The sequence below is a fragment of the Carassius carassius genome, unplaced genomic scaffold (genome assembly GCF_963082965.1).
Source record: "Carassius carassius unplaced genomic scaffold, fCarCar2.1 SCAFFOLD_66, whole genome shotgun sequence".
NCBI classification, from domain to species: Eukaryota; Metazoa; Chordata; class Actinopteri; order Cypriniformes; family Cyprinidae; genus Carassius; species Carassius carassius.
Genome location: NW_026775001.1, coordinates 298,987 through 442,575, shown reverse-complemented (window position 1 = coordinate 442,575; position 143,589 = coordinate 298,987). Strand labels below are relative to the sequence as shown.

The 143,589-nt window shown below is 44.2% G+C and overlaps 18 non-coding genes and 9 pseudogenes across 18 annotated transcripts; all 27 read right to left on the bottom strand.

Moving 5' to 3' along the window:
• Positions 1-2,081: 2,081 nt before the first annotated feature.
• Positions 2,082-2,245, bottom strand: LOC132134104 (U1 spliceosomal RNA). Its single transcript, XR_009429368.1, has one exon. It is a non-coding gene; the product is annotated as a U1 spliceosomal RNA (small nuclear RNA).
• Positions 2,246-12,143: 9,898 nt separating this feature from the next.
• On the bottom strand, positions 12,144-12,307 carry LOC132134145 (U1 spliceosomal RNA). Its single transcript, XR_009429409.1, has one exon. It is a non-coding gene; the product is annotated as a U1 spliceosomal RNA (small nuclear RNA).
• Positions 12,308-12,658: 351 nt separating this feature from the next.
• Positions 12,659-12,835, bottom strand: LOC132134089 (U2 spliceosomal RNA; annotated as a pseudogene).
• Positions 12,836-20,960: 8,125 nt separating this feature from the next.
• On the bottom strand, positions 20,961-21,124 carry LOC132134111 (U1 spliceosomal RNA). The gene has a single exon (XR_009429375.1). It is a non-coding gene; the product is annotated as a U1 spliceosomal RNA (small nuclear RNA).
• Positions 21,125-21,475: 351 nt separating this feature from the next.
• Positions 21,476-21,655, bottom strand: LOC132134095 (U2 spliceosomal RNA; annotated as a pseudogene).
• A 4,708-nt stretch (positions 21,656-26,363) lies between these two features.
• Positions 26,364-26,527, bottom strand: LOC132134049 (U1 spliceosomal RNA). Its single transcript, XR_009429345.1, has one exon. It is a non-coding gene; the product is annotated as a U1 spliceosomal RNA (small nuclear RNA).
• Positions 26,528-26,878: 351 nt separating this feature from the next.
• Positions 26,879-27,069, bottom strand: LOC132134097 (U2 spliceosomal RNA). The gene has a single exon (XR_009429362.1). It is a non-coding gene; the product is annotated as a U2 spliceosomal RNA (small nuclear RNA).
• A 10,863-nt stretch (positions 27,070-37,932) lies between these two features.
• On the bottom strand, positions 37,933-38,096 carry LOC132134103 (U1 spliceosomal RNA). The gene has a single exon (XR_009429367.1). It is a non-coding gene; the product is annotated as a U1 spliceosomal RNA (small nuclear RNA).
• Positions 38,097-42,478: 4,382 nt separating this feature from the next.
• On the bottom strand, positions 42,479-42,642 carry LOC132134144 (U1 spliceosomal RNA). Its single transcript, XR_009429408.1, has one exon. It is a non-coding gene; the product is annotated as a U1 spliceosomal RNA (small nuclear RNA).
• A 358-nt stretch (positions 42,643-43,000) lies between these two features.
• LOC132134101 (U2 spliceosomal RNA) lies at positions 43,001-43,094 on the bottom strand (annotated as a pseudogene).
• Positions 43,095-53,076: 9,982 nt separating this feature from the next.
• LOC132134110 (U1 spliceosomal RNA) lies at positions 53,077-53,240 on the bottom strand. Its single transcript, XR_009429374.1, has one exon. It is a non-coding gene; the product is annotated as a U1 spliceosomal RNA (small nuclear RNA).
• Positions 53,241-66,436: 13,196 nt separating this feature from the next.
• On the bottom strand, positions 66,437-66,601 carry LOC132134058 (U1 spliceosomal RNA). Its single transcript, XR_009429353.1, has one exon. It is a non-coding gene; the product is annotated as a U1 spliceosomal RNA (small nuclear RNA).
• A 358-nt stretch (positions 66,602-66,959) lies between these two features.
• On the bottom strand, positions 66,960-67,192 carry LOC132134096 (U2 spliceosomal RNA; annotated as a pseudogene).
• A 5,892-nt stretch (positions 67,193-73,084) lies between these two features.
• On the bottom strand, positions 73,085-73,248 carry LOC132134051 (U1 spliceosomal RNA). The gene has a single exon (XR_009429347.1). It is a non-coding gene; the product is annotated as a U1 spliceosomal RNA (small nuclear RNA).
• Positions 73,249-73,599: 351 nt separating this feature from the next.
• On the bottom strand, positions 73,600-73,776 carry LOC132134071 (U2 spliceosomal RNA; annotated as a pseudogene).
• Positions 73,777-80,130: 6,354 nt separating this feature from the next.
• Positions 80,131-80,294, bottom strand: LOC132134102 (U1 spliceosomal RNA). The gene has a single exon (XR_009429366.1). It is a non-coding gene; the product is annotated as a U1 spliceosomal RNA (small nuclear RNA).
• A 10,896-nt stretch (positions 80,295-91,190) lies between these two features.
• On the bottom strand, positions 91,191-91,354 carry LOC132134122 (U1 spliceosomal RNA). The gene has a single exon (XR_009429386.1). It is a non-coding gene; the product is annotated as a U1 spliceosomal RNA (small nuclear RNA).
• A 351-nt stretch (positions 91,355-91,705) lies between these two features.
• LOC132134082 (U2 spliceosomal RNA) lies at positions 91,706-91,884 on the bottom strand (annotated as a pseudogene).
• A 4,721-nt stretch (positions 91,885-96,605) lies between these two features.
• On the bottom strand, positions 96,606-96,769 carry LOC132134137 (U1 spliceosomal RNA). Its single transcript, XR_009429401.1, has one exon. It is a non-coding gene; the product is annotated as a U1 spliceosomal RNA (small nuclear RNA).
• Positions 96,770-97,120: 351 nt separating this feature from the next.
• LOC132134076 (U2 spliceosomal RNA) lies at positions 97,121-97,297 on the bottom strand (annotated as a pseudogene).
• Positions 97,298-103,323: 6,026 nt separating this feature from the next.
• On the bottom strand, positions 103,324-103,488 carry LOC132134060 (U1 spliceosomal RNA). Its single transcript, XR_009429355.1, has one exon. It is a non-coding gene; the product is annotated as a U1 spliceosomal RNA (small nuclear RNA).
• A 9,950-nt stretch (positions 103,489-113,438) lies between these two features.
• Positions 113,439-113,602, bottom strand: LOC132134136 (U1 spliceosomal RNA). The gene has a single exon (XR_009429400.1). It is a non-coding gene; the product is annotated as a U1 spliceosomal RNA (small nuclear RNA).
• Positions 113,603-113,953: 351 nt separating this feature from the next.
• On the bottom strand, positions 113,954-114,130 carry LOC132134083 (U2 spliceosomal RNA; annotated as a pseudogene).
• Positions 114,131-120,494: 6,364 nt separating this feature from the next.
• Positions 120,495-120,659, bottom strand: LOC132134061 (U1 spliceosomal RNA). Its single transcript, XR_009429356.1, has one exon. It is a non-coding gene; the product is annotated as a U1 spliceosomal RNA (small nuclear RNA).
• Positions 120,660-129,501: 8,842 nt separating this feature from the next.
• LOC132134134 (U1 spliceosomal RNA) lies at positions 129,502-129,665 on the bottom strand. The gene has a single exon (XR_009429399.1). It is a non-coding gene; the product is annotated as a U1 spliceosomal RNA (small nuclear RNA).
• A 351-nt stretch (positions 129,666-130,016) lies between these two features.
• LOC132134070 (U2 spliceosomal RNA) lies at positions 130,017-130,193 on the bottom strand (annotated as a pseudogene).
• A 6,354-nt stretch (positions 130,194-136,547) lies between these two features.
• LOC132134099 (U1 spliceosomal RNA) lies at positions 136,548-136,711 on the bottom strand. Its single transcript, XR_009429364.1, has one exon. It is a non-coding gene; the product is annotated as a U1 spliceosomal RNA (small nuclear RNA).
• Between the last annotated feature and the right edge of the window lie 6,878 nt (positions 136,712-143,589).

Genomic DNA, 143,589 nt, shown 5'->3' with positions numbered 1-143,589 from the left:
TGACCCGAGTTTGGTGCAGTTTGGCCCCGTTTTGGCGGAGTTACAGCTTGGCAAAATCTGTGACATTTTGGTTAACATTCACCACAATTTTGGATATGTCCGCAAATGTTCCGAATGTGATCCGTGGTCATTCCGTGAATATAATGGTCAAATGGACAAATAGTGGGTTCGTGGGACCCAGGGTGGGGGTCCGCAAGTGGTCCGCTGATGATCCGCAGTCATTGTGTGAACATAATGGTCAAATGGACAAATAGTGGGTTCGTGGGACCCAGGGTGGGGGTCCGCAAGTGGTCCGCAGATGATCCGCAGTCATTGTGTGAATATAATGGTCAAATGGACAAATACGGGGTTCGTGGGACCCAGGGTGGGGGTCCGCAAGGGGTCTGCAGATGATCCGCAGTCATTGTGTGAATATAATGGTCAAATGGACAAATAATGGGTTCGTGGGACCCGGGATGGGGGTCCGATGGGGGTCCGCATCGGTTCCGTGGTCATTCTGTAACTTTAAAGGTCAAATGGACAAATATAGGCTTCGTGGGCAAAAAAATCGTACACCCCCCATTCGGGTAAATGCCACTGTTTTAAACCTGAGGTGTACTGCTCCGTGCGCCACCCTGTGGAGAAGTGCTGAATGGCATGTAGGGGCCTCAAATTTGGGTGGGCTTCCGCGGGGCCCCTCGGGGGTCCTGATCCTCCTGCGCCGGTCAGGGGTCTCCCGTGGGCCGGCAGACATCGACGCCGCGTCCGTCAAAAATTTTTTGGGGTCAGCGCGCAGGTCCCCTTAACCCACGTACACGAGCCCTCAAACTTATACCTGAATGGACGCTCCAAAAAAAAAAGGACTTTCTGGAGAAGTCAAGACGTGACATCCCTAGGAGCTTGCCATTCACCTCTTTAAAACAAAAGCGCACGCTGTGGTGCCTCCGCACGCCGGCACGGGCAGCCGACATGATGGAGGCACCAACAGCCTAGAAACTTAAAACAACAATAAATACAATAATAAATAACCAAATAAATAATTAAAAGACCTTACCTTAAAACGTGTTGGAGCCCGAAGCAGCAGAGTTCAATGTACCTCTCGAAGTTGTGTGACTCAAGATATAAAAAGATCTCGAGTCAGGAAACCTCCAAGAGGCGATCGCAGTCTAAACCGTCTGACAAGGTACGTGATCTTAGCCAAAAGGCCGAGAAGCGATGCCGCTAAGACGCAGCGGGCAGGAAGCCGGACACGGCGATGCCCATCTCGGCTTTGGTAAGTCTGGGGGACCTAAAAACGCTGGGGGATGGTAGTACCCTCCCCTGTCTGCAACGTCACCGGGACTCGTCACGCTTGGCCTGACGCTGGCACTGCAGTGACGGAAAGTACGGCATCGCTCGTAACTCCCAAACGGTTCGTCGCAGAGCCACGTGCCTTATGTAATGGGAATCCTTGGCTCGAGCCGAACCAGACGCAGGTCTCAGATTGGCTCGTCGCTCTGACAAAATTTTCGGGTATTTGGGATTTTGTCGAAAACCTTCTTTTGTAACCTAGCGCCAGGTATTTGGCCCAGTCCCACCCAAAGCAGCACAGAAAGCTTCTCTGGAGTCTGCCTGCCAATAATCATCCCAAAAAAGTGGAAATTTCCATTCACCTTGGCGAGGGGACCTCAAAACGTGCTAACGTGGCGTGTCCGAGATGGCTCGAATGGCTATAACTCCAGGAAGGAATGAGATCCCTTCACCCAAATCGGCACACCTGTGCAGGGGCTCATTCAGAAGCAAGGTGAAAAAGGGCGCTGCGACAGGCCACTCGGTGGCGCTGTAAGCGACAACAAAATTAATACCAATTGAAAAAGGACAACCAAACAACATGGAGACAGCTACAGCTAGGCTGCAGTCAGTCCAATCGACTTTCAAAGTAAGGTCTGTGCTATATTCGAACTGAACCACCCACCAGGGTCCGATTTTTCAAGAGTGTAACTGACTTTGTTTCACAGGCGCACAACACATACCTCGCATGTGACAGAACTCCCCATTCTGAAACGCAAAAAAAAAAAAAAAACCTGGAAAAAACCTCTTCTGCTTTGTTTCACCAAGAATTTCAGGGGAGAGCGCGAACGCAGTCCCCCACTACCATAAATTATGCAGTCGAGATTCCCGCATTTGGGGAATTCGCAGGGGTCAGCATGGCCGGAGTGCAATGGGCAAGCCTCGCCCTGGGTGAACCGCCTTCTTGATCATGGTGTCTCCCCTGCCAGGTAAGTATGAAGGCCCAGGCGGTCAGCCAGAGGTATGATTTGCGTCTCTACCGTCCACACCAACGGTTAGCCCCCCTCCAGGAAAGGAAGGATGGGTGCCTTCCGTTACTGGCCTGGAAACTGCCAAGCTCATGGGCCGGGGCTTCCCAACGCCGGTTTTAGATGACTCTCTTTAACCAAACACACCTGATTCGGTGCATCACCTCGTCTGTGAAAGACCTCAGGTGGGTGCATCGTTCGTGGAAGAGTCCAAGACCCCAGGAGGGCGCATCAGGAAAAAAGTTCGCAATACACCACTGCATGACAGATCTCATTCCTTGTTGCAAATACAGTTGCTATTTAATGAAAAGTGAGATACGCACCACATGTGGTGCACATGTGTGCCAAAATTCAACGCTCATTTTTATGCAAATTCTACAGTATTATGGGATAAAACTTACAAAAATGGATTCCTCTGAGTGCCCTGAGTACAGTACAACTGTTTTCTCTAGGCCTCATAAAAAAATTTCTTCCGATTTCCACCCCCCTCGAGCTGCCTTTTCTAGCCAGGGAGCGTGCACCCTGGCCGGCATGGATGAGTAGGTACGAGGGGGGTGGATGGTACTATTTTTTTGCTAAATTCGGGGGATCCCTAGGGGTCGAGGGGCCTACCGTATGCGACCATCCTCGAGTTCCTGGGTGGTCCAGTTCCTGAGTTATAACGGTTCAAATTCCACATTTTGGGGGGCCGTAACTCGGACCCCCAGTGTCATAGGGGCATGGGGCTAGTGTCGTCGGATAGAGCTCCCAAAGGTCTAATTTTGACCAGAGTTTGGTGTTTTTTCCCCTCTCTTTGGGTGAGTTATGGCCGGTCAAATTTTGGGACTTTTTGCATTTGCGGGCCCGTATCTCTGGCCCCCGGGGTCTATCGACTTGTGGGAGGTGGGTTCAGAGAGGGCCCTTTGAGGGCTATCAAGTCACCGAGTTTCAAGTCGCTAGGTCTCTTCCTTCCATTTGACTATCAAAAATGTGGGGGGCCATAAATTCGCCCCCCGGGGTGTTATGGATGGGGGGACAGCGGTGTTCGGTAGGCCTTCTGGAGGTCTTACTCCGTCCTGAGTTTGGTGCAGTTTGGCCCCGTTTTGGCCGTTTTGACCCCCGGGGTCATAGGGACATGGGGCTAGTGTCGTCGGATAGACGGCCCCCTGGTCTGACATTTTTCTATGCATATTTCTACAGTATAATGGGATAAAACTTACTAAAATGGATTCCCTGAGTGCCCTGAGTACAGTACAAGTGTTTTCTCTAGGCCTCATAAAAAAATTTTTCTTCCGACTTCCACCCCCCTCAAGCTGCCTTCTCTAGCCGGGGAGGGTGCACCCTGGCCGGCATGGATGAGTAGGTGCGAGGGGGGTGGATGTCATTAGTCATTAGACTAGAAAATGAATGGGAAATAGACTGGTAAGGGACCAAGGTAATTTACAATTTATTAGACTAAAAGTGGAATGACAAATAGACTGGTAAGTGACCAAGAAAATAGTTCCATTTGTAGTTTCTTAGACTAGAGGTGGTATGAAAAATAGACTGGTAACTGAATCAAGGAAATAGTCATATTTGTAGTTTATCAGACTAGAAAATGAATGAGAAATAGACTGGTAGGTGACCAAGGAAATAGTACTATTTGTAGTTTATTAGACTAGAAGTTGAATGAGAAATAGACTGGTAAGTGATCCAAGGGAATAGTCCCATTTGTAGTTTATTAGACTAGAAAAAGAATGGAAAATAGACTGGTGAGTGAATCAAAGGAATAGTCAAATTTGTAGTTTATTAAACTAGAAGTGTAATGAGAAATAGACTGCAAATTGTGCTCTCTAATGTATTAGACTCAAAGTTGTATTTACAGACTACAAATGGGACCTAAAAAGTTATATAAGTAACCAATGCTTGGGCAGTGTCCCTTGCATTCATCCTTTTGCTATTCATCCTTTAGTGTTTTAACAAAAGTAGATATGGCTTTGGACGACTGTCCCTTGTGCTTTCGTGGCTATAATCAGCTAAGCCAACACCTTCGTGTCTTTCACAAGGTGCGGAATGTGAAGGAGCGCAAGCTTCTCCTATCCATTGCTTCTGGGAGAGCTTCTCACGGCGGTACCGGCAGCTGAGGAAGCGGTCAAATCCCACCCCCTCTAGGCAGGTTGCACGGGCAACACATAGTCTGCTATCGGCCCTCAACAGCCCTGGGGAGGAGGAGTGCTCAGAGTCGCAGGTTGACAGACTAGATGAAGAGCCAGCCACCAGGCCTGAGGCAGAGCCAGCCACAGGACCCGAGGAGGAGGTCGCCGGGCCTTCAAAGAAGGCCCACTCCTCCGATGCACCATACCCCTTTCCGGACCACGTGCCAGCCCTAAGTGAGTATGACACTTGTCACTTTGATAACACCATACAATAACTTTCATTAATAAATCTCCTATTTGTAGATTATTAGACTAGAAGTTACCTGAGAAATAGACTGGTAAGTGAACCAAGGAAATAATCTCATTTGTTGTTCATTAGACTAGAAGTTGAATTAGAAATAGACTGGTAAGTGAACCAAGGAAATAGCCCCATTTATAGTTTGTTAGACTACAAGAGAAATGAGAAATAGACTGATAAGTGACGAAGGAAATAGTACCATTTGTAGTTTATTAGACTAGAAAATTATAGTAATATAATTATACATATACACACACATATTATGTATGTATATATATATATATATATATATATATATATATATATATGTATAATATAGTTTATTATATATTTAATTTAATTTAATTTAATATAATAATAATAATGTTTGTTAGTGTTTACCTCTATGTTATCGACCTGACTCACCTGGTCCTTCTCTTGTGCTTTCTTTTTGCAGATCAGCTCATTGAGGAGTCCAGGGCCCACTGGGAGGGCATCAACCCCACTCCGAAATTAATAAATAATGTGTCCTCAAAGATTTTTAGAATAAAATTTTTTATTTCATATATGTCAGCTGGCCAGACCAATCTGGCCAGCTTGATGTTTTTGGACAACAGGGCAAAGGTCCGGTCCTGGCTGTCTTTTTTAAGGAAATGCAACATTACAGAGCCAACTGTGCACCATTACCTAAAAAATGTGGCACAGTTCCTCAAATATCTTAATGAGACCCAGCCGCCCACATGCCGGCTCTCCCGTGTGGCTTTCATTGGGATTAGGAGGGAAATCCAGAACTTGACCCGCCCAGTAAAGCGCAGCGTGGCAGTCCACGAGCTGGCTGTAAAACAAGCCAAGGAGGCCCGCCTGATCCCTAAAGCCACACTGCGAGCTTGCCGGGACTCTGCCAAAAAAATTATTCCTGAGATTCTGGGTAAGTTTTTGAATCCTTTCTCCTCTCATTGTTTGGCGATCAATGTGATCCTTTATGCTTCTCTTTTTTTCTGTGAAGATCGTCTGAAGACTAGTCCTGAGAAAAAGGACCAATGGTCTTTTTATGGACACCTCACCACTTACTGGGCCAGCATTTATGGTCACCGTGGAGGGGTGTTCCAAAATTTAACAATTAAAGAGGTGGAGGATGCCCGTGCGACATCTACAGATGGCCACTTTGTCATTAATGTGAGTGGTTCTCTCTCTCTCTCTGTCTCTCGTTGTCCACATGGTTTTCTTTAAAATAAAACTCAGCTTATGCCACTTCTCACTGTTTCTAAAGATATCAGCCCACAAGACCAACCAGGCCTTTGGTGCAGCCCAGCTGGCCCTGGACCAGGAGGAGTATGGGTGGCTTGAGGAATTCCTTTCACCCCGGTCCAACTTGGTAGGGGGACGAGTTGCAAACTACTTCTTCTTTACCTCAAAGGCCAGCTCCTGCAAAAACTTGAACAAGTATTTTCAGGATGCGTGGGCGAGCATGGGGTTACCAGGCACACCCACATTTACTGATGTGAGGACTGCCATCGCCACCCATGTAAGCATTCCTGTACTTGTCCCGGCTTTATGAGTTTCTGGTGTGTTTTTTTCTAACTCTTTGCCTATGCTGTTCTCTCTCCAAAAAGGCAAAGAACACTCACTGCCCGGAAGATAGGCACAAAGTGGCACAGTTCATGTGCCACGACACCACCATAGCTGACAGGTTTTATGCCCTCAACCTTAATGCAAAGCAGGCAGCAGAACACCGTCGCCTCTTTGATACAGCTGTGGTGGGTGAGGAAGCTGATAGTCCAAGGCAGCAAGGTGCCAAGAGAAGAAAGACGACAAAACCCCACAAGATGCCAGCTGAGGAAAAGTCCTCATCCACCAGCCCAACGCTCTCCGACAGCCCTCCCGATGCTGAAGAAGGCCAGAAGTCTGGGAAATCTGCTTCAGTAAGTACAATTTCCCATGGATTGGTTTAACTGTTTGTGACAAGTAGACATGTTCACTAACACTTTGCCTTTCTTATTATTTCTATAAGGAAAGAAGCACATTAATGAAGATGGTCCTCAGACGCAGACTGATGGTGAAGAACTCACCACTTAAATCACCACAGGAAATAGCGTCTAAAAAGCTGGTGCAGCAAGTAAAAAAAGAGACTGGAGAAATTTAAAAAAAAATCCCGTAAATAATTTATGTAGCTATTTAAATTGTTTGTTTTGATGTTTTTTATGATAATTGTTCTACTCCTTTTATTTCTACGATAAAAAAGTAAGGTTATCTTTTTATTTGTTTTGATAGCCTGTTCCATTTTTCTTTTTTCTTTTTTTTGTAAATAGTTATAGTTAAGGTTAATATCAGTTTGCTCTGAATCTTTCTGAACATGTTTATTTATTTATTTTATTTTTCTTATATAATGCATGTTTCCTATTATACTTTTTATATATTGTGTTTTTTTTGTACAGAACTTTGAGGCATTTTTGATTTTGACTTTACAATGTCTGCAAAACAAAAAGTTCAATAAATATTTGAAATTGAATTAAGGTGTCATTACTTTACACACACTCACACACACTCACACACACACACACACACAAATATATATTACATGTAATAAAAATAATTTAAACATATTTATATATTGTGTGTGTAAATAAAAAGGTATATGTAATGAATACATAATAAATATATAGTATTTCTATACATAAAATGTTTAATAAAAACATATTTTACTATATTTTGAATAACTTGAAATTAGGATGTTTTCACATAAATACACTTCTATTTCAAATGTATTCAGGCCGATCATCATAACCAGTTAAACTGATTATTAGACTAGAAGTTGAATGAGAAATAGACTGAAATAGTGAAATGTATTGTTTATTAGACTAGAAAAGGAATGAGAAATAGACTGGTAAGTGACCAAGGAAATAGTACTTTTTGTAGTTTATTAGACTAAAAGTTTTGAATAAGAAATAGACTGGCAAGGGATCAAGGAAATAGTGCCATATGTAGTTTATTAGACTATAAAATTAATGAGAAATAGACTGGCAAGTGATCCATGAAATAGTGCCATATGTTTTCACATTAATACACTTCTATTTCAAATTTATTCAGGCCGATCATCATCACCAGTTAAACTGATTATTAAACTAGAAGTTGAATGAGAAATAGACTGAAATAGTGAAATGTATTGTTTATTAGACTAGAAAAGGAATGAGAAATAGACTGGTAAGTGACCAAGGAAACAGTACTTTTTGTAGTTTATTAGACTAAAAGTTTTGAATAAGAAATAGACTGGCAAGTGATCAAGGAAATAGTGCCATATGTAGTTTATTAGACTATGAAATGAATGAGAAATAGACTGGCAAGTGGTCCATGAAATAGTGCCATATGTTTTCACATTAATACACTTCTATTTCAAATGTATTCAGGCCGATCATCATAACCAGGTAAACTGATTATTAGACTAGAAGTTGAATGAGAAATAGACTGAAATAGTGAAATGTATTGTTTATTAGACTAGAAAAGGAATGAGAAATAGACTGGTAAGTGACCAAGGAAATAGTACTTTTTGTAGTTTATTAGACTAAAAGTTTGAATAAGAAATACACTGGCAAGTGATCAAGGAAATAGTGCCATATGTAGTTTATTAGACTATGAAATGAATGAGAAATAGACTGGCAAGTGATCCATGAAATAGTGCCATATGTTTTCACATTAATACACTTCTATTTCAAATGTATTCAGGCCGATCATCATAACCAGTTAAACTGATTATTAGACTAGAAGTTGAATGAGAAATAGACTGATATAGTGAAATGTATTGTTTATTAGACTAGAAAAGGAATGAGAAATAGACTGGTAAGTGACCAAGGAAATAGTACTTTTTGTAGTTTATTAGACTAAAAGTTTTGAATAAGAAATAGACTGGCAAGTGATCCATGAAATAGTGCCATATGTTTTCACATTAATACACTTCTATTTCAAACTTATTCAGGCCGATCATCATCACCAGTTAAACTGATTATTAGACTAGAAGTTGAATGAGAAATAGACTGAAATAGTGAAATGTATTGTTTATTAGACTAGAAAAGGAATGAGAAATAGACTGGTAAGTGACCAAGGAAATAGTACTTTTTGTAGTTTATTAGACTAAAAGTTTTGAATGAGAAATAGACTGGCAAGTGATCAAGGAAATAGTGCCATATGTAGTTTATTAGACTAGAAAATTAATGAGAAATAGACTGGCAAGTGATCCATGAAATAGTGCCATAGGTAGTTCATTAGACTATGAGTGGAATGAGAAATTGACTGGTCAGTGACCAAGGAAATAGTCCCATTTGAAGTTGTTTGGACTAAAAGTGGAATGAGAAATAGACTGCAAAGTGTGCACTCTTGTTTTATAAAACGTATTTTACAATACATTATGGATAAATTGGAATTAGGAAGATTTCAAATAAAGTAACTGTTAAGTGACAAATGAAATAGCCCCATGTGTAGTTCATTAGACTAGAAGTGATTTGAGAAATAGACTGACAATAAAAAATATTGCTATTTAATATACTGCAAGACTTGCAACATTTGTGGTGCAAATTAACCAAAATCCAACAGTTTTTTCTATGCATATTTCTACAGTATTATGGGATAAAACTTACAAAAATGGATTCCTCTGAGTGCCCTGAGTACAGTACAACTGTTTTCTCTAGGCCTCATAAAAAAAATTTTCTTCCGACTTCCACCCCCCTCGAGCTGCCTTCTCTAGCCGGGGAGGGTGCACCCTGGCCGGCATGGATGAGTAGGTGCGAGGGGGGTGGATGGTACTATTTTCTTGCTAATATCTCCGCGAAGCGGTGGACCCCGGGGCTGAAATTACCTACCGTATGCGACCACCCTCGAGTTCCTGGGTGGTCCGGTTCCTGAGTTATAACGGTTCAAATCCCACATTTTGGGGGGCCGTAACTCGGACGCCCGGGGTCATAGGAACATGGGGCTGGTGTCGTCGGATAGAGCTCCCAAAGGTCTAATTTTGACCAGAGTTTGGTGTTGTTTCCCTTCTTTCCGAGTGAGTTATGGCCGGTCAAATTTTGGGACTTTTTGCATTTGCGGGTCCATATCTCTGGCCCCCGGGGGTCTATCGACTTGGGGGAGGTGGCTTCAGAGAGGGCCCTTCGAGGGCTATCAAGTCACCAAGTTTCAAGTCGCTAGAACTCTTCCTTCCATTTGACTATCAAAAATGTGGGGAGCCATAACTCCGCCCCCGGGGTGTTATGGATGGGGGGGCAGCGGTGTTCGGTAGGCCTTCTGGAGTTCTTACTCTGACCCGAGTTTGGTGCAGTTTGGCCCCGTTTTGGCGGAGTTACAGCTTGGCAAAATCTGTGACATTTTGGTTAACATTCACCACAATTTTGGATATGTCCGCAAATGTTCCGGATGTGATCCGTGGTCATTCCGTGAATATAATGGTCAAATGGACAAATAGTGGGTTCGTGGGACCCAGGGTGGGGGTCCGCAAGTGGTCCGCAGATGATCCGCAGTCATTGTGTGAACATAATGGTCAAATGGACAAATAGTGGGTTCGTGGGACCCAGGGTGGGGGTCCGCAAGTGGTCCGCAGATGATCCGCAGTCATTGTGTGAATATAATGGTCAAATGGACATATACGGGGTTCGTGGGACCCAGGGTGGGGGTCCGCAAGGGGTCTGCAGATGATCCGCAGTCATTGTGTGAATATAATGGTCAAATGGACATATACGGGGTTCGTGGGACCCAGGGTGGGGGTCCGCAAGGGGTCTGCAGATGATCCGCAGTCATTGTGTGAATATAATGGTCAAATGGACAAATAATGGGTTCGTGGGACCCGGGTTGGGGGTCCGACGGGGGTCCGCATCGGTTCCGTGGTCATTCTGTAACTTTAAAGGTCAAATGGACAAATATAGGTTTCGTGGGCAAAAAAATCGTACACCCCCCATTCGGGTAAATGCCATTGTTTTAAACCTGAGGTGTACTGCTCCGTGCGCCACCCTGTGGAGAAGTGCTGAATGGCATGTAGGGGCCTCAAATCTGGGTGGGCTTCCGCGGGGCCCCTCGGGGGTCCAGATCCTCCTGCGCCGGTCAGGGGTCTCCCGTGGGCCGGCGCGGTCCGGCAGACATCGACGCCGCGTCCGTCAAAAATTTTTTGGGGTCAGCGCGCAGGTCCCCTTAACCCACGTACACGAGCCCTCAAACTTATACCTGAATGGACGCTCCAAAAAAAAGGACTTTCTGGAGAAGTCAAGACGTGACATCCCTAGGAGCTTGCCATTCACCTCTTTAAAACAAAAGCGCACGCTGTGGTGCCTCCGCACGCCGGCACGGGCAGCCGACATGATGGAGGCACCAACAGCCTAGAAACTTAAAACAACAATAAATACAATAATAAATAACCAAATAAATAATTAAAAGACCTTACCTTAAAACGTGTTGGAGCCCGAAGCAGCAGAGTTCAATGTACCTCTCGAAGTTGTGTGACTCAAGATATAAAAAGATCTCGAGTCAGGAAACCTCCAAGAGGCGATCGCAGTCTAAACCGTCTGACAAGGTACGTGATCTTAGCCAAAAGGCCGAGAAGCGATGCCGCTAAGACGCAGCGGGCAGGAAGCCGGACACGGCGATGCCCATCTCGGCTTTGGTAAGTCTGGGGGACCTAAAAATGCTGGGGGAAGGTAGTACCCTCCCCTGTCTGCAACGTCACCGGGACTCGTCACGCTCGGCCTGACGCTGGCACTGCAGCGACGGAAAGTACGGCATCGCTCGTAACTCCCAAACGGTTCGTCGCAGAGCCACGTGCCTTATGTAATGGGAATCCTTGGCTCGAGCCGAACCAGACGCAGGTCTCAGATTGGCTCGTCGCTCTGACAAAATTTTCGGGTATTTGGGATTTTGTCGAAAACCTTCTTTTGCAACCTAGCGCCAGGTATTTGGCCCAGTCCCACCCAAAGCAGCACAGAAAGCTTCTCTGGAGTCTGCCTGTCAATAATCATCCCAAAAAAGTGGAAATTTCCATTCACCTTGGCGAGGGGACCTCAAAACGTGCTAACGTGGCGTGTCCGAGATGGCTCGAATGGCTATAACTCCAGGAAGGAATGAGATCCCTTCACCCAAATCGGCACACCTGTGCAGGGGCTCAGTCAGAAGCAAGGTGAAAAAGGGCGCTGCGACAGGCCACTCGGTGGCGCTGTAAGCGACAACAAAATTAATACCAATTGAAAAAGGACAACCAAACAACATGGAGACAGCTACAGCTAGGCTGCAGTCAGTCCAATGGACTTTCAAAGTAAGGTCTGTGCTATATTCGAACTGAACCACCCACCAGGGTCCGATTTTTCAAGAGCGTAAAAATCGGTGAAAGCGTTGTTTCACAGGCGCACAACACATACCTCGCATGTGACAGAACTCCCCATTCTGAAACGCAAAAAAAAAAAAAACCTGGAAAAAACCTCTTCTGCTTTGTTTCACCAACAATTTCAGGGGAGAGCACGAACGCAGTCCCCCACTACCATAAATTATGCAGTCGAGATTCCCGCATTTGGGGAATTCGCAGGGGTCAGCATGGCCGGAGTGCAATGGGCAAGCCTCGCCCTGGGTGAACCGCCTTCTTGATCATGGTGTCTCCCCTGCCAGGTTAGTATGAAGGCCCAGGCGGTCAGCCAGAGGTATGATTTGCGTCTCTACCGTCCACACCAACGGTTAGCCCCCCTCCAGGAAAGGAAGGACGGGTACCTTCCATTACTGGCCTGGAAACTGCCAAGCTCATGGGCCGGTGCTTCCCAACGCCGGTTTTAGATGACTCTCTTTAACCAAACACACCTGATTCGATGCATCACCTCGTCTGTGAAAGACCTCAGGTGGGTGCATCGTTCGTGGAAGAGTCCAAGACCCCAGGAGGGCGCATCAGGAAAAAAGTTCGCAATACACCACAGCATGGCAGATCTCATTCCTTGTTCTGCTATTCGACACAATAAACGGCAATCCCCAAAAAGGGAAAGCACACCGTTCCTGGAGAAACTGCAATACCAGGCCGATCCTTGGAGTGGACGGAGCAAGCCCCGGCTCCAGCTCCGTGATCTAAAAATCCATTTAATATGTAGTCCCCGGATGGGGGACGTATCAGATATTAAACTGATAAGAACAGATTTTTTTTCTTTCAAAAAAGTTTTATTGTCACGAGTTACATTTTTTCCATTTGCATTTTTACTTTCACACACATTTTTCTTTTCAAGCACACATTAAAACAAGCCATATAATATATAATAAATACACATGGTAAAATGAAAGAAACAATCATTGTTAAAAAACATTTGATTAAAACCACAGTGTTTTGCTTGTTTTTAAAAGGCCATATTTGGGGTGTGTTTAAAAGGTGCGATTGGTTTCAAAAGTAAAATACATATTTAAAAAAGCAAACAAGCCTCATATGCATGTTAATAAAACCAATTTTATTGATAAAACACAATAAAAACCAATTTATTGGATAAAAACCAATAAAAAAAAAACATCTGTTGTGCAAGACCGGGGGTGAGTCCTTATCAAGTCGGTCTTCACCCCACTCTCCAGAACAGGGACATGAGATGCTACTTTACGGGCTCAGCGGAGATCCCCTCTCCTCCGGCCCGCTGGCCCGCTGTTCCCGTAGCCAGAATGGTGAGGGTGCATCTACGGGCAGCCAGGGTCGGTGCCTGCCGGGACCCTCTCTGTGCGACCCCGGCCCCCCCGTCCGAATATCGTCGTCCGGTACCCCTGCAGCATTGATGTTACCTTTAGCTCGCATGCATGGAGGGTTACCGTAACGCGCTTCCCCACCAGCAGGTTTCTGGTGGCCCAGATGGCATCCTTGATGACGTTGAGGGTGAGCTAGAGCGAGGTAAATTTCTGTGCCGTCAAGTCCTTCAAGCCCCGGCCCACCCCAAGGATGGCGAGCTGGTACCCGAACTGGGCCCCACCTGCTGGTAGGCACGGGAAATACAGGGGGCCGGTCTTGACCCACAGGACCCGCGCAGTGCTGCAGTCCCAGAGCAGGTGGTGGACGGTCTCCGGGGAATTGCAGCCGGACCGAGGGCAGATGGGGTTTTTGGCCATGCCTCTGGAGTGCATAACCGCCCTGACCGGGAGGATCTCATGAGCCACCATCCACGATAAGTCCTTGTGCCTTTTCTGGAGAGCAGGGTGAGCCGCATTCCGCCAAACTTGTTTGGCCTCACTTAGTGTGAGGCCCGGAACTGGACTCACCGGTTCCCGGTCCTGCACAACAGAAATGAGAGACTTGTGTTTAGTTAAAATGGTGACATCTTCCATCTCTAAAAGGTATTTCTTTAAAAACTTTTTTATAAAACTGTACTCTTTAGGCAAGTTAAAAGACACTGGGGTTTTCAAATCTACTGGTAAAATTTTCAAAGTTCTTAGGTAAGACCCCATCCAAAATCGCGCCATTGCAGCCGTCTTGTTTTCTTTGGATGGGGTCATGGCATAACTGATGTGCAGGGCGGTGAAGCAGCTGCCTAAAAACAGGTGGGGGTCTGGGAGGCCTTTTCCACCGTTCTCTGGCCTTTTCTTGACTGTCTCCCTCTTCAGGCGCTCCCACTTGGACCCCCACAGGAAGTAAAACACCGCCCTCTCCAGTTTCACCAGGAACTGCCGAGGGGGGCTAAAAACAGAACAAACAAGTAAAATCAGAGGTAAAATCACAGATTTAAAAATTAAAATTTTACCTTCAATCGTCAACTGTCTTAGTCCCCAAAACTCTAGTCTTTTCCTAACTTTCCCTAGCAAGTCAGTCCAGCTTTCCCGTCCTCCACCCTCTTTATCAAATTTAACACCTAAAATTTTAAAATCGTTGTCTTTAAAAACCAAATCAAGTCCTCCTGTGTCCACGTCCCCCCACGGCCCGAAGAGCTGGGCCTCAGACTTGTTTCTATTGAGTTTGGCGCCCGAGGCCCGACCGTACCAGTCAGTCAAGTCCAGTGCTCTTCGTATAGATAAAATGTCTGTGGTTAAAAGAGTAACATCGTCCATGTATAAGGCACAAGTCGCTGTCAGTCCACCCGTCCCAGGAACGTCCAGTCCTTTGATCCATTTATCCTTTCTCAAGATCTGTGCCAGTGGCTCGATACAAGCCACAAACAGGAGAGGAGATAAAGGACATCCCTGACGGACACCACTGTGTATGTTCACAGTTTTGGAAAGATGCCCGTTTACAAGGAATTTGCTGACTAGTCCCTTGTACAGCAGTCCCACCCAGGCTACAAACCTCTTTGGAAAACCCATTTTTTGCAGTACCTGAAAAAGGGACTGGTGCGAGACTCGGTCAAATGCTTTTTCAAAGTCTAAATTTAGGACTACTAGCCGAATATTTCTGTCTCTCGCATAACAGATGGCGTCTCTGATCAGCACTAGGCTGTCTGTTATCTTTCTTCCGGGCACAGAACAAGCTTGATCCGGGTGAATCACGTCCTCTAAAGCCATTGACATGCGTGTTGCTAAAATTTTGCTAAAAAGTTTATAATCAAAATTTAAAAGTGTTATGGGTCTCCAGTTTTTTAAGTCAGTCCGGTCACCTTTTTTGTGAAGTAAAGAAACTATCCCTATTCTAAAACTGTCTGGAAGTCTGTCGAGGGTCTCAAACTCTTTAAAAACTGTCAAAAGCTCTTGTCCTAAAATGTCCCAAAATGTTAGATAAAACTCTAGGGGAAGTCCATCCACTCCTGGGGACTTCCCCTTCTTAAAACCTCCAAGAGCTTTTTGGATTTCTAAGATGTTAAAATCTTGGGTTAAAATCTCATTTTGACAGTCAACCCTTTCCTCAATAAAATTTAAAACTTCTTTTGCAGTGTCAAAGTGTACCTTTTTAAAACTATATAATGCCCCATAAAATTTTTCCACATCCTCTAAAATCTCTTTTGTTGTGTTAACCTCCCTATCCCCTGTTTTAACCCTGGTTAACCCCCCACCCCTTGTTATTATTTTCTTAAAAAAATATCTGGTACACTTTTCGCCGCCTTCTATTTCTCTCTCTTTACTTCTTAAAAGGACCCCTTTACTTTCTATATTGGCTAAAACTGACATTTCTTTTTTTACTTCCTGAATTTCCTCGTTAAAATCAAAACCATTATTTAAAAGATTAAAATACCTTTGTAGTCTTTTCTGGAACCCCAACATGCGTTTCTTTTCCCTACTCTTCTTTTCTTTCCCTATCTTTCTAAAAAACTGTCTTGTCCGGTCCTTTACCATCTCCCACCACTGTGCACGTGTATCGTAAAAGTCTTGGAGGTTCTGCCATTGGCTGAACTGTTCCCTATATTCTAAAACTATATCCTTGTCTTCCAACAGGGAACAGTTCAGCTTCCACAGCCCTCCCCCTACCGTCACACCCATGGGCAGTGAAAGGGTGCAAGACAGCATCATGTGATCAGAGAAAAAGAGGGGGGTTAATGTAGCATCGGTCGGCGGGCAGTCCCTTGTAAAAACGTAGTCGATTCGAGAGGCTTTGGTACCATCACCACTGAACCAGGTGAAGCCCTCCTCTCTTTGATGCAAAATTTTAAAACAGTCGACTAAATTAAAATCTCTGACTAAACCCTGCAATAAAACCGACGTTTTGTCCACTCTAAAATCCTCCCCAACCCTTTTCCTGTCTGTTTTGGATAAAACACAATTAAAATCCCCTGCTACCATTAGGGGGGCCCTACCTAGCATGTGGGGTTGCAAGTCTTCTAAAAGCTCATATCTTTCATTCTTTTCCGTAAAACCATATACATTAAGAACATTAAAATCCCTGTCTAAAAAGGTCAGATTTACTAAAAGTGCCCGGCCTTGCCTCACCACAGTGCTGCCCTTCACCAAGATGTTAGGATTATTAATTAAAACCGCAACTCCGTCATTTTTGTTAAAATTTGATCCGCTCCATATGGAGGCTCCTGCGGACCATAGCTCCTCCATTTTCTTGTACCTAGTTAAAAAGGGCAGAGAACACTCTTGTAATAAAAACAAATCTGACTTAAAAGATTTTAAAAGGGACAAAATACTCTGTGCTCTAATGGTGGACCTCACACTTCTTACATTGATAGTAGAGATGGTGAGGGCCATGAGCAGTAGGGTTAAAAAGGTATAAGACATTTAAAACAGAAGACAGTAAAAAGACTACAAAGATACGATTAAAATCATGTTATATCTTGTTGCATTTGCCTTTCCTTTTCCTCAGACGAGCTGGGATCAGGAGGGCAAATGCCTGTCGCTTCAGAGGCCACAGAGGAAACCTCTTGTGGCTCTTTTGGCGATGATGCTGTTAGCTTAATGTGCAAAAAGGATACCTCATTGGGGGACTCTAGGGGCCACTTGCGCTCCAGATCTACCGAATCGATACTATCAAGCTTATATGCTGCCCTAGATTTTTTCTCCTCCGTTACAATCAGAGGAGACCCCGCAGGTCTTTTTTGCACCTGAGCGTTAGGGAGTGAACACTCTGTCTCACTCCCGGTAGATTCCTGCACCCCATCCGAAACTGTTACTAGTGAGGAATTGTTTTTTTCCTCACTTTCCTCTCCTTCCATGACCATTTCCTGTTCCGTTGCCTCCGCCCCTGTGGCCGTCCCACTTCCTCCTTCCTGCCCAATCCCTGAGGCCGGCTGGGAATTTGAAATTCCCGCCAAAACCTCAGGGACCGCCTCCTCTTTCCTTTGTTCATTCGTTTGTTGCCCATGTGGGGCGGCCATTTTGAGCTTGTTGGCAAAACTTTTAGGGCAGTCTCTGTAGAGGTGGTTTGTTTCTCCACAAAGATTGCACCGTCTGCCATTGGTACAATCATCAAACTGTGACCAATTTCTCTACACTTCCCACATACTAACTCTTGGCATGCTTCAGCGAGATGACCAAACCTGCAACCCTTCCTGCAGAGTTTGGTATGTAGCCTCTGTTCTCTCCGAGCACAATCATGGAAGGCAGATGTTTCAGGCCCTGGTAGCCCCCAGCGTCTTCCCATTGTTTAATGGGAATTCGCCAGAAGCATGTCCAAATGCCATCTTCATCTAACACTTTGACAGGCTGGCCTCGAACAGTGCAAAATCTACCCAACCAAACATAAATATCATCTCCAGTCACTGTTTCATTGAACATCCTTACAATCACAGTTTTAAGTGTGTTATCAGAAAGTTTCTCGACAGTGAACATGGAGAACTGGGCTTTAACCCTCTGGAGTCTAAGGGTATTTTTGGGGCCTGGAGAAGTTTTGTCATGCCTTGACATTTGTGCTTTTTTCAGTTTCTTATAAATATCTAAATGGGTAAAGACTAATCTCACTGTAATCAGCACAAACTGGGCTGTAATAATATGTGAAATGCATGTATGTACATGATTGTGTTTTTGAGAAAAAAAATATTATGCGTGGTTAGTGAAAAACTAAAAATGTTAAAACGCTTGAATAAGGCAAAAAAACACATAAAGAACAATGGTTCCCGGGATTTTTGAGAACTGGAGCTTGTAGCCTAGAATTTTTCTTTCTAAATGATGTGAAAATCATCTTGTTTACTCACTCACAGAAAACAATATATTGCTTAAAATTTTCTAAGACACTTTTTTTGGTAAAAGTCAAATGCGAGTAGGCGTCAACTACCATGAATATCATTGTGATTTACACCTGAGAAGACAAAGGCCTGCATAATGAGCTGCATAATGAGCCTCTCAGTCATCTGTGCCACTGTGAGTGAGGAGTTACAAGAGAGAATGTGAGAACAAAATAAATCTATATAATTTTATGTTTGTAGTTTATTAAGAATATATTTAATTATCCCACAACATAATTTAATATCCACTTGGGGGAGCAGTTAAACAGTTTATTAGAAACAATCAAAGCTGACTTTCAAACAAATTGTTTGGCATGCTTACTCCAGTCACACAATCCTTCAGAAATCCTTTTAACAATCTTATTTTCTACAAAAAAAAAAAAAAAAACGTTTGTTGTTATTATTATCATCATTATTATTAATGTTGAAAAGAGCTGAGAATATTTTTCTGGGTTTTTAGGGGGAATAAATGGAAAGAAAAGCATTGTTTTTACATTTGTTACAGTTATCTATTTGTTACATTTATATTATTTACATCAAGCTTTCGAAGGGTATAGTGTTGTATATTGTTATTGAAACTTCATAATGTTTCACTTGATTATATATTTAGTCAGGAATTATAGTTCGGAAAAAGTCTAACTAGTAAAACGTTTACACGTTATGTGAAAACTAGTACAAGTATATAAATAAATAAAAAGAGACTTACTCGTGTTTATGATCTCTGCTGAATAAAGTGCTTCATTCTTTTTTTCTGAGGAAATCCATTTCTCAAATCCTCAACCACATCACATCTTTTTGGGGTGAATTATGTGTTATTCCTATCATCGCGAAGAAAACAGTAAAATAAAAAAAACTTGAACAGTCTGGCTGCTTTTTCTTCTGTGTGGGCGTATTCAAGCTGCGCGCTTCAGTTTGAATCTGAATAGCGCGTTCAGCGCGGGGGCGTGGTCACATTAGATATAATGAAGGGAGACATGAAAAACAGACATTGCGTTGTTTTCATATGGATTACTTTATCACAGAATATCTGTTTTCGGCGGCACTTGTTTAGTTTAAAAATAGACATGTCAAGCTTTCTATAGATATCTCTCTCATGTATTTTCGTTGAGTATTCACGGAGTTACAGTTCATTTAAATGACGTGTTTGTAAAAGAAGATCAGCGCAGACAAAGGCTGCAGACAGCGCACCTTGTTTGTTATCTTTATTTTATAAGTGCACAAAGTTTTGTTGTTATTATGTATGTATCCAAAAAAAAGTAGACCCTTTACAGATTCGATTGATGTATTGCTCTTATCTGTACGATTAAAACTGAAAGTGTAATTTAAGTTCTTTTCGGGGTTATCAGGAGAAAATGACTCAAAACGCGTATCCGCGTTAATCGACTTGATAGGGTTAACTGAATCAAACCTTTGCCAAAAGTCATTAAGCACGGAAGCGGTTTGTTTAATTTGATTAAACATCAAATCCTTTGTTCAAGGGCAGAGTCATCAAACAATTCAGGTCGTCAGATCTAAAAGCTAAGGTCTTTTGGATCAGCTTGCTGGAAAAGTCCATACGGGACATTCCAAGGAGCTTCCCCTCAACCTGCCTGAATAAAAAACGCACGCTGTGGTGCTAAAAACTTAAAACAACAATAAATACAATAATAAATAACCAAATAAATAATTAAAAGACCTTACCTTAAAACTTGTTTTAGCCCGAAGCAGCAGAGTTCAATGTACCTCTCGAAGTTGTGTGACTCAAGATATAAAAAGATCTCTAGTCAGGAAACCTCCAAGAGGCGATCGCAGTCTCAACCGTCCGACAAGATACGTGATCTTAGCCAAAAGGCCGAGAAGAGATGCCGCTAAGACGCAGCGGGGAGGAAGCCGGACACGGCGATGCCCATCTCGGCTTTGGTAAGTCTGGGGGACCTAAAAACGCTGGGGGATGGTAGTACCCTCCCCTGTCTGCAACGTCACCGGGCCTCGTCACGCTCGGCCTGACGCTGGCACTGCAGCGACGGAAAGTACGGCATCGCTCGTAATTCCCAAACGGTTCGTCGCAGAGCCACGTGCCTTATGTCATGGGAATCCTTGGCTCGAGCCGAACCAGACGCAGGTCTCAGATTGGCTCGTCGCTCTGACAAAATTTTCGGGTATTTGGGATTTTGTCGAAAACCTTCTTTTGCAACCTAGCGCCAGGTATTTGGCCCAGTCCCACCCAAAGCAGCACAGAAAGCTTCTTTGGAGTCTGCCTGTCAATAATCATCCCAAAAAAGTGGAAATTTCCATTCACCTTGGCGAGGGGACCTCAAAACGTGCTAAGGTGGCGTGTCTGAGATGGCTCGAATGGCTATAACTCCAGGAAGGAATGAGATCCCTTCACCCAAATCGGCACAACTGTGCAGGGGCTCAGTCAGAGGCCAGGTAAAAAAAGGGCGCTGCGACAGGCCACTCGGTGGCGCTGTAAGCGACAACAAAACTAATACCAATTGAAAAAGGACAACCAAACAACATGGAGACAGCTACAGCTAGGCTGCAGTCAGTCCAATCGACTTTCAAAGTAAGGTCTGTGCTATATTCGAACTGAACCACCCACCAGGGTCCGATTTTTCAAGAGCGTAACTGACTTTGTTTCACAGGCGCACAACACATACCTCGCATGTGACAGAACTCCCCATTCTGAAACGCAAAAAAAAACGCAAAACGCAAAAAAAAAACCTCTTCTGCTTTGTTTCACCAACAATTTCAGGGGAGAGCGCGAACGCAGTCCCCCACTACCATAAATTATGCAGTCGAGATTCCCGCATTTGGGGAATTCGCAGGGGTCAGCATGGCCGGAGTGCAAAGGGCAAGCCTCGCCCTGGGTGAACCGCCTTCTTGATCATGGTGTCTCCCCTGCCAGGTAAGTATGAAGGCCCAGGCGGTCAGCCAGAGGTATGATTTGCGTCTCTACCGTCCACACCAACGGTTAGCCCCCCTCCAGGAAAGGAAGGATGGGTGCCTTCCGTTACTGGCCTGAAAACTGCCAAGCTCATGGGCCGGGGCTTCCCAACGCCGGTTTTAGATGACTCTCTTTAACCAAACACACCTGATTCGGTGCATCACCTCGTCTGTGAAAGACCTCAGGTGGGTGCATCGTTCATGGAAGAGTCCAAGACCCCAGGAGGGCGCATCAGGAAAAAAGTTCGCAATACACCACAGCATGGCAGATCTCATTCCTTGTTCTGCTATTCGACACAATAAACGGCAATCCCCAAAAAGGGAAAGCACACCGTTCCTGGAGACACTGCAATACCAGGCCGATGCTTGGAGTGGACGGAGCAAGCCCCGGCTCCAGCTCCGTGATCTTAAAATCCATTTAATATGTAGTCCCCGGATGGGGGACGTATCAGATATTAAACTGATAAGAACAGATTTTTTTTTTTTTTTTATTAAATCCATACACTCATACAAATTAATCACTTGCAACAAAGGCATACATATTTTCTGAACATACATGTCCCAAGCCTACAGAACTAAAAAATCATTCCGAACTCAAAAATCATTTCATAAAGTGAAGATACAACACATTACAATCAGAACCTCATAACCAGTACTAAATTTTTAACACCCAAGACTTTATCCCACCCCTACCCGAGGGAGCCCACCCCCATACAGCCCTCATCCCCTCCTCCCCATGAACGACCTTATACCCATTTACCTCTTTCACCAAACTAGCCAAAAGTGTTGAAAATAACTTTTGAGGTTCTAAACCAGGCAACTGCTTCCTCAGGCACCTTAGTCGCCAGTCCCATAAGATACGCTTCCCTTCTGAGATAGTAACCCATACTACTCTTCTCTGATTGTTCTCTATATTTCCCAACCCTACTCCATACAACACTAAGTCCCGGGTAATCAATGGTCCTCCCCACTCTCTCCACCAGCCAGTGACTGCTTTCCATAAAGCCACTGCTCCTGGACATGACCACAAGGCGTGCTCAATTGTCTCTTCTTCCCCGCAACCCACTGGGCACAAAGGAGATCTGCCCTGACCATGCCTATATAAACGCTCCCGTACTGGAAGCCTCCCTAATGCTGCCAACCAGTTCACATCCTTACACCTCCCTACCAAATAATCTGGTTGCAAGGACAACCAGTTCACTTCAATTGGAGGCCCTGCCTCTCTAGCTTCCTTAACAGAGCTCTCCTTCAACCTATCATACAGCTTCCTATGATTTAACAACAGTGACTCTTCCAAGCACCAAGGATTCCCTTTAATGATGTCTGCCGCCACTTTATAATGTTCAGGCCTATCCAGTGACCAAGGTACCCTATTACTCCACCCTGTTAAATGCCTCAAAGGCCAGCCCAACCAAAAGTGAGCCAACACATGTGCTTTATGCTCTAGAGCCTGTACCACTAGGCGAGCTGCAAAAGCAATAAACAAAGCCGTAACCTTCCAAGGGAGGCATGGCACCCCTCTGCCTCCCTCACCCAGAGGACGAAACATCTGTGCTCTTGATACTAACTCAGTCCTCCCTCTCCAAATAAAAGAAAAAATCAACTTCTCCATTCTCCTCCCCTGCCAAAAAGGTAGGGGAAAAACATAAGCCAGATAGTTAATACTGGGCAACACATCTGCCTTCACTACCTGTACTCTAACCCATAGTGACAGATCCCTAACACTCCACCGGCTTACTTTAGACTGTAAAGATTCCAACAGCCCCTCCCAATTTTGTTGTGCACTATTCACCTTGAAAAAGCGAACACCCAAAATTTTAATGCCATCCTGACACAAGGTATACCCTCCTGGAACCACAGTCCTCTTACTCCACCGTCCTACAAACATCACTGAAGATTTACTGACGTTTATCTTGGCACCTGTGGCTTCTGAAAAACTATGCAAAATATCTCCTGTCACTACAAAATCTTTTTCAGTGGTCAAAAAGACTGTCATATCATCTGCGTAAGCTAACACTTTTGGCCTTAACCCTCCTCCACCTGGCATTACTACACCAGTCAAAGCTGCTTTTAATCGTAGTCGACTAATCAGAGGCTCTAAAGACAGTATATAACACAAGGGTGACAAAGGACACCCTTGCCTCACACCACCCAACTGTTTCACTGGTTCAGAATAGAACCCGTTTATCCTAATCTGACTGAAAGCCTCACTATACAAAAGCTGGACCCAGGCTATGAACCCTGGGCCAAACCCAAGCTTCTCCAACACTGACCACAAAAAAGAATGGCTAACCCTATCAAAGGCCTTTTCCTGGTCAAGGCTCAGGATTGCCAAAGGAAGCTGACGTTGCTCAGCCCAACTGATTAAGTCCCGGACCAAAACTAAATTGAGGCTGCCTGATCTTCCTGGGACCCCAAAAGTTTGATCTGGATGAACCACCAAATCTAACACCCCCTTAAGCCGTATGGTTAAGACTTTTGCCAGAATCTTATAATCAGTAGTAAGTAAAGTTATTGGCCGCCAATTTGCCAAATCCTCCTTACTATTTTTCTTATGCAGGAGGGTCACCAACCCCCTCCTCATAGACAAAGGCAATTTCCCCACTTCCAGACTTTCCTGATAAACTTTAATCAGTTCAGTGCCTACTAAAGGCAAAAAGGCTTGATAAAATTCAGCCAGTAGACCATCACCACCTGGAGACGTGCCTCTCTTCAAGGACTTAATTGCTACCTCTACTTCCTTCAAGGTGACCTCCTTCTCTAACCTGCCTGCCTCCACTTTATCCAAGGTCCTGTCCAGATCCCCTAAAAACCCCTCCGCTGTTGACTCTCTTACTTCTCTATTCGCAAACAGCTCCTTATAAAAGGCAACTGAAGCCTTCAGCATTCCTTCAACTGAGTAGACCTTACCCTTCTCTGTATTTAAACATTCCATACTGCTACGCTTCTGCCTGCTCTTCACAGTAGAAAAGAAAAACTTTGTAGGCCTTTCATCTAGCACACGCTGACATACACCTGACTGCACAACAAACTTCTGTGCTTCTCCTCTATAATGTTCATTCAAAGAATCCTGCAAGAGTTTGGCTTTCTTCCACCCTTGACCAGTGCTCAATAGACCTTGAGAGCATAAAACTTGCAATTCTTTAGTCCATTGACGCACTTGATTCCTCTTAGCCTGCCCCAAAGCTAAACCCCATGCCCTGCAAAAAAAACCTAATCCTCTCCTTCACCCCTTCCCACCAGTCAGAATGTGACTGGTAGAATCCTTTTAAATTACACCACCCAGCAAATAATACCCGGAAAACCTTACAAAAGGTTTGGTCCTGGAGGTATGTTACATTCATCCTCCACTTCAGATCCCCCACGGCTCCATCCACTTGTTCCTTCATACCAGTACACTCCTGACTTGATGCCCTCATACTTCTCTGATCACTCGCACCTGTCGCTTGTTGAAGATGCCTCTCCCTTTCTGCTGGTAGACTGCTAAGAATGGCATCCAGGTCCGCCTGCAGATCATCACCTTCCTTCAATATGCTCGCATATGATTTGTTTCTTGATGGACAGGTACGTAAAGATGATCGGCCTTGCCGCAAAGGCTACAAAGCTTTGGTGCGGGGCAGGCCGAAGCAACGTGGTCTGCCTTCCCACAAAACCGACAGCGCTGTCCTTCACAGTCTGTTTTAACGTGTCCTTCTCCACCACATTTCCTGCAATACACGGGCTGCCCAGGGTAGTAGAGAAAGCCCCTGTTAGGCCCAATGGAAATGGACCCTGGTAGGTGAACCAGGCTTCCAGGGACCGCTGAATCCACCCGGAGCTTCACAAAAAAACGCCTCTTTCCAGTCCAAATCCCAAACCGATCCCTCACACGCTCACCTCCTTTCACAACCTCACAGTGCCTCTCAAGGAAAGTCATTACCTCCACATCCTCAACAAAAGGATTATACAGATGGACTGTGAGAGGTAAGTAATCCTGTGCAAACAAAGGGTGCAAACTCAATCCTTCCAACAACTTGTGCTTTTTCTTCCCCCAAGACTCAAAAAAACTCACACAGTCCGTTAGATTGAAGAAGGTCAGATCCATAAATCCTAGTGCTGTGAAATCCTGAAGACAGAACACTGAAGAAGCTGCTACATTGAAGACTCCTTTCAAGACGTCCACGACCACAAATTCCCTCCTGAAGTTTTCCTTTACAAACCGGACAGCATTCTGAAGCACTTGAATCCGTACAGTATTCTTCAACCATGCCATCATGGTCGGCAAAGTACCATCTCCGCTCGACATAGCAATCGTCGCTACACTTGATCTTAGCCAAAAGGCCGAGAAGCGATGCCGCTAAGACGCAGCGGGGAGGAAGCCGGACACGGCGATGCCCATCTCGGCTTTGGTAAGTCTGGGGGACCTAAAAACGCTGGGGGATGGTAGTACCCTCCCCTGTGTGCAACGTCACCGGGCCTCGTCACTCTCGGCCTGACGCTGGCACTGCAGCGACGGAAAGTACGGCATCGCTCGTAACTCCCAAACGGTTCGTCACAGAGCCTTATGTCATGGGAATCCTTGGCTCGAGCCGAACCAGACGCAGGTCTCAGATTGGCTCGTCGCTCTGACAAAATTTTCGTGTATTTGGGATTTTGTCAAAAACCTTCTTTTGCAACCTAGCGCCAGGTATTTGGCCCAGTCCCACCCAAAGCAGCACAGAAAGCTTCTCTGGAGTCTGTCTGTCAATAATCATCCCAAAAAAGTGGAAATTTCCATTCACCTTGGCGAGGGGACCTCAAAACGTGCTAAGGTGGCTTGTCCGAGATGGCTCGAATGGCTATAACTCCAGGAAGGAATGAGATCCCTTCACCCAAATCGGCACACCTGTGCAGGGGCTCAGTCAGAGGCCAGGTGAAAAAGGGCGCTGGGACAGGCCACTCGGTGGCGCTGTAAGTGACAACAAAATTAATACCAATTGAAAAAGGACAATCAAACAACATGGAGACAGCTACAGCTAGGCTGCAGTCAGTCCAATCGACTTTCAAAGTAAGGTCTGTGCTATATTCGAACTAAACCACCCACCAAGGTCCGATTTTTCAAGAGCGTAACTGACTTTGTTTCACAGGCGCACAACACATACCTCGCATGTGATAGAACTCCCCATTCTGAAATGCAAAAAAAAAAAAAAACCTGGAAAAAACCTCTTCTGCTTTGTTTCACCAACAATTTCAGGGGAGAGCGCGAACGCAGCCCCCCACTACCATAAATTATGCAGTCGAGATTCCCGCATTTGGGGAATTCGCAGGGGTCAGCATGGCCGGAGTGCAATGGCCAAGCCTCGCCCTGGGTGAACCGCCTTCTTGATCATGGTGTATCCCTTGCCAGGTAAGTATGAAGGCCCAGGCGATCAGCCAGAGGTATGATTTGCGTCTCTACCGTCCACACCAATGGTTAGCCCCCCTCCAGGAAAGGAAGGACGGGTGCCTTCCGTTACTGGCCTGGAAACTGCCAAGCTCATGGGCCGGTGCTTCCCAACGCCGGTTTTAGATGACTCTCTTTAACCAAACACACCTGATTTGATGCATCACCTCGTCTGTGAAAGACCTCAGGTGGGTGCATCGTGCGTGGAAGAGTCCAAGACCCCAGGAGGGCGCATCAGGAAAAAAGTTCGCAATACACCACAGCATGGCAGATCTCATTCCTTGTTCTGCTATTCGACACAATAAACGGCAATCCCCAAAAAGGGAAAGCACACCGTTCCTGGAGACACTGCAATACCAGGCCGATGCTTGGAGTGGACGGAGCAAGCCCCGGCTCCAGCTCCATGATCTAAAAATCCATTTAATATGTAGTCCCCGGATGGGGGACGTATCAGATATTAAACCTCTCGCTCCAGTTTTTCACAAGTTCATCAAACAACTGCAGTAAGAATTTTCATCAAGCACGGTGAGTAATGGCTTCTCCTATCATTGTTTCTTGCACCTCTTGCCACATGTACAGTTTATCTATCTCTGTCGCTGATGAGGGATTCACATGTGATAAATGCAGGGAAATAGTTAGGCTGACAGAGAAGATTTCAGAATTAGAGACACGCATCCAAACTTTAATTGAGGACAGTAAAAATGTTAGGGCTCTAGATACGGCTTTGGATGCGTCTAGCTCAGGGATTCCTGTACATTGTTCGGTTCCGGAAACAGAGCCCCAGCAGCAGGGCAACTGGGTGACGGTGAGGCAGCGTAGTCGTGGGTCAAAACACCGCTCTTCTGTTCCGATCAAAACATTAAACAGGTTCTCCCCACTCAGTGATGCACCCACTGAGAAACCTGATGAAAGTGCTCTAGTTATTGGTGATTCTATTGTACGGAACGTGAATATAGAGACACCAGCCACCATAGTCAAATGTTTACCGGGAGCCAGAGCGCCTGACATCTTGGCAAATTTAAAAGTGCTGGCTAATGTTAAACGTAAATACAGTAAGATTGTTATTCATGCCGGCGCTAATGATGTTCGACTTCGCCAGTCGGAGATCACTAAAAATAACATTAAAGAGGTGTGTGAACTTGCAAGCACGATGTCAGACACTGTAATATGCTCTGGTCCCCTCCCTGCTTACCGTGGTGATGAGATGCATAGCAGATTGTCATCACTCAATGGCTGGATGTCTAAGTGGTGCCCACAGAATAACATAGGTTTCATAGACAATTGGACGAGCTTTTGGGGCAGACCTGACCTGTTTAAAAGAGATGGTCTTCATCCCTCCTGGGGTGGCGCCACTCTTCTCTCTAGAAATATGGCAAATAGTCTTAGTGTTTATACTTGACTAACTGGGGCCCAGGTCAGGAAGCAGACAGACTGGCTAAACCGACCGTCTGCTAGCTGCCTCCCGTCACAGAGGTCAGTTAATTCTCAGCACATAGAGACTTCTTCACCTAGATATCACACTATAGAGACTGTGTCTGTTCCCCGAACTAGAAAATAAAAAAAACGTCCAAACCAAGCTAAGATTAACAATTTAATTGAGGTTCAACAAATAAAAAACAGAAGCAATATGGATAAACAAATGATAAAGCTTGGCTTATTGAATATCAGATCCCTTTCTACGAAAACACTTTTTGTAAATAATATGATCACTGATCATAATATAGATGTACTCTGTTTGACAGAAACCTGGCTAAAACCTGATGATTACATTATTTTAAATGAGTCCACCCCCCAAGATTACTGTTATAAACATGAGCCCCGTCTAAAAGGCAAAGGTGGAGGTGTTGCTTCAATTTATAACAACGTTTTCAGGATTTCTCAGAGGGCAGGCTACAAGTATAACTCGTTTGAAGTAATGGTTCTTCATATAACATTATCCAAAGAAACAAATGTTAATGATAAATCCCCTGTTATGTTTGTACTGGCTACTGTATACAGGCCACCAGGGCACCATACAGACTTTATTAAAGAGTTTGGTGATTTTACATCCGAGTTAGTTCTGGCTGCAGATAAAGTTTTAATAGTTGGTGATTTTAATATCCATGTTGATAATGAAGACGATGCATTGGGATCAGCATTTATAGACATTCTGAACTCTATTGGTGTTAGACAACACGTTTCAGGACCTACTCATTGTCGAAATCATACTCTAGATTTAATACTGTCACATGGAATTGATGTTGATGGTGTTGAAATTATTCAGCCAAGTGATGATATCTCAGATCATTATTTAGTTCTTTGCAAAATTCATATAGCCAAAATTGTAAATTCTACTTATTGTTACAAGTATGGAAGAACCATAACTTCTAACACAAAAGACTGCTTTTTAAGTTATCTTCCTGATGTAACCAAATTCTTTAGCATATCCAAAACCTCAGAACAACTTGATGATGTAACAGAAACTATGGACTCTCTCTTTTCTAGCACTTTAAATAAAGTTGCTCCTTTACGCTTAAGGAAGGTTATAGAAAACAGTTTTACACCATGGTATAATGAGCATACTCGCACCATAAAGAGAGCAGCCCGAAAAATGGAGCGCAGCTGGAGGAAAACAAAACTAGAGGTATTTCGTATTGCTTGGCGGGAAAGTAACATATCCTACAGAAAAGCATTAAAAACTGCTAGATCCGATTACTTTTCTTCTCTTTTAGAAGAAAACAAACATAACCCCAGGTATTTATTCAATACAGTGGCTAAATTAACGAAAAATAAAGCCTCAACAAGTGTTGACATTTCCCAACACCACAGCAGTAATGACTTTATGAACTACTTTACTTCTAAAATCGATACTATTAGAGATAAAATTGCAACCATTCAGCCGTCAGCTACAGTATCACATCAGACAGTGCACTATAGACCCCCTGAGGAACAGTTCCACTCATTCTCTACCATAGGAGAGGAAGAATTGTATAAACTTGTTAAATCATCTAAACCAACAACATGTATGTTAGACCCTATACCATCTAAGCTCCTGAAAGAGGTGCTTCCAGAAGTCATAGATCCTCTTCTGACTATTATTAATTCCTCATTGTCATTAGGACATGTCCCCAAAACCTTCAAACTGGCTGTTATTAAGCCTCTCATCAAAAAACCACAACTTGACCCCAAAGAACTAGTTAATTATAGACCAATCTCGAATCTCCCTTTTCTGTCCAAGATACTAGAAAAGGTGGTATCCACACAATTATATTCCTTCTTAGAGAAAAATGGTATATGTGAGGATTTCCAGTCAGGATTTAGACCGTATCATAGTACTGAGACTGCTCTTCTTAGAGTTACAAATGATCTGCTCTTATCATCTGATCGTGGGTGTATCTCTCTTTTAGTTTTATTGGATCTTAGTGCTGCGTTTGACACAATTGACCACAACATTCTTTTGCATAGACTTGAATACTTTGTTGGCATCAGTGGAAGTGCATTAGCATGGTTTAAATCGTACTTATATGACCGCCATCAGTTCGTAGCAGTGAATGAAGATGTATCCTATCGATCACAAGTGCAGTATGGAGTACCTCAAGGCTCAGTACTAGGGCCGCTACTCTTCACGCTTTATATGTTACCCTTGGGAGATATCATCAGGAAACATGGTGTTAGCTTTCACTGTTATGCTGATGATACTCAGCTCTATATTTCTTCGCAGCCCGGTGAAACACACCAATTTGAAAAACTAATGGATTGCATAGTCGATATAAAAAACTGGATGACGAGTAATTTCTTACTGCTAAATTCTGAAAAAACAGAGGTGTTAATTATAGGGCCTAAAAACTCTGCTTGTAATAACCTAGAACACTGTCTAAGACTTGATGGTTGCTCTGTCAATTCTTCATCATCAGTTAGGAACCTAGGTGTGCTACTTGATCGCAATCTTTCCTTAGAAAGCCACGTTTCTAGCATTTGTAAAACTGCATTTTTCCATCTCAAAAATATATCTAAATTACGGCCTATGCTCTCAATGTCAAATGCAGAAATGTTAATCCACGCATTTATGACCTCAAGGTTAGATTATTGTAATGCTTTATTGGGTGGTTGTTCTGCACGCTTAGTAAACAAACTACAGCTAGTCCAAAATGCAGCAGCAAGAGTTCTTACTAGAACCAGGAAGTATGACCATATTAGCCCGGTCCTGTCAACACTGCACTGGCTCCCTATCAAGCATCGCATAGATTTTAAAATATTGCTTATTACTTATAAAGCCCTGAATGGTTTAGCTCCTCAGTATTTGAATGAGCTCCTTTTAAATTATAACCCTCTACGTCCGCTACGTTCTCAAAACTCAGGCAATTTGATAATACCTAGAATATCAAAATCAACTGCAGGCGGCAGATCCTTTTCCTATTTGGCGCCCAAACTCTGGAATAACCTACCTAACATTGTTCGGGAGGCAGACACACTCTTGCAGTTTAAATCTAGATTAAAGACCCATCTCTTTAACCTGGCATACACATAACAAACGAATATGCTTTTATTATCCAAATCCGTTAAAGGATTTTTAGGCTGCATTAATTAGGTAAACCGGAACCGGATACACTTCCCATAACAATCTATGTACTTGCTACATCATTAGAAGAATGGCATCTACGCTAATATTTGTCTGTTTCTCTCTTGTTCCGAGGTCACCGTGGCCACCAGATCCAGTCTGTGTCCAGATCAGAGGGTCACTGCAGTCACCCGGATCCAGTACGTATCCAGACCAGATGGTGGATCAGCACCTAGAAAGGACCTCTACATCCATGAAAGACAGCGGAGACCAGGACAACTAGAGCCCCAGATACAGATCCCCTGTAAAGACCTTGTCTCAGAGGAGCACCAGGACAAGACCACAGGAAACAGATGATTCTTCTGCACAATTTGACTTTGCTGCAGCCTGGAATTGAACTACTGGTTTCGTCTGGTCAGAGTAGAACTTTTCTCCCAAGGTTTCTCCCAAGGTTTTTTTTTCTCCATTCTGTCACCGATGGAGTTTCGGTTCCTTGCCGCTGTCGCCTCTGGCTTGCTTAGTTGGGGACACTTCATCTACAGCGACATCGTTGACTTGATTGCAAATAAATGCACAGACACTATTTAACTGAACAGAGATGACATAACTGAATCCAATGATGAACTGCCTTTAACTATCATTTTTGCATTATTGACACTGTTTTCCTAATAAATGTTGTTCAGTTGCTTTGACGCAATGTATTTTGTTTAAAGCGCTATATAAATAAAGGTGACATTGACATTGATAAGAACAGATTTTTTTTCTTTCGAAAAGGTTTTATTGTCAACAGTTACATTTTTTCCATTTGCATTTTTACTTTCACACACATTTTTCTTTTCAAGCACACATTAAAACAAGCCATATAATATATAATAAATACACATGGTAAAATGAAAGAAACAATCATTGTTAAAAAACATTTGATTAAAACCACAGTGTTTTGCTTGTTTTTAAAAGTCCATATTTGAGGTGTGTTTAAAAGGTGCGATCGGTTTCAAAAGTAAAATACAAATTTAAAAAAGCAAACAAGCCTCATATGCATGTTAATAAAACCAATTTCATTGATAAAACACCATAAAAAACAATTTATTGGATAAAAACCAATAAAAAAAAACATCTGTTGTGCAAGACCGGGGGTGAGTCCTCATCAAGTCGGTCTTCACCCCACTCTCCAGAACAGGGACATGAGATGCTACTTTACGGGCTCAGCGGAGATCCCCTCTCCTCCGGCCCGCTGGCCCGCTGTTCCCGTAGCCAGAATGGTTAGGGTGCATCTACGGGCAGCCAGGGTCGGTGCCTGCCGGGACCCTCTCTGTGCGACCCCGGCCCCCCCGTCCGAATATCGTCGTCCGGTACCCCTGCAGCCTTGATGTTACCTTTAGCTCGCATGCATGGAGGGTTACCGTAACGCGCTTCCCCACCAGCAGGTTTCTGGTGGCCCAGATGGCATCCTTGATGACGTTGAGGGTGAGCCAGAGCGAGGTAAATTTCTGTGCCGTCAAGTCCTTCAAACTTGTTTGGCCTCACTTAGTGTGAGGCCCGGAACTGGACTCACCGGTTTCCGGTCCTGCACAACAGAAATGAGAGACTTGTGTTTAGTTAAATGGTGACATCTTCACTCTCTAAAAGGTATTTCTTTAAAAACTTTTTTATAAAACTGTAGTCTTTAGGCAAGTTAAAAGACACTGGGGTTTTCAAATCTACTGGTAAAATTTTCAAAGTTCTTAGGAAGACCCCATCCAAAATCGCGCCATTGCAGCCGTCTTGTTTTCTTTGGATGGGGTCATGGCATAACTGATGTGCAAGGCGGTGAAGCGGCTGCCTAAAAACAGGTGGGGGTCTGGGAGGCCTTTTCCAACGTTCTCTGGCCTTTTCTTGACTGTCTCCCTCTTCAGGCACTCCCACTTGGACCCCCACAGGAAGTAAAACACCGCCCTCTCCAGTTTCACCAGGAACCACCGAGGGGGGCTAAAAACAGAACAGACAAGTAAAATCAGAGGTAAAATCACATATTTAAAAATAAAAATTTTACCTTCAATCGTCAACTGTCTTAGTCCCCAAAACCCTAGTCTTTTCCTAACTTTCCCTAGCAAGTCAGTCCAGTTTTCCCGTCCCCCACCCTCTTTATCAAATTTAACACCTAAAATTTTAAAGTCCTCCTGTGTCCACGTCCCCCCACGGCCCGAAGAGCTGGGCCTCAGACTTGTTTCTATTGAGTTTGGCGCCCGAGGCCCGACCGTACCAGTCAGTCAAGTCCAGTGCTCTTCGTATAGATAAAATGTCCGTGGTTAAAAGAGTAACATCGTCCATGTATAAGGCACAAGTCGCTGTCAGTCCACCCGTCCCAGGAACGTCCAGTCCTTTGACCCATTTATCCTTTCTCAAGATCTGTGCCAGTGGCTCGATACAAGCCACATACAGGAGAGGAGATAAAGGACATCCCTGATGGACACCACTGTGTATGTTCACAGTTTTGGAAAGATGCCCGTTTACAAGGAATTTGCTGACTAGTCCCTTGTACAGCAGTCCCACCCAGGCTACAAACCTCTTTGTTGGAAAACCCATTTTTTGCAGTACCTGAAAAAGGTACTGGTGCGAGACTCGGTCAAATGCTTTTTCAAAGTCTAAATTTAGGACTACTAGCCGAATATTTCTGTCTCTCGCATAACAGATGGCGTCTCTGATCAGTACTAGGCTGTCTGTTATCTTTCTTCCGGGCACAGAACAAGCTTGATCCGGGTGAATCACGTCCTCTAAAGCCGTTGACATGCGTGTTGCTAAAATTTTGCTAAAAAGTTTATAATCAAAATTTAAAAGTGTTATGGGTCTCCAGTTTTTTAAGTCAGTCCGGTCACCTTTTTTGTGAAGTAAAGAAACTATCCCTATTCTAAAACTGTCTGGAAGTATGTCGAGGGTCTCAAACTCTTTAAAAACTGTCAAAAGCTCTTGTCCTAAAATGTCCCAAAATGTTAGATAAAACTCTAGGGGAAGTCCATCCACTCCTGGGGACTTCCCCTTCTTAAAACCTCCAAGTGCTTTTTGGATTTCTAAGATGTTAAAATCTTGGGTTAAAATCTCATTTTGACAGTCAACCCTTTCCTCAATAAAATTTAAAACTTCTTTTGCAGTGTCAAAGTGTACCTTTTTAAAACTATATAATGCCCCATAAAATTTTTCCACATCCTCTAAAATCTCTTTTGTTGTGTTAACCTCCCTATCCCCTGTTTTAACCCTGGTTAACCCCCCACCCCTTGTTATTATTTTCTTAAAAAAATATCTGGTACACTTTTCGCCTTTTTCTATTTCTCTCTCTTTACTTCTCAAAAGGACCCCTTTACTTTTTATATTGGCTAAAACTGACATTTCTTTTTTTACTTCCTGAATTTCGTCGATAAAATCAAAACCATTATTTAAAAGATTAAAATACCTTTGTAGTCTTTTCTGCAACCCCAACATGCGTTTCTTTTCCCTACTCTTCTTTTCTTTCCCTATCTTTCTAAAAAACTGTCTTGTCCGGTCCTTTACCATCTCCCACCACTGTGCACGTGTATCGTAAAAGTCTTGGAGGGTCTGCCATTGGCTGAACTGTTCCCTATATTCTAAAACTATATCCTTGTCTTCCAACAGGGAACAGTTCAGCTTCCACAGCCCTCCCCCTACCGTCACACCCATGGGCAGTGAAAGGGTGCAAGACAGCATTATGTGATCAGAGAAAAAGAGGGGGGTTAATGTAGCATCGGTCGGCGGGCAGTCCCTTGTAAAAACGTAGTCGATTCGAGAGGCTTTGGTACTATCACCACTGAACCAGGTGAAGCCCTCCTCTCTTTGATGCAAAATTTTAAAACAGTCGACTAAATTAAAATCTCTGACTAAACCCTGCAATAACACCGACGTTTTGTCCACTCTAAAATCCTCCCCTACCCTTTTCCTGTCTGTTTTGGATAAAACACAATTAAAATCCCCTGCTACCATTAGGGGGGCCCTACCTAGCATGTGGGGTTGCAAGTCTTCTAAAAGCTCATATCTTTCATTCTTTTCCGTAAAACCATATACATTAAGAACATTAAAATCCCTGTCTAAAAAGGTCAGATTTACTAAAAGTGCCCGGCCTTGCCTCACCACAGTGCTGCCCTTCACCAAGATGTTAGGATTATTAATTAAAACCGCAACTCCGTCATTTTTGTTAAAATTTGATCCGCTCCATATGGAGGCTCCTGCGGACCATAGCTCCTCCATTTTCTTGTACCTAGTTAAAAAGGGCAGAGAACACTCTTGTAATAAAAACAAATCTGACTTAAAAGATTTTAAAAGGGACAAAATACTCTGTGCTCTAATGGTGGACCTCACACTTCTTACATTGATAGTAGAGATGGTGAGGGCCATGAGCAGTAGGGTTAAAAAGGTATAAGACATTTAAAACAGAAGACAGTAAAAAGACTACAAAGATACGATTAAAATCATGTTATATCTTGTTGCATTTGCCTTTCCTTTTCCTCAGACGAGCTGGGATCAGGAGGGCAAATGCCTGTCGCTTCAGAGGCCACAGAGGAAACCTCTTGTGGCTCTTTTGGCGACGATGCTGTTAGCTTAATGTGCAAAAAGGATACCTCATTAGGGGACTCTAGGGGCCACATGCGCTCCAGATCTACCGAATCGATACTATCAAGCTTATATGCTGCCCTAGATTTTTTCTCCTCCGTTACAATCAGAGGAGACCCCGCAGGTCTTTTTTGCACCTGAGCGTTAGGGAGTGAACACTCTGTCTCACTCCCGGTAGATTCCTGCACCCCATCCGAAACTGTTACTAGTGAGGAATTGGTTTTTTCCTCACTTTCCTCTCCTTCCATGACCATTTCCTGTTCCGTTGCCTCCGCCCCTGTGGCCGTCCCACTTCCTCCTTCCTGCCCAATCCCTGAGGCCGGCTGGGAATTTGAAATTCCCGCCAAAACCTCAGGGACCGCCTCCTCTTTCCTTTGTTCATTCGTTTGTTGCCCATGTGGGGTGGCCATTTTGAGCTTGTTGGCAAAACTTTTAGGGCAGTCTCTGTAGAGGTGGTTTGTTTCTCCACAAAGATTGCACCGTCTGAAATTGGTACAATAATCAAACTGTGACCAATTTCTATACACTTCCCACATACTAACTCTTGGCATGCTTCAGCGAGATGACCAAACCTGCAACCCTTCCTGCAGAGTTTGGTATGTAGCCTCTGCTCTCTCCGAGCACAATCATGGAAGGCAGATGTTTCAGGCCCTGGTAGCCCCCAGCGTCTTCCCATTGTTTAATGGGAATTCGCCAGGAGCATGTCCAAATGCCATCTTCATCTAACACTTTGACAGGCTGGCCTCGAACAGTGCAAAATCTACCCAACCAAACATAAATATCATCTCCAGTCACTGTTTCATTGAACATCCTTACAATCACAGTTTTAAGTGTGTTATCAGAAAGTTTCTCGACAGTGAACATGGAGAACTGGGCTTTAACTGAATCAAACCTTTGCCAAAAGTCATTAAGCAGGGAAGCGGTTTTAAAACTGACATCAAATCCTTTGTTCAAGGGCAGAGTCATCAAACAATTCAGGTCATCAGATCTAAAAGCTAAGGTCTTTTGGATCAGCTATACGGGACATTCCAAGGAGCTTCCCCTCAACCTGCCTGAATAAAAAACGCACGCTGTGGTGCCTCCGCACGCCGGCAGGGGCAGCCGACATGGTGGAGGCACCAACATTCTAAAAACTTAAAACAACAATAAATACAATAATAAATAACCAAATAAATAATTAAAATACCTTACCTTAAAACTTGTTTTAGCCCGAAGCAGCAGAGTTCAATGTACCTCTCGAAGTTGTGTTACTCAAGATATAAAAAGATCTCTAGTCAGGAAACCTCCAAGAGGCGATCGCAGTCTCAACCGTCCGACAAGATATGTGATCTTAGCCAAAAGGCCGTGAAGCGATGCCGCTAAGACGCAGCGGGGAGGAAGCCGGACACGGCGATGCCCATCTCGGCTTTGGTAAGTCTGGGGGACCTAAAAACGCTGGGGGATGGTAGTACCCTCCCCTGTCTGCAACGTCACCGGGCCTCGTCACGCTCGGCCTGACGCTGGCACTGCAGCGACGGAAAGTACGGCATCGCTCGTAATTCCCAAACGGTTCGTCGCAGAGCCACGTGCCTTATGTCATGGGAATCCTTGGCTCGAGCCGAACCAGACGCAGGTCTCAGATTGGCTCGTCGCTCTGACGGAATTTCGGGGATTTGGGATTTTGTCGAAAACCTTCTTTTGCAACCTAGCGCCGCCAGGTATTTGGCCCAGTCCCACCCAAAGCAGCACAGAAAGCTTCTTTGGAGTCTGCCTGTCAATAATCATCCCAAAAAAGTGGAAATTTCCATTCACCTTGGCGAGGGGACCTCAAAACGTGCTAAGGTGGCGTGTCCGAGATGGCTCGAATGGCTATAACTCCAGGAAGGAATGAGATCCCTTCACCCAAATCGGCACACCTGTGCAGGGGCTCAGTCAGAGGCCAGGTGAAAAAGGGCGCTGCGACAGGCCACTCGGTGGCGCTGTAAGCGACAACAAAATTAATACCAATTGAAAAAGGACAACCAAACAACATGGAGACAGCTACAGCTAGGCTGCAGTCAGTCCAATCGACTTTCAAAGTAAGGTCTGTGCTATATTCGAACTGAACCACCCACCAGGTTCCGATTTTTCAAGAGCGTAACTGACTTTGTTTCACAGGCGCACAACACATACCTCGCATGTGACAGAACTCCCCATTCTGAAACGCAAAAAAAAACGCAAAACGCAAAAAAAACCTCTTCTGCTTTGTTTCACCAACAATTTCAGGGGAGAGCGCGAACGCAGTCCCCCACTACCATAAATTATGCAGTCGAGATTCCCGCATTTGGGGAATTCGCAGGGGTCAGCATGGCCGGAGTGCAATGGGCAAGCCTCGCCCTGGGTGAACCGCCTTCTTGATCATGGTGTCTCCCCTGCCAGGTAAGTATGAAGGCCCAGGCGGTCAGCCAGAGGTATGATTTGCGTCTCTACCGTCCACACCAACGGTTAGCCCCCCTCCAGGAAAGGAAGGATGGGTGCCTTCCGTTACTGGCCTGGAAACTGCCAAGCTCATGGGCCGGGGCTTCCCAACGCCGGTTTTAGATGACTCTCTTTAACCAAACACACCTGATTCGGTGCATCACCTCGTCTGTGAAAGACCTCAGGTGGGTGCATCGTTCATGGAAGAGTCCAAGACCCCAGGAGGGCGCATCAGGAAAAAAGTTCGCAATACACCACAGCATGGCAGATCTCATTCCTTGTTGCAAATACAGTTGCTATTTAATGAAAAGTGAGATACGCACCACATGTGGTGCACATGTGTGCCAAAATTCAACGCTCATTTTTGTAAGGGATAAAACTTACAAAAATGGATTCCTCTGAGTGCCCTGAGTACAGTACAACTGTTTTCTCTAGGCCTCATAAAAAAATTTCTTCCGACTTCCACCCCCCTCGAGCTGCCTTTTCTAGCCAGGGAGCGTGCACCCTGGCCGGCATGGATGAGTAGGTACGAGGGGGGTGGATTGTACTATTTTTTTGCTAATATCTCCGCGAAGCGGTGGAACCCGGGGCTGAAATTCATGGGATCCTTAGAGGGTCGAGGGGCCTACCGTATGCAACCACCCTCGAGTTCCTGGGTGGTCCAGTTCCTGAGTTATAATGGTTCAAATTCCACATTTTGGGGGGCCGTAACTCGGAACCCCAGGGTCATAGGGACATGGGGCTAGTGTCGTCGGATAGAGCTCCCAAAGGTCTAATTTTGACCAGAGTTTGGTGTTGTTTCTCCTCTTTTCGAGTGAGTTATGGCCAGTCAAATTTTGGGACTTTTTGTATTTGCGGGTCCATATCTCTGGCTCCCGGGGTTCTATCGACTTGGGGGAGGTGGCTTCAGAGAGGGCCCTTTGAGGGCTATCAAGTCACCGAGTTTTAAGTTGCTAGGTCTCTTCCTTCCATTTGACTATCAAAAATGTGGGGGACCATAACTCCGCCCCCGGGGTGTTATGGATGGGGGGGGCAGCGGTGTTCGGTAGGCCTTCTGGAGTTCTTACTCTGACCCGAGTTTGGTGCAGTTTGGCCCCGTTTTGGCGGAGTTACATCTTGGCAAAGTCTGTGACATTTTGGTTATGAATGAGAAGTAGACTGGCAAGTGATCCATGAAATAGTGCCATATGTAGTTCATTAGACTATGAGTGGAATGAGAAATAGACTGGTCAGTGACCAAGGAAATAGTCCCATTTGAAGTTGTTTGGACTAAAAGTGGAATGAGAAATAGACTGCAAAGTGTGCACTCTTGTTTTATAAAACGTATTTTACAATACATTATGGATAAATTGGAATTAGGAAGATTTCAAATAAAGAAACTGTTAAGTGACAAATGAAATAGCTCCGTGTGTAGTTCATTAGACTAGAAGTGATTTGAGAAATAGACTGACAATAAAAAATATTGCTATTTAATTTACTGCAAGACTTGCAACATTTGTGGTTCAAATTAACCAAAATCCAACATTTTTTCTATGCATATTTCTACAGTATAATGGGATAAAACTTACAAAAATGGATTCCTCTGAGTGCCCTGAGTACAGTACAAGTGTTTTCTCTAGGCTTCATAAAAAAAATTTTCTTCCGACTTCCACCCCCCTCGAGCTGCCTTTTCTAGCCAGGGAGGGTGCACCCTGGCCGTCATGGATGAGTAGGTATGAGGGGGGTGGATGGTACTATTTTTTTGCTAATATCTCCGCGAAGCGGTGGACCCCGAGGCTAAAATTCGGGGGATCCCTAGAAGATCGAGGAGCCTACCGTATGCAACCACCCTCGAGTTCCTGGGTATTCCGGTTCCTGAGTTATAACGGTTCAAATTCCACATTTTGTGGGGCCGTAACTCGGACCCCCGGGGTCATAGGAACATGGGGCTGGTGTAGTCGGATAGAGCTCCCAAAGGTCTAATTTTGACCTGAGTTTGGTGTTTTTTCCTCTCTTTTTGGGTGAGTTATTGCCGGTCAAATTTTGGGACTTTTTGCATTTGCGGGTCCATATCTCTGGCCCCCGGGGGTCTATCGACTTGGGGGAGGTGGCTTCAGAGAGGGCCCTTCGAGGGCTATCAAGTCACCAAGTTTCAAGTCGCTAGAACTCTTCCTTCCATTTGACTATCAAAAATGTGGGGAGCCATAACTCCGCCCCCGGGGTGTTATGGATGGGGGGGCAGCGGTGTTCGGTAGGCCTTCTGGAGTTCTTACTCTGACCCGAGTTTGGTGCAGTTTGGCCCCGTTTTGGCGGAGTTACAGCTTGGCAAAGTCTGTGACATTTTGGTTAACATTCACCACAATTTTGGATATGTCCGCAAATGTTCCGGATGTGATCCGTGGTCATTCCGTGAATATAATGGTCAAATGGACAAATAGTGGGTTCGTGGGACCCAGGGTGGGGGTCCGCAAGTGGTCCGCAGATGATCCGCAGTCATTGTGTGAACATAATGGTCAAATGGACAAATAGTGGGTTCGTGGGACCCAGGGTGGGGGTCCGCAAGTGGTCTGCAGATGATCCGCAGTCATTGTGTGAATATAATGGTCAAATGGACATATACGGGGTTCGTGGGACCCAGGGTGGGGGTCCGCAAGGGGTCTGCAGATGATCCGCAGTCATTGTGTGAATATAATGGTCAAATGGACAAATAATGGGTTCGTGGGACCCGGGTTGGGGGTCCGACGGGGGTCCGCATCGGTTCCGTGGTCATTCTGTAACTTTAAAGGTCAAATGGACAAATATAGGTTTCGTGGGCAAAAAAATCGTACACCCCCCATTCGGGTAAATGCCACTGTTTTAAACCTGAGGTGTACTGCTCCGTGCGCCACCCTGTGGAGAAGTGCTGAATGGCATGTAGGGGCCTCAAATCTGGGTGGGCTTCCGCGGGGCCCCTCGGGGGTCCAGATCCTCCTGCGCCGGTCAGGGGTCTCCCGTGGGCCGGCGCGGTCCGGCAGACATCGACGCCGCGTCCGTCAAAAATTTTTTGGGGTCAGCGCGCAGGTCCCCTTAACCCACGTACACGAGCCCTCAAACTTATACCTGAATGGACGCTCCAAAAAAAAAGGACTTTCTGGAGAAGTCAAGACGTGACATCCCTAGGAGCTTGCCATTCACCTCTTTAAAACAAAAGCGCACGCTGTGGTGCCTCCGCACGCCGGCACGGGCAGCCGACATGATGAAGGCACCAACAGCCTAGAAACTTAAAACAACAATAAATACAATAATAAATAACCAAATAAATAATTAAAAGACCTTACCTTAAAACGTGTTGGAGCCCGAAGCAGCAGAGTTCAATGTACCTCTCGAAGTTGTGTGACTCAAGATATAAAAAGATCTCGAGTCAGGAAACCTCCAAGAGGCGATCGCAGTCTAAACCGTCTGACAAGGTACGTGATCTTAGCCAAAAGGCCGAGAAGCGATGCCGCTAAGACGCAGCGGGCAGGAAGCCGGACACGGCGATGCCCATCTCGGCTTTGGTAAGTCTGGGGGACCTAAAAATGCTGGGGGATGGTAGTACCCTCCCCTGTCTGCAACGTCACCAGGACTCGTCACGCTCGGCCTGACGCTGGCACTGCAGCGACGGAAAGTACGGCATCGCTCGTAACTCCCAAACGGTTCGTCGCAGAGCCACGTGCCTTATGTAATGGGAATCCTTGGCTCGAGCCGAACCAGACGCAGGTCTCAGATTGGCTCGTCGCTCTGACAAAATTTTCGGGTATTTGGGATTTTGTCGAAAACCTTCTTTTGCAACCTAGCGCCAGGTATTTGGCCCAGTCCCACCCAAAGCAGCACAGAAAGCTTCTTTGGAGTCTGCCTGTCAATAATCATCCCAAAAAAGTGGAAATTTCCATTCACCTTGGCGAGGGGACCTCAAAACGTGCTAACGTGGCGTGTCCGAGATGGCTCGAATGGCTATAACTCCAGGAAGGAATGAGATCCCTTCACCCAAATCGGCACACCTGTGCAGGGGCTCAGTCAGAAGCAAGGTGAAAAAGGGCGCTGCGACAGGCCACTCGGTGGCGCTGTAAGCGACAACAAAATTAATACCAATTGAAAAAGGACAACCAAACAACATGGAGACAGCTACAGCTAGGCTGCAGTCAGTCCAATGGACTTTCAAAGTAAGGTCTGTGCTATATTCGAACTGAACCACCCACCAGGGTCCGATTTTTCAAGAGCGTAAAAATCGGTGAAAGCGTTGTTTCACAGGCGCACAACACATACCTCGCATGTGACAGAACTCCCCATTCTGAAACGCAAAAAAAAAAAAAACCTGGAAAAAACCTCTTCTGCTTTGTTTCACCAACAATTTCAGGGGAGAGCACGAACGCAGTCCCCCACTACCATAAATTATGCAGTCGAGATTCCCGCATTTGGGGAATTCGCAGGGGTCAGCATGGCCGGAGTGCAATGGGCAAGCCTCGCCCTGGGTGAACCGCCTTCTTGATCATGGTGTCTCCCCTGCCAGGTTAGTATGAAGGCCCAGGCGGTCAGCCAGAGGTACGATTTGCGTCTCTACCGTCCACACCAACGGTTAGCCCCCCTCCAGGAAAGGAAGGACGGGTGCCTTCCATTACTGGCCTGGAAACTGCCAAGCTCATGGGCCGGTGCTTCCCAACGCCGGTTTTAGATGACTCTCTTTAACCAAACACACCTGATTCGATGCATCACCTCGTCTGTGAAAGACCTCAGGTGGGTGCATCGTTCGTGGAAGAGTCCAAGACCCCAGGAGGGCGCATCAGGAAAAAAGTTCGCAATACACCACAGCATGGCAGATCTCATTCCTTGTTCTGCTATTCGACACAATAAACGGCAATCCCCAAAAAGGGAAAGCACACCGTTCCTGGAGAAACTGCAATACCAGGCCGATCCTTGGAGTGGACGGAGCAAGCCCCGGCTCCAGCTCCGTGATCTAAAAATCCATTTAACCCTTTCGAGTCGATTAACGTGGATACGCGTTTTGAGTCATTTTCTCCTGATAACCCCGAAAAGACCTTAAATTACACTTTCAGTTTTAATCGTACAGATAAGAGCAATACATCAATCGAATCTGTAAAGGGTCTACTTTTTTTTGGATACAGACATAATAACAACAAAACTTTGTGCACTTATAAAATAAAGATAACAAACAAGGTGTGCTGTCTGCAGCCTTTGTCTGCGCTTATCTTCATTTACAAACAAGTCATTAAAATGAACTGTAACTCCGTGAATACTCAACGAAAATACATGGGGGAGATATCTATAGAAAGCTTGACATGTCTATTTTTAAACTAAACAAGTGCCGCCGAAAACAGATATTCTGTGATAAAGTAATCCATATGAAAACAACGCGATGTCTGTTTTTCAAGTCTCCCTTCATTATATCTAATGTGACCACGCCCCCGCGCTGAACGCGCTATTCAGATTCAAACTGAAGCGCGAGGCTTGAATACGCCCATAACAGAAGAAAAAGCAGCGAGCCTGTTCTTCAAGTGTTTATTTTACTGTTTGCTTCGCGATGAGAGGAATAAGACGTAATTCACCCCAAAAAGATGTCATGTGGTTGAGGATTTGAGAAATGGATTTCCTCAGAAAAAAAGAATGCAGCACTTTATTCAGCAGAGATCATAAACATGAGTAAGTCTCTTTTTATTTATTTATATACTTGTACTAGTTTTCACATAACGTGTAAACATTTTACTAGTTAGACTTTTTCCAAATACTTTTTCCAAACTATAATTCCTGACTAAATGTATAGTAATCAAGTGAAACATTATGAAGTTTCAATAACAATATACAATACTATACCATTCAAAAGCTTGATGTAAATAATATAAATGTAACAAATAGTTAACTGTCACAAATGTAAAAACATGCTTTTCTTTCAATTTATTCCCCCTAAAAACCCAGAAAAATATTCTCAGCTCTTTTCAACATTAATAATAATGATAATAATAATAACAATAAATGTTTTTTTTTGTAGAAAATAAGATTGTTAAAAGGATTCTGAAGGATTGTGTGACTGGAGTAAGGATGCCAAACAATTTGTTTGAAAGTCAGCTTTGATTGTTTCTAATAAACTGTTTAACTGCACCCCAAGTGGATATTAAATTATGTTGTGGGATAATTAAATATATTCTAAATAAACTACAAACATAAAATTATATAGATTTATTTTGTTCTTGCATTCTCTCTTGTAACTCCTCACTCACAGTGGCACAGATGACTGAATGGCTCATTATGCAGCTCATTATGCAGGCCTTTGTCTTCTCAGGTGTAAATCACAATGATATTCATGGTAGTTGACGCCTACTCGCATATGACTTTTACCAACAAAAAGTGTCTTAGAAAATTTAAATCAATATATTGTTCTCTGTGAGTGAGTAAACAAGATGATTTTCACATCATTTAGAAAGAAAAATTCTAGACTACAAGCTCCAGTTCTCAAAAATCCCGGGAACCATTGTTCTTTATGTGTTTTTTTGCCTTATTCAAGTGTTTTAACATTTTTAGTTTTTCACTAACCACGCATAATATTTTTTTTCTCAAAAACACAATCATGTACATACATGCATTTCACATATTATTATAGCCCAGTTTGTGCTGATTACAGTGAGATTAGACTTTACCCATTTAGATATTTATAAGAAACTGAAAAAAGCACAAATGTCAGGGCATGACAAAACTTCTCCAGGCCCCAAAAATACCCTTAGACTCCAGAGGGTTAATATGTAGTCCCCGGATGGGGGACGTATCAGATATTAAACTGATAAGAACAGATTTTTTTTCTTTCAAAAAAGTTTTATTGTCACGAGTTACATTTTTTCCATTTGCATTTTTACTTTCACACACATTTTTCTTTTCAAGCACACATTAAAACAAGCCATATAATATATAATAAATACACATGGTAAAATGAAAGAAACAATCATTGTTAAAAAACATTTGATTAAAACCACAGTGTTTTGCTTGTTTTTAAAAGGCCATATTTGGGGTGTGTTTAAAAGGTGCGATTGGTTTCAAAAGTAAAATACATATTTAAAAAAGCAAACAAGCCTCATATGCATGTTAATAAAACCAATTTTATTGATAAAACACAATAAAAACCAATTTATTGGATAAAAACCAATAAAAAAAAACATCTGTTGTGCAAGACCGGGGGTGAGTCCTTATCAAGTCGGTCTTCACCCCACTCTCCAGAACAGGGACATGAGATGCTACTTTACGGGCTCAGCGGAGATCCCCTCTCCTCCGGCCAGCTGGCCCGCTGTTCCCGTAGCCAGAATGGTGAGGGTGCATCTACGGGCAGCCAGGGTCGGTGCCTGCCGGGACCCTCTCTGTGCGACCCCGGCCCCCCCGTCCGAATATCGTCGTCCGGTACCCCTGCAGCATTGATGTTACCTTTAGCTCGCATGCATGGAGGGTTACCGTAACGCGCTTCCCCACCAGCAGGTTTCTGGTGGCCCAGATGGCATCCTTGATGACGTTGAGGGTGAGCTAGAGCGAGGTAAATTTCTGTGCCGTCAAGTCCTTCAAGCCCCGGCCCACCCCAAGGAATGGCGAGCTGGTACCCGAACTGGGCCCCACCTGCTGGTAGGCACGGGAAATACAGGGGGCCGGTCTTGGCCCACAGGACCCGCGCAGTGCTGCAGTCCCAGAGCAGGTGGTGGACGGTCTCCGGGGAATTGCAGCCGGACCGAGGGCAGATGGGGTTTTTGGCCATGCCTCTGGAGTGCATAACCGCCCTGACCGGGAGGATCTCATGAGCCACCATCCACGATAAGTCCTTGTGCCTTTTCTGGAGAGCAGGGTGAGCCGCATTCCGCCAAACTTGTTTGGCCTCACTTAGTGTGAGGCCCGGAACTGGACTCACCGGTTCCCGGTCCTGCACAACAGAAATGAGAGACTTGTGTTTAGTTAAAATGGTGAAATCTTCCCTCTCTAAAAGGTATTTCTTTAAAAACTTTTTTATAAAACTGTACTCTTTAGGCAAGTTAAAAGACACTGGGGTTTTCAAATCTACTGGTAAAATTTTCAAAGTTCTTAGGTAAGACCCCATCCAAAATCGCGCCATTGCAGCCGTCTTGTTTTCTTTGGATGGGGTCATGGCATAACTGATGTGCAGGGCGGTGAAGCAGCTGCCTAAAAACAGGTGGGGGTCTGGGAGGCCTTTTCCACCGTTCTCTGGCCTTTTCTTGACTGTCTCCCTCTTCAGGCGCTCCCACTTGGACCCCCACAGGAAGTAAAACACCGCCCTCTCCAGTGTCACCAGGAACTGCCGAGGGGGGCTAAAAACAGAACAAACAAGTAAAATCAGAGGTAAAATCACAGATTTAAAAATTAAAATTTTACCTTCAATCGTCAACTGTCTTAGTCCCCAAAACTCTAGTCTTTTCCTAACTTTCCCTAGCAAGTCAGTCCAGCTTTCCCGTCCTCCACCCTCTTTATCAAATTTAACACCTAAAATTTTAAAATCGTTGTCTTTAAAAACCAAATCAAGTCCTCCTGTGTCCACGTCCCCCCACGGCCCGAAGAGCTGGGCCTCAGACTTGTTTCTATTGAGTTTGGCGCCCGAGGCCCGACCGTACCAGTCAGTCAAGTCCAGTGCTCTTCGTATAGATAAAATGTCTGTGGTTAAAAGAGTAACATCGTCCATGTATAAGGCACAAGTCGCTGTCAGTCCACCCGTCCCAGGAACGTCCAGTCCTTTGATCCATTTATCCTTTCTCAAGATCTGTGCCAGTGGCTCGATACAAGCCACAAACAGGAGAGGAGATAAAGGACATCCCTGACGGACACCACTGTGTATGTTCACAGTTTTGGAAAGATGCCCGTTTACAAGGAATTTGCTGACTAGTCCCTTGTACAGCAGTCCCACCCAGGCTACAAACCTCTTTGGAAAACCCATTTTTTGCAGTACCTGAAAAAGGTACTGGTGCGAGACTCGGTCAAATGCTTTTTCAAAGTCTAAATTTAGGACTACTAGCCGAATATTTCTGTCTCTCGCATAACAGATGGCGTCTCTGATCAGCACTAGGCTGTCTGTTATCTTTCTTCCGGGCACAGAACAAGCTTGATCCGGGTGAATCACGTCCTCTAAAGCCATTGACATGCGTGTTGCTAAAATTTTGCTAAAAAGTTTATAATCAAAATTTAACAGTGTTATGGGTCTCCAGTTTTTTAAGTCAGTCCGGTCACCTTTTTTGTGAAGTAAAGAAACTATCCCTATTCTAAAACTGTCTGGAAGTCTGTCGAGGGTCTCAAACTCTTTAAAAACTGTCAAAAGCTCTTGTCCTAAAATGTCCCAAAATGTTAGATAAAACTCTAGGGGAAGTCCATCCACTCCTGGGGACTTCCCCTTCTTAAAACCTCCAAGAGCTTTTTGGATTTCTAAGATGTTAAAATCTTGGGTTAAAATCTCATTTTGACAGTCAACCCTTTCCTCAATAAAATTTAAAACTTCTTTTGCAGTGTCAAAGTGTACCTTTTTAAAACTATATAATGCCCCATAAAATTTTTCCACATCCTCTAAAATCTCTTTTGTTGTGTTAACCTCCCTATCCCCTGTTTTAACCCTGGTTAACCCCCCACCCCTTGTTATTATTTTCTTAAAAAAATATCTGGTACACTTTTCGCCTTCTTCTATTTCTCTCTCTTTACTTCTTAAAAGGACCCCTTTACTTTCTATATTGGCTAAAACTGACATTTCTTTTTTTACTTCCTGAATTTCCTCGTTAAAATCAAAACCATTATTTAAAAGATTAAAATACCTTTGTAGTCTTTTCTGGAACCCCAACATGCGTTTCTTTTCCCTACTCTTCTTTTCTTTCCCTATCTTTCTAAAAAACTGTCTTGTCCGGTCCTTTACCATCTCCCACCACTGTGCACGTGTATCGTAAAAGTCTTGGAGGTTCTGCCATTGGCTGAACTGTTCCCTATATTCTAAAACTATATCCTTGTCTTCCAACAGGGAACAGTTCAGCTTCCACAGCCCTCCCCCTACCGTCACACCCATGGGCAGTGAAAGGGTGCAAGACAGCATCATGTGATCAGAGAAAAAGAGGGGGGTTAATGTAGCATCGGTCGGCGGGCAGTCCCTTGTAAAAACGTAGTCGATTCGAGAGGCTTTGGTACCATCACCACTGAACCAGGTGAAGCCCTCCTCTCTTTGATGCAAAATTTTAAAACAGTCGACTAAATTAAAATCTCTGACTAAACCCTGCAATAAAACCGACGTTTTGTCCACTCTAAAATCCTCCCCTACCCTTTTCCTGTCTGTTTTGGATAAAACACAATTAAAATCCCCTGCTACCATTAGGGGGGCCCTACCTAGCATGTGGGGTTGCAAGTCTTCTAAAAGCTCATATCTTTCATTCTTTTCCGTAAAACCATATACATTAAGAACATTAAAATCCCTGTCTAAAAAGGTCAGATTTACTAAAAGTGCCCGGCCTTGCCTCACCACAGTGCTGCCCTTCACCAAGATGTTAGGATTATTAATTAAAACCGCAACTCCGTCATTTTTGTTAAAATTTGATCCGCTCCATATGGAGGCTCCTGCGGACCATAGCTCCTCCATTTTCTTGTACCTAGTTAAAAAGGGCAGAGAACACTCTTGTAATAAAAACAAATCTGACTTAAAAGATTTTAAAAGGGACAAAATACTCTGTGCTCTAATGGTGGACCTCACACTTCTTACATTGATAGTAGAGATGGTGAGGGCCATGAGCAGTAGGGTTAAAAAGGTATAAGACATTTAAAACAGAAGACAGTAAAAAGACTACAAAGATACGATTAAAATCATGTTATATCTTGTTGCATTTGCCTTTCCTTTTCCTCAGACGAGCTGGGATCAGGAGGGCAAATGCCTGTCGCTTCAGAGGCCACAGAGGAAACCTCTTGTGGCTCTTTTGGCGATGATGCTGTTAGCTTAATGTACAAAAAGGATACCTCATTGGGGGACTCTAGGGGCCACTTGCGCTCCAGATCTACCGAATCGATACTATCAAGCTTATATGCTGCCCTAGATTTTTTCTCCTCCGTTACAATCAGAGGAGACCCCGCAGGTCTTTTTTGCACCTGAGCGTTAGGGAGTGAACACTCTGTCTCACTCCCGGTAGATTCCTGCACCCCATCCGAAACTGTTACTAGTGAGGAATTGTTTTTTTCCTCACTTTCCTCTCCTTCCATGACCATTTCCTGTTCGGTTGCCTCCGCCCCTGTGGCCGACCCACTTCCTCCTTCCTGCCCAATCCCTGAGGCCGGCTGGGAATTTGAAATTCCCGCCAAAACCTCAGGGACCGCCTCCTCTTTCCTTTGTTCATTCGTTTGTTGCCCATGTGGGGCGGCCATTTTGAGCTTGTTGGCAAAACTTTTAGGGCAGTCTCTGTAGAGGTGGTTTGTTTCTCCACAAAGATTACACCGTCTGCCATTGGTACAATCATCAAACTGTGACCAATTTCTCTACACTTCCCACATACTAACTCTTGGCATGCTTCAGCGAGATGACCAAACCTGCAACCCTTCCTGCAGAGTTTGGTATGTAGCCTCTGTTCTCTCCGAGCACAATCATGGAAGGCAGATGTTTCAGGCCCTGGTAGCCCCCAGCGTCTTCCCATTGTTTAATGGGAATTCGCCAGAAGCATGTCCAAATGCCATCTTCATCTAACACTTTGACAGGCTGGCCTCGAACAGTGCAAAATCTACCCAACCAAACATAAATATCATCTCCAGTCACTGTTTCATTGAACATCCTTACAATCACAGTTTTAAGTGTGTTATCAGAAAGTTTCTCGACAGTGAACATGGAGAACTGGGCTTTAACCCTCTGGAGTCTAAGGGTATTTTTGGGGCCTGGAGAAGTTTTGTCATGCCTTGACATTTGTGCTTTTTTCAGTTTCTTATAAATATCTAAATGGGTAAAGACTAATCTCACTGTAATCAGCACAAACTGGGCTGTAATAATATGTGAAATGCATGTATGTACATGATTGTGTTTTTGAGAAAAAAAATATTATGCGTGGTTAGTGAAAAACTAAAAATGTTAAAACGCTTGAATAAGGCAAAAAAACACATAAAGAACAATGGTTCCCGGGATTTTTGAGAACTGGAGCTTGTAGCCTAGAATTTTTCTTTCTAAATGATGTGAAAATCATCTTGTTTACTCACTCACAGAAAACAATATATTGCTTAAAATTTTCTAAGACACTTTTTGTTGGTAAAAGTCAAATGCGAGTAGGCGTCAACTACCATGAATATCATTGTGATTTACACCTGAGAAGACAAAGGCCTGCATAATGAGCTGCATAATGAGCCTCTCAGTCATCTGTGCCACTGTGAGTGAGGAGTTACAAGAGAGAATGTGAGAACAAAATAAATCTATATAATTTTATGTTTGTAGTTTATTAAGAATATATTTAATTATCCCACAACATAATTTAATATCCACTTGGGGGAGCAGTTAAACAGTTTATTAGAAACAATCAAAGCTGACTTTCAAACAAATTGTTTGGCATGCTTACTCCAGTCACACAATCCTTCAGAAATCCTTTTAACAATCTTATTTTCTACAAAAAAAAAAAAAAAAAAACGTTTGTTGTTATTATTATCATCATTATTATTAATGTTGAAGAGAGCTGAGAATATTTTTCTGGGTTTTTAGGGGGAATAAATGGAAAGAAAAGCATTGTTTTTACATTTGTTACAGTTATCTATTTGTTAAATTTATATTATTTACATCAAGCTTTCGAAGGGTATAGTGTTGTATATTGTTATTGAAACTTCATAATGTTTCACTTGATTATATATTTAGTCAGGAATTATAGTTCGGAAAAAGTCTAACTAGTAAAACGTTTACACGTTATGTGAAAACTAGTACAAGTATATAAATAAATAAAAAGAGACTTACTCGTGTTTATGATCTCTGCTGAATAAAGTGCTTCATTCTTTTTTTCTGAGGAAATCCATTTCTCAAATCCTCAACCACATCACATCTTTTTGGGGTGAATTATGTGTTATTCCTATCATCGCGAAGAAAACAGTAAAATAAAAAAAACTTGAACAGTCTGGCTGCTTTTTCTTCTGTGTGGGCGTATTCAAGCTGCGCGCTTCAGTTTGAATCTGAATAGCGCGTTCAGCGCGGGGGCGTGGTCACATTAGATATAATGAAGGGAGACATGAAAAACAGACATCGCGTTGTTTTCATATGGATTACTTTATCACAGAATATCTGTTTTCGGCGGCACTTGTTTAGTTTAAAAATAGACATGTCAAGCTTTCTATAGATATCTCTCTCATGTATTTTCGTTGAGTATTCACGGAGTTACAGTTCATTTAAATGACGTGTTTGTAAAAGAAGATCAGCGCAGACAAAGGCTGCAGACAGCGCACCTTGTTTGTTATCTTTATTTTATAAGTGCACAAAGTTTTGTTGTTATTATGTATGTATCCAAAAAAAAGTAGACCCTTTACAGATTCGATTGATGTATTGCTCTTATCTGTACGATTAAAACTGAAAGTGTAATTTAAGTTCTTTTCGGGGTTATCAGGAGAAAATGACTCAAAACGCGTATCCGCGTTAATCGACTTGATAGGGTTAACTGAATCAAACCTTTGCCAAAAGTCATTAAGCAGGGAAGCGGTTTGTTTAATTTGATTAAACATCAAATCCTTTGTTCAAGGGCAGAGTCATCAAACAATTCAGGTCGTCAGATCTAAAAGCTAAGGTCTTTTGGATCAGCTTGCTGGAAAAGTCCATACGGGACATTCCAAGGAGCTTCCCCTCAACCTGCCTGAATAAAAAACGCACGCTGTGGTGCTAAAAACTTAAAACAACAATAAATACAATAATAAATAACCAAATAAATAATTAAAAGACCTTACCTTAAAACTTGTTTTAACCCGAAGCAGCAGAGTTCAATGTACCTCTCGAAGTTGTGTGACTCAAGATATAAAAAGATCTCTAGTCAGGAAACCTCCAAGAGGCGATCGCAGTCTCAACCGTCCGACAAGATACGTGATCTTAGCCAAAAGGCCGAGAAGCGATGCCGCTAAGACACAGCGGGGAGGAAGCCGGACACGGCGATGCCCATCTCGGCTTTGGTAAGTCTGGGGGACCTAAAAACGCTGGGGGATGGTAGTACCCTCCCCTGTCTGCAACGTCACCGGGCCTCGTCACGCTCGGCCTGACGCTGGCACTGCAGCGACGGAAAGTACGGCATCGCTCGTAATTCCCAAACGGTTCGTCGCAGAGCCACGTGCCTTATGTCATGGGAATCCTTGGCTCGAGCCGAACCAGACGCAGGTCTCAGATTGGCTCGTCGCTCTGACAAAATTTTCGGGTATTTGGGATTTTGTCGAAAACCTTCTTTTGCAACCTAGCGCCAGGTATTTGGCCCAGTCCCACCCAAAGCAGCACAGAAAGCTTCTTTGGAGTCTGCCTGTCAATAATCATCCCAAAAAAGTGGAAATTTCCATTCACCTTGGCGAGGGGACCTCAAAACGTGCTAAGGTGGCGTGTCTGAGATGGCTCGAATGGCTATAACTCCAGGAAGGAATGAGATCCCTTCACCCAAATCGGCACACCTGTGCAGGGGCTCAGTCAGAGGCCAGGTAAAAAAAGGGCGCTGCGACAGGCCACTCGGTGGCGCTGTAAGCGACAACAAAACTAATACCAATTGAAAAAGGACAACCAAACAACATGGAGACAGCTACAGCTAGGCTGCAGTCAGTCCAATCGACTTTCAAAGTAAGGTCTGTGCTATATTCGAACTGAACCACCCACCAGGGTCCGATTTTTCAAGAGCGTAACTGACTTTGTTTCACAGGCGCACAACACATACCTCGCATGTGACAGAACTCCCCATTCTGAAACGCAAAAAAAAACGCAAAACGCAAAAAAAAACCTCTTCTGCTTTGTTTCACCAACAATTTCAGGGGAGAGCGCGAACGCAGTCCCCCACTACCATAAATTATGCAGTCGAGATTCCCGCATTTGGGGAATTCGCAGGGGTCAGCATGGCCGGAGTGCAAAGGGCAAGCCTCGCCCTGGGTGAACCGCCTTCTTGATCATGGTGTCTCCCCTGCCAGGTAAGTATGAAGGCCCAGGCGGTCAGCCAGAGGTATGATTTGCGTCTCTACCGTCCACACCAACGGTTAGCCCCCCTCCAGGAAAGGAAGGATGGGTGCCTTCCGTTACTGGCCTGGAAACTGCCAAGCTCATGGGCCGGGGCTTCCCAACGCCGGTTTTAGATGACTCTCTTTAACCAAACACACCTGATTCGGTGCATCACCTCGTCTGTGAAAGACCTCAGGTGGGTGCATCGTTCATGGAAGAGTCCAAGACCCCAGGAGGGCGCATCAGGAAAAAAGTTCGCAATACACCACAGCATGGCAGATCTCATTCCTTGTTGCAAATACAGTTGCAATTTAATGAAAAGTGAGATACGCACCACATGTGGTGCACATGTGTGCCAAAATTCAATGCTCATTTTTGTAAGGGATAAAACTTACAAAAATGGATTCCTCTGAGTGCCCTGAGTACAGTACAACTGTTTTCTCTAGGCCTCATAAAAAAATTTCTTCCGACTTCCACCCCCCTCGAGCTGCCTTTTCTAGCCAGGGAGCGTGCACCCTGGCCGGCATGGATGAGTAGGTACGAGGGGGGTGGATGGTACTATTTTTTTGCTAATATCTCCGCGAAGCGGTGGAACCCGGGGCTGAAATTCGGGGGATCCTTAGAGGGTCGAGGGGCCTACCGTATGCAACCACCCACGAGTTCCTGGGTGGTCCAGTTCCTGAGTTATAATGGTTCAAATTCCACATTTTGGGGGGCCGTAACTCGGACCCCCAGGGTCATAGGGACATGGGGCTAGTGTCGTCGGATAGAGCTCCCAAAGGTCTAATTTTGACCAGAGTTTGGTGTTGTTTCTCCTCTTTTCGAGTGAGTTATGGCCAGTCAAATTTTGGGACTTTTTGCATTTGCGGGTCCATATCTCTGGCTCCCGGGGGTCTATCGACTTGGGGGAGGTGGCTTCAGAGAGGGCCCTTTGAGGGCTATCAAGTCACCGAGTTTCAAGTTGCTAGGTCTCTTCCTTCCATTTGACTATCAAAAATGTGGGGGGCCATAAATTCGCCCCCCGGGGTGTTATGGATGGGGGGACAGCTGTGTTCGGTAGGCCTTCTGGAGGTCTTACTCCGTCCCGAGTTTGGTGCAGTTTGGCCCCGTTTTGGCCGTTTTGACCCCCGGGGTCATAGGGACATGGGGCTAGTGTCGTCGGATAGACGGCCCCCTGGTCTGACTTTTTTCTATGCATATTTCTACAGTATAATGGGATAAAACTTACAAAAATGGATTCCCTGAGTGCCCTGAGTACAGTACAAGTGTTTTCTCTAGGCCTCATAAAAAAAAAAATTCTTCCGACTTCAACCCCCCTCAAGCTGCCTTCTCTAGCCGGGGAGGGTGCACCCTGGCCGGCATGGATGAGTAGGTGCGAGGGGGGTGGATGTCATTAGTCATTAGACTAGAAAATGAATGGGAAATAGACTGGTAAGGGACCAAGGTAATTTACAGTTGATTAGAACAAAAGTGGAATGAGAAATAGACTGGTAAGTGACCAAGAAAATAGTTCCATTTGTAGTTTCTTAGACTAGAGGTGGTATGAAAAATAGACTGGTAACTGAATCAAGGAAAGAGTCATATTTGTAGTTTATCAGACTAGAAAATGAATGAGAAATAGACTGGTAGGTGACCAAGGAAATAGTACTATTTGTAGTTTATTAGACTAGAAGTTGAATGAGAAATAGACTGGTAAGTGATCCAAGGGAATAGTCCCATTTGTAGTTTATTAGACTAGAAAAAGAATGAAAAAAAAAACTGGTGAGTGAATCAAAGGAATAGTCAAATTTGTAGTTTATTAAACTAGAAGTGTAATGAGAAATAGACTGCAAATTGTGCTCTCTAATGTATTAGACTCAAAGTTGTATTAACAGACTACAAATGGGACCTAAAAAGTTATATAAGTAACCAATGCTTGGGCAGTGTCCCTTGCATTCATCCTTTTGCTATTCATCCTTTAGTGTTTTAACAAAAGTAGATATGGCTTTGGACGACTGTCCCTTGTGCTTTCGTGGCTATAATCAGCTAAGCGCAAGCTTCTCCTATCCATTGCTTCTGGGAGAGCTTCTCACGGCGGTACCGGCAGCTGAGGAAGCGGTCAAATCCCACCCCCTCTAGGCAGGTTGCACGGGCAACACATAGTCTGCTATCGGCCCTCAACAGCCCTGGGGAGGAGGAGTGCTCAGAGTCGCAGGTTGACAGACTAGATGAAGAGCCAGCCACCAGGCCTGAGGCAGAGCCAGCCACAGGACCCGAGGAGGAGGTCGCCGGGCCTTCAAAGAAGGCCCACTCCTCCGATGCACCATACCCCTTTCCGGACCACGTGCCAGCCCTAAGTGAGTATGACACTTGTCACTTTGATAACACCATACAATAACTTTCATTAATAAATCTCCTATTTGTAGATTATTAGACTAGAAGTTACCTGAGAAATAGACTGGTAAGTGAACCAAGGAAATAATCTCATTTGTTGTTCATTAGACTAGAAGTTGAATTAGAAATAGACTGGTAAGTGAACCAAGGAAATAGCCCCATTTATAGTTTGTTAGACTACAAGAGAAATGAGAAATAGACTGATAAGTGACCAAGGAAATAGTACCATTTGTAGTTTATTAGACTAGAAAATTATAGTAATATAATTATACATATACACACACATATTATGTATGTATATATATATATATATATATATATATATATATATAATTTATTATATATTTAATTAATTAATTTAATTTAATTTAATTTAATTTAATAATAATAATAATAATAATAATGTTTGTTAGTGTTTACCTCTATGTTATCGACCTGACTCACCTGGGGCCTCATTTATAAAGCGTGCGTACGCACAAAACGGGGCTGGAAACGTACGTACGCCAGTTCCCACGCAAAGGTTGTGATCTATAAAAAACAAACTTGACGGGAGAATGTGCGCACCTTTAAGCAAACTTTGAGCCGTGCGTACGCACATTCTGGAGACAAAGGGAATTGGCGACACCGATGGTGAGGTCGTGAACTGAAGTTAGATTGTAGAAAATAAATGTGAGAAGAACGATTATAAGAATGAATGACATTTAATTTTCACTCCATTTCATACGTTATATCCACATTATCATGAAGATTAAATCCAACAGTGTTATTTGTGCCGATTGTTTTAGGCTATATACATCTAGTAAAATCCAAACGTAATTCAAAATGTATTAAAAGTAAAATAAAATAATAATCAGCGCTGCCTTACAGTCACATTGTCCACAACGGGAGCACAGGAGGACATGGCGCGATACATGTGATAGCCTACAGAATAGCATGAAATACCCTTTTATTAGAGAACTGCAGAACACAGTGTAAAAAGGAAATATTTTCCTTAATGTACATAGCCTATATCATAAAATGTCAAAGTCTGCAAATACAGTCATGAAGCACAATCGCTACTCATCATCGGTCCTAACTATTACGGTGTTCATTACAAAACCGTCAAGAAGCATGTGTTCACTATAACATTTTCGTCTTAAATTTTCGCCCACAAATTAATTAAGTGATTTTGTCAAGGTGTTAACGATCAGTCTATTTGCTAGAAACATATAAATTCTCCGGTGACCCGGGTATGTAATGCTTCATGATGGCACTCCTGGCACTGTTGGAGGATTACGCTAATGGCAGAATAAGGAGAGAACGAGTTTTCAGGGACCATGATGATTTCCTGGCCCATGATGATGACTGGCTAATAAGCCGATTTAGATTCCCTAGAGCTGTGCTCTTGGATCTATGTGCTGAATTGGGTCCAGTATTAGAGAGGGCAACACGCCGGAACCATGCCATCCCAGTCCAAATACAAGTCCTCACCACTCTGGGGTTCTTGGCAACCGGCTGTTTCCAGCGGGAATTGGCAGACAGGTAAATTAATAATATAAAAAAACTAAGTAATCCTCAAATTTGTCTCTAAGACCTTTTTGTATATGAAATAATTCTATTGGAATCTATCATCTCACCCTATAGGTCTGGTATATCACAGCCGTCCCTGAGTGCCATAATATCTGTCGTTTTAAATGGTATACTTAATATGGTTAGTCGATACATCAGGTTCCCCTACACTGTGCGAGAACAGGCCGAAATTAAAACGCAATTTGCAGCAATGTCTGGTTTCCCAAATGTAATCGGCGCAATTGACTGCACTCATGTTGCTATAAGGGCACCATCTGAAAATGAATTTGCTTATGTTAATAGAAAGCATGTGCATTCTATTAATGTGCAAATCATATGTGTCTCCAACATGACCCTCACAAACATTGTGGCACGCTGGCCTGGTTCAACACATGATTCCTTTTATCTTGACACATAGCAGTGTAGGGAACAGACTAAATGCAGGCGCAGTACGTGATGGCTGGCTTCTTGGTGAGTTTAACAATATTAAAAAGTAGAAACTGTAACAATTTTGTTTTTAATATAATTATAACCTGCAGGCGACAGTGGCTACCCCCTGAGACGCTGGCTCCTCACCCCATTTTTAAACCCGCAGAGCGCAGAGGAAACTCATTATAACGAGGTCCACTCTCGTGCCCGCGCAGTTGTGGAGCGTGCCATCGGCATCCTGAAATGCAGATGGCGTGCTCTGGATGCCTCGGGTGGCAGACTTTTATACCATCCAGCAAAAGTGTGCAAGATTGTCAGGGCGTGTGGTGTTTTGCACAATATAGCACTGAGAAACGGTATTCCTCTCCCTCCTGATCTCCCTCTACCCCAGCATTACGACCCCGAGCCACAGCCCCCTGGCCGACAAGAGGGATATCAACGAGGTGCAAGAATCCGTGAGGATGTCATGCGGCGTTTGTAAAGAAAGACAAAACTCAAGGTTCATGTTTTAACTGCATCTTCTAATGATTGTGCAATTTCTTGCATCACTTCTCTCATCTGCCGTAGCTCATCTGCAACCCTGTTGACAGCGTTTATTGTCTCTCGCTGTAACTGCAGGACTGCGTCAGTGAGTACCCGACCACTTTTGGACGTGCCAGACGCAGAAGGGGCACTGCTTTGAGCCGGACGCTGTGCATCTGCATCTGAGAACCCCTCACCCTGAACCTCCTGTTCATTTACAGCTTCAGACTCCGGAAGGACTGGAGGACAAACAATTGGCAACATTTATCCATTTATCACCCCACACACTCAAATGTACAGCGTTAATGATTAAAAATCGGTTTAACCTTGCTCCTCTGTGGTTTCAGTCACGTCAGTGTCTCCCTCCTTTTCCGACACAATACCACACACGCTGACCTCCCCAATTATAGCCGCGATTTTGCTGTCCACTGATGTGAGATCAGCTGTACATGGGCCCCCACCAGTTGCAGCCACGCTCTGGCGGTGGGAGGACAGTTTTCTCTTTGCCTCCACCTTGAATGAATGAGAATCTTTATTTCACATATTTTGCATACTGTAAGCACATGTAAATAAAACTTTTTGAAAATCAATATTGCTATTTATATAGGTATATAGCCTAATAAAACACAAATGTAATATGTTGGTAAAAAAAAAATTTGTATACCTTCAGGTCGGACCATTTTTTCTTTAATTCTGCAACTGTCCGTTCTGTCCCACTGACACAATTGACGGCAGAAGCAATACTTTGCCACTCGCACTGCTTCTTTTTATTAGTGACCCCACTGCTGTGGCCACCAAATAACACAGTTTTCCGAGCCTCCACCTCCCCTACAAGTGTTTCAATCTCAGTATCTGAGAAATTACGTTTTTTTCCTCTTTTCTCACCTGTCGCCATTATTAAAATTAGGCTAACAGAAATGCACGTTTTCACTTTCTTGGATTAATTAATTGGCGGGTCGCATGCCAGTTTTCCAGGTATATATGGGATTCCACTCTCATTTACATGCTGATCAGCAATCATGAGGTGATTTGCATTGACTATTTATGGTTAAAAATGGGCGTGTACAGGGCGGGATATGAGGCTGGTTCACGTACGCACATCTGCGGGTGATCTGTGATTTATAAAGGGAACATTGCTTACAGGTGTGCGTACGCACGGTTTTATAAATCGGAATATTTTTTGGCGTACGCCATTTTTGGCTTTTGGGCGCACGTAAACTTTTAGTAAAGATCCTACGCATAGTTTTATAAATGAGACCCCTGGTCCTTCTCTTGTGCTTTCTTTTTGCAGATCAGCTCATTGAGGAGTCCAGGGCCAACTGGGAGGGCATCAACCCCACTCCGAAATTAATAAATAATGTGTCCTCAAAGATTTTTAGAATAAAAAATTTTATTTCATATATGTCAGCTGGCCAGACCAATCTGGCCAGCTTGATGTTTTTGGACAACAGGGCAAAGGTCCGGTCCTGGCTGTCTTTTTTAAAGAAATGCAACATTGCAGAGCCAACTGTGCACCATTACCTAAAAAATGTGGCACAGTTCCTCAAATATCTTAATGAGACCCCGCCGCCCACATGCCGGCTCTCCCGTGTGGCTTTCATTGGGATTAGGAGGGAAATCCAGAACTTGACCCGCCCAGTAAAGCGCAGCGTGGCAGTCCACGAGCTGGCTGTAAAACAAGCCAAGGAGGCCCGCCTGATCCCTAAAGCCACACTGCGAGCTTGCCGGGACTCTGCCAAAAAAAATATTTCTGAGATTCTGGGTAAGTTTTTGAATCCTTTCTCCTCTCATTATTTGGCGATCAATGTGATCCTTTATGCTTCTCTTTTTTTCTGTGAAGATCGTCTGAAGACTAGTCCTGAGAAAAAGGACCAATGGTCTTTTTATGGACACCTCACCACTTACTGGGCCAGCATTTATGGTCACCGTGGAGGGGTGTTCCAAAATGTAACAATTAAAGAGGTGGAGGATGCCCGTGCGACAGCTACAGAAGGCCACTTTGTCATTAATGTGAGTGGTTCTCTTTCTCTCTGTCTCTCGTTGTCCACATGGTTTTCTTTAAAATAAAACTCAGCTTATGCCACTTCTCACTGTTTCTAAAGATATCAGCCCACAAGACCAACCAGGCCTTTGGTGCAGCCGAGCTGGCCCTGGACCAGGAGGAGTATGGGTGGCTTGAGGAATTCCTTTCACTCCGGTCCAACTTGGTAGGGGGACGAGTTGCAAACTACTTCTTCTTTACCTCAAAGGCCAGCTCCTGCAAAAACTTGAACAAGTATTTTCAGGATGCGTGGGCGAGCATGGGGTTACCAGGCACACCCACATTTACTGATGTGAGGACTGCCATCGCCACCCATGTAAGCATTCCTGTACTTGTCCCGGCTTTATGAGTTTCTGGTGTGTGTTTTTCTAACTCTTTGCCTATGCTGTTCTCTCTCCAAAAAGGCAAAGAACACTCACTGCCCGGAAGATAGGCACAAAGTGGCACAGTTCATGTGCCACGACACCACCACAGCTGACAGGTTTTATGCCCTCAACCTTAATGCAAAGCAGGCAGCAGAACACCGTCGCCTCTTTGATACAGCTGTGGTGGGTGAGGAAGCTGATAGTCCAAGGCAGCAAGGTGCCAAGAGAAGAAAGACGACAAAACCCCACAAGATGCCAGCTGAGGAAAAGTCCTCATCCACCAGCCCAACGCTCTCCGACAGCCCTCCCGATGCCGAAGAAGGCCAGAAGTCTGGGAAATCTGCTTCAGTAAGTACAATTTCCCATGGATTGGTTTAACTGTTTGTGACAAGTAGACATGTTCACTAACACTTTGCCTTTCTTATTATTTCTATAAGGAAAGAAGCACATTAATGAAGATGGTCCTCAGACGCAGACTGATGGTGAAGAACTCCCCACTTAAATCACCACAGGAAATAGCGTCTAAAAAGCTGGTGCAGCAAGTAAAAAAAGAGACTGGAGAAATTAAAAAAAAAATCCCGTAAATAATTTATGTAGCTATTTAAATTGTTTGTTTTGATGTTTTTTATGATAATTGTTCTACTCCTTTTATTTCTACGATAAAAAAGTAAGGTTATCTTTTTATTTGTTTTGATAGCCTGTTCCATTTTTCTTTTTTCTTTTTTTTGTAAATAGTTATAGTTAAGGTTAATATCAGTTTGCTCTGAATCTTTCTGAACATGTTTATTTATTTATTTTATTTTTCTTATATAATGCATGTTTCCTATTATACTTTTTATATATTGTGTTTTTTTTGTACAGAACTTTGAGGCATTTTTGATTTTGACTTTACAATGTCTGCAAAACAAAAAGTTCAATAAATATTTGAAATTGAATTAAGGTGTCATTACTTTACACACACTCACACACACTCACACACACACACACACACACACAAATATATATTACATGTAATAAAAATAATTTAAACATATTTATATATTGTGTGTGTAAATAAAAAGGTATATGTAATGAATACATAATAAATATATAGTATTTCTATACATAAAATGTTTAATAAAAACATATTTTACTATATTTTGAATAACTTGAAATTAGGATGTTTTCACATAAATACACTTCTATTTCAAATGTATTCAGGCCGATCATCATAACCAGTTAAACTGATTATTAGACTAGAAGTTGAATGAGAAATAGACTGAAATAGTGAAATGTATTGTTTATTAGACTAGAAAAGGAATGAGAAATAGACTGGTAAGTGACCAAGGAAATAGTACTTTTTGTAGTTTATTAGACTAAAAGTTTTGAATAAGAAATAGACTGGCAAGGGATCAAGGAAATAGTGCCATATGTAGTTTATTAGACTATAAAATTAATGAGAAATAGACTGGCAAGTGATCCATGAAATAGTGCCATATGTTTTCACATTAATACACTTCTATTTCAAATTTATTCAGGCCGATCATCATCACCAGTTAAACTGATTATTAAACTAGAAGTTGAATGAGAAATAGACTGAAATAGTGAAATGTATTGTTTATTAGACTAGAAAAGGAATGAGAAATAGACTGGTAAGTGACCAAGGAAACAGTACTTTTTGTAGTTTATTAGACTAAAAGTTTTGAATAAGAAATAGACTGGCAAGTGATCAAGGAAATAGTGCCATATGTAGTTTATTAGACTATGAAATGAATGAGAAATAGACTGGCAAGTGATCCATGAAATAGTGCCATATGTTTTCACATTAATACACTTCTATTTCAAATGTATTCAGGCCGATCATCATAACCAGGTAAACTGATTATTAGACTAGAAGTTGAATGAGAAATAGACTGAAATAGTGAAATGTATTGTTTATTAGACTAGAAAAGGAATGAGAAATAGACTGGTAAGTGACCAAGGAAATAGTACTTTTTGTAGTTTATTAGACTAAAAGTTTGAATAAGAAATACACTGGCAAGTGATCAAGGAAATAGTGCCATATGTAGTTTATTAGACTATGAAATGAATGAGAAATAGACTGGCAAGTGATCCATGAAATAGTGCCATATGTTTTCACATTAATACACTTCTATTTCAAATGTATTCAGGCCGATCATCATAACCAGTTAAACTGATTATTAGACTAGAAGTTGAATGAGAAATAGACTGATATAGTGAAATGTATTGTTTATTAGACTAGAAAAGGAATGAGAAATAGACTGGTAAGTGACCAAGGAAATAGTACTTTTTGTAGTTTATTAGACTAAAAGTTTTGAATAAGAAATAGACTGGCAAGTGATCCATGAAATAGTGCCATATGTTTTCACATTAATACACTTCTATTTCAAACTTATTCAGGCCGATCATCATCACCAGTTAAACTGATTATTAGACTAGAAGTTGAATGAGAAATAGACTGAAATAGTGAAATGTATTGTTTATTAGACTAGAAAAGGAATGAGAAATAGACTGGTAAGTGACCAAGGAAATAGTACTTTTTGTAGTTTATTAGACTAAAAGTTTTGAATGAGAAATAGACTGGCAAGTGATCAAGGAAATAGTGCCATATGTAGTTTATTAGACTAGAAAATTAATGAGAAATAGACTGGCAAGTGATCCATGAAATAGTGCCATAGGTAGTTCATTAGACTATGAGTGGAATGAGAAATTGACTGGTCAGTGACCAAGGAAATAGTCCCATTTGAAGTTGTTTGGACTAAAAGTGGAATGAGAAATAGACTGCAAAGTGTGCACTCTTGTTTTATAAAACGTATTTTACAATACATTATGGATAAATTGGAATTAGGAAGATTTCAAATAAAGTAACTGTTAAGTGACAAATGAAATAGCCCCATGTGTAGTTCATTAGACTAGAAGTGATTTGAGAAATAGACTGACAATAAAAAATATTGCTATTTAATATACTGCAAGACTTGCAACATTTGTGGTGCAAATTAACCAAAATCCAACAGTTTTTTCTATGCATATTTCTACAGTATTATGGGATAAAACTTACAAAAATGGATTCCTCTGAGTGCCCTGAGTACAGTACAACTGTTTTCTCTAAGCCTCATAAAAAAAATTTTCTTCCGACTTCCACCCCCCTCGAGCTGCCTTCTCTAGCCGGGGAGGGTGCACCCTGGCCGGCATGGATGAGTAGGTGTGAGGGGGGTGGATGGTACTATTTTCTTGCTAATATCTCCGCGAAGCGGTGGACCCCGGGGCTGAAATTACCTACCGTATGCGACCACCCTCGAGTTCCTGGGTGGTCCGGTTCCTGAGTTATAACGGTTCAAATCCCACATTTTGGGGGGCCGTAACTCGGACGCCCGGGGTCATAGGAACATGGGGCTGGTGTCGTCGGATAGAGCTCCCAAAGGTCTAATTTTGACCAGAGTTTGGTGTTGTTTCCCTTCTTTCCGAGTGAGTTATGGCCGGTCAAATTTTGGGACTTTTTGCATTTGCGGGTCCATATCTCTGGCCCCCGGGGGTCTATCGACTTGGGGGAGGTGGCTTCAGAGAGGGCCCTTCGAGGGCTATCAAGTCACCAAGTTTCAAGTCGCTAGAACTCTTCCTTCCATTTGACTATCAAAAATGTGGGGAGCCATAACTCCGCCCCCGGGGTGTTATGGATGGGGGGGCAGCGGTGTTCGGTAGGCCTTCTGGAGTTCTTACTCTGACCCGAGTTTGGTGCAGTTTGGCCCCGTTTTGGCGGAGTTACAGCTTGGCAAAGTCTGTGACATTTTGGTTAACATTCACCACAATTTTGGATATGTCCGCAAATGTTCCGGATGTGATCCGTGGTCATTCCGTGAATATAATGGTCAAATGGACAAATAGTGGGTTCGTGGGACCCAGGGTGGGGGTCCGCAAGTGGTCCGCAGATGATCCGCAGTCATTGTGTGAACATAATGGTCAAATGGACAAATAGTGGGTTCGTGGGACCCAGGGTGGGGGTCCGCAAGTGGTCCGCAGATGATCCGCAGTCATTGTGTGAATATAATGGTCAAATGGACATATACGGGGTTCGTGGGACCCAGGGTGGGGGTCCGCAAGGGGTCTGCAGATGATCCGCAGTCATTGTGTGAATATAATGGTCAAATGGACATATACGGGGTTCGTGGGACCCAGGGTGGGGGTCCGCAAGGGGTCTGCAGATGATCCGCAGTCATTGTGTGAATATAATGGTCAAATGGACAAATAATGGGTTCGTGGGACCCGGGTTGGGGGTCCGACGGGGGTCCGCATCGGTTCCGTGGTCATTCTGTAACTTTAAAGGTCAAATGGACAAATATAGGTTTCGTGGGCAAAAAAATCGTACACCCCCCATTCGGGTAAATGCCATTGTTTTAAACCTGAGGTGTACTGCTCCGTGCGCCACCCTGTGGAGAAGTGCTGAATGGCATGTAGGGGCCTCAAATCTGGGTGGGCTTCCGCGGGGCCCCTCGGGGGTCCAGATCCTCCTGCGCCGGTCAGGGGTCTCCCGTGGGCCGGCGCGGTCCGGCAGACATCGACGCCGCGTCCGTCAAAAATTTTTTGGGGTCAGCGCGCAGGTCCCCTTAACCCACGTACACGAGCCCTCAAACTTATACCTGAATGGACGCTCCAAAAAAAAGGACTTTCTGGAGAAGTCAAGACGTGACATCCCTAGGAGCTTGCCATTCACCTCTTTAAAACAAAAGCGCACGCTGTGGTGCCTCCGCACGCCGGCACGGGCAGCCGACATGATGGAGGCACCAACAGCCTAGAAACTTAAAACAACAATAAATACAATAATAAATAACCAAATAAATAATTAAAAGACCTTACCTTAAAACGTGTTGGAGCCCGAAGCAGCAGAGTTCAATGTACCTCTCGAAGTTGTGTGACTCAAGATATAAAAAGATCTCGAGTCAGGAAACCTCCAAGAGGCGATCGCAGTCTAAACCGTCTGACAAGGTACGTGATCTTAGCCAAAAGGCCGAGAAGCGATGCCGCTAAGACGCAGCGGGCAGGAAGCCGGACACGGCGATGCCCATCTCGGCTTTGGTAAGTCTGGGGGACCTAAAAATGCTGGGGGAAGGTAGTACCCTCCCCTGTCTGCAACGTCACCGGGACTCGTCACGCTCGGCCTGACGCTGGCACTGCAGCGACGGAAAGTACGGCATCGCTCGTAACTCCCAAACGGTTCGTCGCAGAGCCACGTGCCTTATGTAATGGGAATCCTTGGCTCGAGCCGAACCAGACGCAGGTCTCAGATTGGCTCGTCGCTCTGACAAAATTTTCGGGTATTTGGGATTTTGTCGAAAACCTTCTTTTGCAACCTAGCGCCAGGTATTTGGCCCAGTCCCACCCAAAGCAGCACAGAAAGCTTCTCTGGAGTCTGCCTGTCAATAATCATCCCAAAAAAGTGGAAATTTCCATTCACCTTGGCGAGGGGACCTCAAAACGTGCTAACGTGGCGTGTCCGAGATGGCTCGAATGGCTATAACTCCAGGAAGGAATGAGATCCCTTCACCCAAATCGGCACACCTGTGCAGGGGCTCAGTCAGAAGCAAGGTGAAAAAGGGCGCTGCGACAGGCCACTCGGTGGCGCTGTAAGCGACAACAAAATTAATACCAATTGAAAAAGGACAACCAAACAACATGGAGACAGCTACAGCTAGGCTGCAGTCAGTCCAATGGACTTTCAAAGTAAGGTCTGTGCTATATTCGAACTGAACCACCCACCAGGGTCCGATTTTTCAAGAGCGTAACTGACTTTGTTTCACAGTCGCACAACACATACCTCGCATGTGACAGAACTCCCCATTCTGAAACGCAAAAAAAAAAAAAACCTGGAAAAAAAACTCTTCTGCTTTTTTTCAACAACAATTTCAGGGGAGAGCGCGAACGCAGTCCCCCACTACCATAAATTATGCAGCTCTAGATTCCCGCATTTGGGGAATTCGCAGGGGTCAGCATGGCCGGAGTGCAATGGGCAAGCCTCGCTCTGGGTGAACCGCCTTCTTGATTATGGTGTCTCCCCTGCCAGGTAAGTATGAAGTCCCAGGCGGTCAGCCAGAGGTATGATTTGCGTCTCTACCGTCCACACCAACGGTTAGCCCCCCTCCAGGAAAGGTAGGACGGGTGCCATCTGTTTCTGGCCTGGAAACTGCCAAGCTCATGGGCCGGTGCTTCTCAACGCCGGTTTTAGATGACTCTCTTTAACCAAACACACCTGATTCGATGCATCATCTCGTCTGTGAAAGACATCAGGTGGGTGCATCGTTCGTGGAAGAGTCCAAGACCCCAGGCGGGCGCATCAGGAAAAAAGTTCGCAATACACCACAACATCTGTAATGGCAGATCTCATTCCTTGTTCTGCTATTCGACACAATAAACGGCAATCCCCAAAAAGAGAAAGCACACCGTTCCTGGAGACACTGCAATATCAGGCCGATGCTTGGAGTGGACGGAGCAAGCCCCGGCTCCAGCTCCGTGATCTAAAAATCCATTTAATATGTAGTCCCCGGATGGGGGACGTATCAGATATTAAACTGATAAGAAAAGATTTTTTTTTTTTTTTTTTTTTTTTTTTTTATTAACACCAACACCAATTTTTACAACAAATTAACTGTACAAAAATACTAAATAAATTTACAACATAAGTCCTTGCATAATACTATTCAAAAATCAAAGGTCAAAAGTACATCCAGTTTCAAAATCAAACAAAAGTCAAAAAATAACAGTCATTCTTTCTACCCCACCCCAACCTTCTGCAGCCCTCTCCATACCCTTCTAGTCACCTCATCCCCAAAAAATGTTCTGAAAACTTTAACCTCTGCTGACATTTTCCCCAGCAGTTGTAAAAATAATCTTTCAGGTTCCAAACGAGGAATCTTTTTCCTCAAACACATTGTTCTCCATTCCCATAGAACATGCTTCCCCTCTGAGATCGTACCCCATATGACTCTCCTTCGTTGTGCTTCAAAAGCATCTAGACCCAGCCCATACAACACTAAGTCCCTTGTAATAATTGGCCCCCTCCATCTCCCCCACCACAACATGACTGACCTCCAGAGCTCTGCAGCTCCTGGACACGACCACAAGGCATGCTCTATTGTCTCCTCTTGACCGCAACCTGTCGGGCACCTTGGAGACCTACCAGAGCCATGTCTATACAACCTCTCTCTCACTGGTAACCGACCCAGGGCAGCTAACCAGTTGAGATCTTTGCAAAAGCCTATTAAATATGATGGCTGTATCATTATCCAATTAACTTCATATGGCAAATCCGGTTGTCCTACCCCCTCCACTAACTCCTTACTCAGTCTGAGGTGTAGTTTCCTTTGGTCTAGTATCAGGGACTGCTCTAGACACCAAGGCTTCCGAGCAATAAAGTCTGCCGCCCTGCGATAATGCTCTGGCCTATTTGTCGACCAAGGATTCGTTCCTTTCCAATTGCCCAAAGACCTCAAAGGAAAAGCCAGCCAAAATTGGGCTAAAAACCTGGCCTTGTGCTCCCTCTCATGGGATGCTAAACGAGCTGTCCAAGAACAGAAAATAGCCTCCATTTTCAATGGGATGCAAGGGACTCCCCTTCCACCATCCTTCAGTGGCCTGTACACCTGCCCCCTAGCAACCATTTCTGTGCTATTCTTCCACAAAAAAGAGAAAACTAGCTTTTCTAACCTTCTCCCAGACCAAAAGGGAACTGGAAAAACAAAAGCTAAATAATTAAGGCTTGGGAGAAGATCAGCCTTTACCACCTCTAACCTTCCCCACAAGGACAGCCCCCTAGAACTCCACCTTCCTATCTTTCTCCGCACTACCTTCAATCTTGCCTCCCAGTTTTCTTTAGCGCTGTCTCCTCTGTAAAATCGGACTCCCAGAATTTTCAAACCATCTGCACAAATACTATACCCTCCTCTTACTTCTGCTCTTTCAGCCCACTGACCAAAGAACATGACTGATGACTTGCCCACGTTCACTTGTGCCCCAGACACCTGGCAAAACTCCTCCAGGATTTTACCAACCACCTCAAAATCCCGCTCTGAAGTCAAAAACACGGTTGTATCATCTGCATAAGAGCCACTTTGGCACATATTCCACCCCCTCCAGGCAAATGGACCCCCCTAAGAGAAGGTGCTGCCCTCAAAGCCCCCAACAAAGGTTCTAAAGATAAAACATAGAGAAGGGGGGACAAAGGACACCCCTGCCGTACTCCCCCTAACTGTTTAACCTTTTCTGTAAAATGTCCATTTATACCTATCCTACTGAATACCTCTCTGTAAAGCAATCTAACCCACGCCCTGAACTGGACCAAACCCCATGCGCCTCAAGGTTGCCTCCAGATAGGAATGGCTGACCCTGTCAAAGGCCTTCTCCTGATCTAAGCTCAGGATGGCTAAAGGAAGCTGCCTTTGCTCTGTCCAGCTAATTATGTCCCTAACTAGGGCCAAGTTCATAGACACTGACCTCCCCGGCACGCCACATGTCTGGTCTGGCTGGACAACTGCTCCAATGACCTTCTTAAGTCTCTCTGTCAAGACTTTTGCCAACACCTTATAATCAGTGGTCAGCAAAGTAACTGGCCTCCAATTCCCTAACTCTTCCTTCGCCCCTTTCTTATGCAGCAATGTTACCAACCCTGTTCTCATCGTCTCTACCAACTTCCCCCTTCTAAAGCACTCCTGGTATACTCCCACCAGTTCAGTTCCTACCCACGGCAAAATCACCTCATAGAAGGCAGCTGGAAGACCATCACAACCTGGAGCCGTGCCTTTTTTCAGGGAAGCAACTGCAAAACCAACCTCTTGCAAGGTCAAGGGCCCTTCGAGTGCTCTCCTTTCCTCCTCATCTAAACCCCCAATCAGATTGTCTAAAAACTCCCCATATGCTGTGACTGAAGGAGTTCTTTCACTAAATAACTCTCTATAAAACCCTTCAGCCACCTTCAGCATCCCCTTCCCCGATGTCTGCACCCCCCCTTCACCCCTCAAACCCTCTATATAACTTTTCCTTTGCCTACCCCGCACTGTTGCAAAGAAATAGCTGGTTGGCTTTTCATCATAGAGCCGCTTCCGGACGCTTGAACCTTGCAAAAAGGACTTAGCTTCCTCCCAATAATAATTCTTCATTGCTTCCTGCAGATACCGAGCCCTAGACCATCCATCAGCAGCCCCCAAGGCACCACCTGCCCATAGAGCCTGCAGCTCATCTGACCATTTACCAACTTTTTCCCGCTTACTTCTTGCCTTCTCCCTGCCCCAATTATGGCAGAAAACTGCAACCCTCTCCTTGAATCCCTCCCACCATTCCCCTTGTGACTGAAACAAACCTCTCAAATTTTTCCAACCGGCTACCAAATTAAAGAGCGCTATGCAAAAAACCTTGTCCTTCAGAAAGGAAGTATTGAACCTCCACACCCCTCTACCCCGTCTCTCACCTCCCACTTCCACCCATACCCCCACCAGACAGTGGTCTGAACACCACATAGGAACCTGAGTATAGTTAGCCACCTTCACATATGAAGGCAGAAAAAGATAGTCCAAACGCGCCGCCTCATTTCTACTGTTTCGCCAGGAAAATGTGGGCACCTTCCCTCCTGCCCCCCGAAAAGAATCACAGAGAGAGAACCTTGTCACTAGTTGAGCTAATGCACTACCAGAAGCATTGTCCAAAGACACATTAAAATCCCCTCCCAGCACTAGCAATCTATTTGTATATAAAATTGCATTCAAACTTTCCAAAAACCCCTCCCTATCACCCAATTTACTTGGGGCGTAGACATTTACAAAACGAAAACCTATCCCCCTCCACCTCACATCTACAACCACTACTCTACCTGGGATAATGACAATGGCTGACTCAATAACAAAGTCCCATGAATAAAATAAGATTCCCACCCCATCTGCATTGACATTCCCGACACCCCAAAAGGAAGGCCCCATTTCCCACCCAGCAGAAAAAATGGAGACATCATTTTTATCCTTCAAGTGGCATTCTTGTAAAAAACAAACATCCCAAGGTAACATTTTTAAAGATAGAAATATTGCAGTCCTTCTTTGTATCATTTTTAGTCCTCTTACATTCAAAGTTGCCACTTTTAAACATGCCATTTAGACAGAAATAAGCTTAAAAGAAAAAAGAAAAAACCCAAGTAGATGCTCACAAAACCATCACATGCTCGATTTTCATTCTAAACATTTTTCCCCTTCCCCTTCCCCTTCCCCTTCCCTGTTACCTCCGTCCAATCTCCTCCTTCTCCTCCTTCACTCCTCTGCCCCCCTCCCCTCTTATCCTCCCACAAAATTGACTTGACCCTTTCCAAAACTCCTCCACCACCCCCTCCTCCTTCTACTCCACTCTCCCCAACAACCCTCTCCTCAGTGTCCATCTCATCCCCCGCCACCTTGTTTTGGACTCGTCTAGGTACAGGTTCCTGGACTTTGCAGCACTTCTTTTCCGGATCTCCAGTCACATCTTCAAAAAACTTCCTTCTCCTTAAGCCTTGGCCTGTGTCAGGCCCTATCATGTTCAGTTCCATTTCCATAGCTGAGGGAAGCTCCACTTCACCACCTGCAGACCCTGCCTTCCCCAGTTCAGTCTCCTCATAAATGCCACACAGTACCTCTGCCACATCAAACTCTGACCATTGCTGCGAAGGACTTATTTGAAGCTCTGGCCCACCTCCTCCCTCTTCGTTCCTTGTTTCCATCACCTGGCCTTTCACCATTTCACCACCTGCACCCACTCCTGAAGGGCCCGCCACTTGACTTTCCCCTCCACCTGGAACACTTGTTAGTAGACCTTCAAAATCAGCCTGCAGACCTTGTCCCTCTTTGAATAAGCTGGCATATGTTTTCTTTCTGCTAGGGCATACCCGGAACAGATGATCTCCTCCTCCACATAAACTGCATGTTTTTGGTTCTGGACAAGCTGATGCAACGTGCTCTGCAGATCCACAAAAGCGACATCTCTTTCCTGTGCAGTCTCCTTTCACATGGCCCTGCGCACCACACCTCCTGCAGAACACTGGTTGACCTGGATAGTGCAAAAAGCCCCTGTTTGATCCAATGAAGAAAGACCCAGGTGGATGAACTAAACCACCTGGCGACGCTGTGTCTGTACGCAGCTTAACGAGGTATCTTCTCTTTCCAGTCCATATACCAAACTGGTCCTTCAAACGTTCACCTCCTTTCACCGTATCACAGTACCTGGCTAAGATTGTTAACACATCACCATCTTCCACAAAAGGATTGTACAGGTGGATCGTTAGTGGCAGAAAATCCTGAGCAAAAGCAGGCAAGAGGTGCAGGCCGGTTAAGCGCTGGTGATCTTTTTTCTTCTCCCATGCTTCATAGAATGCCACGCAGTCTCTCAGTTGGAAAAAAGTCAAATCCATAAAGCCAGAGCTTGAAAAATCTTGCAAACAAAAAATTAAACATGCCGAAACACCAAAAATATCTCTCAACAGTTCAGTAACCACGAACTCTCTTCCAAATCTTCTCTTAACGTCAGCAGCTGCATCCACCTTGACTTGTAAACGAACAGTATTCTTCAGCCGCACCACCATGGTCGGCAAAGGTGCATCCTCTCTCGTTGGATCCATCTGGGTCGATCACACTTGATCTTAGCCAAAAGGCCGAGAAGCGATGCCGCTAAGACGCAGCGGGGAGGAAGCCGGACACGGCGATGCCCATCTCGGCTTTGGTAAGTCTGGGGGACCAACAAACGCTGGGGGATGGTAGTACCCTCCCCTGTCTGCAACGTCACCGGGCCTCGTCACGCTCGGCCTGACGCTGGCACTGCAGCGACGGAAAGTATGGCATCGCTCGTAACTCCCAAACGGTTCGTCGCAGAGCCACGTGCCTTATGTCATGGGAATCCTTGGCTTGAGCCGAACCGGACGCAGGTCTCAGATTGGCTCGTCGCTCTGACGGAATTTTCGGGTATTTGGGATTTTGTCGAAAACCTTCTTTTGCAACCTAGCGCCAGGTATTTGGCCCAGTCCCACCCAAAGCAGCACAGAAAGCTTCTCTGGAGTCTGTCTGTCAATAATCATCCCAAAAAAGTGGAAATTTCCATTCAACTTGGCGAGGGGACCTCAAAACGTGCTAAGGTGGCGTGTCCGAGATGGCTCGAATGGCTACAACTCCAGGAAGGAATGAGATCCCTTCACCCAAATAGGCACACCTGTGCAGGGGCTCAGTCAGAGGCCAGGTGAAAAAGGGTGCTGCGACAGGCCACTCGGTGGCGCTGTAAGCGACAACAAAATTAATACCAATTGAAAAAGGACAACCAAACAACATGGAGACAGCTACAGCTAGGCTGCAGTCAGTCCAATCGACTTTCAATGTAAGGTCTGTGCTATATTCGAACTGAACCACCCACCAGGGTCCGATTTTTCAAGAGTGTAACTGACTTTGTTTCACAGGCGCACAACACATACCTCGCATGTGACAGAACTCCCCATTCTGAAACGCAAAAAAAAAAAAAAACCTGGAAAAAACCTCTTCTGCTTTGTTTCACCAAGAATTTCAGGGGAGAGCGCGAACGCAGTCCCCCACTACCATAAATTATGCAGTCGAGATTCCCGCATTTGGGGAATTCGCAGGGATCAGCATGGCCGGAGTGCAATGGGCAAGCCTCGCCCTGGGTGAACCGCCTTCTTGATCATGGTGTATCCCTTGCCAGGTAAGTATGAAGGCCCAGGCGATCAGCCAGAGGTATGATTTGCGTCTCTACCGTCCACACCAACGGTTAGCCCCCCTCCAGGAAAGGAAGGACGGGTGCCTTCCGTTACTGGCCTGGAAACTGCCAAGCTCATGGGCCGGTGCTTCCCAACGCCGGTTTTAGATGACTCTCTTTAACCAAACACACCTGATTCGATGCATCACCTCGTCTGTGAAAGACCTCAGGTGGGTGCATCGTTCGTGGAAGAGTCCAAGACCCCAGGAGGGCGCATCAGGAAAAAAGTTCGCAATACACCACAGCATGGCAGATCTCATTCCTTGTTCTGCTATTCGACACAATAAACGGCAATCCCCAAAAAGGGAAAGCACACCGTTCCTGGAGACACTGCAATACCAGGCCGATGCTTGGAGTGGACGGAGCAAGCCCCGGCTCCAGCTCCATGATCTAAAAATCCATTTAATATGTAGTCCCCGGATGGGGGACGTATCAGATATTAAACTGATAAGAACAGATTTTTTTTCTTTCGAAAAAGTTTTATTGTCAACAGTTACATTTTTTCCATTTGCATTTTTACTTTCACACACATTTTTCTTTTCAAGCACACATTAAAACAAGCCATATTATATATAATAAATACACATGGTAAAATGAAAGAAACAATCATTGTTAAAAAACATTTGATTAAAACCACAGTGTTTTGCTTGTTTTTAAAAGTCCATATTTGAGGTGTGTTTAAAAGGTGCGATCGGTTTCAAAAGTAAAATACAAATTTAAAAAGCAAACAAGCCTCATATGCATGTTAATAAAACCAATTTCATTGATAAAACACCATAAAAACCAATTTATTGGATAAAAACCAATAAAAAAAACCATCTGTTGTGCAAGACCGGGGGTGAGTCCTCATCAAGTCGGTCTTCACCCCACTCTCCAGAACAGGGACATGAGATGCTACTTTACGGGCTCAGCGGAGATCCCCTCTCCTCCGGCCCGCTGGCCCGCTGTTCCCGTAGCCAGAATGGTTAGGGTGCATCTACGGGCAGCCAGGGTCGGTGCCTGCCGGGACCCTCTCTGTGCGACCCCGGCCCCCCCGTCCGAATATCGTCGTCCGGTACCCCTGCAGCCTTGATGTTACCTTTAGCTCGCATGCATGGAGGGTTACCGTAACGCGCTTCCCCACCAGCAGGTTTCTGGTGGCCCAGATGGCATCCTTGATGACGTTGAGGGTGAGCCAGAGCGAGGTAAATTTCTGTGCCGTCAAGTCCTTCAAGCCCCGGCCCACGCCAAGGATGGCGAGCTGGTACCCGAACTGGGCCCCACCTGCTGGTAGGCACGGGAAATACACGGGGAGCCGGTCTTGGCCCACAGGTCCCGCGCAGTGCTGCAGTCCCAGAGCAGGTGGTGGGCGGTCTCCGGGGAATTGCAGCCGGACCGAGGGCAGATGGGGTTTTTGGCCATGCCTCTGGAGTGCATAACCGCCCTGACCGGGAGGATCTCATGAGCCACCATCCACGATAAGTCCTTGTGCCTGTTCTGGAGAGCAGGGTGAGCCGCATTCCGCCAAACTTGTTTTGAACAAGTTTGAACAGTTCTCACCGGTTTCCGGTCCTGCACAACAGAAATGAGAGACTTGTGTTTAGTTAAATGGTGACATCTTCACTCTCTAAAAGGTATTTCTTTAAAAACTTTTTTATAAAACTGTAGTCTTTAGGCAAGTTAAAAGACACTGGGGTTTTCAAATCTACTGGTAAAATTTTCAAAGTTCTTAGGTAAGACCCCATCCAAAATCGCGCCATTGCAGCCGTCTTGTTTTATTTGGATGGGGTCATGGCATAACTGATGTGCAAGGCGGTGAAGCGGCTGCCTAAAAACAGGTGGGGGTCTGGGAGGCCTTTTCCAACGTTCTCTGGCCTTTTCTTGACTGTCTCCCTCTTCAGGCACTCCCACTTGGACCCCCACAGGAAGTAAAACACCGCCCTCTCCAGTTTCACCAGGAACCACCGAGGGGGGCTAAAAACAGAACAGACAAGTAAAATCAGAGGTAAAATCACATATTTAAAAATAAAAATTTTACCTTCAATCGTCAACTGTCTTAGTCCCCAAAACCCTAGTCTTTTCCTAACTTTCCCTAGCAAGTCAGTCCAGTTTTCCCGTCCTCCACCCTCTTTATCAAATTTAACACCTAAAATTTTAAAGTCCTCCTGTGTCCACGTCCCCCCACGGCCCGAAGAGCTGGGCCTCAGACTTGTTTCTATTGAGTTTGGCGCCCGAGGCCCGACCATACCAGTCAGTCAAGTCCAGTGCTCTTCGTATAGATAAAATGTCCGTGGTTAAAAGAGTAACATCGTCCATGTATAAGGCACAAGTCGCTGTCAGTCCACCCGTCCCAGGAACGTCCAGTCCTTTGACCCATTTATCCTTTCTCAAGATCTGTGCCAGTGGCTCGATACAAGCCCCATACAGGAGAGGAGATAAAGGACATCCCTGATGGACACCACTGTGTATGTTCACAGTTTTGGAAAGATGCCCGTTTACAAGGAATTTGCTGACTAGTCCCTTGTACAGCAGTCCCACCCAGGCTACAAACCTCTTTGTTGGAAAACCCATTTTTTGCAGTACCTGAAAAAGGTACTGGTGCGAGACTCGGTCAAATGCTTTTTCAAAGTCTAAATTTAGGACTACTAGCCGAATATTTCTGTCTCTCGCATAACAGATGGCGTCTCTGATCAGTACTAGGCTGTCTGTTATCTTTCTTCCGGGCACAGAACAAGCTTGATCCGGGTGAATCACGTCCTCTAAAGCCGTTGACATGCGTGTTGCTAAAATTTTGCTAAAAAGTTTATAATCAAAATTTAAAAGTGTTATGGGTCTCCAGTTTTTTAAGTCAGTCCGGTCACCTTTTTTGTGAAGTAAAGAAACTATCCCTATTCTAAAACTGTCTGGAAGTATGTCGAGGGTCTCAAACTCTTTAAAAACTGTCAAAAGCTCTTGTCCTAAAATGTCCCAAAATGTTAGATAAAACTCTAGGGGAAGTCCATCCACTCCTGGGGACTTCCCCTTCTTAAAACCTCCAAGTGCTTTTTGGATTTCTAAGATGTTAAAATCTTGGGTTAAAATCTCATTTTGACAGTCAACCCTTTCCTCAATAAAATTTAAAACTTCTTTTGCAGTGTCAAAGTGTACCTTTTTAAAACTATATAATGCCCCATAAAATTTTTCCACATCCTCTAAAATCTCTTTTGTTGTGTTAACCTCCCTATCCCCTGTTTTAACCCTGGTTAACCCCCCACCCCTTGTTATTATTTTCTTAAAAAAATATCTGGTACACTTTTCGCCTTTTTCTATTTCTCTCTCTTTACTTCTTAAAAGGACCCCTTTACTTTTTATATTGGCTAAAACTGACATTTCTTTTTTTACTTCCTGAATTTCATCGATAAAATCAAAACCATTATTTAAAAGATTAAAATACCTTTGTAGTCTTTTCTGCAACCCCAACATGCGTTTCTTTTCCCTACTCTTCTTTTCTTTCCCTATCTTTCTAAAAAACTGTCTTGTCCGGTCCTTTACCATCTCCCACCACTGTGCATGTGTATCGTAAAAGTCTTGGAGGGTCTGCCATTGGCTGAACTGTTCCCTATATTCTAAAACTATATCCTAGTCTTCCAACAGGGAACAGTTCAGCTTCCACAGCCCTCCCCCTACCGTCACACCCATGGGCAGTGAAATGGTGCAAGACAGCATTATGTGATCAGAGAAAAAGAGGCGGGTTAATGTAGCATCGGTCGGCGGGCAGTCCCTTGTAAAAACGTAGTCGATTCGAGAGGCTTTGGTACTATCACCACTGAACCAGGTGAAGCCCTCCTCTCTTTGATGCAAAATTTTAAAACAGTTGACTAAATTAAAATCTCTGACTAAACCCTGCAATAACACCGACGTTTTGTCCACTCTAAAATCCTCCCCTACCCTTTTCCTGTCTGTTTTGGATAAAACACAATTAAAATCCCCTGCTACCATTAGGGGGGCCCTACCTAGCATGTGGGGTTGCAAGTCTTCTAAAAGCTCATATCTTTCATTCTTTTCCGTAAAACCATATACATTAAGAACATTAAAATCCCTGTCTAAAAAGGTCAGATTTACTAAAAGTGCCCGGCCTTGCCTCACCACAGTGCTGCCCTTCACCAAGATGTTAGGATTATTAATTAAAACCGCAACTCCGTCATTTTTGTTAAAATTTGATCCGCTCCATATGGAGGCTCCTGCGGACCATAGCTCCTCCATTTTCTTGTACCTAGTTAAAAAGGGCAGAGAACACTCTTGTAATAAAAACAAATCTGACTTAAAAGATTTTAAAAGGGACAAAATACTCTGTGCTCTAATGGTGGACCTCACACTTCTTACATTGATAGTAGAGATGGTGAGGGCCATGAGCAGTAGGGTTAAAAAGGTATAAGACATTTAAAACAGAAGACAGTAAAAAGACTACAAAGATACGATTAAAATCATGTTATACCTTGTTGCATTTGCCTTTCCTTTTCCTCAGACGAGCTGGGATCAGGAGGGCAAATGCCTGTCGCTTCAGAGGCCACAGAGGAAACCTCTTGTGGCTCTTTTGGCGACGATGCTGTTAGCTTAATGTGCAAAAAGGATACCTTATTAGGGTAGTCTAGGGGCCACATGCGCTCCAGATCTACCGAATCGATACTATCAAGCTTATATGCTGCCCTAGATTTTTCTCCTCCGTTACAATCAGAGGAGACCCCGCAGGTCTTTTTTGCACCTGAGCGTTAGGGAGTGAACACTCTGTCTCACTCCCGGTAGATTCCTGCACCCCATCCGAAACTGTTACTAGTGAGGAATTGGTTTTTTCCTCACTTTCCTCTCCTTCCATGACCATTTCCTGTTCCGTTGCCTCCGCCCCTGTGGCCGTCCCACTTCCTCCTTCCTGCCCATTCCCCGAGGCCGGCTGGGAATTTGAAATTCCCGCCAAAACCTCAGGGACCGCCTCCTCTTTCCTTTGTTCATTCGTTTGTTGCCCATGTGGGGCGGCCATTTTGAGCTTGTTGGCAAAACTTTTAGGGCAGTCTCTGTAGAGGTGGTTTGTTTCTCCACAAAGATTGCACCGTCTGAAATTGGTACAATAATCAAACTGTGACCAATTTCTCTACACTTCCCACATACTAACTCTTGGCATGCTTCAGCGAGATGACCAAACCTGCAACCCTTCCTGCAGAGTTTGGTATGTAGCCTCTGTTCTCTCCGAGCACAATCATGGAAGGCAGATGTTTCAGGCCCTGGTAGCCCCCAGCGTCTTCCCATTGTTTAATGGGAATTCGCCAGGAGCATGTCCAAATGCCATCTTCATCTAACACTTTGACAGGCTGGCCTCGAACAGTGCAAAATCTACCCAACCAAACATAAATATCATCTCCAGTCACTGTTTCATTGAACATCCTTACAATCACAGTTTTAAGTGTGTTATCAGAAAGTTTCTCGACAGTGAACATGGAGAACTGGGCTTTAACTGAATCAAACCTTTGCCAAAAGTCATTAAGCAGGGAAGCGGTTTTAAAACTGACATCAAATCCTTTGTTCAAGGGCAGAGTCATCAAACAATTCAGGTCGTCATATCTAAAAGCTAAGGTCTTTTGGATCAGCTTGCTGGAAAAGTCCATACGGGACATTCCAAGGAGCTTCCCCTAAACCTGCCTGAATAAAAAACGCACGCTGTGGTGCCTCCGCACGCCGGCAGGGGCAGCCGACATGGTGGAGGCACCAACAGCCTAAAAACTTAAAACAACAATAAATACAATAATAAATAACCAAATAAATAATTAAAATACCTTACCTTAAAACTTGTTTTAGCCCGAAGTAGCAGAGTTCAATGTACCTCTCGAAGTTGTGTGACTCAAGATATAAAAAGATCTCTAGTCAGGAAACCTCCAAGAGGCGATCGCAGTCTCAACCGTCCGACAAGATATGTGATCTTAGCCAAAAGGCCGTGAAGCGATGCCGCTAAGACGCAGCGGGGAGGAAGCTGGACACGGCGATGCCCATCTCGGCTTTGGTAAGTCTGGGGGACCTAAAAACGCTGGGGGATGGTAGTACCCTCCCCTGTCTGCAACGTCACCGGGCCTCGTCACGCTCGGCCTGACGCTGGCACTGCAGCGACGGAAAGTACGGCATCGCTCGTAATTCCCAAACAGTTCGTCGCAGAGCCACGTGCCTTATGTCATGGGAATCCTTGGCTCGAGCCGAACCAGACGCAGGTCTCAGATTGGCTCGTCGCTCTGACGGAATTTTCGGGTATTTGGGATTTTGTCGAAAACCTTCTTTTGCAACCTAGCGCCAGGTATTTGGCCCAGTCCCACCCAAAGCAGCACAGAAAGCTTCTTTGGAGTCTGCCTGTCAATAATCATCCCAAAAAAGTGGAAATTTCCATTCACCTTGGCGAGGGGACCTCAAAACGTGCTAAGGTGGCGTGTCCGAGATGGCTCGAATGGCTATAACTCCAGGAAGGAATGAGATCCCTTCACCCAAATGGGCACACCTGTGCAGGGGCTCAGTCAGAGGCCAGGTGAAAAAGGGCGCTGCGACAGGCCACTCGGTGGCGCTGTAAGCGACAACAAAATTAATACCAATTGAAAAAGGACAACCAAACAACATGGAGACAGCTACAGCTAGGCTGCAGTCAGTCCAATCGACTTTCAAAGTAAGGTCTGTGCTATATTCGAACTGAACCACCCACCAGGGTCCGATTTTTCAAGAGCGTAACTGACTTTGTTTCACAGGCGCACAACACATACCTCGCATGTGACAGAACTCCCCATTCTGAAACGCAAAAAAAAACGCAAAACGCAAAAAAAACCTCTTCTGCTTTGTTTCACCAACAATTTCAGGGGAGAGCGCGAACGCAGTCCCCCACTACCATAAATTATGCAGTCGAGATTCCCGCATTTGGGGAATTCGCAGGGGTCAGCATGGCCGGAGTGCAATGGGCAAGCCTCGCCCTGGGTGAACCGCCTTCTTGATCATGGTGTCTCCCCTGCCAGGTAAGTATGAAGGCCCAGGCGGTCAGCCAGAGGTATGATTTGCGTCTCTACCGTCCACACCAACGGTTAGCCCCCCTCCAGGAAAGGAAGGATGGGTGCCTTCCGTTACTGGCCTGGAAACTGCCAAGCTCATGGGCCGGGGCTTCCCAACGCCGGTTTTAGATGACTCTCTTTAACCAAACACACCTGATTCGGTGCATCACCTCGTCTGTGAAAGACCTCAGGTGGGTGCATCGTTCGTGGAAGAGTCCAAGACCCCAGGAGGGCGCATCAGGAAAAAAGTTCGCAATACACCACTGCATGGCAGATCTCATTCCTTGTTGCAAATACAGTTGCTATTTAATGAAAAGTGAGATACGCACCACATGTGGTGCACATGTGTGCCAAAATTCAACGCTCATTTTTATGCAAATTCTACAGTATTATGGGATAAAACTTACAAAAATGGATTCCTCTGAGTGCCCTGAGTACAGTACAACTGTTTTCTCTAGGCCTCATAAAAAAATTTCTTCCGACTTCCACCCCCCTCGAGCTGCCTTTTCTAGCCAGGGAGCGTGCACCCTGGCCGGCATGGATGAGTAGGTACGAGGGGGGTGGATGGTACTATTTTTTTGCTAAATTCGGGGGATCCCTAGGGGTCGAGGGGCCTACCGTATGCGACCATCCTCGAGTTCCTGGGTGGTCCAGTTCCTGAGTTATAACGGTTCAAATTCCACATTTTGGGGGGCCGTAACTCGGACCCCCGGGGTCATAGGGACATGGGGCTAGTGTCGTCGGATAGAGCTCCCAAAGGTCTAATTTTGACCAGAGTTTGGTGTTTTTTCCCCTCTCTTTGGGTGAGTTATGGCCGGTCAAATTTTGGGACTTTTTGCATTTGCGGGCCCGTATCTCTGGCCCCCGGGGTCTATCGACTTGTGGGAGGTGGCTTCAGAGAGGGCCCTTTGAGGGCTATCAAGTCACCGAGTTTCAAGTCACTAGGTCTCTTCCTTCCATTTGACTATCAAAAATGTGGGGGGCCATAAATTCGCCCCCCGGGGTGTTATGGATGGGGGGACAGCGGTGTTCGGTAGGCCTTCTGGAGGTCTTACTCCGTCCTGAGTTTGGTGCAGTTTGGCCCCGTTTTGGCAGTTTTGATCCCCGGGGTCATAGGGACATGGGGCTAGTGTCGTCGGATAGACGGCCCCCTGGTCTGACGTTTTTCTATGCATATTTCTACAGTATAATGGGATAAAACTTACTAAAATGGATTCCCTGAGTGCCCTGAGTACAGTACAAGTGTTTTCTCTAGGCCTCATAAAAAAACTTTTCTTCCGACTTCCACCCCCCTCAAGCTGCCTTCTCTAGCCGGGGAGGGTGCACCCTGGCCGGCATGGATGAGTAGGTGCGAGGGGGGTGGATGTCATTAGTCATTAGACTAGAAAATGAATGGGAAATAGACTGGTAAGGGACCAAGGTAATTTACAGTTTATTAGACTAAAAGTGGAATGACAAATAGACTGGTAAGTGACCAAGAAAATAGTTCCATTTGTAGTTTCTTAGACTAGAGGTGGTATGAAAAATAGACTGGTAACTGAATCAAGGAAATAGTCATATTTGTAGTTTATCAGACTAGAAAATGAATGAGAAATAGACTGGTAGGTGACCAAGGAAATAGTACTATTTGTAGTTTATTAGACTAGAAGTTGAATGAGAAATAGACTGGTAAGTGATCCAAGGGAATAGTCCCATTTGTAGTCTATTAGACTAGAAAAAGAATGGAAAATAGACTGGTGAGTGAATCAAAGGAATAGTCAAATTTGTAGTTTATTAAACTAGAAGTGTAATGAGAAATAGACTGCAAATTGTGCTCTCTAATGTATTAGACTCAAAGTTGTATTAACAGACTACAAATGGGACCTAAAAAGTTATATAAGTAACCAATGCTTGGGCAGTGTCCCTTGAATTCATCCTTTTGCTATTCATCCTTTAGTGTTTTAACAAAAGTAGATATGGCTTTGGACGACTGTCCCTTGTGCTTTCGTGGCTATAATCAGCTAAGCCAACACCTTCGTGTCTTTCACAAGGTGCGGAATGAAAGTGAAAGTGAAAGTGAAAGTGAAGTGACATTCAGCCAAGTATGGTGACCCATACTCAGAATTTGTGCTCTGCATTTAACCCATCCGAAGTGCACACACACAGAGCAGTGAACACACACACACACACACTGTGAGCACACACCCGGAGCAGTGGGCAGCCATTTATGCTGCGGCGCCCGGGGAGCAGTTGGGGGTTCGATGCCTTGCTCAAGGGCACCTAAGTCATGGTATTGAAGGAGCGCAAGCTTCTCCTATCCATTGCTTCTGGGAGAGCTTCTCACGGCGGTACCGGCAGCTGAGGAAGCGGTCAAATCCCACCCCCTCTAGGCAACACATAGTCTGCTATCGGCCCTCAACAGCCCTGGGGAGGAGGAGTGCTCAGAGTCGCAGGTTGACAGACTAGATGAAGAGCCAGCCACCAGGCCTGAGGCAGAGCCAGCCACAGGACCCGAGGAGGAGGTCGCCGGGCCTTCAAAGAAGGCCCACTCCTCCGATGCACCATACCCCTTTCCGGACCACGTGCCAGCCCTAAGTGAGTATGACACTTGTCACTTTGATAACACCATACAATAACTTTCATTAATAAATCTCCTATTTGTAGATTATTAGACTAGAAGTTACCTGAGAAATAGACTGGTAAGTGAACCAAGGAAATAATCTCATTTGTTGTTCATTAGACTAGAAGTTGAATTAGAAATAGACTGGTAAGTGAACCAAGGAAATAGCCCCATTTATAGTTTGTTAGACTACAAGAGAAATGAGAAATAGACTGATAAGTGACGAAGGAAATAGTACCATTTGTAGTTTATTAGACTAGAAAATTATAGTAATATAATTATACATATACACACACATATTATGTATGTATATATATATGTATAATATAGTTTATTATATATTTAATTTAATTTAATTTAATATAATAATAATAATAATAATGTTTGTTAGTGTTTACCTCTATGTTATCGACCTGACTCACCTGGTCCTTCTCTTGTGCTTTCTTTTTGCAGATCAGCTCATTGAGGAGTCCAGGGCCCACTGGGAGGGCATCAACCCCACTCCGAAATTAATAAATAATGTGTCCTCAAAGATTTTTAGAATAAATTTTTTTATTTCATATATGTCAGCTGGCCAGACCAATCTGGCCAGCTTGATGTTTTTGGACAACAGGGCAAAGGTCCGGTCCTGGCTGTCTTTTTTAAGGAAATGCAACATTACAGAGCCAACTGTGCACCATTACCTAAAAAATGTGGCACAGTTCCTCAAATATCTTAATGAGACCCAGCCGCCCACATGCCGGCTCTCCCGTGTGGCTTTCATTGGGATTAGGAGGGAAATCCAGAACTTGACCCGCCCAGTAAAGCGCAGCGTGGCAGTCCACGAGCTGGCTGTAAAACAAGCCAAGGAGGCCCGCCTGATCCCTAAAGCCACACTGCGAGCTTGCCGGGACTCTGCCAAAAAAATTATTCCTGAGATTCTGGGTAAGTTTTTGAATCCTTTCTCCTCTCATTATTTGGCGATCAATGTGATCCTTTATGCTTCTCTTTTTTTCTGTGAAGATCGTCTGAAGACTAGTCCTGAGAAAAAGGACCAATGGTCTTTTTATGGACACCTCACCACTTACTGGGCCAGCATTTATGGTCACCGTGGAGGGGTGTTCCAAAATTTAACAATTAAAGAGGTGGAGGATGCCCGTGCGACATCTACAGATGGCCACTTTGTCATTAATGTGAGTGGTTCTCTCTCTCTCTGTCTCTCGTTGTCCACATGGTTTTCTTTAAAATAAAACTCAGCTTATGCCACTTCTCACTGTTTCTAAAGATATCAGCCCACAAGACCAACCAGGCCTTTGGTGCAGCCCAGCTGGCCCTGGACCAGGAGGAGTATGGGTGGCTTGAGGAATTCCTTTCACCCCGGTCCAACTTGGTAGGGGGACGAGTTGCAAACTACTTCTTCTTTACCTCAAAGGCCAGCTCCTGCAAAAACTTGAACAAGTATTTTCAGGATGCGTGGGCGAGCATGGGGTTACCAGGCACACCCACATTTACTGATGTGAGGACTGCCATCGCCACCCATGTAAGCATTCCTGTACTTGTCCCGGCTTTATGAGTTTCTGGTGTGTTTTTTTCTAACTCTTTGCCTATGCTGTTCTCTCTCCAAAAAGGCAAAGAACACTCACTGCCCGGAAGATAGGCACAAAGTGGCACAGTTCATGTGCCACGACACCACCACAGCTGACAGGTTTTATGCCCTCAACCTTAATGCAAAGCAGGCAGCAGAACACCGTCGCCTCTTTGATACAGCTGTGGTGGGTGAGGAAGCTGATAGTCCAAGGCAGCAAGGTGCCAAGAGAAGAAAGACGACAAAACCCCACAAGATGCCAGCTGAGGAAAAGTCCTCATCCACCAGCCCAACGCTCTCCGACAGCCCTCCCGATGCTGAAGAAGGCCAGAAGTCTGGGAAATCTGCTTCAGTAAGTACAATTTCCCATGGATTGGTTTAACTGTTTGTGACAAGTAGACATGTTCACTAACACTTTGCCTTTCTTATTATTTCTATAAGGAAAGAAGCACATTAATGAAGATGGTCCTCAGACGCAGACTGATGGTGAAGAACTCCCCACTTAAATCACCACAGGAAATAGCGTCTAAAAAGCTGGTGCAGCAAGTAAAAAAGAGACTGGAGAAATTTAAAAAAAAAATTCCCGTAAATAATTTATGTAGCTATTTAAATTGTTTGTTTTGATATTTTTTATGATAATTGTTCTACTCCTTTTATTTCTACGATAAAAAAGTAAGGTTATCTTTTTATTTGTTTTGATAGCCTGTTCCATTTTTCTTTTTTCTTTTTTTTGTAAATAGTTATAGTTAAGTTTATTGTCAGTTTGCTCTGAATCTTTCTGAACATGTTTATTTATTTATTTTATTTTTCTTATATAATGCATGTTTCCTATTATACTTTTTATATATTGTGTTTTTTTGTACAGAACTTTGAGGCATTTTTGATTTTGACTTTACAATGTCTGCAAAACAAAAAGTTCAATAAATATTTGAAATTGAATTAAGGTGTCATTACTTTACAAACACACACACTCACACACACACACACACACACACACACACACACACAAATATATATTATATGTAATAAAAATAATTTAAACATATTTATATATTGTGTGTGTAAATAAAAAAGTATATGTAATAAATACATAATAAATATATAGTATTTCTATACATAAAATGTTTAATAAAAACATATTTTACTATATTTTGAATAACTTGAAATTAGGATGTTTTCACATAAATACACTTCTATTTCAAATGTATTCAGGCCGATCATCATAACCAGTTAAACTGATTATTAGACTAGAAGTTGAATGAGAAATAGACTGAAATAGTGAAATGTATTGTTTATTAGACTAGAAAAGGAATGAGAAATAGACTGGTAAGTGACCAAAGAAATAGTACTTTTTGTAGTTTATTAGACTAAAAGTTTTGAATAAGAAATAGACTGGCAAGGGATCAAGGAAATAGTGCCATATGTAGTTTATTAGACTATAAAATTAATGAGAAATAGACTGGCAAGTGATCCATGAAATAGTGCCATATGTTTTCACATTAATACACTTCTATTTCAAACTTATTCAGGCCGATCATCATCACCAGTTAAACTGATTATTAGACTAGAAGTTGAATGAGAAATAGACTGAAATAGTGAAATGTATTGTTTATTAGACTAGAAAAGGAATGAGAAATAGACTGGTAAGTGACCAAGGAAATAGTACTTTTTGTAGTTTATTAGACTAAAAGTTTTGAATAAGAAATAGACTGGCAAGTGATCAAGGAAATAGTGCCATATGTAGTTTATTAGACTATGAAATGAATGAGAAATAGACTGGCAAGTGATCCATGAAATAGTGCCATATGTTTTCACATTAATACACTTCTATTTCAAATGTATTCAGGCCGATCATAATAACCAGTTAAACTGATTATTAGACTAGAAGTTGAATGAGAAATAGACTGAAATAGTGAAATGTATTGTTTATTAGACTAGAAAAGGAATGAGAAATTGACTGGTAAGTCACCAAGGAAATAGTACTTTTTGTAGTTTATTAGACTAAAAGTTTTGAATAAGAAATAGACTGGCAAGGGATCAAGCAAATAGTGCCATATGTAGTTTATTAGACTATAAAATTACTGAGAAATAGACTGGCAAGTGATCCATGAAATAGTGCCATATGTTTTCACATTAATACACTTCTATTTCAAATTTATTCAGGCCGATCATCATCACCAGTTAAACTGATTATTAGACTAGAAGTTGAATGAGAAATAGACTGAAATAGTGAAATGTATTGTTTATTAGACTAGAAAAGGAATGAGAAATAGTCTGGTAAGTGACCAAGGAAATAGTACTTTTTGTAGCTTATTAGACTAAAAGTTTGAATAAGAAATAAACTGGCAAGTGATCAAGGAAATAGTACCATATGTAGTTTATTAGACTATAAAAATGAATGAGAAATAGACTGGCAAGTGATCCATGAAATAGTGCCATATGTTTTCACATTAATACACTTCTATTTCAAACTTATTCAGGCCGATCATCATCACCAGTTAAACTGATTATTAGACTAGAAGTTGAATGAGAAATAGACTGAAATAGTGAAATGTATTGTTTATTAGACTAGAAAAGGAATGAGAAATAGACTGGTAAGTGACCAAGGAAATAGTACTTTTTGTAGTTTATTAGACTAAAAGTTTTGAATGAGAAATAGACTGGCAAGTGATCAAGGAAATAGTGCCATATGTAGTTTATTAGACTAGAAAATTAATGAGAAATAGACTGGCAAGTGATCCATGAAATAGTGCCATATGTAGTTCATTAGACTATGAGTGGAATGAGAAATAGACTGGTCAGTGACCAAGGAAATAGTCCCATTTGAAGTTGTTTGGACTAAAAGTGGAATGAGAAATAGACTGAAAAGTGTGCACTCTTGTTTTATAAAACGTATTTTACAATACATTATGGATAAATTGGAATTAGGAAGATTTCAAATAAAGTAACTGTTAAGTGACAAATGAAATAGCCCCATGTGTAGTTCATTAGACTAGAAGTGATTTGAGAAATAGACTGACAATAAAAAATATTGCTATTTAATATACTGCAAGACTTGCAACATTTGTGGTGCAAATTAACCAAAATCCAACATTTTTTCTATGCATATTTCTACAGTATTATGGGATAAAACTTACAAAAATGGATTCCTTTGAGTGCCCTGAGTACAGTACAACTGTTTTCTCTAGGCCTCATAAAAAAAATTTTCTTCCGACTTCCACCCCCCTCGAGCTGCCTTCTCTAGCCGGGGAGGGTGCACCCTGGCCGGCATGGATGAGTAGGTGCGAGGGGGGTGGATGGTACTATTCTCTTGCTAATATCTCCACGAAGCGGTGGACCCCGGGGCTGAAATTACCTACCGTATGCGACCACCCTCGAGTTCCTGGGTGGTCCGGTTCCTGAGTTATAACGGTTCAAATCCCACATTTTGGGGGGCCGTAACTCGGACGCCCGGGGTCATAGGAACATGGGGCTGGTGTCGTCGGATAGAGCTCCCAAAGGTCTAATTTTGACTAGAGTTTGGTGTTGTTTCCCTTCTTTCCGAGTGAGTTATGGCCGGTCAAATTTTGGGACTTTTTGCATTTGCGGGTCCATATCTCTAGCCCCCGGGGGTCTATCGACTTGGGGGAGGTGGCTTCAGAGAGGGCCCTTCGAGGGCTATCAAGTCACCAAGTTTCAAGTCGCTAGGTCTCTTCCTTCCATTTGACTATCAAAAATGTGGGGGGCCATAACTCCGCCCCCGGGGTGTTATGGATGGGGGGGGGCAGCGGTGTTCGGTAGGCCTTCTGGAGTTCTTACTCTGACCCGAGTTTGGTGCAGTTTGCCCCGTTTTGGCGGAGTTACAGCTTGGCAAAGTCTGTGACATTTTGGTTAACATTCACCACATGTGATTAACCAAAATCCAACATTTTTTCTATGCATATTTCTACAGTATAATGGGATAAAACTTACAAAAATGGATTCCTCTGAGTGCCCTGAGTACAGTACAAGTGTTTTCTCTAGGCTTCATAAAAAAATTTTTCTTCCGACTTCCACCCCCCTCGAGCTGCCTTTTCTAGCCAGGGAGGGTGCACCCTGGCCGGCATGGATGAGTAGGTATGAGGGGGGTGGATGGTACTATTTTTTTGCTAATATCTCCGCGAAGCCGAGGCTAAAATTCGGGGGATCCCTAGAAGATCGAGGGGCCTACCGTATGCGACCACCCTCGAGTTCCTGGGTATTCCGGTTCCTGAGTTATAACGGTTCAAATTCCACATTTTGTGGGGCCGTAACTCGGACCCCCGGGGTCATAGGAACATGGGGCTGGTGTAGTCGGATAGAGCTCCCAAAGGTCTAATTTTGACCTGAGATTGGTGTTTTTTCCTCTCTTTTTGGGTGAGTTATTGCCGGTCAAATTTTGGGACTTTTTGCATTTGCGGGCCCGTATCTCTGGCCCCCGGGGGTCTATCGACTTGGGGCAGGTGGCTTCAGAGAGGGCCCTTTGAGGGCTATCAAGTCACCGAGTTTCAAGTTGCTAGGTCTCTTCCTTCCATTTGACTATCAAAAATGTGTGGGGCAATAACTCCGCCCCCCGGGGTGTTATGGATAGGGGGGCATCGGTGTTCGGTAGGCCTTCTGGAGGTCTTACTCTGACCCGAGTTTGGTGCAGTTTGGCCCCGTTTTGGCGGAGTTACAGCTTGGCAAAATCTGTGACATTTTGGTTAACATTCACCACAATTTTGGATATGTCCGCAAATGTTCCGGATGTGATCCGTGGTCATTCCGTGAATATAATGTTCAAATGGACAAATAGTGGGTTCGTGGGACCCAGGGTGGGGGTCTGCTAGTGGTCCGCAGATGATCCGCAGTCATTGTGTGAACATAATGGTCAAATGGACAAATAGTGGGTTCGTGGGACCCAGGGTGGGGGTCCGCAAGTGGTCCACAGATGATCCGCAGTCATTGTGTGAATATAATGGTCAAATGGACAAATACGGGGTTCGTGGGACCCAGGGTGGGGGTCCGCAAGGGGTCTGCAGATGATCCGCAGTCATTGTGTGAATATAATGGTCAAATGGACAAATAATGGGTTCGTGGGACCCGGGTTGGGGGTCCGATGGGGGTCCGCATCGGTTCCGTGGTCATTCTGTAACTTTAAAGGTCAAATGGACAAATATAGGTTTCGTGGGCAAAAAAATCGTACACCCCCCATTCGGGTAAATGCCACTGTTTTAAACCTGAGGTGTACTGCTCCGTGCACCACCCTGTGGAGAAGTGCTGAATGGCATGTAGGGGCCTCAAATTTGGGTGGGCTTCCGCGGGGCCCCTCGGGGGTCCAGATCCTCCTGCGCCGGTCAGGGGTCTCCCGTGGGCCGGCAGACATTGACGCCGCGTCCGTCAAAAATTTTTTGGGGTCAGCGCGCAGGTCCCCTTAACCCACGTACACGAGCCCTCAAACTTATACCTGAATGGACGCTCCAAAAAAAAAAGGACTTTCTGGAGAAGTCAAGACGTGACATCCCTAGGAGCTTGCCATTCACCTCTTTAAAACAAAAGCGCACGCTGTGGTGCCTCCGCACGCCGGCACGGGCAGCCGACATGATGGAGGCACCAACAGCCTAGAAACTTAAAACAACAATAAATACAATAATAAATAACCAAATAAATAATTAAAAGACCTTACCTTAAAACATGTTGGAGCCCGAAGCAGCAGAGTTCAATGTACCTCTCGAAGTTGTGTGACTCAAGATATAAAAAGATCTCGAGTCAGGAAACCTCCAAGAGGCGATCGCAGTCTAAACCGTCTGACAAGGTACGTGATCTTAGCCAAAAGGCCGAGAAGCGATGACGCTAAGACGCAGCGGGCAGGAAGCCGGACACGGCGATGCCCATCTCGGCTTTGGTAAGTCTGGGGGACCTAAAAACGCTGGGGGATGGTAGTACCCTCCCCTGTCTGCAACGTCACCGGGACTCGTCACGCTCGGCCTGACGCTGGCACTGCAGTGACGGAAAGTACGGCATCGCTCTTAACTCCCAAACGGTTCGTCGCAGAGCTACGTGCCTTATGTAATGGGAATCCTTGGCTCGAGCCGAACCAGACGCAGGTCTCAGATTGGCTCGTCGCTCTGACAAAATTTTGGGGTATTTGGGATTTTGTCGAAAACCTTCTTTTGCAACCTAGCGCCAGGTATTTGGCCCAGTCCCACCCAAAGCAGCACAGAAAGCTTCTCTGGAGTCTGCCTGTCAATAATCATCCCAAAAAAGTGGAAATTTCCATTCACCTTGGCGAGGGGACCTCAAAACGTGCTAACGTGGCGTGTCCGAGATGGCTCGAATGGCTATAACTCCAGGAAGGAATGAGATCCCTTCACCCAAATCGGCACACCTGTGCAGGGGCTCAGTCAGAAGCAAGGTGAAAAAGGGCGCTGCGACAGGCCACTCGGTGGCGCTGTAAGCGACAACAAAATTAATACCAATTGAAAAAGGACAACCAAACAACATGGAGACAGCTACAGCTAGGCTGCAGTCAGTCCAATCGACTTTCAAAGTAAGGTCTGTGCTATATTCGAACTGAACCACCCACCAGGGTCCGATTTTTCAAGAGTGTAACTGACTTTGTTTCACAGGCGCACAACACATACCTCGCATGTGACAGAACTCCCCATTCTGAAACGCAAAAAAAAAAAAAACCTGGAAAAAACCTCTTCTGCTTTGTTTCACCAAGAATTTCAGGGGAGAGCGCGAACGCAGTCCCCCACTACCATAAATTATGCAGTCGAGATTCCCGCATTTGGGGAATTCGCAGAGGTCAGCATGGCCGGAGTGCAATGGGCAAGCCTCGCCCTGGGTGAACCGCCTTCTTGATCATGGTGTCTCCCCTGCCAGGTAAGTATGAAGGCCCAGGCGGTCAGCCAGAGGTATGATTTGCGTCTCTACCGTCCACACCAACGGTTAGCCCCCCTCCAGGAAAGGAAGGACGGGTGCCTTCCGTTACTGGCCTGGAAACTGCCAAGCTCATGGGCCGGTGCTTCCCAACGCCGGTTTTAGATGACTCTCTTTAACCAAACACACCTGATTCGATGCATCACCTCGTCTGTGAAAGACCTCAGGTGGGTGCATCGTTCATGGAAGAGTCCAAGACCCCAGGAGGGCGCATCAGGAAAAAAGTTCGCAATACACCACAGCATGGCAGATCTCATTCCTTGTTCTGCTATTCGACACAATAAACGGCAATCCCCAAAAAGGGAAAGCACACCGTTCCTGGAGACACTGCAATACCAGGCCGATGCTTGGAGTGGACGGAGCAAGCCCCGGCTCCAGCTCCGTGATCTAAAAATCCATTTAATATGTAGTCCCCGGATGGGGGACGTATCAGATATTAAACTGATAAGAACAGATTTTTTTATTTTTTTATTAAATCCATACACTCATACAAATTTACAAATTAATCACTTGCAACAAAGGCATACATATTTTCTGAACATACATGTCCCAAGCCTACAGAACTAAAAAATCATTCCGAACTCAAAAATCATTTCATAAAGTGAAGATACAACACATTACAATCAGAACCTCATAACCAGTACTAAATTTTTAACACCCAAGACTTTATCCCACCCCTACCCGAGGGAGCCCCCCCCATACAGCCCTCATCCCCTCCTCCCCATGAACGACCTTATACCCATTTACCTCTTTCACCAAACTAGCCAAAAGTGTTGAAAATAACTTTTGAGGTTCTAAACCAGGCAACTGCTTCCTCAGGCACCTTAGTCGCCAGTCCCATAAGATACGCTTCCCTTCTGAGATAGTAACCCATACTACTCTTCTCTGATTGTTCTCTATATTTCCCAACCCTACTCCATACAACACTAAGTCCCGGGTAATCAATGGTCCTCCCCACTCTCTCCACCAGCCAGTGACTGCTTTCCATAAAGCCACTGCTCCTGGACATGACCACAAGGCGTGCTCAATTGTCTCTTCTTCCCCGCAACCCACTGGGCACAAAGGAGATCTGCCCTGACCATGCCTATATAAACGCTCCCGTACTGGAAGCCTCCCTAATGCTGCCAACCAGTTCACATCCTTACACCTCCCTACCAAATAATCTGGTTGCAAGGACAACCAGTTCACTTCAATTGGAGGCCCTGCCTCTCTAGCTTCCTTAACAGAGCTCTCCTTCAACCTATCATACAGCTTCCTATGATTTAACAACAGTGACTCTTCCAAGCACCAAGGATTCCCTTTAATGATGTCTGCCGCCACTTTATAATGTTCAGGCCTATCCAGTGACCAAGGTACCCTATTACTCCACCCTGTTAAATGCCTCAAAGGCCAGCCCAACCAAAAGTGAGCCAACACATGTGCTTTATGCTCTAGAGCCTGTACCACTAGGCGAGCTGCAAAAGCAATAAACAAAGCCGTAACCTTCCAAGGGAGGCATGGCACCCCTCTGCCTCCCTCACCCAGAGGACGAAACATCTGCGCTCTTGATACTAACTCAGTCCTCCCTCTCCAAATAAAAGAAAAAATCAACTCCTCCATTCTCCTCCCCTGCCAAAAAGGTAGGGGAAAAACATAAGCCAGATAGTTAATACTGGGCAATACATCTGCCTTCACTACCTGTACTCTACCCCATAGTGACAGATCCCTAACACTCCACCGGCTTACTTTAGACTGTAAAGATTCCAACAGCCCCTCCCAATTTTGTTGTGCACTATTCACCTTGAAAAAGCGAACACCCAAAATTTTAATGCCATCCTGACACAAGGTATACCCTCCTGGAACCACAGTCCTCTTACTCCACCGTCCTACAAACATCACTGATGATTTACTGACGTTTATCTTGGCACCTGTGGCTTCTGAAAAACTATGCAAAATATCTCCTGTCACTACAAAATCTTTTTCAGTGGTCAAAAAGACTGTCATATCATCTGCGTAAGCTAACACTTTTGGCCTTAACCCTCCTCCACCTGGCATTACTACACCAGTCAAAGCTGCTTTTAATCGTAGTCGACTAATCAGAGGCTCTAAAGACAGTATATAACACAAGGGTGACAAAGGACACCCTTGCCTCACACCACCCAACTGTTTCACTGGTTCAGAATAGAACCCGTTTATCCTAATCTGACTGAAAGCCTCACTATACAAAAGCTGGACCCAGGCTATGAACCCTGGGCCAAACCCAAGCTTCTCCAACACTGACCACAAAAAAGAATGGCTAACCCTATCAAAGGCCTTTTCCTGGTCAAGGCTCAGGATTGCCAAAGGAAGCTGACGTTGCTCAGCCCAACTGATTAAGTCCCGGACCAAAACTAAATTGAGGCTGCCTGATCTTCCTGGGACCCCACAAGTTTGATCTGGATGAACCACCAAATCTAACACCCCCTTAAGCCGTATGGTTAAGACTTTTGCCAGAATCTTATAATCAGTAGTAAGTAAAGTTATTGGCCGCCAATTTGCCAAATCCTCCTTACTATTTTTCTTATGCAGGAGGGTCACCAACCCCCTCCTCATAGACAAAGGCAATTTCCCCACTTCCAGACTTTCCTGATAAACTTTAATCAGTTCAGTGCCTACTAAAGGCAAAAAGGCTTGATAAAATTCAGCCGGTAGACCATCACCACCTGGAGACGTGCCTCTCTTCAAGGACTTAATTGCTACCTCTACTTCCTTCAAGGTGACCTCCTTCTCTAACCTGCCTGCCTCCACTTTATCCAAGGTCCTGTCCAGATCCTCTAAAAACCCCTCCGCTGTTGACTCTCTTACTTCTCTATTCGCAAACAGCTCCTTATAAAAGGCAACTGAAGCCTTCAGCATTCCTTCAACTGAGTAGACCTTACCCTTCTCTGTATTTAAACATTCCATACTGCTACGCTTCTGCCTGCTCTTCACAGTAGAAAAGAAAAACTTTGTAGGCCTTTCATCTAGCACACGCTGACATACACCTGACTGCACAACAAACTTCTGTGCTTCTCCTCTATAATGTTCATTCAAAGAATCCTGCAAGAGTTTGGCTTTCTTCCACCCTTGACCAGTGCTCAATAGACCTTGAGAGCATAAAACTTGCAATTCTTTAGTCCATTGACGCACTTGATTCCTCTTAGCCTGCCCCAAAGCTAAACCCCATGCCCTGCAAAAAAAACCTAATCCTCTCCTTCACCCCTTCCCACCAGTCAGAATGTGACTGGTAGAATCCTTTTAAATTACACCACCCAGCAAATAATACCCGGAAAACCTTACAAAAGGTTTGGTCCTGGAGGTATGTTACATTCATCCTCCACTTCAGATCCCCCACGGCTCCATCCACTTGTTCCTTCATACCAGTACACTCCTGACTTGATGCACTCATACTTCTCTGATCACTCGCACCTGTCGCTTGTTGAAGATGCCTCTCCCTTTCTGCTGGTAGACTGCTAAGAATGGCATCCAGGTCCGCCTGCAGATCATCACCTTCCTTCAATATGCTCGCATATGATTTGTTTCTTGATGGACAGGTACGTAAAGATGATTGGCCTTGCCGCAAAGGCTACAAAGGTTTGGTGCGGGGCAGGCCGAAGCAACGTGGTCTGCCTTCCCACAAAACCGACAGCGCTGTCCTTCACAGTCTGTTTTAACGTGTCCTTCTCCACCACATCTCCTGCAATACACGGGCTGCCCAGGGTAGTAGAGAAAGCCCCTGTTAGGCCCAATGGAAATGGACCCTGGTAGGTGAACCAGGCTTCCAGGGACCGCTGAATCCACCCGGAGCTTCACAAAAAAACGCCTCTTTCCAGTCCAAATCCCAAACCGATCCCTCACACGCTCACCTCCTTTCACAACCTCACAGTGCCTCTCAAGGAAAGTCATTACCTCCACATCCTCAACAAAAGGATTATACAGATGGACTGTGAGAGGTAAGTAATCCTGTGCAAACAAAGGGTGCAAACTCAATCCTTCCAACAACTTGTGCTTTTTCTTCCCCCAAGACTCAAAAAAACTCACACAGTCCGTTAGATTGAAGAAGGTCAGATCCATAAATCCTAGTGCTGTGAAATCCTGAAGACAGAACACTGAAGAAGCTGCTACATTGAAGACTCCTTTCAAGACGTCCACGACCACAAATTCCCTCCTGAAGTTTTCCTTTACAAACCGGACAGCATTCTGAAGCACTTGAATCCGTACAGTATTCTTCAACCACACCATCATGGTCGGCAAAGTACCATCTCCGCTCGACATAGCAATCGTCGCTGCACTTGATCTTAGCCAAAAGGCCGAGGAGCGATGCCGCTAAGACGCAGCGGGGAGGAAGCCGGACACGGCGATGCCCATCTCGGCTTTGGTAAGTCTGGGGGACCTAAAAACGCTGGGGGATGGTAGTACCCTCCCCTGTGTGCAACGTCACCGGGCCTCGTCACTCTCGGCCTGACGCTGGCACTGCAGCGACGGAAAGTACGGCATCGCTCGTAACTCCCAAACGGTTCGTCACAGAGCCACGTGCCTTATGTCATGGGAATCCTTGGCTCGAGCCGAACCAGACGCAGGTCTCAGATTGGCTCGTCGCTCTGACAGAATTTTCGTGTATTTGGGATTTTGTCAAAAACCTTCTTTTGCAACCTAGCGCCAGGTATTTGGCCCAGTCCCACCCAAAGCAGCACAGAAAGCTTCTCTGGAGTCTGTCTGTCAATAATCATCCCAAAAAAGTGGAAATTTCCATTCACCTTGGCGAGGGGACCTCAAAACGTGCTAAGGTGGCTTGTCCGAGATGGCTCGAATGGCTATAACTCCAGGAAGGAATGAGATCCCTTCACCCAAATCGGCACACCTGTGCAGGGGCTCAGTCAGAGGCCAGGTGAAAAAGGGCGCTGCGACAGGCCACTCGGTGGCGCTGTAAGCGACAACAAAATTAATTCCAATTGAAAAAGGACAATCAAACAACATGGAGACAGCTACAGCTAGGCTGCAGTCAGTCCAATCGACTTTCAAAGTAAGGTCTGTGCTATATTCGAACTGAACCACCCACCAAGGTCCGATTTTTCAAGAGCGTGACTGACTTTGTTTCACAGGCGCACAACACATACCTCGCATGTGATAGAACTCCCCATTCTGAAATGCAAAAAAAAAAAAAACCTGGAAAAAACCTCTTCTGCTTTGTTTCACCAACAATTTCAGGGGAGAGCGCGAACGCAGTCCCCCACTACCATAAATTATGCAGTCGAGATTCCCGCATTTGGGGAATTCGCAGGGGTCAGCATGGCCGGAGTGCAATGGCCAAGCCTCGCCCTGGGTGAACCGCCTTCTTGATCATGGTGTATCCCTTGCCAGGTAAGTATGAAGGCCCAGGCGATCAGCCAGAGGTATGATTTGCGTCTCTACCGTCCACACCAATGGTTAGCCCCCCTCCAGGAAAGGAAGGACGGGTGCCTTCCGTTACTGGCCTGGAAACTGCCAAGCTCATGGGCCGGTGCTTCCCAACGCCGGTTTTAGATGACTCTCTTTAACCAAACACACCTGATTCGATGCATCACCTCGTCTGTGAAAGACCTCAGGTGGGTGCATCGTTCGTGGAAGAGTCCAAGACCCCAGGAGGGCGCATCAGGAAAAAAGTTCGCAATACACCACAGCATGGCAGATCTCATTCCTTGTTCTGCTATTCGACACAATAAACGGCAATCCCAAAAAAGGGAAAGCACACCGTTCCTGGAGACACTGCAATACCAGGCCGATGCTTGGAGTGGACGGAGCAAGCCCCGGCTCCAGCTCCATGATCTAAAAATCCATTTAATATGTAGTCCCCGGATGGGGGACGTATCAGATATTAAACTGATAAGAACAGATTTTTTTTCTTTCGAAAAAGTTTTATTGTCAACAGTTACATTTTTTCCATTTGCATTTTTACTTTCACACACATTTTTCTTTTCAAGCACACATTAAAACAAGCCATATAATATATAATAAATACACATGGTAAAATGAAAGAAACAATCATTGTTAAAAAACATTTGATTAAAACCACAGTGTTTTGCTTGTTTTTAAAAGTCCATATTTGAGGTGTGTTTAAAAGGTGCGATCGGTTTCAAAAGTAAAATACAAATTTAAAAAAGCAAACAAGCCTCATATGCATGTTAATAAAACCAATTTCATTGATAAAACACCATAAAAACCAATTTATTGGATAAAAACCAATAAAAAAAACCATCTGTTGTGCCAGAACAGGGACATGAGATGCTACTTTACGGGCTCAGCGGAGATCCCCTCTCCTCCGGCCCGCTGGCCCGCTGTTCCCGTAGCCAGAATGGTTAGGGTGCATCTACGGGCAGCCAGGGTCAGTGCCTGCCGGGACCCTCTCTGTGCGACCCCGGCCCCCCCGTCCGAATATCGTCGTCCGGTACCCCTGCAGCCTTGATGTTACCTTTAGCTCGCATGCATGGAGGGTTACCGTAACGCGCTTCCCCACCAGCAGGTTTCTGGTGGCCCAGATGGCATCCTTGATGACGTTGAGGGTGAGCCAGAGCGAGGTAAATTTCTGTGCCGTCAAGTCCTTCAAACTTGTTTGGCCTCACTTAGTGTGAGGCCCGGAACTGGACTGACCGGTTTATGGTCCTGCACAACAGAAATGAGAGACTAGTGTTTAGTTAAATGGTGACATCTTCACTCTCTAAAAGGTATTTCTTTAAAAACTTTTTTTATAAAACTGTAGTCTTTAGGCAAGTTAAAAGACACTGGGGTTTTCAAATCTACTGGTAAAATTTTCAAAGTTCTTAGGTAAGACCCCATCCAAAATCGCGCCATTGCAGCCGTCTTGTTTTCTTTGGATGGGGTCATGGCATAACTGATGTGCAAGGCGGTGAAGCGGCTGCCTAAAAACAGGTGGGGGTCTGGGAGGCCTTTTCCAACGTTCTCTGGCCTTTTCTTGACTGTCTCCCTCTTCAGGCACTCCCACTTGGACCCCCACAGGAAGTAAAACACCGCCCTCTCCAGTTTCACCAGGAACCACCGAGGGGGGCTAAAAACAGAACAGACAAGTAAAATCAGAGGTAAAATCACATATTTAAAAATAAAAATTTTACCTTCAATCGTCAACTGTCTTAGTCCCCAAAACCCTAGTCTTTTCCTAACTTTCCCTAGCAAGTCAGTCCAGTTTTCCCGTCCTCCACCCTCTTTATCAAATTTAACACCTAAAATTTTAAAGTCCTCCTGTGTCCACGTCCCCCCACGGCCCGAAGAGCTGGGCCTCAGACTTGTTTCTATTGAGTTTGGCGCCCGAGGCCCGACCGTACCAGTCAGTCAAGTCCAGTGCTCTTCGTATAGATAAAATGTCCGTGGTTAAAAGAGTAACATCGTCCATGTATAAGGCACAAGTCGCTGTCAGTCCACCCGTCCCAGGAACGTCCAGTCCTTTGACCCATTTATCCTTTCTCAAGATCTGTGCCAGTGGCTCGATACAAGCCACATACAGGAGAGGAGATAAAGGACATCCCTGATGGACACCACTGTGTATGTTCACAGTTTTGGAAAGATGCCCGTTTACAAGGAATTTGCTGACTAGTCCCTTGTACAGCAGTCCCACCCAGGCTACAAACCTCTTTGTTGGAAAACCCATTTTTTGCAGTACCTGAAAAAGGTACTGGTGCGAGACTCGGTCAAATGCTTTTTCAAAGTCTAAATTTAGGACTACTAGCCGAATATTTCTGTCTCTCGCATAACAGATGGCGTCTCTGATCAGTACTAGGCTGTCTGTTATCTTTCTTCCGGGCACAGAACAAGCTTGATCCGGGTGAATCACGTCCTCTAAAGCCGTTGACATGCGTGTTGCTAAAATTTTGCTAAAAAGTTTATAATCAAAATTTAAAAGTGTTATGGGTCTCCAGTTTTTTAAGTCAGTCCGGTCACCTTTTTTGTGAAGTAAAGAAACTATCCCTATTCTAAAACTGTCTGGAAGTATGTCGAGGGTATCAAACTCTTTAAAAACTGTCAAAAGCTCTTGTCCTAAAATGTCCCAAAATGTTAGATAAAACTCTAGGGGAAGTCCATCCACTCCTGGGGACTTCCCCTTCTTAAAACCTCCAAGTGCTTTTTGGATTTCTAAGATGTTAAAATCTTGGGTTAAAATCTCATTTTGACAGTCAACCCTTTCCTCAATAAAATGTAAAACTTCTTTTGCAGTGTCAAAGTGTACCTTTTTAAAACTATATAATGCCCCATAAAATTTTTCCACATCCTCTAAAATCTCTTTTATTGTGTTAACCTCCCTATCCCCTGTTTTAACCCTGGTTAACCCCCCACCCCTTGTTATTATTTTCTTAAAAAAATATCTGGTACACTTTTCGCCTTTTTCTATTTCTCTCTCTTTACTTCTTAAAAGGACCCCTTTACTTTTTATATTGGCTAAAACTGACATTTCTTTTTTTACTTCCTGAATTTCGTCGATAAAATCAAAACCATTATTTAAAAGATTAAAATACCTTTGTAGTCTTTTCTGCAACCCCAACATGCGTTTCTTTTCCCTACTCTTCTTTTCTTTCCCTATCTTTCTAAAAAACTGTCTTGTCCGGTCCTTTACAATCTCCCACCACTGTGCACGTGTATCGTAAAAGTCTTGGAGGGTCTGCCATTGGCTGAACTGTTCCCTATATTCTAAAACTATATCCTTGTCTTCCAACAGGGAACAGTTCAGCTTCCACAGCCCTCCCCCTACCGTCACACCCATGGGCAGTGAAAGGGTGCAAGACAGCATTATGTGATCAGAGAAAAAGAGGGGGGTTAATGTAGCATCGGTCGGCGGGCAGTCCCTTGTAAAAACGTAGTCGATTCGAGAGGCTTTGGTACTATCACCACTGAACCAGGTGAAGCCCTCCTCTCTTTGATGCAAAATTTTAAAACAGTCGACTAAATTAAAATCTCTGACTAAACCCTGCAATAACACCGACGTTTTGTCCACTCTAAAATCCTCCCCTACCCTTTTCCTGTCTGTTTTGGATAAAACACAATTAAAATCCCCTGCTACCATTAGGGGGGCCCTACCTAGCATGTGGGGTTGCAAGTCTTCTAAAAGCTCATATCTTTCATTCTTTTCCGTAAAACCATATACATTAAGAACATTAAAATCCCTGTCTAAAAAGGTCAGATTTACTAAAAGTGCCCGGCCTTGCCTCACCACAGTGCTGCCCTTCACCAAGATGTTAGGATTATTAATTAAAACCGCAACTCCGTCATTTTTGTTAAAATTTGATCCGCTCCATATGGAGGCTCCTGCGGACCATAGCTCCTCCATTTTCTTGTACCTAGTTAAAAAGGGCAGAGAACACTCTTGTAATAAAAACAAATCTGACTTAAAAGATTTTAAAAGGGACAAAATACTCTGTGCTCTAATGGTGGACCTCACACTTCTTACATTGATAGTAGAGATGGTGAGGGCCATGAGCAGTAGGGTTAAAAAGGTATAAGACATTTAAAACAGAAGACAGTAAAAAGACTACAAAGATACGATTAAAATCATGTTATATCTTGTTGCATTTGCCTTTCCTTTTCCTCAGACGAGCTGGGATCAGGAGGGCAAATGCCTGTCGCTTCAGAGGCCACAGAGGAAACCTCTTGTGGCTCTTTTGGCGACGATGCTGTTAGCTTAATGTGCAAAAAGGATACCTCATTAGGGGACTCTAGGGGCCACATGCGCTCCAGATCTACCGAATCGATACTATCAAGCTTATATGCTGCCCTAGATTTTTTCTCCTCCGTTACAATCAGAGGAGACCCCGCAGGTCTTTTTTGCACCTGAGCGTTAGGGAGTGAACACTCTGTCTCACTCCCGGTAGATTCCTGCACCCCATCCGAAACTGTAACTAGTGAGGAATTGTTTTTTTCCTCACTTTCCTCTCCTTCCATGACCATTTCCTGTTCCGTTGCCTCCGCCCCTGTGGCCGTCCCACTTCCTCCTTCCTGCCCAATCCCTGAGGCCGGCTGGGAATTTGAAATTCCCGCCAAAACCTCAGGGACCGCCTCCTCTTTCCTTTGTTCATTCGTTTGTTGCCCATGTGGGGTGGCCATTTTGATCTTGTTGGCAAAACTTTTAGGGCAGTCTCTGTAGAGGTGGTTTGTTTCTCCACAAAGATTGCACCGTCTGAAATTGGTACAATAATCAAACTGTGACCAATTTCTCTACACTTCCCACATACTAATTCTTGGCATGCTTCAGCGAGATGACCAAACCTGCAACCCTTCCTGCAGAGTTTGGTATGTAGCCTCTGTTCTCTCCGAGCACAATCATGGAAGGCAGATGTTTCAGGCCCTGGTAGCCCCCAGCGTCTTCCCATTGTTTAATGGGAATTCGCCAGGAGCATGTCCAAATCCCATCTTCATCTAACACTTTGACAGGCTGGCCTCGAACAGTGCAAAATCTACCCAACCAAACATAAATATCATCTCCAGTCACTGTTTCATTGAACATCCTTACAATCACAGTTTTAAGTGTGTTATCAGAAAGTTTCTCGACAGTGAACATGGAGAACTGGGCTTTAACTGAATCAAACCTTTGCCAAAAGTCATTAAGCAGGGAAGCGGTTTTAAAACTGACATCAAATCCTTTGTTCAAGGGCAGAGTCATCAAACAATTCAGGTCGTCAGATCTAAAAGCTAAGGTCTTTTGGATCAGCTTGCTGGAAAAGTCCATACGGGACATTCCAAGGAGCTTCCCCTCAACCTGCCTGAATAAAAAACGCACGCTGTGGTGCCTCCGCACGCCGGCAGGGGCAGCCGACATGGTGGAGGCACCAACAGCCTAAAAACTTAAAACAACAATAAATACAATAATAAATAACCAAATAAATAATTAAAAGACCTTACCTTAAAACTTGTTTTAGCCCGAAGCAGCAGAGTTCAATGTACCTCTCGAAGTTGTGTGACTCAAGATATAAAAAGATCTCTAGTCAGGAAACCTCCTAGAGGCGATCGCAGTCTCAACTGTCCGACAAGATATGTGATCTTAGCCAAAAGGCCGAGAAGCGATGCCGCTAAGACGCAGCGGGGAGGAAGCCGGACACGGCGATGCCCATCTCGGCTTTGGTAAGTCTGGGGGACCTAAAAACGCTGGGGGATGGTAGTACCCCTGTCTGCAACGTCACCGGGCCTCGTCACGCTCGGCCTGACGCTGGCACTGCAGCGACGGAAAGTACGGCATCGCTCGTAATTCCCAAACGGTTCGTCGCAGAGCCACGTGCCTTATGTCATGGGAATCCTTGGCTCGAGCCGAACCAGACGCAGGTCTCAGATTGGCTCGTCGCTCTGACGGATATTTCGGGTATTTGGGATTTTGTCGAAAACCTTCTTTTGCAACCTAGCGCCAGGTATTTGGCCCAGTCCCACCCAAAGCAGCACAGAAAGCTTCTTTGGAGTCTGCCTGTCAATAATCATCCCAAAAAGGTGGACATTTCCATTCACCTTGGCGAGGGGACCTCAAAACGTGCTAAGGTGATGTGTCCGAGATGGCTCGAATGGCTATAACTCCAGGAAGGAATGAGATCCCTTCACCCAAATCGGCACACCTGTGCAGGGGCTCAGTCAGAGGCCAGGTGAAAAAGGGCGCTGCGACAGGCCACTCGGTGGCGCTGTAAGTGACAACAAAATTAATACCAATTGAAAAAGGACAACCAAACAACATGGAGACAGCTACAGCTAGGCTGCAGTCAGTCCAATCGACTTTCAAAGTAAGGTCTGTGCTATATTCGAACTGAACCACCCACCAGGGTCCGATTTTTCAAGAGCGTAACTGACTTTGTTTCACAGGCGCACAACACATACCTCGCATGTGACAGAACTCCCCATTCTGAAACGCGAAAAAAAAAAAAAACCCTGGAAAAAAACCTCTTCTGCTTTGTTTCAACAACAATTTCAGGGGAGAGCGCGAACACAGTCCCCCACTACCATAAATTATGCAGCTCTAGATTCCCGCATTTGGGGAATTCGCAGGGGTCAGCATGGCCGGAGTGCAATGGGCAAGCCTCGCCCTAGGTGAACCGCCTTCTTGATTATGGTGTCTCCCCTGCCAGGAAAGTATGAAGTCCCAGGCGGTCAGCCAGAGGTATGATTTGCGTCTCTACCGTCCACACCAACGGTTAGCCCCCCTCCAGGAAAGGAAGGACGGGTGCCTTCCGTTTCTGGCCTGGAAACTGCCAAGCTCATGGGCCGGTGCTTCCCAACGCCGGTTTTAGATGACTCTCTTTAACCAAACACACCTGATTCGGTGCATCACCTCGTCTGTGAAAGACCTCAGGTGGGTGCATCGTTCATGGAAGAGTCCAAGACCCCAGGAGGGCGCATCAGGAAAAAAGTTCGCAATTCACCACAGCATGGCAGATCTCATTCCTTGTTGCAAATACAGTTGCTATTTAATGAAAAGTGAGATACGCACCACATGTGGTGCACATGTGTGCCAAAATTCAACGCTCATTTTTATGCAAATTCTACAGTATTATCGGATAAAACTTACAAAAATGGATTCCTCTGAGTGCCCTGAGTACAGTACAAGTGTTTTCTCTAGGTCTCATAAAAAATTTCTTCCGACTTCCACCCCCCTCGAGCTGCCTTTTCTAGCCAGGGAGCGTGCACCCTGGCCGGCATGGATGAGTAGGTACGAGGGGGGTGGATGGTACTATTTTTTTGCTAATATCTCCGCGAAGCGGTGGAACCCGGGGCTGAAATTCGGGGGATCCCTAGAGGCTTGAGGGGCCTACCGTATGCGACCACCCTCGAGTTCCTGGGTGGTCCAGTTCCTGAGTTATAATGGTTCAAATTCCACATTTTGGGGGGCCGTAACTCGGACCCCCGGGGTCATAGGGACATGGGGCTAGTGTCGTCGGATAGAGCTCCCAAAGGTCTAATTTTGACCAGAGTTTGGTGTTGTTTCTCCTCTTTTCGAGTGAGTTATGGCGGTCAAATTTTGGGACTTTTTGCATTTGCGGGTCCATATCTCTGGCTCCCGGGGGTCTTTCGACTTGGGGGAGGTGGCTTCAGACAGGGCCCTTTGAGGGCTATCAAGTCACCGAGTTTCAAGTTGCTAGGTCTCTTCCTTCCATTTGACTATCAAAAATGTGGGGGGCCATAAATTCGCCCCCCGGGGTGTTATGGATGGGGGGACAGCGGTGTTCGGTAGGCCTTCTGGAGGTCTTACTCCGTCCGGAGTTTGGTGCAGTTTGGCCCCGTTTTGGCCGTTTTGACCCCCGGGGTCATGGGGACATGGGGCTAGTGTCGTCGGATAGACAGCCCCCTGGTCTGACTTTTTTCTATGCATATTTCTACAGTAAAATGGGATAAAACTTACAAAAATGGATTCCCTGAGTGCTCTGAGTACAGTACAAGTGTTTTCTCTAGGCCTCATAAAAAAAATTTTCTTCCGACTTCCACCCCCCTCAAGCTGCCTTCTCTAGCCGGGGAGGGTGCACCCTGGCCGGCATGGATGAGTAGGTGCGAGGGGGGTGGATGTCATTAGTCATTAGACTAGAAAATGAATGGGAAATAGACTGGTAAGGGACCAAGGTAATTTACAGTTTATTAGACTAAAAGTGGAATGAGAAATAGACTGGTAAGTCACCAAGAAAATAGTTCCATTTGTAGTTTCTTAGACTAGAGGTGGTATGAAAAATAGACTGGTAACTGAATCAAGGAAATAGTCATATTTGTAGTTTATCAGACTAGAAAATGAATGAGAAATAGACTGGTAGGTGACCAAGGAAATAGTACTATTTGTAGTTTATTAGACTAGAAGTTGAATGAGAAATAGACTGGTAAGTGATCCAAGGGAATAGTCCCATTTGTAGTTTATTAGACTAGAAAAAGAATGAAAAATAGACTGGTGAGTGAATCAAAGGAATAGTCAAATTTGTAGTTTATTAAACTAGAAGTGTAATGAGAAATAGACTGCAAATTGTGCTCTCTAATGTATTAGACTCAAAGTTGTATTAACAGACTACAAATGGGACCTAAAAAGTTATATAAGTAACCAATGCTTGGGCAGTGTCCCTTGCATTCATCCTTTTGCTATTCATCCTTTAGTGTTTTAACAAAAGTAGATATGGCTTTGGACGACTGTCCCTTGTGCTTTCGTGGCTATAATCAGCTAAGCCAACACCTTCGTGTCTTTCACAAGGTGCGGAATGTGAAGGAGCGCAAGCTTCTCCTATCCATTGCTTCTGGGAGAGCTTCTCACGGCGGTACCGGCAGCTGAGGAAGCGGTCAAATCCCACCCCCTCTAGGCAGGTTGCACGGGCAACACATAGTCTGCTATCGGCCCTCAACAGCCCTGGGGAGGAGGAGTGCTCAGAGTCGCAGGTTGACAGACTAGATGAAGAGCCAGCCACCAGGCCTGAGGCAGAGCCAGCCACAGGACCCGAGGAGGAGGTCGCCGGGCCTTCAAAGAAGGCCCACTCCTCCGATGCACCATACCACTTTCCGGACCACGTGCCAGCCCTAAGTGAGTATGACACTTGTCACTTTGATAACACCATACAATAACTTTCATTAATAAATCTCCTATTTGTAGATTATTAGACTAGAAGTTACCTGAGAAATAGACTGGTAAGTGAACCAAGGAAATAATCTCATTTGTTGTTCATTAGACTAGAAGTTGAATTAGAAATAGACTGGTAAGTGAACCAAGGAAATAGCCCCATTTATAGTTTGTTAGACTACAAGAGAAATGAGAAATAGACTGATAAGTGACCAAGGAAATAGTACCATTTGTAGTTTATTAGACTAGAAAATTATAGTAATATAATTATACATATACACACACATATTATGTATGTATATATATATATATATATATATATATATATATATATATATATATATATAATTTATTATATATTTAATTTAATTTAATTTAATATAATAATAATAATAATAATAATGTTTGTTAGTGTTTACCTCTATGTTATCGACCTGACTCACCTGGTCCTTCTCTTGTGCTTTCTTTTTGCAGATCAGCTCATTGAGGAGTCCAGGGCCCACTGGGAGGGCATCAACCCCACTCCGAAATTAATAAATAATGTGTCCTCAAAGATTTTTAGAATAAAAATTTTTATTTCATATATGTCAGCTGGCCAGACCAATCTGGCCAGCTTGATGTTTTTGGACAACAGGGCAAAGGTCCGGTCCTGGCTGTCTTTTTTAAGGAAATGCAACATTGCAGAGCCAACTGTGCACCATTACCTAAAAAATGTGGCACAGTTCCTCAAATATCTTAATGAGACCCAGCCGCCCACATGCCGGCTCTCCCGTGTGGCTTTCATTGGGATTAGGAGGGAAATCCAGAACTTGACCCGCCCAGTAAAGCGCAGCGTGGCAGTCCACGAGCTGGCTGTAAAACAAGCCAAGGAGGCCCGCCTGATCCCTAAAGCCACACTGCGAGCTTGCCGGGACTCTGCCAAAAAAATTATTTCTGAGATTCTGGGTAAGTTTTTGAATCCTTTCTCCTCTCATTATTTGGCGATCAATGTGATCCTTTATGCTTCTCTTTTTTTCTGTGAAGATCGTCTGAAGACTAGTCCTGAGAAAAAGGACCAATGGTCTTTTTATGGACACCTCACCACTTACTGGGCCAGCATTTATGGTCACCGTGGAGGGGTGTTCCAAAATTTAACAATTAAAGAGGTGGAGGATGCCCGTGCGACAGCTACAGAAGGCCACTTTGTCATTAATGTGAGTGGTTCTCTTTCTCTCTGTCTCTCGTTGTCCACATGGTTTTCTTTAAAATAAAACTCAGCTTATGCCACTTCACACTGTTTCTAAAGATATCAGCCCACAAGACCAACCAGGCCTTTGGTGCAGCCCAGCTGGCCCTGGACCAGGAGGAGTATGGGTGGCTTGAGGAATTCCTTTCACTCCGGTCCAACTTGGTACGGGGACGAGTTGCAAACTACTTCTTCTTTACCTCAAAGGCCAGCTCCTGCAAAAACTTGAACAAGTATTTTCAGGATGCGTGGGCGAGCATGGGGTTACCAGGCACACCCACATTTACTGATGTGAGGACTGCCATCGCCACCCATGTAAGCATTCCTGTACTTGTCCCGGCTTTATGAGTTTCTGGTGTGTTTTTTTTCTAACTCTTTGCCTATGCTGTTCTCTCTCCAAAAAGGCAAAGAACACTCACTGCCCAGAAGATAGGCACAAAGTGGCACAGTTCATGTGCCACGACACCACCACAGCTGACAGGTTTTATGCCCTCAACCTTAATGCAAAGCAGGCAGCAGAACACCGTCGCCTCTTTGATACAGCTGTGGTGGGTGAGGAAGCTGATAGTCCAAGGCAGCAAGGTGCCAAGAGAAGAAAGACGACAAAACCCCACAAGATGCCAGCTGAGGAAAAGTCCTCATCCACCAGCCCAACGCTCTCCGACAGCCCTCCCGATGCCGAAGAAGGCCAGAAGTCTGGGAAATCTGCTTCAGTAAGTACAATTTCCCATGGATTGGTTTAACTGTTTGTGACAAGTAGACATGTTCACTAACACTTTGCCTTTCTTATTATTTCTATAAGGAAAGAAGCACATTAATGAAGATGGTCCTCAGACGCAGACTGATGGTGAAGAACTCCCCACTTAAATCACCACAGGAAATAGCGTCTAAAAAGCTGGTGCAGCAAGTAAAAAAAGAGACTGGAGAAATTTAAAAAAAAATCCCGTAAATAATTTATGTAGCTATTTAAATTGTTTGTTTTGATATTTTTTATGATAATTGTTCTACTCCTTTTATTTCTACGATAAAAAAGTAAGGTTATCTTTTTATTTGTTTTGATAGCCTCTTCCATTTTTCTTTTTTCTTTTTTCTTTTTTTGTAAATAGTTATAGTTAAGGTTAATGTCAGTTTGCTCTGAATCTTTCTGAACATGTTTATTTATTTATTTTATTTTTCTTATATAATGCATGTTTCCTATTATACTTTTTATATATTGTGTTTTTTTGTACAGAACTTTGAGGCATTTTTGATTTTGACTTTACAATGTCTGCAAAACAAAAAGTTCAATAAATATTTGAAATTGAATTAAGGTGTCATTACTTTACACACACTCACACACACTCACACACACACACACACACACACACACACACACACACACATATATATTACATGTAATAAAAATAATTTAAACATATTTATATAATGTGTGTGTAAATAAAAGGTATATGTAATAAATACATAATAAATATATAGTATTTCTATACATAAAATGTTTAATAAAAACATATTTTACTATATTTTGAATAACTTGAAATTAGGATGTTTTCACATAAATACACTTCTATTTCAAATGTATTCAGGCCGATCATCATAACCAGTTAAACTGATTATTAGACTAGAAGTTGAATGAGAAATAGACTGAAATAGTGAAATGTATTGTTTATTAGACTAGAAAAGGAATGAGAAATTGACTGGTAAGTGACCAAGGAAATAGTACTTTTTGTAGCTTATTAGACTAAAAGTTTGAATAAGAAATAAACTGGCAAGTGATCAAGGAAATAGTGCCATATGTAGTTTATTAGACTATAAAAATGAATGAGAAATAGACTGGCAAGTGATCCATGTAATAGTGCCATATGTTTTCACATTAATACACTTCTATTTCAAACTTATTCAGGCCGATCATCATCACCAGTTAAACTGATTATTATACTAGAAGTTGAATGAGAAATAGACTGAAATAGTGAAATGTATTGTTTATTAGACTAGAAAAGGAATGAGAAATAGACTGGTAAGTGACCAAGGAAATAGTACTTTTTTGTAGTTTATTAGACTAAAAGTTTTGAATAAGAAATAGACTGGCAAGTGATCAAGGAAATAGTGCCATATGTAGTTTATTAGACTATGAAATGAATGAGAAATAGACTGGCAAGTGATCCATGAAATAGTGCCATATGTTTTCACATTAATACACTTCTATTTCAAATGTATTCAGGCCGATCATCATAACCAGTTAAACTGATTATTAGACTAGAAGTTGAATGAGAAATAGACTGAAATAGTGAAATGTATTGTTTATTAGACTAGAAAAGGAATGAGAAATTGACTGGTAAGTGACCAAGGAAATAGTACTTTTTGTAGTTTATTAGACTAAAAGTTTTGAATAAGAAATAGACTGGCAAGGGATCAAGCAAATAGTGCCATATGTAGTTTATTAGACTAGAAAATTACTGAGAAATAGACTGGCAAGTGATCCATGAAATAGTGCCATATGTAGTTCATTAGACTATGAGTGGAATGAGAAATAGACTGGTCAGTGACCAAGGAAATAGTCCCATTTGAAGTTGTTTGGACTAAAAGTGGAATGAGAAATAGACTGCAAAGTGTGCACTCTTGTTTTATAAAACGTATTTTACAATACATTATGGATAAATTGGAATTAGGAAGATTTCAAATAAAGTAACTGTTAAGTGACAAATGAAATAGCCCCATGTGTAGTTCATTAGACTAGAAGTGATTTGAGAAATAGACTGACAATAAAAAATATTGCTATTTAATATACTGCAAGACTTGCAACATTTGTGGTGCAAATTAACCAAAATCCTACATTTTTTTCTATGCATATTTCTACAGTATTATGGGATAAAACTTACAAAAATGGATTCCTTTGAGTGCCCTGAGTACAGTACAACTGTTTTCTCTAGGCCTCCAAAAAAAAATTTTCTTCCGACTTCCACCCCCCTCGAGCTGCCTTCTCTAGCCGGGGAGGGTGCACCCTGGCCGGCATGGATGAGTAGGTGCGAGGGGGGTGGATGGTACTATTCTCTTGCTAATATCTCCACGAAGCGGTGGACCCCGGGGCTGAAATTACCTACCGTATGCGACCACCCTCGAGTTCCTGGGTGGTCCGGTTCCTGAGTTATAACGGTTCAAATCCCACATTTTGGGGGGCCGTAACTCGGACGCCCGGGGTCATAGGAACATGGGGCTGGTGTTGTCGGATAGAGCTCCCAAAGGTCTAATTTTGACCAGAGTTTGGTGTTGTTTCCCTTCTTTCCGAGTGAGTTATGGCCGGTCAAATTTTGGGACTTTTTGTATTTGCGGGTCCATATCTCTAGCCCCCGGGGGTCTATCGACTTGGGGGAGGTGGCTTCAGAGAGGGCCCTCTGACAATAAAAAATATTGCTATTTAATTTACTGCAAGACTTGCAACATTTGTGGTTCAAATTAACCAAAATCCAACATTTTTTCTATGCATATTTCTACAGTATAATGGGATAAAACTTACAAAAATGGATTCCTCTGAGTGCCCTGAGTACAGTACAAGTGTTTTCTCTAGGCTTCATAAAAAAAATTTTCTTCCGACTTCCACCCCCCTCGAGCTGCCTTTTCTAGCCAGGGAGGGTGCACCCTGGCCGGCATGGATGAGTAGGTATGAGGGGGGTGGATGGTACTATTTTTTTGCTAATATCTCCGCGAAGCGGTGGACCCCGAGGCTAAAATTCGGGGGATCCCTAGAAGATCGAGGAGCCTACCGTATGCAACCACCCTCGAGTTCCTGGGTATTCCGGTTCCTGAGTTATAACGGTTCAAATTCCACATTTTGTGGGGCCGTAACTCGGACCCCCGGGGTCATAGGAACATGGGGCTGGTGTAGTCGGATAGAGCTCCCAAAGGTCTAATTTTGACCTGAGTTTGGTGTTTTTTCCTCTCTTTTTGGGTGAGTTATTGCCGGTCAAATTTTGGGACTTCTTGCATTTGCGGGCCCGTATCTCTGGCCCCCGGGGGTCTATCGACTTGAGGGAGGTGGCTTCAGAGAGGGCCCTTTGAGGGCTATCAAGTCACCGAGTTTCAAGTTGCTAGGTCTCTTCCTTCCATTTGACTATCAAAAATGTGTGGGGCAATAACTCCGCCCCCCGGGGTGTTATGGATGGGGGGGCATCGGTGTTCGGTAGGCCTTCTGGAGGTCTTACTCTGACCCGAGTTTGGTGCAGTTTGGCCCCGTTTTGGCGGAGTTACAGCTTGGCAAAATCTGTGACATTTTGGTTAACATTCACCACAATTTTGGATATGTCCGCAAATGTTCCGGATGTGATCCGTGGTCATTCCGTGAATATAATGGTCAAATGGACAAATAGTGGGTTCGTGGGACCCAGGGTGGGGGTCCGCAAGTGGTCCGCAGATGATCCGCAGTCATTGTGTGAACATAATGGTCAAATGGACAAATAGTGGGTTCGTGGGACCCAGGGTGGGGGTCCGCAAGTGGTCCGCAGATGATCCGCAGTCATTGTGTGAATATAATGGTCAAATGGACAAATACGGGGTTCGTGGGACCCAGGGTGGGGGTCCGCAAGGGGTCTGCAGATGATCCGCAGTCATTGTGTGAATATAATGGTCAAATGGACAAATAATGGGTTCGTGGGACCCGGGTTGGGGGTCCGATGGGGGTCCGCATCGGTTCCGTGGTCATTCTGTAACTTTAAAGGTCAAATGGACAAATATAGGTTTCGTGGGCAAAAAATCGTACACCCCCCATTCGGGTAAATGCCACTGTTTTAAACCTGAGGTGTACTGCTCCGTGCGCCACCCTGTGGAGAAGTGCTGAATGGCATGTAGGGGCCTCAAATTTGGGTGGGCTTCCGCGGGGCCCCTCGGGGGTCCAGATCCTCCTGCGCCGGTCAGGGGTCTCCCGTGGGCCGGCAGACATCGACGCCGCGTCCGTCCAAAATTTTTTGGGGTCAGCGCGCAGGTCCCCTTAACCCACGTACACGAGCCCTCAAACTTATACCTGAATGGACGCTCCAAAAAAAAAAGGACTTTCTGGAGAAGTCAAGACGTGACATCCCTAGGAGCTGGCCATTCACCTCTTTAAAACAAAAGCGCACGCTGTGGTGCCTCCGCACGCCGGCACGGGCAGCCGACATGATGGAGGCACCAACAGCCTAGAAACTTAAAACAACAATAAATACAATAATAAATAACCAAATAAATAATTAAAAGACCTTACCTTAAAACGTGTTGGAGCCCGAAGCAGCAGAGTTCAATGTACCTCTCGAAGTTGTGTGACTCAAGATATAAAAAGATCTCGAGTCAGGAAACCTCCAAGAGGCGATCGCAGTCTAAACAGTCTGACAAGGTACGTGATCTTAGCCAAAAGGCCGAGAAGCGATGCCGCTAAGACGCAGCGGGCAGGAAGCCGGACACGGCGATGCCCATCTCGGCTTTGGTAAGTCTGGGGGACCTAAAAACGCTGGGGGATGGTAGTACCCTCCCCTGTCTGCAACGTCACCGGGACTCGTCACGCTCGGCCTGATGCTGGCACTGCAGTGACGGAAAGTACGGCATCGCTCGTAACTCCCAAACGGTTCGTCGCAGAGCCACGTGCCTTATGTAATGGGAATCCTTGGCTCGAGCCGAACCTGACGCAGGTCTCAGATTGGCTCGTCGCTCTGACAAAATTTTCGGGTATTTGGGATTTTGTCGAAAACCTTCTTTTGGAACCTAGCGCCAGGTATTTGGCCCAGTCCCACCCAAAGCAGCACAGAAAGCTTCTCTGGAGTCTGCCTGTCAATAATCATCCCAAAAAAGTGGAAATTTCCATTCACCTTGGCGAGGGGACCTCAAAACGTGCTAACGTGGCGTGTCCGAGATGGCTTGAATGGCTATAACTCCAGGAAGGAATGAGATCCCTTCACCCAAATCGGCACACCTGTGCAGGGGCTCAGTCAGAGGCCAGGTGAAAAAGGGCGCTGCGACAGGCCACTCGGTGGCGCTGTAAGCGACAACAAAATTAATACCAATTGAAAAAGGACAATCAAACAACATGGAGACAGCTACAGCTAGGCTGCAGTCAGTCCAATCGACTTTCAAAGTAAGGTCTGTGCTATATTCGAACTGAACCACCCACCAAGGTCCGATTTTTCAAGAGCGTAACTGACTTTGTTTCACAGGCGCACAACACATACCTCGCATGTGGTAGAACTCCCCATTCTGAAATGCAAAAAAAAAAAAAAACCTGGAAAAAACCTCTTCTGCTTTGTTTCACCAACAATTTCAGGGGAGAGCGCGAACGCAGTCCCCCACTACCATAAATTATGCAGTCGAGATTCCCGCATTTGGGGAATTCGCAGGGGTCAGCATGGCCGGAGTGCAATGGCCAAGCCTCGCCCTGGGTGAACCGCCTTCTTGATCATGGTGTATCCCTTGCCAGGTAAGTATGAAGGCCCAGGCGATCAGCCAGAGGTATGATTTGCGTCTCTACCGTCCACACCAATGGTTAGCCCCCCTCCAGGAAAGGAAGGACGGGTGCCTTCCGTTACTGGCCTGGAAACTGCCAAGCTCATGGGCCGGTGATTCCCAACGCCGGTTTTAGATGACTCTCTTTAACCAAACACACCTGATTCGATGCATCACCTCGTCTGTGAAAGACCTCAGGTGGGTGCATCGTTCGTGGAAGAGTCCAAGATCCCAGGAGGGCGCATCAGGAAAAAAGTTCGCAATACACCACAGCATGGCAGATCTCATTCCTTGTTCTGCTATTCGACACAATAAACGGCAATCCCCAAAAAGGGAAAGCACACCGTTCCTGGAGACACTGCAATACCAAGCCGATGCTTGGAGTGGACGGAGCAAGCCCCGGCTACAGCTCCATGATCTAAAAATCCATTTAATATGTAGTCCCCGGATGGGGGACGTATCAGATATTAAACTGATAAGAACAGATTTTTTTTCTTTGGAAAAAGTTTTATTGTCAACAGTTAAATTTTTTCCATTTGCATTTTTACTTTCACACACATTTTTCTTTTCAAGCACACATTAAAACAAGCCATATTATATATAATAAATACACATGGTAAAATGAAAGAAACAATCATTGTTAAAAAACATTTGATTAAAACCACAGTGTTTTGCTTGTTTTTAAAAGTCCATATTTGAGGTGTGTTTAAAAGGTGCGATCGGTTTCAAAAGTAAAATACAAATTTAAAAAAACAAACAAGCCTCATATGCATGTTAATAAAACCAATTTCATTGATAAAACACCATAAAAACCAATTTATTGGATAAAAACCAATAAAAAAAAACATCTGTTGTGCAAGACCGGGGGTGAGTCCTCATCAAGTCGGTCTTCACCCCACTCTCCAGAACAGGGACATGAGATGCTACTTTACGGGCTCAGCGGAGATCCCCTCTCCTCCGGCCCGCTGGCCCGCTGTTCCCGTAGCCAGAATGGTTAGGGTGCATCTACGGGCAGCCAGGGTCGGTGCCTGCCGGGACCCTCTCTGTGCGACCCCGGCCCCCCCGTCCGAATATCGTCGTCCGGTACCCCTGCAGCCTTGATGTTACCTTTAGCTCGCATGCATGGAGGGTTACCGTAACGCGCTTCCCCACCAGCAGGTTTCTGGTGGCCCAGATGGCATCCTTGATGACGTTGAGGGTGAGCCAGAGCGAGGTAAATTTCTGTGCCGTCAAGTCCTTCAAGCCCCGGCCCACGCCAAGGATGGCGAGCTGGTACCCGAACTGGGCCCCACCTGCTGGTAGGCACGGGAAATACACGGGGAGCCGGTCTTGGCCCACAGGTCCCGCGCAGTGCTGCAGTCCCAGAGCAGGTGGTGGGCGGTCTCCGGGGAATTGCAGCCGGACCGAGGGCAGATGGGGTTTTTGGCCATGCCTCTGGAGTGCATAACCGCCCTGACCGGGAGGATCTCATGAGCCACCATCCACGATAAGTCCTTGTGCCTGTTCTGGAGAGCAGGGTGAGCCGCATTCCACCAAACTTGTTTGGCCTCACTTAGTGTGAGGCCCGGAACTGGACTCACCGGTTTCCGGTCCTGCACAACAGAAATGAGAGACTTGTGTTTAGTTAAATGGTGACATCTTCACTCTCTAAAAGGTATTTCTTTAAAAACTTTTTTATAAAACTGTAGTCTTTAGGCAAGTTAAAAGACACTGGGGTTTTCAAATCTACTGGTAAAATTTTCAAAGTTCTTAGGTAAGACCCCATCCAAAATAGCGCCATTGCAGCCGTCTTGTTTTCTTTGGATGGGGTCATGGCATAACTGATGTGCAAGGCGGTGAAGCGGCTGCCTAAAAACAGGTGGGGGTCTGGGAGGCCTTTTCCAACGTTCTCTGGCCTTTTCTTGACTGTCTCCCTCTTCAGGCACTCCCACTTGGACCCCCACAGGAAGTAAAACACCGCCCACTCCAGTTTCACCAGGAACCACCGAGGGGGCCAAAAACAGAACAGACAAGTAAAATCAGAGGTAAAATCACATATTTAAAAATAAAAATTTTACCTTCAATCGTCAACTGTCTTAGTTCCCAAAACCCTAGTCTTTTCCTAACTTTCCCTAGCAAGTCAGTTCAGTTTTCCCGTCCTCCACCCTCTTTATCAAATTTAACACCTAAAATTTTAAAGTCCTCCTGTGTCCACGTCCCCCCACGGCCCGAAGAGCTGGGCCTCAGACTTGTTTCTATTGAGTTTGGCGCCCGAGGCCCGACCGTACCAGTCAGTCAAGTCCAGTGCTCTTCGTATAGATAAAATGTCCGTGGTTAAAAGAGTAACATCGCCCATGTATAAGGCACAAGTCGCTGTCAGTCCACCCGTCCCAGGAACGTCCAGTCCTTTGACCCATTTATCCTTTCTCAAGATCTGTGCCAGTGGCTCGATACAAGCCACATACAGGAGAGGAGATAAAGGACATCCCTGATGGACACCACTGTGTATGTTCACAGTTTTGGAAAGATGCCCGTTTACAAGGAATTTGCTGACTAGTCCCTTGTACAGCAGTCCCACCCTGGCTACAAACCTCTTTGTTGGAAAACCCATTTTTTGCAGTACCTGAAAAAGGTACTGGTGCGAGACTCGGTCAAATGCTTTTTCAAAGTCTAAATTTAGGACTACTAGCCGAATATTTCTGTCTCTCGCATAACAGATGGCGTCTCTGATCAGTACTAGGCTGTCTGTTATCTTTCTTCCGGGCACAGAACAAGCTTGATCCGGGTGAATCACGTCCTCTAAAGCCGACATGCGTGTTGCTAAAATTTTGCTAAAAAGTTTATAATCAAAATTTAAAAGTGTTATGGGTCTCCAGTTTTTTAAGTCAGTCCGGTCACCTTTTTTGTGAAGTAAAGAAACTATCCCTATTCTAAAACTGTCTGGAAGTATGTCGAGGGTCTCAAACTCTTTAAAAACTGTCAAAAGCTCTTGTCCTAAAATGTCCCAAAATGTTAGATAAAACTCTAGGGGAAGTCCATCCACTCCTGGGGACTTCCCCTTCTTAAAACCTCCAAGTGCTTTTTGGATTTCTAAGATGTTAAAATCTTGGGTTAAAATCTCATTTTGACAGTCAACCCTTTCCTCAATAAAATTTAAAACTTCTTTTGCAGTGTCAAAGTGTACCTTTTTAAAACTATATAATGCCCCATAAAATTTTTCCACATCCTCTAAAATCTCTTTTGTTGTGTTAACCTCCCTATCCCCTGTTTTAACCCTGGTTAATCCCCCACCCCTTGTTATTATTTTCTTAAAAAAATATCTGGTACACTTTTCGCCTTTTTCTATTTCTCTCTCTTTACTTCTTAAAAGGACCCCTTTACTTTTTATATTGGCTAAAACTGACATTTCTTTTTTTACTTCCTGAATTTCGTCGATAAAATCAAAACCATTATTTAAAAGATTAAAATACCTTTGTAGTCTTTTCTGCAACCCCAACATGCGTTTCTTTTCCCTACTCTTCTTTTCTTTCCCTATCTTTCTAAAAAACTGTCTTGTCCGGTCCTTTACCATCTCCCACCACTGTGCACGTGTATCGTAAAAGTCTTGGAGGGTCTGCCATTGGCTGAACTGTTCCCTATATTCTAAAACTATATCCTTGTCTTCCAACAGGGAACAGTTCAGCTTCCACAGCCCTCCCCCTACCGTCACACCCATGGGCAGTGAAAGGGTGCAAGACAGCATTATGTGATCAGAGAAAAAGAGGGGGGTTAATGTAGCATCGGTCGGCGGGCAGTCCCTTGTAAAAACGTAGTCGATTCGAGAGGCTTTGGTACTATCACCACTGAACCAGGTGAAGCCCTCCTCTCTTTGATGCAAAATTTTAAAACAGTCGACTAAATTAAAATCTCTGACTAAACCCTGCAATAACACCGACGTTTTGTCCACTCTAAAATCCTCCCCTACCCTTTTCCTGTCTGTTTTGGATAAAACACAATTAAAATCCCCTGCTACCATTAGTGGGGCCCTACCTAGCATGTGGGGTTGCAAGTCTTCTAAAAGCTCATATCTTTCATTCTTTTCCGTAAAACCATATACATTAAGAACATTAAAATCCCTGTCTAAAAAGGTCAGATTTACTAAAAGTGCCCGGCATTGCCTCACCACAGTGCTGCCCTTCACCAAGATGTTAGGATTATTAATTAAAACCGCAACTCCGTCATTTTTGTTAAAATTTGATCCGCTCCATATGGAGGCTCCTGCGGACCATAGCTCCTCCATTTTCTTGTACCTAGTTAAAAAGGGCAGAGAACACTCTTGTAATAAAAACAAATCTGACTTAAAAGATTTTAAAAGGGACAAAATACTCTGTGCTCTAATGGTGGACCTCACACTTCTTACATTGATAGTAGAGATGGTGAGGGCCATGAGCAGTAGGGTTAAAAAGGTATAAGACATTTAAAACAGAAGACAGTAAAAAGACTACAAAGATACGATTAAAATCATGTTATATCTTGCTGCATTTGCCTTTCCTTTTCCTCAGACGAGCTGGGATCAGGAGGGCAAATGCCTGTCGCTTCAGAGGCCACAGAGGAAACCTCTTGTGCCTCTTTTGGCGATGATGCTGTTAGCTTAATGTGCAAAAAGGATTCCTCATTAGGGGACTCTAGGGGCCACATGCGCTCCAGATCTACCGAATCGATACTATCAAGCTTATATGCTGCCCTAGATTTTTTCTCCTCCGTTACAATCAGAGGAGACCCCGCAGGTCTTTTTTGCACCTGAGCGTTAGGGAGTGAACACTCTGTCTCACTCCCGGTAGATTCCTGCACCCCATCCGAAACTGTTACTAGTGAGGAATTGGTTTTTTCCTCACTTTCCTCTCCTTCCATGACCATTTCCTGTTCCGTTGCCTCCGCCCCTGTGGCCGTCCCACTTCCTCCTTCCTGCCCAATCCCTGAGGCCGGCTGGGAATTTGAAATTCCCGCCAAAACCTCAGGGACCGCCTCCTCTTTCCTTTGTTCATTCGTTTGTTGCCCATGTGGGGCGGCCATTTTGAGCTTGTTGGCAAAACTTTTAGGGCAGTCTCTGTAGAGGTGGTTTGTTTCTCCACAAAGATTGCACCGTCTGAAATTGGTACAATAATCAAACTGTGACCAATTTCTCTACACTTCCCACATACTAACTCTTGGCATGCTTCAGCGAGATGACCAAACCTGCAACCCTTCCTGCAGAGTTTGGTATGTAGCCTCTGTTCTCTCCGAGCACAATCATGGAAGGCAGATGTTTCAGGCCCTGGTAGCCCCCAGCGTCTTCCCATTGTTTAATGGGAATTCGCCAGGAGCATGTCCAAATCCCATCTTCATCTAACACTTTGACAGGCTGGCCTCGAACAGTGCAAAATCTACCCAACCAAACATAAATATCATCTCCAGTCACTGTTTCATTGAACATCCTTACAATCACAGTTTAAGTGTGTTATCAGAAAGTTTCTCGACAGTGAACATGGAGAACTGGGCTTTAACTGAATCAAACCTTTGCCAAAAGTCATTAAGCAGGGAAGCGGTTTTAAAACTGACATCAAATCCTTTGTTCAAGGGCAGAGTCATCAAACAATTCAGGTCGTCAGATCTAAAAGCTAAGGTCTTTTGGATCAGCTTGCTGGAAAAGTCCATACGGGACATTCCAAGGAGCTTCCCCTCAACCTGCCTGAATAAAAAACGCACGCTGTGGTGCCTCCGCACGCCGGCAGGGGCAGCCGACATGGTGGAGGCACCAACAGCCTAAAAACTTAAAACAACAATAAATACAATAATAAATAACCAAATAAATAATTAAAAGACCTTACCTTAAAACTTGTTTTAGCCCGAAGCAGCAGAGTTCAATGTACCTCTCGAAGTTGTGTGACTCAAGATATAAAAAGATCTCTAGTCAGGAAACCTCCAAGAGGCGATCGCAGTCTCAACCGTCCGACAAGATATGTGATCTTAGCCAAAAGGCCGAGAAGCGATGCCGCTAAGACGCAGCGGGGAGGAAGCCGGACACGGCGATGCCCATCTCGGCTTTGGTAAGTCTGGGGGACCTAAAAACGCTGGGGGATGGTAGTACCCTCCCCTGTCTGCAACGTCACCGGGCCTCGTCACGCTCGGCCTGACGCTGGCACTGCAGCGACGGAAAGTACGGCATCGCTCGTAATTCCCAAACGGTTCGTCGCAGAGCCACGTGCCTTATGTCATGGGAATCCTTGGCTCGAGCCGAACCAGACGCAGGTCTCAGATTGGCTCGTCGCTCTGACGGATATTTCGGGTATTTGGGATTTTGTCGAAAACCTTCTTTTGCAACCTAGCGCCAGGTATTTGGCCCAGTCCCACCCAGAGCAGCACAGAAAGCTTCTTTGGAGTCTGCCTGTCAATAATCATCCCAAAAAAGTGGAAATTTCCATTCACCTTGGCGAGGGGACCTCAAAACGTGCTAAGGTGGCGTGTCCGAGATGGCTCGAATGGCTATAACTCCAGGAAGGAATGAGATCCCTTCACCCAAATCGGCACACCTGTGCAGGGGCTCAGTCAGAGGCCAAGTGAAAAAGGGCGCTGCGACAGGCCACTCGGTGGCGCTGTAAGTGACAACAAAATTAATACCAATTGAAAAAGGACAACCAAACAACATGGAGACAGCTACAGCTAGGCTGCAGTCAGTCCAATCGACTTTCAAAGTAAGGTCTGTGCTATATTCGAACTGAACCACCCACCAGGGTCCGATTTTTCAAGAGCGTAACTGACTTTGTTTCACAGGCGCACAACACATACCTCGCATGTGACAGAACTCCCCATTCTGAAACGCAAAAAAAAAAAAAAACCCTGAAAAAAAACCTCTTCTGCTTTGTTTCAACAACAATTTCAGGGGAGAGCGCGAACACAGTCCCCCACTACCATAAATTATGCAGCTCTAGATTCCCGCATTTGGGGAATTCGCAGGGGTCAGCATGGCCGGAGTGCAATGGGCAAGCCTCGCCCTAGGTGAACCGCCTTCTTGATTATTGTGTCTCCCCTGCCAGGTAAGTATGAAGTCCCAGGCGGTCAGCCAGAGGTATGATTTGCGTCTCTACCGTCCACACCAACGGTTAGCCCCCCACCAGGAAAGGAAGGACGGGTGCCTTCCGTTTCTGGCCTGGAAACTGCCAAGCTCATGGGCCGGTGCTTCCCAACGCCGGTTTTAGATGACTCTCTTTAACCAAACACACCTGATTCGGTGCATCACCTCGTCTGTGAAAGACCTCAGGTGGGTGCATCGTTCATGGAAGAGTCCAAGACCCCAGGAGGGCGCATCAGGAAAAAAGTTCGCAATACACCACAGCATGGCAGATCTCATTCCTTGTTGCAAATACAGTTGCTATTTAATGAAAAGTGAGATACGCACCACATGTGGTGCACATGTGTGCCAAAATTCAACGCTCATTTTTATGCAAATTCTACAGTATTATCGGATAAAACTTACAAAAATGGATTCCTCTGAGTGCCCTGAGTTCAGTACAACTGTTTTCTCTAGGCCTCATAAAAAAATTTTCTTCCGACTTCCACCCCCCTCGAGCTGCCTTCTCTAGCCGGGAAGTGTGCACCCTGGCCGGCATGGATGAGTAGGTGCGAGGGGGGTGGATGTCATTAGTCATTAGACTAGAAAATTAATGGGAAATAGACTGGTAAGGGACCAAGGTAATTTACAGTTTATTAGACTAAAAGTGGAATGAGAAATAGACTGGTAAGTCACCAAGAAAATAGTTCCATTTGTAGTTTCTTAGACTAGAGTTGGTATGAAAAATAGACTGGTAACTGAATCAAGGAAATAGTCATATTTGTAGTTTATCAGACTAGAAAATGAATGAGAAATAGACTGGTAGGTGACCAAGGAAATAGTACTATTTGTAGTTTATTAGACTAGAAGTTGAATGAGAAATAGACTGGTAAGTGATCCAAGGGAATAGTCCCATTTGTAGTTTATTAGACTAGAAAAAGAATGAAAAATAGACTGGTGAGTGAATCAAAGGAATAGTCAAATTTGTAGTTTATTAAACTAGAAGTGTAATGAGAAATAGACTGCAAATTGTGCTCTCTAATGTATTAGACTCAAAGTTGTATTAACAGACTACAAATGGGACCTAAAAAGTTATATAAGTAACCAATGCTTGGGCAGTGTCCCTTGCATTCATCCTTTTGCTATTCATCCTTTAGTGTTTTAACAAAAGTAGATATGGCTTTGGACGACTGTCCCTTGTGCTTTCGTGGCTATAATCAGCTAAGCCAATACCTTCGTGTCTTTCACAAGGTGCGGAATGTGAAGGAGCGCAAGCTTCTCCTATCCATTGCTTCTGGGAGAGCTTCTCACGGCGGTACCGGCAGCTGAGGAAGCGGTCAAATCCCACCCCCTCTAGGCAGGTTGCACGGGCAACACATAGTCTGCTATCGGCCCTCAACAGCCCTGGGGAGGAGGAGTGCTCAGAGTCGCAGGTTGACAGACTAGATGAAGAGCCAGCCACCAGGCCTGAGGCAGAGCCAGCCACAGGACCCGAGGAGGAGGTCGCCGGGCCTTCAAAGAAGGCCCACTCCTCCGATGCACCATACCCCTTTCCGGACCACGTGCCAGCCCTAAGTGAGTATGACACTTGTCACTTTGATAACACCATACAATAACTTTCATTAATAAATCTCCTATTTGTAGATTATTAGACTAGAAGTTACCTGAGAAATAGACTGGTAAGTGAACCAAGGAAATAATCTCATTTGTTGTTCATTAGACTAGAAGTTGAATTAGAAATAGACTGGTAAGTGAACCAAGGAAATAGCCCCATTTATAGTTTGTTAGACTACAAGAGAAATGAGAAATAGACTGATAAGTGACCAAGGAAATAGTACCATTTGTAGTTTATTAGACTAGAAAATTATAGTAATATAATTATACATATACACACACATATTATGTATGTATATATATATATATATATATATATATATATATATATATATATAATTTATTATATATTTAATTTAATTTAATATAATAATAATAATAATAATAATAATAATGTTTGTTAGTGTTTACCTCTATGTTATCGACCTGACTCACCTGGTCCTTCTCTTGTGCTTTCTTTTTGCAGATCAGCTCATTGAGGAGTCCAGGGCCCATTGGGAGGGCATCAACCCCACTCCGAAATTAATAAATAATGTGTCCTCAAAGATTTTTAGAATAAAATTTTTTATTTCATATATGTCAGCTGGCCAGACCAATCTGGCCAGCTTGATGTTTTTGGACAACAGGGCAAAGGTCCGGTCCTGGCTGTCTTTTTTAAGGAAATGCAACATTGCAGAGCCAACTGTGCACCATTACCTAAAAAATGTGGCACAGTTCCTCAAATATCTTAATGAGACCCAGCCGCCCACATGCCGGCTCTCCCGTGTGGCTTTCATTGGGATTAGGAGGGAAATCCAGAACTTGACCCGCCCAGTAAAGCGCAGCGTGGCAGTCCACGAGCTGGCTGTAAAACAAGCCAAGGAGGCCCGCCTGATCCCTAAAGCCACACTGCGAGCTTGCCGGGACTCTGCCAAAAAAATTATTTCTGAGATTCTGGGTAAGTTTTTGAATCCTTTCTCCTCTCATTATTTGGCGATCAATGTGATCCTTTATGCTTCTCTTTTTTTCTGTGAAGATCGTCTGAAGACTAGTCCTGAGAAAAAGGACCAATGGTCTTTTTATGGACACCTCACCACTTACTGGGCCAGCATTTATGGTCACCGTGGAGGGGTGTTCCAAAATTTAACAATTAAAGAGGTGGAGGATGCCCGTGCGACAGCTACAGAAGGCCACTTTGTCATTAATGTGAGTGGTTCTCTTTCTCTCTGTCTCTCGTTGTCCACATGGTTTTCTTTAAAATAAAACTCAGCTTATGCCACTTCACACTGTTTCTAAAGATATCAGCCCACAAGACCAACCAGGCCTTTGGTGCAGCCCAGGAAATCTGGAAATCTGCTTCAGTAAGTACAATTTCCCATGGATTGGTTTAACTGTTTGTGACAAGTAGACATGTTCACTAACACTTTGCCTTTCTTATTATTTCTATAAGGAAAGAAGCACATTAATGAAGATGGTCCTCAGACGCAGACTGATGGTGAAGAACTCCCCACTTAAATCACCACAGGAAATAGCGTCTAAAAAGCTGGTGCAGCAAGTAAAAAAAGAGACTGGAGAAATTAAAAACAAAATCCCGTAAATAATTTATGTAGCTATTTAAATTGTTTGTTTTGATATTTTTTATGATAATTGTTCTACTCCTTTTATTTCTACGATAAAAAAGTAAGGTTATCTTTTTATTTGTTTTGATAGCCTCTTCCATTTTTCTTTTTTCTTTTTTCTTTTTTCTTTTTTTTGTAAATAGTTATAGTTAAGGTTAATGTCAGTTTGCTCTGAATCTTTCTGAACATGTTTATTTATTTATTTTATTTTTCTTATATAATGCATGTTTCCTATTATACTTTTTATATATTGTGTTTTTTTGTACAGAACTTTGAGGCATTTTTGATTTTGACTTTACAATGTCTGCAAAACAAAAAGTTCAATAAATATTTGAAATTGAATTAAGGTGTCATTACTTTACACACACTCACACACACTCACACACACACACACACACACACACACACACACACACACACACACACACACACACACACATATATATTACATGTAATAAAAATAATTTAAACATATTTATATATTGTGTGTGTAAATAAAAAGGTATATGTAATAAATACATAATAAATATATAGTATTTCTATACATAAAATGTTTAATAAAAACATATTTTACTATATTTTGAATAACTTGAAATTAGGATGTTTTCACATAAATACACTTCTATTTCAAATGTATTCAGGCCGATCATCATAACCAGTTAAACTGATTATTAGACTAGAAGTTGAATGAGAAATAGACTGAAATAGTGAAATGTATTGTTTATAAGACTAGAAAAGGAATGAGAAATTGACTGGTAAGTGACCAAGGAAATAGTACTTTTTGTAGTTTATTAGACTAAAAGTTTTGAATAAGAAATAGACTGGCAAGGGATCAGGCAAAAAGTGCCATATGTAGTTTATTAGACTATAAAATTACTGAGAAATAGACTGGCAAGTGATCCATGAAATAGTGCCATATGTTTTCACATTAATACACTTCTATTTCAAATTTATTCAGGCCGATCATCATCACCAGTTAAACTGATTATTAGACTAGAAGTTGAATGAGAAATAGACTGAAATAGTGAAATGTATTGTTTATTAGACTAGAAAAGGAATGAGAAATAGTCTGGTAAGTGACCAAGGAAATAGTACTTTTTGTAGCTTATTAGACTAAAAGTTTGAATAAGAAATAAACTGGCAAGTGATCAAGGAAATAGTGCCATATGTAGTTTATTAGACTATAAAAATGAATGAGAAATAGACTGGCAAGTGATCCATGAAATAGTGCCATATGTTTTCACATTAATACACTTCTATTTCAAACTTATTCAGGCCGATCATCATCACCAGTTAAACTGATTATTAGACTAGAATTTGAATGAGAAATAGACTGAAATAGTGAAATGTATTGTTTATTAGACTAGAAAAGGAATGAGAAATAGACTGGTAAGTGACCAAGGAAATAGTACTTTTTGTAGTTAATTAGACTAAAAGTTTTGAATAAGAAATAGACTGGCAAGTGATCAAGGAAATAGTGCCATATGTAGTTTATTAGACTATGAAATGAATGAGAAATAGACTGGCAAGTGATCCATGAAATAGTGCCATATGTTTTCACATTAATACACTTCTATTTCAAATGTATTCAGGCCGATCATCATAACCAGTTAAACTGATTATTAGACTAGAAGTTGAATGAGAAATAGACTGAAATAGTGAAATGTATTGTTTATTAGACTAGAAAAGGAATGAGAAATTGACTGGTAAGTGACCAAGGAAATAGTACTTTTTGTAGTGTATTAGACTAAAAGTTTTGAATAAGAAATAGACTGGCAAGGGATCAAGCAAATAGTGCCATATGTAGTTTATTAGACTATAAAATTACTGAGAAATAGACTGGCAAGTGATCCATGAAATAGTGCCATATGTTTTCACATTAATACACTTCTATTTCAAATTTATTCAGGCCGATCATCATCACCAGTTAAACTGATTATTAGACTAGAAGTTGAATGAGAAATAGACTGAAATAGTGAAATGTATTGTTTATTAGACTAGAAAAGGAATGAGAAATAGTCTGGTAAGTGACCAAGGAAATAGTACTTTTTGTAGCTTATTAGACTAAAAGTTTGAATAAGAAATAAACTGGCAAGTGATCAAGGAAATAGTGCCATATGTAGTTTATTAGACTATAAAAATGAATGAGAAATAGACTGGCAAGTGATCCATGAAATAGTGCCATATGTTTTCACATTAATACACTTCTATTTCAAACTTATTCAGGCCGATCATCATCACCAGTTAAACTGATTATTAGACTAGAAGTTGAATGAGAAATAGACTGAAATAGTGAAATGTATTGTTTATTAGACTAGAAAAGGAATGAGAAATAGACTGGTAAGTGACCAAGGAAATAGTACTTTTTGTAGTTTATTAGACTAAAAGTTTTGAATGAGAAATAGACTGGCAAGTGATCAAGGAAATAGTGCCATATGTAGTTTATTAGACTAGAAAATTAATGAGAAATAGACTGGCAAGTGATCCATGAAATAGTGCCATATGTAGTTCATTAGACTATGAGTGGAATGAGAAATAGACTGGTCAGTGACCAAGGAAATAGTCCCATTTGAAGTTGTTTGGACTAAAAGTGGAATGAGAAATAGACTGCAAAGTGTGCACTCTTGTTTTATAAAACGTATTTTACAATACATTATGGATAAATTGGAATTAGGAAGATTTCAAATAAAGTAACTGTTAAGTGACAAATGAAATAGCCCCATGTGTAGTTCATTAGACTAGAAGTGATTTGAGAAATAGACTGACAATAAAAAATATTGCTATTTAATATACTGCAAGACTTGCAACATTTGTGGTGCAAATTAACCAAAATCCAACATTTTTTTATATGCATATTTCTACAGTATTATGGGATAAAACTTACAAAAATGGATTCCATTGAGTGCCCTGAGTACAGTACAACTGTTTTCTCTAGGCCTCATAAAAAAAATTTTCTTCCGACTTCCACCCCCCTCGAGCTGCCTTCTCTAGCCGGGGAGGGTGCACCCTGGCCGGCATGGATGAGTAGGTGCGAGGGGGGTGGATGGTACTATTCTCTTGCTAATATCTCCACGAAGCGGTGGACCCCGGGGCTGAAATTACCTACCGTATGCGACCACCCTCGAGTTCCTGGGTGGTCCGGTTCCTGAGTTATAACGGTTCAAATCCCACATTTTGGGGGGCCGTAACTCGGACGCCCGGGGTCATAGGAACATGGGGCTGGTGTCGTCGGATAGAGCTCCCAAAGGTCTAATTTTGACCAGAGTTTGGTGTTGTTTCCCTTCTTTCCGAGTGAGTTATGGCCGGTCAAATTTTGGGACTTTTTGTATTTGCGGGTCCATATCTCTAGCCCCCGGGGGTCTATCGACTTGGGGGAGGTGGCTTCAGAGAGGGCCCTTCGAGGGCTATCAAGTCACCAAGTTTCAAGTCGCTAGGTCTCTTCCTTCCATTTGACTATCAAAAATGTGGGGGGCCATAACTCCGCCCCCGGGGTGTTATGGATGGGGGGGGCAGTGGTGTTCGGTAGGCCTTCTGGAGTTCTTACTCTGACCCGAGTTTGGTGCAGTTTGCCCCCGTTTTGGCGGAGTTACAGCTTGGCAAAATCTGTGACATTTTGGTTAACATTCACCACAATTTTGGATATGTCCGCAAATGTTCCGGATGTGATCCGTGGTCATTCCGTGAATATAATGGTCAAATGGACAAATAGTGGGTTCGTGGGTCCCAGGGTGGGGGTCCGCAAGTGGTCCGCAGATGATCCGCAGTCATTGTGTGAACATAATGGTCAAATGGACAAATAGTGGGTTCGTGGGACCCAGGGTGGGGGTCCGCAAGTGGTCCGCAGATGATCCGCAGTCATTGTGTGAATATAATGGTCAAATGGACAAATACGGGGTTCGTGGGACCCAGGGTGGGGGTCCGCAAGGGGTCTGCAGATGATCCGCAGTCATTGTGTGAATATAATGGTCAAATGGACAAATAATGGGTTCGTGGGACCCGGGTTGGGGGTCCGATGGGGGTCCGCATCGGTTCCGTGGTCATTCTGTAACTTTAAAGGTCAAATGGACAAATATAGGTTTCGTGGGCAAAAAAATCGTACACCCCCCATTCGGGTAAATGCCACTGTTTTAAACCTGAGGTGTACTGCTCCGTGCGCCACCCTGTGGAGAAGTGCTGAATGGCATGTAGGGGCCTCAAATTTGGGTGGGCTTCCGCGGGGCCCCTCGGGGGTCCAGATCCTCCTGCGCCGGTCAGGGGTCTCCCGTGGGCCGGCAGACATCGACGCCGCGTCCGTCAAAATTTTTTGGGGTCAGCGCGCAGGTCCCCTTAACCCACGTACACGAGCCCTCAAACTTATACCTGAATGGACGCTCCAAAAAAAAAAGGACTTTCTGGAGAAGTCAAGACGTGACATCCCTAGGAGCTTGCCATTCACCTCTTTAAAACAAAAGTGCACGCTGTGGTGCCTCCGCACGCCGGCACGGGCAGCCGACATGATGGAGGCACCAACAGCCTAGAAACTTAAAACAACAATAAATACAATAATAAATAACCAAATAAATAATTAAAAGACCTTACCTTAAAACGTGTTGGAGCCCGAAGCAGCAGAGTTCAATGTACCTCTCGAAGTTGTGTGACTCAAGATATAAAAAGATCTCGAGTCAGGAAACCTCCAAGAGGCGATCGCAGTCTAAACCGTCTGACAAGGTACGTGATCTTAGCCAAAAGGCCGAGAAGCGATGCCGCTAAGACGCAGCGGGGAGGAAGCCGGACACGGCGATGCCCATCTCGGCTTTGGTAAGTCTGGGGGACCTAAAAACGCTGGGGGATGGTAGTACCCTCCCCTGTGTGCAACGTCACCGGGCCTCGTCACTCTCGGCCTGACGCTGGCACTGCAGCGACGGAAAGTACGGCATCGCTCGTAACTCCCAAACGGTTCGTCACAGAGCCACGTGCCTTATGTCATGGGAATCCTTGGCTCGAGCCGAACCAGACGCAGGTCTCAGATTGGCTCGTCGCTCTGACAGAATTTTCGTGTATTTGGGATTTTGTCAAAAACCTTCTTTTGCAACCTAGCGCCAGGTATTTGGCCCAGTCCCACCCAAAGCAGCACAGAAAGCTTCTCTGGAGTCTGTCTGTCAATAATCATCCCAAAAAAGTGGAAATTTCCATTCACCTTGGCGAGGGGACCTCAAAACGTGCTAAGGTGGCTTGTCCGAGATGGCTCGAATGGCTATAACTCCAGGAAGGAATGAGATCCCTTCACCCAAATCGGCACACCTGTGCAGGGGCTCAGTCAGAGGCCAGGTGAAAAAGGGCGCTGCGACAGGCCACTCGGTGGCGCTGTAAGCGACAACAAAATTAATACCAATTGAAAAAGGACAATCAAACAACATGGAGACAGCTACAGCTAGGCTGCAGTCAGTCCAATCGACTTTCAAAGTAAGGTCTGTGCTATATTCGAACTGAACCACCCACCAAGGTCCGATTTTTCAAGAGCGTAACTGACTTTGTTTCACAGGCGCACAACACATACCTCGCATGTGATAGAACTCCCCATTCTGAAATGCAAAAAAAAAAAAAACCTGGAAAAAACCTCTTCTCCTTTGTTTCACCAACAATTTCAGGGGAGAGCGCGAACGCAGTCCCCCACTACCATAAATTATGCAGTCGAGATTCCCGCATTTGGGGAATTCGCAGGGGTCAGCATGGCCGGAGTGCAATGGCCAAGCCTCGCCCTGGGTGAACCGCCTTCTTGATCATGGTGTATCCCTTGCCAGGTAAGTATGAAGGCCCAGGCGATCAGCCAGAGGTATGATTTGCGTCTCTACCGTCCACACCAATGGTTAGCCCCCCTCCAGGAAAGGAAGGACGGGTGCCTTCCGTTACTGGCCTGGAAACTGCCAAGCTCATGGGCCGGTGCTTCCCAACGCCGGTTTTAGATGACTCTCTTTAACCAAACACACCTGATTCGATGCATCACCTCGTCTGTGAAAGACCTCAGGTGGGTGCATCGTTCGTGGAAGAGTCCAAGACCCCAGGAGGGCGCATCAGGAAAAAAGTTCGCAATACACCACAGCATGGCAGATCTCATTCCTTGTTCTGCTATTCGACACAATAAACGGCAATCCCCAAAAAGGGAAAGCACACCGTTCCTGGAGACACTGCAATACCAGGCCGATGCTTGGAGTGGACGGAGCAAGCCCCGGCTCCAGCTCCATGATCTAAAAATCCATTTAATATGTAGTCCCCGGATGGGGGACGTATCAGATATTAAACTGATAAGAACAGATTTTTTTTCTTTCGAAAAAGTTTTATTGTCAACAGTTACATTTTTTCCATTTGCATTTTTACTTTCACACACATTTTTCTTTTCAAGCACACATTAAAACAAGCCATATTATATATAATAAATACACATGGTAAAATGAAAGAAACAATCATTGTTAAAAAACATTTGATTAAAACCACAGTGTTTTGCTTGTTTTTAAAAGTCCATATTTGAGGTGTGTTTAAAAGGTGTGATCGGTTTCAAAAGTAAAATACAAATTTAAAAAAGCAAACAAGCCTCATATGCATGTTAATAAAACCAATTTCATTGATAAAACACCATAAAAACCAATTTATTGGATAAAAACCAATAAAAAAAACCATCTGTTGTGCAAGACCGGGGGTGAGTCCTCATCAAGTCGGTCTTCACCCCACTCTCCAGAACAGGGACATGAGATGCTACTTTACGGGCTCAGCGGAGATCCCCTCTCCTCCGGCCCGCTGGCCCCCTGTTCCCATAGCCAGAATGGTTAGGGTGCATCTACGGGCAGCCAGGGTCGGTGCCTGCCGGGACCCTCTCTGTGCGACCCCGGCCCCCCCGTCCGAATATCGTCGTCCGGTACCCCTGCAGCCTTGATGTTACCTTTAGCTCGCATGCATGGAGGGTTACCGTAACGCGCTTCCCCACCAGCAGGTTTCTGGTGGCCCAGATGGCATCCTTGATGACGTTGAGGGTGAGCCAGAGCGAGGTAAATTTCTGTGCCGTCAAGTCCTTCAAGCCCCGGCCCATGCCAAGGATGGCGAGCTGGTACCCGAACTGGGCCCCACCTGCTGGTAGGCATGGGAAATACACGGGGAGCCGGTCTTGGCCCACAGGTCCCGCGCAGTGCTGCAGTCCCAGAGCAGGTGGTGGGCGGTTTCCGGGGAATTGCAGCCGGACCGAGGGCAGATGGGGTTTTTGGCCATGCCTCTGGAGTGCATAACCGCCCTGACCGGGAGGATCTCATGAGCCACCATCCACGATAAGTCCTTGTGCCTGTTCTGGAGAGCAGGGTGAGCCGCATTCCGCCAAACTTGTTTGGCCTCACTTAGTGTGAGGCCCGGAACTGGACTCACCGGCTTCCGGTCCTGCACAACAGAAATGAGAGACTTGTGTTTAGTTAAATAGTGACATCTTCACTCTCTAAAAGGTATTTCTTTAAAAACTTTTTTATAAAACTGTAGTCTTTAGGCAAGTTAAAAGACACTGGGGTTTTCAAATCTACTGGTAAAATTTTCTAAGTTCTTAGGTAAGACCCCATCCAAAATCGCGCCATTGCAGCCGTCTTGTTTTCTTTGGATGGGGTCATGGCATAACTGATGTGCAAGGCGGTGAAGCGGCTGCCTAAAAACAGGTGGGGGTCTGGGAGGCCTTTTCCAACGTTCTCTGGCCTTTTCTTGACTGTCTCCCTCTTCAGGCACTCCCACTTGGACCCCCACAGGAAGTAAAACACCGCCCTCTCCAGTTTCACCAGGAACCACCGAGGGGGGCTAAAAACAGAACAGACAAGTAAAATCAGAGGTAAAATCACATATTTAAAAATAAAAATTTTACCTTCAATCGTCAACTGTCTTAGTCCCCAAAACCCTAGTCTTTTCCTAACTTTCCCTAGCAAGTCAGTCCAGTTTTCCCGTCCTCCACCCTCTTTATCAAATTTTACACCTAAAATTTTAAAGTCCTCCTGTGTCCACGTCCCCCCACGGCCCGAAGAGCTGGGCCTCAGACTTGTTTCTATTGAGTTTGGCGCCCGAGGCCCGACCGTACCAGTCAGTCAAGTCCAGTGCTCTTCGTATAGATAAAATGTCCGTGGTTAAAAGAGTAACATCGTCCATGTATAAGGCACAAGTCGCTGTCAGTCCACCCGTCCCAGGAACGTCCAGTCCTTTGACCCATTTATCCTTTCTCAAGATCTGTGCCAGTGGCTCGATACAAGCCACATACAGGAGAGGAGATAAAGGACATCCCTGATGGACACCACTGTGTATGTTCACAGTTTTGGAAAGATGCCCGTTTACAAGGAATTTGCTGACTAGTCCCTTGTACAGCAGTCCCACCCAGGCTACAAACCTCTTTGTTGGAAAACCCATTTTTTGCAGTACCTGAAAAAGGTACTGGTGCGAGACTCGGTCAAATGCTTTTTCAAAGTCTAAATTTAGGACTACTAGCCGAATATTTCTGTCTCTCGCATAACAGATGGCGTCTCTGATCAGTACTAGGCTGTCTGTTATCTTTCTTCCGGGCACAGAACAAGCTTGATCCGGGTGAATCACGTCCTCTAAAGCCGTTGACATGCGTGTTGCTAAAATTTTGCTAAAAAGTTTATAATCAAAATTTAAAAGTGTTATGGGTCTCCAGTTTTTTAAGTCAGTCCGGTCACCTTTTTTGTGAAGTAAAGAAACTATCCCTATTCTAAAACTGTCTGGAAGTATGTCGAGGGTCTCAAACTCTTTAAAAACTGTCAAAAGCTCTTGTCCTAAAATGTCCCAAAATGTTAGATAAAACTCTAGGGGAAGTCCATCCACTCCTGGGGACTTCCCCTTCTTAAAACCTCCAAGTGCTTTTTGGATTTCTAAGATGTTAAAATCTTGGGTTAAAATCTCATTTTGACAGTCAACCCTTTCCTCAATAAAATTTAAAACTTCTTTTGCAGTGTCAAAGTGTACCTTTTTAAAACTATATAATGCCCCATAAAATTTTTCCACATCCTCTAAAATCTCTTTTGTTGTGTTAACCTCCCTATCCCCTGTTTTAACCCTGGTTAACCCCCCACCCCTTGTTATTATTTTCTTAAAAAAATATCTGGTACACTTTTCGCCTTTTTCTATTTCTCTCTCTTTACTTCTTAAAAGGACCCCTTTACTTTTTATATTGGCTAAAACTGACATTTCTTTTTTTACTTCCTGAATTTCGTCGATAAAATCAAAACCATTATTTAAAAGATTAAAATACCTTTGTAGTCTTTTCTGCAACCCCAACATGCGTTTCTTTTCCCTACTCTTCTTTTCTTTCCCTATCTTTCTAAAAAACTGTCTTGTCCGGTCCTTTACCATCTCCCACCACTGTGCACGTGTATCGTAAAAGTCTTGGAGGGTCTGCCATTGGCTGAACTGTTCCCTATATTCTAAAACTATATCCTTGTCTTCCAACAGGGAACAGTTCAGCTTCCACAGCCCTCCCCCTACCGTCACACCCATGGGCAGTGAAAGGGTGCAAGACAGCATTATGTGATCAGAGAAAAAGAGGGGGGTTAATGTAGCATCGGTCGGCGGGCAGTCCCTTGTAAAAACGTAGTCGATTCGAGAGGCTTTGGTACTATCACCACTGAACCAGGTGAAGCCCTCCTCTCTTTGATGCAAAATTTTAAAACAGTCGACTAAATTAAAATCTCTGACTAAACCCTGCAATAACACCGACGTTTTGTCCACTCTAAAATCCTCCCCTACCCTTTTCCTGTCTGTTTTGGATAAAACACAATTAAAATCCCCTGCTACCATTAGGGGGGCCCTACCTAGCATGTGGGGTTGCAAGTCTTCTAAAAGCTCATATCTTTCATTCTTTTCCGTAAAACCATATACATTAAGAACATTAAAATCCCTGTCTAAAAAGGTCAGATTTACTAAAAGTGCCCGGCCTTGCCTCACCACAGTGCTGCCCTTCACCAAGATGTTAGGATTATTAATTAAAACCGCAACTCCGTCATTTTTGTTAAAATTTGATCCGCTCCATATGGAGGCTCCTGCGGACCATAGCTCCTCCATTTTCTTGTACCTAGTTAAAAAGGGCAGAGAACACTCTTGTAATAAAAACAAATCTGACTTAAAAGATTTTAAAAGGGACAAAATACTCTGTGCTCTAATGGTGGACCTCACACTTCTTACATTGATAGTAGAGATGGTGAGGGCCATGAGCAGTAGGGTTAAAAAGGTATAAGACATTTAAAACAGAAGACAGTAAAAAGACTACAAAGATACGATTAAAATCATGTTATATCTTGTTGCATTTGCCTTTCCTTTTCCTCAGACGAGCTGGGATCAGGAGGGCAAATGCCTGTCGCTTCAGAGGCCACAGAGGAAACCTCTTGTGCCTCTTTTGGCGACGATGCTGTTAGCTTAATGTGCAAAAAGGATACCTCATTAGGGGACTCTAGGGGCCACATGCGCTCCAGATCTACCGAATCGATACTATCAAGCTTATATGCTGCCCTAGATTTTTTCTCCTCCGTTACAATCAGAGGAGACCCCGCAGGTCTTTTTTGCACCTGAGCGTTAGGGAGTGAACACTCTGTCTCACTCCCGGTAGATTCCTGCACCCCATCCGAAACTGTTACTAGTGAGGAATTGGTTTTTTCCTCACTTTCCTCTCCTTCCATGACCATTTCCTGTTCCGTTGCCTCCGCCCCTGTGGCCGTCCCACTTTCTCCTTCCTGCCCAATCCCTGAGGCCGGCTGGGAATTTGAAATTCCCGCCAAAACCTCAGGGACCGCCTCCTCTTTCCTTTGTTCATTCGTTTGTTGCCCATGTGGGGCGGCCATTTTGAGCTTGTTGGCAAAACTTTTAGGGCAGTCTCTGTAGAGGTGGTTTGTTTCTCCACAAAGATTGCACCGTCTGAAATTGGTACAATAATCAAACTGTGACCAATTTCTCTACACTTCCCACATACTAACTCTTGGCATGCTTCAGCGAGATGACCAAACCTGCAACCCTTCCTGCAGAGTTTGGTATGTAGCCTCTGCTCTCTCCGAGCACAATCATGGAAGGCAGATGTTTCAGGCCCTGGTAGCCCCCAGCGTCTTCCCATTGTTTAATGGGAATTCGCCAGGAGCATGTCCAAATGCCATCTTCATCTAACACTTTGACAGGCTGGCCTCGAACAGTGCAAAATCTACCCAACCAAACATAAATATCATCTCCAGTCACTGTTTCATTGAACATCCTTACAATCACAGTTTTAAGTGTGTTATCAGAAAGTTTCTCGACAGTGAACATGGAGAACTGGGCTTTAACTGAATCAAACCTTTGCCAAAAGTCATTAAGCAGGGAAGCAGTTTTAAAACTGACATCAAATCCTTTGTTCAAGGGCAGAGTCATCAAACAATTCAGGTCGTCAGATCTAAAAGCTAAGGTCTTTTGGATCAGCTATACGGGACATTCCAAGGAGCTTCCCCTCAACCTGCCTGAATAAAAAACGCACGCTGTGGTGCCTCCGCACGCCGGCACGGGCAGCCGACATGGTGGAGGCACCAACAGCCTAAAAACTTAAAACAACAATAAATACAATAATAAATAACCAAATAAATAATTAAAAGACCTTACCTTAAAACTTGTTTTAGCCCGAAGCAGCAGAGTTCAATGTACCTCTCGAAGTTGTGTGACTCAAGATATAAAAAGATCTCTAGTCAGGAAACCTCCAAGAGGCGATCGCAGTCTCAACCGTCCGACAAGATATGTGATCTTAGCCAAAAGGCCGTGAAGCGATGCCGCTAAGACGCAGCGGGGAGGAAGCCGGACACGGCGATGCCCATCTCGGCTTTGGTAAGTCTGGGGGACCTAAAAACGCTGGGGGATGGTAGTACCCTCCCCTGTCTGCAAAGTCACCGGGCCTCGTCACGCTCGGCCTGACGCTGGCACTGCAGCGACGGAAAGTACGGCATCGCTCGTAATTCCCAAGCGGTTCGTCGCAGAGCCACGTGCCTTATGTCATGGGAATCCTTGGCTCGAGCCGAACCAGACGCAGGTCTCAGATTGGCTCGTCGCTCTGACGGAATTTTCGGGTATTTGGGATTTTGTCGAAAACCTTCTTTTGCAACCTAGCGCCAGGTATTTGGCCCAGTCCCACCCAAAGCAGCACAGAAAGCTTCTTTGGAGTCTGCCTGTCAATAATCATCCCAAAAAAGTGGAAATTTCCATTCACCTTGGCGAGGGGACCTCAAAACGTGCTAAGGTGGCGTGTCCGAGATGGCTCGAATGGCTATAACTCCAGGAAGGAATGAGATCCCTTCACCCAAATCGGCACACCTGTGCAGGGGCTCAGTCAGAGGCCAGGTGAAAAAGGGCGCTGCGACAGGCCACTCGGTGGCACTGTAAGCGACAACAAAATTAATACCAATTGAAAAAGGACAACCAAACAACATGGAGACAGCTACAGCTAGGCTGCAGTCAGTCCAATCGACTTTCAAAGTAAGGTCTGTGCTATATTCGAACTGAACCACCCACCAGGGTCCGATTTTTCAAGAGCGTAACTGACTTTGTTTCACAGGCGCACAACACATACCTCGCATGTGACAGAACTCCCCATTCTGAAACGCAAAAAAAAACGCAAAACGCAAAAAAAACCTCTTCTGCTTTGTTTCACCAACAATTTCAGGGGAGAGCGCGAACGCAGTCCCCCACTACCATAAATTATGCAGTCGAGATTCCCGCATTTGGGGAATTCGCAGGGGTCAGCATGGCCGGAGTGCAATGGGCAAGCCTCGCCCTGGGTGAACCGCCTTCTTGATCATGGTGTCTCCCCTGCCAGGTAAGTATGAAGGCCCAGGCGGTCAGCCAGAGGTATGATTTGCGTCTCTACCGTCCACACCAACGGTTAGCCCCCCTCCAGGAAAGGAAGGATGGGTGCCTTCCGTTACTGGCCTGGAAACTGCCAAGCTCATGGGCCGGGGCTTCCCAACGCCGGTTTTAGATGACTCTCTTTAACCAAACACACCTGATTCGGTGCATCACCTCGTCTGTGAAAGACCTCAGGTGGGTGCATCGTTCGTGGAAGAGTCCAAGACCCCAGGAGGGCGCATCAGGAAAAAAGTTCGCAATACACCACTGCATGGCAGATCTCATTCCTTGTTGCAAATACAGTTGCTATTAAATGAAAAGTGAGATACGCACCACATGTGGTGCACATGTGTGCCAAAATTCAACGCTCATTTTTATGCAAATTCTACAGTATTATGGGATAAAACTTACAAAAATGGATTCCTCTGAGTGCCCTGAGTACAGTACAACTGTTTTCTCTAGGCCTCATAAAAAAATTTCTTCCGACTTCCACCCCCCTCGAGCTGCCTTTTCTAGCCAGGGAGCGTGCACCCTGGCCGGCATGGATGAGTAGGTACGAGGGGGGTGGACGGTACTATTTTTTTGCTAAATTCGGGGGATCCCTAGGGGTCGAGGGGCCTACCGTATGCGACCATCCTCGAGTTCCTGGGTGGTCCAGTTCCTGAGTTATAACGGTTCAAATTCCACATTTTGGGGGGCCGTAACTCGGACCCCCGGTGTCATAGGGACATGGGGCTAGTGTCGTCGGATAGAGCTCCCAAAGGTCTAATTTTGACCAGAGTTTGGTGTTTTTTCCCTTCTCTTTGGGTGAGTTATGGCCGGTCAAATTTTGGGACTTTTTGCATTTGCGGGCCCGTATCTCTGGCCCCCGGGGTCTATCGACTTGTGGGAGGTGGGTTCAGAGAGGGCCCTTTGAGGGCTATCAAGTCACCGAGTTTCAAGTCGCTAGGTCTCTTCCTTCCATTTGACTATCAAAAATGTGGGGGGCCATAAATTCGCCCCCCGGGGTGTTATGGATGGGGGGACAGCGGTGTTCGGTAGGCCTTCTGGAGGTCTTACTCCGTCCTGAGTTTGGTGCAGTTTGGCCCCGTTTTGGCCGTTTTGACCCCCGGGGTCATAGGGACATGGGGCTAGTGTCGTCGGATAGACGGCCCCCTGGTCTGACGTTTTTCTATGCATATTTCTACAGTATAATGGGATAAAACTTACTAAAATGGATTCCCTGAGTGCCCTGAGTACAGTACAAGTGTTTTCTCTAGGCCTCATAAAAAAAATTTTCTTCCGACTTCCACCCCCCTCAAGCTGCCTTCTCTAGCCGGGGAGGGTGCACCCTGGCCGGCATGGATGAGTAGGTGCGAGGGGGGTGGATGTCATTAGTCATTAGACTAGAAAATGAATGGGAAATAGACTGGTAAGGGACCAAGGTAATTTACAGTTTATTAGACTAAAAGTGGAATGACAAATAGACTGGTAAGTGACCAAGAAAATAGTTCCATTTGTAGTTTCTTAGACTAGAGGTGGTATGAAAAATAGACTGGTAACTGAATCAAGGAAATAGTCATATTTGTAGTTTATCAGACTAGAAAATGAATGAGAAATAGACTGGTAGGTGACCAAGGAAATAGTACTATTTGTAGTTTATTAGACTAGAAGTTGAATGAGAAATAGACTGGTAAGTGATCCAAGGGAATAGTCCCATTTGTAGTTTATTAGACTAGAAAAAGAATGGAAAATAGACTGGTGAGTGAATCAAAGGAATAGTCAAATTTGTAGTTTATTAAACTAGAAGTGTAATGAGAAATAGACTGCAAATTGTGCTCTCTAATGTATTAGACTCAAAGTTGTATTAACAGACTACAAATGGGACCTAAAAAGTTATGTAAGTAACCAATGCTTGGGCAGTGTCCCTTGCATTCATCCTTTTGCTATTCATCCTTTAGTGTTTTAACAAAAGTAGATATGGCTTTGGACGACTGTCCCTTGTGCTTTCGTGGCTATAATCAGCTAAGCCAACACCTTCGTGTCTTTCACAAGGTGCGGAATGTGAAGGAGCGCAAGCTTCTCCTATCCATTGCTTCTGGGAGAGCTTCTCACGGCGGTACCGGCAGCTGAGGAAGCGGTCAAATCCCACCCCCTCTAGGCAGGTTGCACGGGCAACACATAGTCTGCTATCGGCCCTCAACAGCCCTGGGGAGGAGGAGTGCTCAGAGTCGCAGGTTGACAGACTAGATGAAGAGCCAGCCACCAGGCCTGAGGCAGAGCCAGCCACAGGACCCGAGGAGGAGGTCGCCGGGCCTTCAAAGAAGGCCCACTCCTCCGATGCACCATACCCCTTTCCGGACCACGTGCCAGCCCTAAGTGAGTATGACACTTGTCACTTTGATAACACCATACAATAACTTTCATTAATAAATCTCCTATTTGTAGATTATTAGACTAGAAGTTACCTGAGAAATAGACTGGTAAGTGAACCAAGGAAATAATCTCATTTGTTGTTAATTAGACTAGAAGTTGAATTAGAAATAGACTGGTAAGTGAACCAAGGAAATAGCCCCATTTATAGTTTGTTAGACTACAAGAGAAATGAGAAATAGACTGATAAGTGACGAAGGAAATAGTACCATTTGTAGTTTATTAGACTAGAAAATTAAAGTAATATAATTATACATATACACACACATATTATGTATGTATATATATATATATATATATATATATATATATATATATATATATATATATATGTATAATATAGTTTATTATATATTTAATTTAATTTAATTTAATATAATAATAATAATAATAATGTTTGTTAGTGTTTACCTCTATGTTATCGACCTGACTCACCTGGTCCTTCTCTTGTGCTTTCTTTTTGCAGATCAGCTCATTGAGGAGTCCAGGGCCCACTGGGAGGGCATCAACCCCACTCCGAAATTAATAAATAATGTGTCCTCAAAGATTTTTAGAATAAAATTTTTTATTTCATATATGTCAGCTGGCCAGACCAATCAGGCCAGCTTGATGTTTTTGGACAACAGGGCAAAGGTCCGGTCCTGGCTGTCTTTTTTAAGGAAATGCAACATTACAGAGCCAACTGTGCACCATTACCTAAAAAATGTGGCACAGTTCCTCAAATATCTTAATGAGACCCAGCCGCCCACATGCCGGCTCTCCCGTGTGGCTTTCATTGGGATTAGGAGGGAAATCCAGAACTTGACCCGCCCAGTAAAGCGCAGCGTGGCAGTCCACGAGCTGGCTGTAAAACAAGCCAAGGAGGCCCGCCTGATCCCTAAAGCCACACTGCGAGCTTGCCGGGACTCTGCCAAAAAAATTATTCCTGAGATTCTGGATAAGTTTTTGAATCCTTTCTCCTCTCATTATTTGGCGATCAATGTGATCCTTTATGCTTCTCTTTTTTTCTGTGAAGATCGTCTGAAGACTAGTCCTGAGAAAAAGGACCAATGGTCTTTTTATGGACACCTCACCACTTACTGGGCCAGCATTTATGGTCACCGTGGAGGGGTGTTCCAAAATTTAACAATTAAAGAGGTGGAGGATGCCCGTGCGACATCTACAGATGGCCACTTTGTCATTAATGTGAGTGGTTCTCTCTCTCTCTGTCTCTTGTTGTCCACATGGTTTTCTTTAAAATAAAACTCAGCTTATGCCACTTCTCACTGTTTCTAAAGATATCAGCCCACAAGACCAACCAGGCCTTTGGTGCAGCCCAGCTGGCCCTGGACCAGGAGGAGTATGGGTGGCTTGAGGAATTCCTTTCACCCCGGTCCAACTTGGTAGGGGGACGAGTTGCAAACTACTTCTTCTTTACCTCAAAGGCCAGCTCCTGCAAAAACTTGAACAAGTATTTTCAGGATGCGTGGGCGAGCATGGGGTTACCAGGCACACCCACATTTACTGATGTGAGGACTACCATCGCCACCCATGTAAGCATTCCTGTACTTGTCCCGGCTTTATGAGTTTCTGGTGTGTTTTTTTCTAACTCTTTGCCTATGCTGTTCTCTCTCCAAAAAGGCAAAGAACACTCACTGCCCGGAAGATAGGCACAAAGTGGCACAGTTCATGTGCCACGACACCACCACAGCTGACAGGTTTTATGCCCTCAACCTTAATGCAAAGCAGGCAGCAGAACACCGTCGCCTCTTTGATACAGCTGTGGTGGGTGAGGAAGCTGATAGTCCAAGGCAGCAAGGTGCCAAGAGAAGAAAGACGACAAAACCCCACAAGATGCCAGCTGAGGAAAAGTCCTCATCCACCAGCCCAACGCTCTCCGACAGCCCTCCCGATGCTGAAGAAGGCCAGAAGTCTGGGAAATCTGCTTCAGTAAGTACAATTTCCCATGGATTGGTTTAACTGTTTGTGACAAGTAGACATGTTCACTAACACTTTGCCTTTCTTATTATTTCTATAAGGAAAGAAGCACATTAATGAAGATGGTCCTCAGACGCAGACTGATGGTGAAGAACTCCCCACTTAAATCACCACAGGAAATAGCGTCTAAAAAGCTGGTGCAGCAAGTAAAAAAGAGACAGGAGAAATTTAAAAAAAAATCCCCGTAAATAATTTATGCAGCTATTTAAATTGTTTGTTTTGATATTTTTTATGATAATTGTTCTACTCCTTTTATTTCTACGATAAAAAAGTAAGGTTATCTTTTTATTTGTTTTGATAGCCTGTTCCATTTTTCTTTTTTCTTTTTTTTGTAAATAGTTATAGTTAAGGTTAATGTCAGTTTGCTCTGAATCTTTCTGAACATGTTTATTTATTTATTTTATTTTTCTTATATAATGCATGTTTCCTATTATACTTTTTATATATTGTGTTTTTTTGTACAGAACTTTGAGGCATTTTTGATTTTGACTTTACAATGTCTGCAAAACAAAAAGTTCAATAAATATTTGAAATTGAATTAAGGTGTCATTACTTTACAAACACACACATTCACACACACACACACACACACACACACACACACACACACACACACACACACACACACACAAATATATATTACATGTAATAAAAATAATTTAAACATATTTATATATTGTGTGTAAATAAAAAAGTATATGTAATAAATACATAATAAATATATAGTATTTCTATACATAAAATGTTTAATAAAAACATATTTTACTATATTTTGAATAACTTGAAATTAGGATGTTTTCACATAAATACACTTCTATTTCAAATGTATTCAGGCCGATCATCATAACCAGTTAAACTGATTATTAGACTAGAAGTTGAATGAGAAATAGACTGAAATAGTGAAATGTATTGTTTATTAGACTAGAAAAGGAATGAGAAATAGACTGGTAAGTGACCAAGGAAATAGTACTTTTTGTAGTTTATTAGACTAAAAGTTTTGAATAAGAAATAGACTGGCAAGTGATCAAGGAAATAGTGCCATATGTAGTTTATTAGACTATGAAATGAATGAGAAATAGACTGGCAAGTGATCCATGAAATAGTGCCATATGTTTTCACATTAATACACTTCTATTTCAAATGTATTCAGGCCGATCATCATAACCAGTTAAACTGATTATTAGACTAGAAGTTGAATGAGAAATAGACTGAAATAGTGAAATGTATTGTTTATTAGACTAGAAAAGGAATGAGAAATTGACTGGTAAGTCACCAAGGAAATAGTACTTTTTGTAGTTTATTAGACTAAAAGTTTTGAATAAGAAATAGACTGGCAAGGGATCAAGCAAATAGTGCCATATGTAGTTTATTAGACTATAAAATTACTGAGAAATAGACTGGCAAGTGATCCATGAAATAGTGCCATATGTTTTCACATTAATACACTTCTATTTCAAATTTATTCAGGCCGATCATCATCACCAGTTAAACTGATTATTAGACTAGAAGTTGAATGAGAAATAGACTGAAATAGTGAAATGTATTGTTTATTAGACTAGAAAAGGAATGAGAAATAGTCTGGTAAGTGACCAAGGAAATAGTACTTTTTGTAGCTTATTAGACTAAAAGTTTGAATAAGAAATAAACTGGCAAGTGATCAAGGAAATAGTGCCATATGTAGTTTATTAGACTATAAAAATGAATGAGAAATAGACTGGCAAGTGATCCATGAAATAGTGCCATATGTTTTCACATTAATACACTTCTATTTCAAATTTATTCAGGCCGATCATCATCACCAGTTAAACTGATTATTAGACTAGAAGTTGAATGAGAAATAGACTGAAATAGTGAAATGTATTGTTTATTAGACTAGAAAAGGAATGAGAAATAGACTGGTAAGTGACCAAGGATATAGTACTTTTTGTAGTTTATTAGACTAAAAGTTTTGAATGAGAAATAGACTGGCAAGTGATCAAGGAAATAGTGCCATATGTAGTTTATTAGACTAGAAAATTAATGAGAAATAGACTGGCAAGTGATCAAGGAAATAGTGCCATATGTAGTTCATTAGACTATGAGTGGAATGAGAAATAGACTGGTCAGTGACCAAGGAAATAGTCCCATTTGAAGTTGTTTGGACTAAAAGTGGAATGAGAAATAGACTGCAAAGTGTGCACTCTTGTTTTATAAAACGTATTTTACAATACATTATGGATAAATTGGAATTAGGAAGATTTCAAATAAAGTAACTGTTAAGTGACAAATGAAATAGCCCCATGTGTAGTTCATTAGACTAGAAGTGATTTGAGAAATAGACTGACAATAAAAAATATTGCTATTTAATATACTGCAAGACTTGCAACATTTGTGGTGCAAATTAACCAAAATCCAACATTTTTTCTATGCATATTTCTACAGTATTATGGGATAAAACTTACAAAAATGGATTCCTTTGAGTGCCCTGA